The sequence below is a fragment of the Thamnophis elegans genome, chromosome 2, assembly GCF_009769535.1.
Source record: "Thamnophis elegans isolate rThaEle1 chromosome 2, rThaEle1.pri, whole genome shotgun sequence".
Lineage (NCBI taxonomy): Eukaryota > Metazoa > Chordata > Lepidosauria > Squamata > Colubridae > Thamnophis > Thamnophis elegans.
Window position 1 is genome coordinate 10,669,180 of NC_045542.1, and position 136,595 is coordinate 10,805,774.

At 43.8% G+C, this 136,595-nt stretch overlaps 3 protein-coding genes across 3 annotated transcripts; 1 reads left to right on the forward strand and 2 right to left on the reverse strand.

Annotated features, from left to right (window-relative positions):
• Window positions 1–24,208: 24,208 nt before the first annotated feature.
• PCSK1N (proprotein convertase subtilisin/kexin type 1 inhibitor) lies at window positions 24,209–30,751 on the forward strand. The gene is made up of 3 exons (XM_032211339.1): window positions 24,209–24,351; window positions 27,292–27,887; window positions 29,864–30,751. Exons 1-3 carry the CDS (start codon window positions 24,301–24,303, stop codon window positions 30,117–30,119), a joined length of 903 nt encoding a protein of 300 aa, XP_032067230.1. The 5' UTR covers window positions 24,209–24,300; the 3' UTR covers window positions 30,120–30,751.
• A 1,828-nt stretch (window positions 30,752–32,579) lies between these two features.
• On the reverse strand, window positions 32,580–41,445 carry LOC116502748 (LHFPL tetraspan subfamily member 5 protein-like). The gene is made up of 3 exons (XM_032208655.1): window positions 41,013–41,445; window positions 35,175–35,417; window positions 32,580–32,608 (listed from the first exon to the last, which is right to left on the reverse strand). Exons 1-3 carry the CDS (start codon window positions 41,443–41,445, stop codon window positions 32,580–32,582), a joined length of 705 nt encoding a protein of 234 aa, XP_032064546.1.
• Window positions 41,446–45,398: 3,953 nt separating this feature from the next.
• HDAC6 (histone deacetylase 6) lies at window positions 45,399–95,322 on the reverse strand. The gene is made up of 29 exons (XM_032210474.1): window positions 95,201–95,322; window positions 93,174–93,270; window positions 92,914–93,018; window positions 91,130–91,218; window positions 81,793–81,877; window positions 80,566–80,606; window positions 80,376–80,472; window positions 79,074–79,171; window positions 77,171–77,275; window positions 76,535–76,603; window positions 76,208–76,334; window positions 74,190–74,255; window positions 73,100–73,159; window positions 71,363–71,452; window positions 71,168–71,274; window positions 70,975–71,042; window positions 70,634–70,811; window positions 70,041–70,169; window positions 69,588–69,756; window positions 68,595–68,728; window positions 68,330–68,398; window positions 65,591–65,783; window positions 64,349–64,498; window positions 60,956–61,130; window positions 57,732–58,090; window positions 55,022–55,120; window positions 52,784–52,930; window positions 48,942–49,070; window positions 45,399–47,008 (listed from the first exon to the last, which is right to left on the reverse strand). The coding sequence occupies exons 2-29, from the start codon at window positions 93,246–93,248 to the stop codon at window positions 46,940–46,942; spliced, it is 3,282 nt and encodes a 1,093-aa protein (XP_032066365.1). The 5' UTR covers window positions 93,249–93,270; window positions 95,201–95,322; the 3' UTR covers window positions 45,399–46,939.
• Between the last annotated feature and the right edge of the window lie 41,273 nt (window positions 95,323–136,595).

Genomic DNA, 136,595 nt, shown 5'->3' on the forward strand with positions numbered 1-136,595 from the left:
ACTTGGGCACTCCGTGCGGATGCTGCTGCCATTGAGGTTCTCCTTCCGCGCCCTCTGAAATAACCCGCCCAACGTAAGCATGCCTTCCTCGTGGCTCCTCTTGACCAACAAACGATTTATTTTTCCACAGTCGCTCAACTGCAAGGCATGATTTGGTGCTCCCAGATCAGGTGGCGGGAGAATCACGTGCCTCCTTTGCATACGGAATTTTTCGCTTTTTAACCCTTGCTTAACTCTTAAAAGGCGAAAAATTCCTTATGCAAAGGAGGCCCATAGTTCTCTCGCCTCCCCCTACAGTTAACACTAAGCAGACTCAAAGTAACTGTGACTTGGAGTCTGGCAGCAACTACCTTGGCCTTTTTAATTATTTTAAAAATTCTTTCCTTTTCCTCATGAGACTGGTGAGGCCCTGCCTCCCCTGCCTCCAGTGACTGCACGTCCCTGTCTGAAGCCAGTCTTACGTATGGGCTGGGAATGGAAGTGAAGCAAATGTGATGAAAACAAGGCAGAGACTGAGGCAGATACACTTGCTTGAGCTTTGTTAAGGTGCAAATGAGGACAGGGCACAAGCTCTCAGGAGAAAGTATATGCATTTTCTCCAAAGCAATATCACAAGGGATTATGCCTCACACAACCTATAGAACCTTTCGGATATAACCTTGAAGAAGGACTGCAAGGGTGGCTACCTAAATATTAGCTTAGCTCTGGAAAAGAAGGATTGAGAACGAAATTCCAAAGGGCCCTGCCTTGATTCCTTTTGTATAACAGGAGAAAGAGAGAAGCTCTGTCAGGCTCTCAAGAGGCTGCTATTATACCTTGCGGCTATAAGGTAGAGTTCTACTAGTCCTTGTGGAGTATGTTTCCTGACCTGGTATATCTCAAGGGACTGACTATACTATCTCATGCACAACAAGGCTGAGATAGATCTCAAGCTGTGGCTAACCCTTAGTAGGACTAATGTGTTCTTCTAGCATAATTTAGCCAGAGAATGCAAACCTCTTGGTCTTTATTTCTACAGAAACTAAGGGACTCTGAAATAAATTTTAAAAAATGATGAGGGAACGAGTCCTGTTAATTGCAGCTAAGCCAGGGCAAAGCAACGTTGATGCTTAGTCATGCAATTAATAATATTTTTGAACGATAAGAAGAGAGGAGTGACTACTGCAGAGATGGGTTCCTACCAGTTCGCACCTATTCGGCAGAACCGGTTCGTCAAATCTACCGAACCGGTTAGAAGGGGTTCCATCAGTGGACCCGGAAAGCAGGCCACACCTACAGAAGAGGCTCCAAAATTTTTTGAAACACACCACTGGTCCTTGGATATGATTATTCTACACTATCATGCTCCTATTTATAAAACTCAGTGCCTCTGTGAAAGGTAAGGATGACTACTGCGTTTGTGGGGCAATCAGAACATTGCGTGTGTTGAAGTTGTTTTAATGCAAACCAAAGATGCCTTTTAAAAAACAAGTTTACATCATATTCTTATGCCTGCCAGTGCTGTGTGTGAGATAATTTAAGGTGGTTCTGACAAGTGTCGTCGGCATCTTCATATCCGGTCACATGGGCGGCAAGCCACTCCCATCCGGTCACATGGGCGGCAAGCCACTCCCACAAAGGAGGCCACACCAACAGAGTAGGTTCAAACAATTTTTGAAACCCACCACTGGACTACTGGAATGGCACTGTGACAGGACAAGTGTTTAAGCCAGTGTATCAATAAAGGAGAACATTTGGAGCTCAGGGTTGAAATGAGGGGTCCTTGGTGCTCTCTGAGCTTGGTTGCTTTCTTGCAGACGTTTCACTACCCAGACTAGGCAACATTATCAGTGCTAATAAGGAGTGAGGTTTATTCTCTGAGAGCACTGCTGATGTTACATTGTTTGGGTAATGAAACATCTTGCAAGAAAACACCCAAACTCAGAGAGCATTAAGGACTCCCCATTAAGTCAGTATTTCTTAACCTTGGAGACTTTAACATCTGTGGACTTCAACTTCCAGAATTTCTCAGCCAACTCCCCCCCCCCCCCAATCAAATCTGGATTTCTCCATTTTAGCAGAGACGCGCTACATGTCTCCAAGAACAGCAGCTTGTGGAAGAAGACTGATGGATTCTGAGAACAACATGAGGGCCCAGAGCCTCTAAATAATGGGGTGAAAAACTGACATTTGCTTGCCAGTTTTCAGCTCTTCCATACCACCCTGGGTTTTTTTTAAGGTGAATTTTATTTGCATTTCTTTCAGACGGGCTGTGATATTGGAAATAAACCAGAAGAAAAAGATGACACAATGTCCCCCCGGGCCTCCCATTTCTGATTTTGCAAATGCCCTTTGGAAGTCCTTGTTTGTCCAGTCCTTCATGTCCCTGCCCTGAGGCCCAGCACAGACCGTATCTTTATGCCACAGCGCTTCCTTTTCCAAGGGAGAGATATCAGGAATGAAGCCTGCCAGGAAGCCATGTCATCTGAAGCAAAGCCAACTGATGCCAGCCATGGGCAAATCTTTTGTGTGATTGACAGACCAGTCTGGCTTATGGGGGACAGTAGATCAAGATGCACAATTGGATGGCTTGCTTTGATATTCAATGAGAGGAGTGTATATGCGATTTTCACCTTCAGAGAAGGATGTTCACCACTCAGAGAGGGCCCGCAATCTGGGCGTCCTCCTGGATACACGGCTTAGTTTAGAAGAATATCTGATGGCCATGACCAGGGGCGCCTTTTACCAGGTTCGCCTGGTACGTCAGCTGCGCCCCTTCGTGGATCGGGATGCTCTGTGCACAGTCACTCATGCCCTCGTCCTTTCTTACCTGGACTATTGTAATGCTCTCTACATGGGGCTGCCCTTGAAGAGCACCTGGAAGCTTCAACTGGTCCAGAATGCAGCTGCGCGGGTTATCATGGGGGCACCTAGGTGCTCCCATGTTACACCCCTTTTAGGCAGCCTGCACTGGTTGCCGGTTGTCTTCCGGGTGCGATTCAAGGTACTAATTATGACCTTTAAAGCGCTCCATGGCTTAGGCCCAGGGTATCTGCGAGACCACCTACTGCCACCGGTAGCCTCCCATCATCCAGTGCGATCCCACAGAGTTGGCCTCCTCAGGGTGCCGTCGGCCAGACAGTGTCAGCTAGTGACCCCCAGGGGAAGAGCCTTCTCTGTGGGAGTGCCTTCCCTCTGGAATGAGCTGCCCCCGGAGCTTCGTATAATCCCCGACCTCCGGTCCTTCCGACGCACCCTAAAAAGTTGGCTTTCCCAGCAAGCCAGCCTGGCCTGAACAAAAGAAAATAAATTATTGATCACTGTTAATTTTAATTCGAATTTTTTAAAAAAATGTCATTGTCAATTTTAATTGGGTTTGGGATATTCCATTTAATTTTTTTTAACTCTTGTATTATGTGTATCTTTTAATGTTGTACGCCGCCCTGAGTCCTTGGGAGAAAGGCGACATATAAATCTAATAAACCTAAACCTAAACCTTTGATATCCCAGCCAATCCAACCATCGTATTTGAAAAGTACAACTCAGACTGACGTATTCCCATGCAAGGGGGTTGAATGACTCCTAGATCAGATTGACTTATATTCCCAAATCATTGTCCCTCTTTGGCAGTTGAGCTATTTTCTTTTCAACTACAATGCAGAAGACTTTCGAAGCTGCTTTTCATCTGGAAATGCTGGACCTTGTGGGGGCTGTGGGAGGCTCTGTTGGTACTGGATTCTGGAAGGAATGCTTGCCTCACTCCTCCTCCTGATTCCTGAGCTCCAACTGCCCTACCTGGGCATCAAAGGGGAATCCTGGCTCAACAGTGTTGCATCTTCTCAGTAGCCCTGAGTAAGGGAGCAGGTGTGAAATTGACAAGATTCTGTACTGTGTTCTGTCCCCTTTTAGCTGCTATAGACCAGTGATTTTAGCTCCCTGTTCTTTTGTGAGACAGGGAAGTATGAAGTATGTTCATGTGGGAGTTCCTTTATTTGTACTCTCTAGCTAGCAACTATCCTTGGGAGTATTTTTCTATACTAGTATACTATTCATTTAGGAAAACCTGCCATATCGAAGCATTGCCTAAACACCAAAATTGTCATTTGTGATGACAATTACATGTCATACATGTCATGATAAAAGCTGCATTAACAAACAGAATAAATTAAAAATTAAAAGTCAATTTAAGGGACATTTAGCAAATATTTTAATTCATCTTAATTAAGACTGCAGGGCTGTTTATAGAGAATAATGTCCTAGTAAAAATCCCATCAAGTGACAAATAATTACTTTAAATCTCCAAATCACTTATCATAAATTGGGTTCAATGGATTCTGTAATCTCTAAGAAATGTATAGTTAAAAATGGCTGTGTAACATGGGCATAATATTCTTCACAGCAGATTAACAACAGATCCCACCTCCCTCTAAATTGTGCTTTTGACCTCCCCATCTTTTAATTGGGCCATGGTATTTGGTTGTGTATAGTATTTTATTTATGTTTGTACAGTTTTTATTTTTTATGATTATAAACTGCCCAGAGTTATCCTGAGGAATTGATGGGCAGCCAATATATATATATATATGTGACGAGCCTAATGACAGAGAGTGGAAGTGTGACCTTCCTCCCATACTTGGGCATACCAGGGGTTGTGACTTTAAGTATGTGTATATATATATATATATATATATATATATATATATATATATGTATATGTATATGTATATGTATATGTATATGTATATGTATATGTATATGTATATGTATATGTATATGTATATGTATATGTATATGTATATGTATATGATGTATATATATATATATGTATGTTATATTTATGCTGATAAATAAATAAAGGGAGACTAGTATAGATCTATTTCAAGCTATTTAGCTCTCATCAGCTAGCCATACCCAAGTTTGGGAATCGAACCTGTGCTCTATTGCCTCCCAGGCAGGGAGTTAACCATTTGAGCTACAGAGCTTGTGACGAGCCTAATGACAGAGAGTGGAAGTGTGACCTTCCTCCCATACTTGGGCATACCAGGGGTTGTGACTTTAAGTATATATATATGTATATGTATATGTATATGTATATGTATATGTATATGTATATGTATATGTATATGATGTATATGTATATGTATATGTATATGTATATGTATATACACACACACTATATTGCCAAAAGTATTCGCTCACCTGCCTTTACTCGCATATGAACTTACTGTAAGTGACATCCCATTCCTAATCCATAGGATTCAATATGACGTCGGCCCACCCTTTGCAGCTATAACAGCTTCAACTCTTCTGGGGAGGCTGTCCACAAGGTTCAGGAGTGTGTTTATGGGAATTTTTGACCATTCTTCCAGAAGCGCATTTGTGAAGTCACACACTGATGTTGGGCGAGTTTACGTAGCCTACCACTTCGTGGCTGAGTTGCCGTCGTTCCCAAACATTTCCACGTTCTTATAATACAGCTGACTGTGGAATATTTAGGGGCGAGGAAATTTCACGACTGGATTTGTTGCACAGGTGGCATCCTATCACAGTTCCACGCTGGAATTCACTGAGCTCCTGAGAGCGACCCATTCTTTCACAAATGTTTGCAAAAACAGTCTGCATGCCTAGGTACTTGATTTTATACACCTGTGGCCATGGAAGTGATTGGAACACCTGATTCTGATTATTTGGATGGGTGAGCAAATACTTTTGGCAATATAGTGTGTATATTTACAATTAATTAATTAATTGCTAGCTAGGTAGCCTTAGTGGACCAATGTAGATGTCAGTCTGATTCCAACTCATGTGTTCTGTACAGCAATAAAACTGTTTCTTGAAAAACCAATTCATTTTAAAACGCCCATGTTCACTGGGGATTATAGCAGCTGTAAACCAATGCATCAGGACTACCTTTAATCCATGAGTATATCTCTCAGTATCTGCCAACTTAATGTACTGTGATCTTTTGATAACATAGTTACCTGTTAAAGATCAGTTAAAGCACAGAGCCACTAGATAGTAGCACCTGTCCAATCTTAGCCAATGTCAAATAAAGCTAAGCAGAGTCAGTTCAGGTTACTATTTGAATGGGACACCAACCCTAGAATTGTTAGTTAAGCTGAAAAAAATCCAGCCTGGAAGAGGCAGTGGCTGACCATTTCCATATTATGAATTCAACTGAAGATAATTATTATTTTTTGATAAGCATATATATATATATTAACAATATGAAAAACAACTGAGACAGTGACATATGAGGTAGAACTCTGGGATATTATTTATAAAGGCAATACATCTGACATAAAAATCCCAGTAACAGAAGAAGCAAGTAAAATTTTACGTTTTGAAAAACACTAACATGATTGCCAAAATGTCCAGAGAAATGCAGATGCCTTTACTTGGTGCCAAAAGGACTGTGGTACCAGGCAAACCTTTTGGGGAAGGGTGCTTTGCGTGATATGCCACCCCACTCCCCCCGCAATACAGAGCATCACAAATCTATCTGCCCAGCTATGCCATCTGAAAAGCTCCACCTACACTAAGTCCCTTCCCTTCCCCTCCCTTTTTTTTGTGCCTTCAAGTCAATCTTGACTCCTGGCAACTGTCTGGACAAGTCCCTGCATTTTGCTTGCCGAGATTTTAGAAGTGGGTTGCCATTGCCTGCTTTCCCGGGCCGAGAGGGAGTGTGTGGCCCAAAGTCACCCAGGTGGTTTTGTGCCTAAGGAAAGTGGGGCTACGGGCTCTTCCTTTTGGTATCCGGATGCCTTAACTCACACCACCAAACTGGCCCCAACATTTTAGCAATAATAGCAATAGCAATAGCAGTTAGACTTATATACTGCTTCATAGGGCTTTCAGCCCTCTCTAAGCAGTTTACAGAGTCAGCATATTGCCCCCAACAATCCGGGTCCTCATTTTACCCACCTCGGAAGGATGGAAGGCTGAGTCAACCTTGAGCCGGTGAGATTTGAACAGCCGAACTGCAGAACTGCAGTCAGCTGAAGTAGCCTGCAGTGCTGCATTTAACCACTGCGCCATCTCGGCTCATAACATTTTTCTATGAGGGAGTATTAAACATTTGCCTGTGGAGAAAATGACGAGAAATAGAAATATATTACTTGGGCGATCCAGACCGTTTTTGCGCGACCCAGAAGGCTGTTATTGCTTAGCGTTGCCAGACTCACTCACCTGAATCTGGAGCGACCTGAATGGCACCCACTGTGTCCTTTATGGGTTCTGTATGGCTTCTGTCAATCCTGTCCAATACAAGGGAGTTCATGGCTGACATCTGGGAAATAAAAATGTGGGGCAGAAGAGAAGAACGCATTGCATTACATTTAAGTTTGAACCATCCTGGGAAGGGATCACAAAATAAAATGTCTCCCTTTGCAAAACTAATCTGATTGTCTGCCAAGGGAAAGATCAGTTGTTCCTGAAAGAAGAGGGAGGCAGGGGAAACAAAGGGGGTCTTTTTTTTCTGGCCAGATTCCCAAATCTGACCTGAGATCAGAAAAGAAATCGGTGTATTTATACAACCCATTGAGTGGTAATTTAGACTGCAACCTACAAAGGAGCTCTCTGCTGGATTCAAATGCGTGGCCTACTTCGCCATTAAAATGGACTATAACATTTGACAGTTGTGTGCAACTGGGAACTGGGCCTGGTACAAATTAAAGGATGAAGCCAGGGTCCCCTGGGTTGCTGCTGCTGTTTCCTGAGTTTTCATCACACTCCTAACCAGCCCTGTCAGTTCAAAGCCCTTGGCGGGAGGGGGAAACAGGAAACAACAGGTCCATTAACCTCCCGCCCCCGCTGGGGCTAAAATAACAGGAGGAGGCAACACAGCAGGAACAAAAGCGTCAAGAAGGCTGGACCCCTGGGTTTGGGGCACAGAGAACCACCTAGTTTTAGCAGGCAGGAGCAGAGGATAGTAGGGAGAACGAAGCCATTTGTATCGCCATCACTTTTTCTTTCTCGTGGCAGGTCTGGGTCTTAAGAATTGATGTCTGATAGGCGGAAATTCAGGGCCAGCGTTTTCTACAATATTGTGGAGAGAGGAAAAGCATCTGTGCTAAATGTTTGCTTACTGCTTTCATTTTAAAGTCCAATTTTGAATTTAGAGGGAAACAGGCAATCAAGTCTATTCTCTATCTATTCTAGTTAAATCCCTCATGCTTACTTCTCCCACAAACTCTTGTTTCCTAAAAGTGTTTATTTTTTATGGTTTAGGCCTATTTCCAAATGATGCGGGGTTAACATTTCCACTGTTACTTTAAAAAGCTTCGCTGGTTATCACCTTTAAAACCCTACATGGCCTAGGACCCGGATATCTACGAGACCGTCTTCTGCCGCATACCTCCCTAAGACCGATAAGATGGCACAGGATGGGCCTTCTCCAGGTGCCATCAGCTGGACAATGCTGGCTGGCGACACCTCGGAGTAGGGCCTTCTCTGTTGCCGCTCCGGCCCTATGGAATGAGCTACCCCCAGAGATCCGGACCCTACCCACTCTCATGGCCTTCCGCAAAGCTATCAAAACCTGGCTTTTCCAGCAGGCCTGGCGCTGTTGACCTCTTGATTGAGGTCCAGCCCCGCTTAGACTGGGTGCATGTTGTGTTTCTTTTAATTTTGTTGTGTTTTATTGTTTTAATCCCTTTTTAATATTTCTTATTTCTGTAAGCCGCCTGGAGTCCTCCGGGATTGGGAGGCCTATAAATTCAATAAATGGAAATGGAAATGGAAATTTTTGAAGACCAACTTTAAAATAGCTTGTCTACAGGTAGTGAAAGACCCAGAGGTGGTATTCAGCGGGTTCTGTACAGTTCTGGGGAACCGGTAGTGGAAATTTTGAGTAGTTTGGGGAACCGGTAAATACCACCTCTGACTGGCCCCGTCCCCATCTATTCTCTGCCTCCAGAGTCCCAGCTGATTGGGAGGAAATGGGGGTTTTGCAGTCACCTTCCCCTGGAGTGGGGAGGGAATGTAGATTTTACAGTATCCTTCTCCTGCCGCACCCATCAAGCAATGCCCACAGAACCGGTAGTAAATTTTTTTTGAAAGAGCCACTCACTTTCTGAATTGTACTAAGAGGCAAAATTATTGCAGCATTACTAAGCTAGATAAAATGCAGTCTGTAATCTATAAGGATGTAAAACAGTTAATTACGACAAGAATAAAATTGTTAAACTGTCTAAGGCATTTCAAAAAATCAACATCAGTGTAATTCTAAGTAATATAATCATTAATTCTAGTCATTATATTCTAACGCATATAATAAAAATAAATGTATAGTCCTCTTTTATTTTTAGTCTGGCTTGTTCATATTACTCAGTTTTTATTCATTATGACACACATTCACTATACTAGTCACCATGGAATTAGGAGAGGTGACGGCTGAGATAATATTTACCAATTAGCCAATGCCCTTTAAATTTGCAACGTTGTGGATTCTCATTGGTTATATTCAGATAGTCAAGTTGGAGCCATTTAGAATAAAACACAAAGTAAATCTCTAAATTTAGGAAGAAAGATGCAAAAAGAAAAGCAAAAATGAGCAAAAAACTAAAAAAAAACCCACAGAAGTGCTCCACATTTATCTAAAGTTTCTAAAAGGTCTAAAGTTTCAGCCTTTCTTCTAGTCTAGAGCTGCATATCACACATACTGTATATTTTTTTCCCCTGTTCTACTGCGAATCTTTTAAAAGGGGAAATCATATGTTAGGATCCACTTCTCAGCTAACGTGAAATAGAAATGCATAATTGCATGCCACTACAACATGCAAACATTCCAACTTATATCAAAATGTAATAAAAGCCACAACATTTCTTTTTTAAATAGCTGCTGGATGAACTGTTGCATATCTGTTGTGTATATGCACATCCACACATATCCTCCCACCTCCCACAAACCTCTGTCCTAGTGAGATCCCAATGTACCTGTTAAGGCAAGCAATTCACAGCTGCAGGTTCTCTTCAGAATTCCAGGATGCTTTGACCAGGCTCCCTGATTTACAAGCTGTGAACCTTTGCCGTTTGGGAGAAACTCTGTTCAATCTGCTTCATCCATCAGGGTCTGGCTGATGCTCCAATTTCTCTGTCGTCATCACATCCTGATTGTAGCTCAGCATGGTGGTTGGGGAGGAAAAACAAATATCGGGTCATAAAAAGTAGCCACTCCCATCCCTCTGCCTTACTATTGGGCTGGGCAGAGGTCCAGGGGAATGGACAGGAAAGGTTCAGTTCATGCAAACCCTTTTTATCTCTGCAAAATTCCACCAGGCTGGAAAGTGTTCCACCTCCTCCTCACCAAGATGTATATTTTTTCATGTTATAGAATGGTTACATCTTGTTCCAAAATGAACATTTTACAGGCAGTCCTCAACTTACGACCACAATTGAGCCCAAAAGTTATGTTGCTAAGTGAGAGACTTAAGTGACTCACTTTTCCCCATTTTACGACCTTTCTTGCCGCAGTTGTTAAATTAGTAGCATGGTTATTCAGTGACTCTGATTTCCCCATTGACTTTGCTTGTTAAAAAATCCACAAAAGGTGATCACATGACCCTGGGACATGGCAACTGTCATAAATATGAGTCAGTTGCCAAGCATCTGAATTTTGATCCCATGACCCTCAGAATGCTGCTACGGTTGAAAGCAGAGGTGGGTTACTCCCGGATCAGCCAAATTGGTAGTAGCAGCAGGAGGAGGCTCTGCCCATCCACCTGGACGCTACTATGCATGCGCAGAAGCATCGTGCGTGCACACGAGCACGCGCACATGCACAAGCGAAACGGTACTAAAAAAAAATGGACAACCACTGGTTGTAAGTGTGAAAAAACAGTCATAAGTTACTTTTTTCAGTGATGTTGCAACTTTGAATGGTCACTTAAGTGAACTGTCGTAAGTCTAGAATTCCCTGTATACCTTTGTTGTCTTAAATTGATTGTTGTCCCAAGCCCAGTTCTTTTGCATGATTGTATAAAGTAGGGAAATTGTTCTCTCTTCGCATGATTTCTTGCCCCACATCACATTCAAGTGTTTTGGTTTCATTCTCCAGAATCATGTGTTAGAGAGGGGCAGGCATATATGTTGAATGAATGAGTTAAGCAAATGAATGAAATGAATGCATATCCAACTTTAATTCATTTTCTGTTTCTCAATTTGCTCTAAAGATCAAGACACTTCAGAAAGGAGAGCTGGACCTTGAAAATGCCAATCAGCTGTCAAAAGGCAGAGAGCCCAAATGATCAGGGAAATGAATAGTTATTGCCTTCTCCAGATTTTAAGTTTCCATTTATATTACAGTAGTTACTGATATATACATATACATACATATACATATACATATACATATACATATACATACACACACACACACACACACACATCTCTCTCTCTCTCTCTCTCTCTCTCTCTCTCACACACACACACACACACACACACACACACACACACACACACACATATATATATATATATATATATATATATATATATATATATATATATATATATATATATAATTACACATTACATCAGCCTGTATTTTAACTTCTTATTGTTTTATTAGACGATTCCCCCCCCCCCAGCTTTCATCCAAACCGAAATCCTACTGAAATCCTATGGCTTGTGCAAACTACTCTGCACAATGGAATATCTCACTCCACCTCTAATCTTTCCGTCATGTAACAAACCAGAGCCAATAAGATTGTCAGATGAACCTCACATGGGCACTGCCAATAAGATGCCACCCTTCACCGAGTAGAGGATATCATGACCTCATCTGAGGACAACTCTTCAAAGGATGAGAGTATACACCAGAGGTGGTTTCCTACCAGTTCGCACCAGTTTGGTAGAACCGGTTCGTCAAATCTACTGAACCGGTTAGAAGAGGTTCCACCAGAAAGCAGACCACACCTACAGAAGAGGTTCCAAAATTTTTTGACACCCACCACTCACACACACACACACACACACAGAAAGAGAAAGAAAGGAAGAAAGAAAGAAAGAAAAAAAGAAAAAAAGAAAGAAAAAGTGAAAGAGAAATGAAAGAAAAAAAGGAAAAAGGGACAGAGAGACAAAAGGAAGGAAAGAGAGAGAGAGAGAGAGAGAAAACACATGGCTGGCAAGCCACTCCCACCAGGTCACATGGCCGGAAAGCCACTCCCACAAAGGAGGCCACACCCACAGAGTAGGTTCGAAATTTTTTTGAAACCCACCATTGGTATACACTCTACACTAGTTGAGCCAGGTCTTAGCCCAAGACTTGGCTCAGAATTGTTCCCCACAAGGAGGGCAACAACACAACTGCTGGATTGACTGGTTTTTTTGGGGGGTGGGGATTTAATTCTGTTGAAGTGAACCCAGGTATTAAGTGATTCTGCTGTTAAATGAAACTTAAGGAGACAAGCTGAATAAGGATATGGCTGCACCTTCTAGTGTAAAACTCTCCAAGAGTTTTTCATTACTGGAAGTTATAGCTGTTATAGGTTATACTTGAAGCTTGATCTTCAAAAAGGGATGGATCTTTCGTTGCCTAATCTTTCCTCCCAGACTTACAGAGTTGAAGGCCAACTTAGAAGGAAATGCAATAAGGTCACTCATAAATGTTGTTATTTAAAGTACAATAGATACAATATAAATATTATTTCTTGTTTATTTATTTATATTAAGAACTTCGATATACAGCCTTAGTTCTAGGTTGGGGAAATGTCCTAGCAATGAGAACAATAGACCAGTGGAAACACTTGCCTTCAGAAATTGCAGGTGCTTTACAAATGGAGGCTTTTAAAAAGAGATTGAACAGCCATTTGCCTGAAATGGTGTAGGGTCTCCTGCTTGAAGGTCGGACTAGAAGACTTCCAAAGTCTCTTCAAAGCCTATTAATCTGTTCAGTTAATCACAAATCAAAAGAAAATAGAAGAAGAAGAAAAACCAAATTCAGAAAAGAAAAAACAAAGTTAATAAATATATAACCTCCTTCTTTTCAATAGTTACATTATTGTCTGTCCCCTCATCTTTCTTAATCTTCAAATCCATAAACCATTAAATCATATTTTTCTTCTCTCAATAAAAAGTCCATATAAGGTTTCCAGTCTTTCAAAAACAAGTTTTTGTGGTTGTTCTCTGACAAAACAGGTCAGTTTTGCCATTTCCCACATTCTGATATTTTCACCATCTAATCTTCCACCGTAGGTATTTCATTATTTTTCCATATAAAAAAACTGCTTAGAATCTGTTACCCTACCCTTTAACAAGAAGTGCTTTTCAGGTGACATCCAAAACTATGCAAAACCATTCACAAAAAAGTAACAACTGGATTCTTTCATATAAACAAACAAAACCTGCCCCTAGCAGATATTTAGATCCATTTATCTGTGTAGGTTATATGAAAAGAAAGGGCTTGCCGGTGTATTCTGACACATTTGCAATTTTTTGAAAAATAATTCTATGTGCCTATCCCATATTGGGACTGCAGGGGATAAAAGTGCAGTGGGTTTTTGTGAGTTATATCATCTTGGTCCACTGCTTATCCCGCACTCCCAATGTTTCTTATACTAATTTATATAAGTACAACCTTTGATGTTGACAAGCACTTATATCTTCAAGATTATATATATGCTGATAAAACAGTGTTTTGGCTCCAAATCTCACAATACGTTCTCTAACTGTCATTAAGAAACCCAGTTTCAACACCATCATGACAACATGGAGCTAACACTTCCTATTTCAATAAGATCTGTGTAAGAATAAATGAAAATGTTTGTGGGCTAACGAGGTATGTTTTCCTCTTCATTCCCCATACAAGTCTGTTTTTCTTGCACTGTATCAACCTTGAGACTAATCCTCTATAATCTGAACAAATTTGCATACTGCTCAGAATACTTCACAAACGGTGATGAGTCAAACATTCTGATTATTATTTATTATCTACAAGAGCCTCCTCTTTAGAATATGTTCTAACATTGCGCTGTCAGACTAGCCATTAGGTCTCTTAAATGATCTGATGGAGCATGCCTCAGCCAGGCAGCAAAAGATTAATGGAAGGTCCATAATTATGCAATGAAGTAAAGCAGAATAACAGAATAATAACAGAATAGCAAAGCTGGAAGGAACCTTGGAGGTCTTTTAGTCCAACCCCCTGCTCGGGCAGGAAATCCTGTATCATTTCAGACAAATGGTTATTCAATCTCTTTTTTAAAACTTCTGGTGTTAGAGCATTCACAAGTTCTGGAGGCAAATTGTTCCACTGATTAATTGTTCTGTCAGGAAATTTCTCCTCAGTTCTAGGTTGCTTCTCTCCTTGATTAGCTTCCATCCATTGCTTCTTGTCCTGCCCTCAGGTGCTTTGGAGAATAGCTTGACTCTCTCTCTGTGGTAACCCCTGAAATATTGGAACACTGCTATCACGTCACCCCTAGCCCTTCTTTTCATTAAACTAGACATACCCAATTCCAGCAACCATTCTTCATATAATTAAGCCTCCAGTCCCCTGATCATCTTTGTTGCTCTTCTCTGCACTCTTTCTAGAGTCTCAACATTTGTTTTCTATCGCAGCGGCCAAAACTGGATGCAATATTCAAGCATATGCATTTAATGCAAAACATTTAATTTCTAATATATTCCCAGGTAGGACTCAGTATCTGTTACATTTGTAATCCAGTTATATGCTCCAAGATCATATGATAGTAACATTAGTATAGTAAGCCAATGCTCCTCCCTAGCAGATTCCTAGACTTTCAATATTTTCCACTGCTGAATTGAAATTTTCTCCACCTTTTATGAAGTCCACACATCTTAAAGTTGCCAAGGTTGAGAGATTTCGGTTTCAAGGTGTTTCCAACTTCCACCCCAGACCTGGACTTCTGAATCATATTTTGCCCTTTGAGAATATGGTTCTCTGCACAGCCTTCAACATTATGCTGGCATTTGGTGTCCCCATTACTAGTCCCTATCCCGCCTCAGTTGCCCCCATCATTATAGTTCCCTGACTTCCCTCCAAGACAAGAGAAAGGCATGCAGATTTTATACACCTCAAGAGTATCCTGGTATGCTGTCAAAAATGAGTTAGAAATACTACTATAGTCCAGAATGCAGCCGCATGAGCAATACTGGGTGTGCCAAGGTACACCCACATCACACCTATCCTCCGCGAGCTGCACTGGCTACCCATTGGTCTCCGAACAAGATTCAAGGTGCTGGTTATCACCTTTAAAGCCCTACATGGCCTAGGACCTGGGTACCTACGAGACCATCTCCTGTCACATACCTCCCTTAGACCAATAAGATCACACAGGATGGGCCTTCTCCGGGTGCCTTCAGCAGGACAATGCCAGCTGGTGGCGCCTAGGAGCAGGGCCTTCTCTGTTGCCGCTCCGGCCATATGGAATGAGCTGCCCCCCGAGATCCGGGCCCTCCCACTCTCATGGCCTTTCGCAAAGCCATTAAAACCTGGCTTTTCCGGCAGGCCTTCTGATTGGGTGTTTGTTGCATTCTTTTTTAACTTTTTGCGTCCTATTGTTTTTAAGTTTTTAAATTCTTTTTATTCTGTAAGCCGCCCGGAGTCCTTCAGGATTGGGCGGCATAGAAACCTAATAAATTCAATTCAAATTCAAATTAACACTGGAACAGCTGAGGAGGACTTACTGAGAGGAAGGCAATGTCATCGGGAAGGACAAAACAAGGAAAATGATGTTTTCAGGGCACAGGGAAAAACTCTTACATACCCATCGAAGGAAAAGTGTGGTTTTTTAAAAAAAAGTTGGAAATTTTAGATCATACATAAAATAAGCTGCTACAGATCACCAGCTATGTGCCAGCATTGGGCCATGCTCTTTCAGTATATATTAAAAAGTTTAGTGGGTTCTCACGTCCCCACCCGCAATGATAAAACTGCTTTCTTTTTTCGAGGGATAGTCTAGGGCAGTGGTGGGTTCCGGATCCCGATATGGTGCAACGAGGCCAGGCGGTGGGCAGCCACCATATGAAGGCGCACAGCACACATGCACTTATGCGCATGCGTACTTACTGCCTGTGATGCTCCGTGCGCATGCACATAAGCCCCGAAGAGGTTCCACAAATCTGCAGTGCCATTTAGAACCGGTTCCAGCTACCTCCCCCCGCCCGTCCACACATCATCATGATGAAGAGTGAGAGGAGGAATTCTGGGAGTTGAAGTCCACAAGTCTTAAAGCTGTCAAGTTTGAACACCCCTGGGGTTTTTTTTTCTAAAGGGTTAGGGGTGCAAGGGTCTTGTAACTTGACAGCTTTAAGACTTGCGTGTTTCAATGCCAGAGTTTCTGAGCCAACATTTTGGTTGCTAAGCAAGAGCGTTAAGTGAGTTTCACCACATTTTACAAGTTGGCCACGCCCACCCAGTCACATGGCTGGCAAACCACTCCCACTTGGTTACATGGCCAGCAAGCCACTCCCACCCAGTCACATGGCTGGCAAGCCACTCCCACAAAGCAGGCCACACCTACAGAAGAGGTTCTAAAAAATTTGAAACCCACCACTGGTATCCTCATACTATTTGTTTGTCAGCTGTCAACTGTCGAGTATTGGGGAATGGACATGAGGTTCTGGGCGAGCCAGTGCTTGGAAAAGTGGGAAAGATGGGGTGCCCTGTTTGTAGGCTGCCCCTGAGGGTTTGAAACTGGGCTTGGAGAAGAAAAGCCCCTGGTAAGAGTTGCAGAGCATCAGGAGAAGCCTACTGCAATGCGTTCTACATGGGGCTGCCCTTGAAGAGTGTTCAGAGACTCCAGCCAGTCCAGAATGCAGCCGCGCGAGCGATTCTGGGTGCACCCCAGTACACCCACGTTACACCTATCCTCCGCGAGCTGCACTGGCTACCTATTGGTCTCCGGATACGCTTCAGGGTGCTAGTTATTACTTATAAAGCCCTACATGGTATTGGACCTGGGTACTCGAGAGACCGCCTTCTGCCGATTACCTCCCACAGACCCATTCAATCCCACATATTAGGCCTCCTCCGTATTCCATCTGCCAGCCAATGTCGGCTGGCGACTACTCGGAGGAGGGCCTTCTCTGTGGCTGCCCCGGCCCTTTGGAATGAGCTCCCTGTGGAGATTCGGACCCTCTCCACCCTTCAGGCCTTCCGGACGGCCGTGAAGACCTGGCTGTCCCAGCAAGCCTGGGGTTGAGTTCCCCCCGCACTCGAATTTGCTGTGTCTGTTGTGCTTTTAAACTGTTTGTATTGTTTGTTTGTCTTTGTCTCACTTTTTGTAATTTCCCCTCCCTTGGCTTTGTTCAGCCGCCCTGAGTCCCTTCGGGGAATAGGGCGGCCTACAAATTGAATAAAATCCAAATCCAAAATCCAAATCCAGAGTTACTTCTCTTAGGGGTCCCTGAAGCATTGCCAGGAGAGAATGTCAACTCCACTGCGAGCGAGTCTAGGACACTCCCATCATGCACCGTGCCTCTCCTGCCATTGTCCTCCCTGGATTGGTAAATGACTCATTTTGTCTCCATGGCGATGGATGCTGCAGAAAGCAAGATTGCAATAAGCGCATGGGGAAACGAGCGGGGGGGGGGGGGACAAAGAAAGCACCAGGCTCAAGGGCGTATGCTTGAGATGATGATGATGACAAAGCAAGATCCCGTCTCTGGGTTTTTTCACGACTCCATCTTCAGCCCCCCTCCACCCTCCCACTCCCCCCGGCACCATCTGTTGCCACCCTTCAGTACTATAGTGAAGCTTTTTTTCACTTTATAAAAGCAGCAATGAATGAGGTTGGAGACGGATATTTTTTAAAGCAGATTTTAAAATATATGTTTAGTAAATATATATATCTATGGGCCTTTTCACACTGGGTTTTAGTATGGAGTTGGCAAAATACGACCCTGGCATGGAACTTACTGTCCCCGGGCTGGCTGGCCATCCCTCTCCTGCCCCAGTCACCACAGTTTCCCTATTACCCTCCAAGGTCATAGGGGATCAAAGCTAACAGATGTGTCACATCTGGAGGCTGCCCTTGGATAGCAGCAGCAGCAGCAGCAGCCTGAGGGAGAAAATACAACTTTAACATTGATACCGCTGAGGATAACCGTAGGCCGTTCCAGCATGAGACTGACAAAGGCAACACTATGGGAACCTGGCAAGAAAAAGATGTTGCTAAAGGCATGTGGGTGGCCTGGTGAACTGCAAGTGGGCAATGTGGATTGCGTTTAAGTATTGATCCACCTTTCCAGCTTCTTCTTAATCAAAAGAGACATATTCATGTTACGAGATAGAGGTAGAACAGCAGGGTAGAGGTTAAGATGATGGACAGCAAAGGGGATTCGAATGTAGGACTTCATCCCCAGCCACAAATGCTCTTTGGGATAATTCTTCTTTGTCAGCCTAGCCTACTGTACTTCACAAGGTTGTTGCTGGGGGAAATAGGAGACAGGGTGGAACTGGAGCCCTTGAAAAGGGAGGATATAAATCTGATAAACCACTCAACAGATTGATTTGCAAGGTTCCAGTTCAAATATGATTACAGTCATGCTGGTTTAGAAATAATATTCTTTATAAACATGCACTTTTATCATGGATGATCAGCTGTATCTTCACTAGAAAATATATTTACTAGAAATTTAGTTAATGATCTTTATTATAGAGTATATACAGTATATATAAATGCACCCTGTCTCTCACTGTAATCTACTTTTAATCCTTTCCTATCTGCAAGCTTTCTGTGATTTGTTTTTCTTCAATCCAGCAATTTATCTGCATTAAGGTACAAATTGCTACGTGGAATGAGTTGTACCTCGACTTTTTCATCACAGCAAGCACACAAAGCTAAGCAATTTCTGGAGATTCAAATGATTATTTGCAGGAAGAAATAATCATTCTGTTTGTAGGAACAGTTCCCCACTCCCAGTCATCCATGTGCCCCCCCCTTTGCACACCTTTAGAATCTCTTTAAACATTGGGGTTTTCCCTAGAGCTGAAGCTAGAAGTTTTGGGGTCTCCTTCAAGAGACCTTGAAATATGTTGTTTCCCCTGATGCCAAATTGCTATTTTATATTGTGTTTTGTATTATTTTATGCAATAAATTGTTAATCTTATGAAGTCAGTCATTTTGAAGCTGGACTAATTAGAAATTTGCCTGATAAATAAATATAAAGGAACCAAAGTAAAACCTTAAAGGAACAAGACAATTGTATTTCTTTACAGAAACACTAAGCTATTTTTTATCTAGTCAAGGATTCAATCCAAATGAAAAGTTCTCCGGTTCTACATGCCAGTAAGAGCCAAATCCCAAGTCGCAATAGGGCTGCCCCAGGATATTTGCTAGCCTAATTAGGACCAAAATGCTGCAACTCTGAATTTCCCATTTCTGATCTGAATAGCCTGACACACAAGCTTCTCTCCAAGACAGCATCCTGCATATATATCTGTGGCCAGCAGATTAATTAATACAGAGAATGGGAGCAAAATATACTGTCAAGTATCTAGCGCACACTATTCTGCCCTTTCCATCTCATCTCATCTTCTGATTTATCAATATTTAATCCTCAATTTACAACCACGATTGAGCCCAAAATTTCTGTTGTTAAGAGACACAGTTGCTAAGTGAGCATTTGCCTCATTTTATGACCTGTCTTGCCACAGTTGTTAAGTAAATCACTGCCGTTGATACGTTAGTGACCCGGTTGTTAAATGAATCGGGCTTCCCCTTTGACTTTGCTTGTCAGAAAGTTGCAAGAGGTGGTCACGTGACCTTGGGGCACAGCAACGGTCATAAGTACGAACCAGTTGCCAAGCATCTGAATTTTGATCACATGACCCTGGGGATGCTGCTGTGATCGTAACTAGAGGTGGTATTCAGCCACCGAACCGGTAGTGGAAATCGGGGGTAGGCCTGCCCACCCACCACGGCTCTATGCTGTGCTATTTAGGCATGTTTTCAAGCCAAAGTGCATGCATGGAAGGCTGAGTGCATGTGAGCGAATAGCAATAGCAGTTAGACTTAAATACCGCTTCATAGGGCTTTCAGCCCTCTCTAAGCGGTTTACAGAGTCGGCATATTGCCCCCAACAATCCGGGTCCTCATTTTACCCACCTCGGAAGGATGGAAGGCTGAGTCAACCTTGAGCCGGTGAGATTTGAACAGCCGAACTGCAGAACTAGCAGTCAGCTGAAGTGGCCTGCAGTACTGCACTCTACCCACTGCGCCGCCTCGGCTCGAAGTTAGCACGCGCATTCGCACTCTCACATTTGCAAACCAGAAGGGAAGGGAATACCATCCCTGGTTGTAACTGTGAAAAATGGTCATCATCAGATACTTTTTTCAGTGCCATCATAACTCTGAATGAACTGTTGTAAGTGGAGGACTACCTGTATATCATTAATACATAAATATTACCAAAATAATTACACGCTCTATGCTACATTTTATAAATGAATCTGCTTCAAACTGAGACTTTTCTGCTTGGTGCTTAATTCCTGGGTTGGCCTGATATGAAAGCTTCTATATCCTGGTAAAGTAAGGAGCAATGCATTATATATTTTCTTCCAAAGCAGAAGATGATCCTGCTTTCATCATTTTGTATTGAAATTGGGTGATTCAGGCAGAATGAATAGGTTGTCAATTACTGTCTCCTATTTCTTGCTTTCTCTGTGACCCATATAGCAACATCCATTTAGAGCAGTCAGAAAACTAACCACAAATGGAAATGAAATCAACAGATACGGATTATTTTTTTATGGGCTATGCAGCAAACCGAGCAGTGGTTTAAACATGAATGCTCTTGATATTTCAATCCAATTTTCCCAAGCTGATGCCCTTCAGACATGCTAGAGTATAGGTTACATCATTTCCGGCCAACATTACCAGTATTACTGGGAGATTATGGTTATCGATGCTTATCACATCTGAAGGGCAGAGTACAATTGCATTGGCGACAATTCTTAGTGAAATAAAGGCAGAATTAGGATAATATATTTGGAAGCCACTGATCTATATTAAGACTAAGCACTTCTGATGTAAAGTGAACTTAATTCGGAAACCGAAAATCTACAAGCTGTTCACTTTTCAGCTATTAGTTCATTCATAAATATTGTTTATTTAGCAATATGTTGAGAAAGAGAGATTATCGTTCAGGCTTGCCTATGGAACAGTATAAGAAGTAACTGTAGTGTGAACTGAATCCTTTCGTTTCCCCCCGCCTCCAATATGGGGAAATGCAAGGGCCTCTGAACCAACATATAAAATGGGAAACCAATTAATACCAACATTAATGGAATAATTGCAACATTCTGTGTTTAGAAATACTGTAGGACACAGGATGGGAGAGTCAGTTTTCTTTCATGCTCTGTTTCTCTTTTTTTATGTAGGTGGAAAAATATTTTCCATTTAAAAAAAAACAAAAAAAACAAGCCCTGCCTATCATCAAGAGAGATGGAGAGAACTTGGATCCATCCTATGCGGGTAAAATAGAGTGTGCCTTAGCACAATGTGAAATAAAAGTCATTTCCTGGATCTCTGATGACATAGATAGGGCCTGCTTTAGGAAGGACCTCCTGTCTCCCATAGTATTTGCCCACCCAATTTGAACTGGGTTCCTTTGATTAAACAATGCTATCAAAGGAGACAACAGAAGCGTGCCTTTTTTGTTGTTGCAGTGCCTGCTTCTGGAATGAAGTTTGCCCCAAGATCAGGATGGACCATACCAATTTTGAGTAGTTCGGAAAACCGGTAAATACCACCTCTGACTGGCCCCGCCCCCAAGTCCCAGCTGATCAGCAGGGAATGGGGATTTTGCAGTAACCTTCCCCTGCCACGCCCATCAAGCCACGTCCACAGAACCAGTAGTTAAAAAAAAATTGAATCCCACCACTGGACCACATCCTTCTGGAGGGCTTTGAAGACCTTTGATGAAAAGTCCCTTTGAGTTGTGTGTGTTTTTTCATTCTGGTCAGTGCATCCATCCTCTATTCCATAGTTTATTATATCTATCTATCTATCTATCTATCTATCTATCTATCTATCTATCTATCTATCTATCTATCTATCTATCTATCTATCGATATAGATAGATAGATGATAGATAGATAGATAGATAGATAGATAGATAGATAGATAGATAGATAGATAGATAGATATGCTTAGTGGTTAGTACAACTGCCTAATATGTAATACAGCACAGGTTCAAATCCCAGTAAGGGTATGGCTAGCTGATGAGAGCTAAATAGCTTGAAATAGATCTATACTAGTCTCCTTTTATTTATTTATCAGCTCAAATACAACACAAATGTAACAAAGGCAACAGTAAAAATATTGGCTTTCTGTCTCCTTTTATTTATTTATCTGTCTCCTTTTATTTATTTATCAGCTCAAATACAACACAAATGTAACAAAGGCAACAGTAAAAATATTGGCTTTCTGTCCGGATGGTCTCTTGTGATGAGCCGATAGACAGAGAAAGGAAGCAGTATGCCTCCTCCCATATTTGGGCATACCAGGGGTTGTGACACTAAATACATACCTATTTCCCTGGCTCAGCTGATAAAGGAGGAGAACCTTGTGGCTTAGTGGTTAACACAACTGCCTAATATGTAATACAGCACAGGTTCAAATCCTAGTAAGGGTATGGCTAGCTGATGAGAGCTAAATAGCTTGAAATAGATCTATACTAGTCTCCCTTTATTTATTTATCAGCTCAAATATAACATATATATGTATATGTATATATTTCTAGTTTTCCATTCTTTTTACTTGCGAACTGTCAATTTTTGGTATCCAAGGGGTACAATGAATGAATGAATGAATGAATCTAGCTCAATAGAAGAAAGATACCATTGGCTGAACAATTTAAGGTAGAAAGTGGAAGCAGGACTTGTATGTATGTAAAAGACTTACATTTTAGTGCCATGGCTTAATTCCAAAAAGGGATTGGATGATCTTCAACCTATTGCTAAACAACAATTCAAATTCCTATTTCTTAAGGTAGCTGAGGCTGCCGGTTGATTCAGCCATATCTGGAGTTCATAAGTTCCCCATTTGAGATGCATTACAATCATTTAAATTAACTTATTGAGAAGGAAGAAGGCAAGGAAAAGTTAAATTCAACCTTATGATTACAACCACTGGCTTTTAATAGTGTCCTGGTTAGAGTGCAAGGATAGAGGAGAATTAGGAACACAGATTCAAGCCTCCTCTCATTTATAAAGTTCATTGGGTAGTGTTGGTCTGTCTTAATTTCTTAGCTTAAGATGAGCGTGGATAGGGAGATGTCTCATTTATTTTATTTTTTTGCAGAAAGTATTACAGTTGTTAGAAATGCAGCTTGTAATTTTTCTCTGGCCTCTTCATTTCTCTTTCCCAATTCCCTGACTTTTTTCGAAGGCAATGAGTGATGAGACAGACCAACAGATTTTTTTTTTTTTGGTGCTACCCTTACATGATGCCAGAAGAAAGAAGAAAATTGCTATTTTAACTCCAGCACAGCTAAGGACGACTTCAGCCTTTCTCATCCATGAACTGGGGGATGAGATGAAGTGGTGAATTGCCTCGGGACAAAACTCACATTATCAGCACTTGCCTGTAGTAGCAAGGGGGGGGGGGGGAAAGGCCTCAAGCAGCCACCCACGCCAGACTGTTCAGTGGGAAAGGCGTGCACTCTGCACGCGCCCAGGAACAGTGCTTTCTAGATGGCAAGCAGGGAAAAAGGCCTCAAGGCAGATTGCTCAGTGGGAAAGGCGTGCACTCTGCACGCGCCCAGGAACAGTGCTTTCTAGATGGCAAGCAGGGAAAAAGGCCTCAAGGCAGATTGCTCAGTGGGAAAGGCGTGCACTCTGCACGCGCCCAGGAACAGTGCTTTCTAGATCAGTGTTTCTCAACCTTGGCAACTTGAAGATGTCCGGACTTCAACTCCCAGAATTCCCCAGCCAGCATTCGCTGGCTGGGGAACTCTGGAAGTTGAAGTCCGGACATCTTCAAGTTGCCAAGGTTGAGAAACACTGTTCTAGATGGCAAGCAGGGAAAAAGGCCTCAAGGCAGATTGCTCAGTGGGAAACGCCTGCACTCTGCCCGTGCTCAGAAGCGCTCTTCGCGGGTTCCAAGAGAAAGATACAGACCACCACCCGGCTCCTTACCTTCCCGCCCCCATCTGCCTGCCCGCTGCTGGGGGAAAGTGAGTAATGGGTGTGGGCGGAGCCAAAGCCGGCGGGGCGGGGCGATTGGGTGGAGCCGCTGGCACTGTCTAGCGCGGTCCGCTGGGCTGGTTGCACACCGCGCTCGGCTCCGTCGTTCGCTTGCTGTCGCCGCCGCCGCCATCCGGGCAGCCTCTACCTCCCGAAGGGACTCGGGAGCGATGGGCCCGGCGCTGCTGCTCGCGCTGCTTTCGAGCCTCGGAGCCGCCAAGGTAGGTAGGAGATGCGAACTCAAAACGCGTTGGCTTGAGTCCGACGCGCAGGCTGGCCGTGTGAAACGCGATTGCGCTGAGCTATGCATTTATCTGCGCTCAAGGGAGCCAAAGATAGAAGGGGGAATTGTTTCCCCGTCAAGTAGCCCCTACTTTGGCGGTAGGCTAACGGGTGATTTCTCTTTTGTTTCCCTCCCTCATTTGCGGGGGCTTAGTAATCGTCCCTAGTTTGCGGCTTGGCTTCCTTACTTGAGTCGCCTGTCAGCCTCTTTGTGGCGCATCTGTATTCCTGCTTCTCTTAACACGCTTCTGTCCAGATTCCCAGGATTCGATCTGGGGGATTGAGCATAGCAAAATAAAGTGGAGCAATGCTGGAGGATCTGTTAAACCACATAGTCCCCAATTCAGAGCTGGGCTCATCAGAAAGTCTCAGCCAAGGGAGACTTCCACGTTGTGATGGGTGACTGAAGTCCTGATTTTTCGGAGGAAGCAGGAATTATGGAAGACCAGGTGCCACTCTACATACAAGATATGTCTAATACTTCTCTTCGAGCAATTTCAAACTGCGAAGGACATCTAGCTGCCCCTTCTGTGTATGAGTATGTGTGTGCGCGCCTGGACCTTTGTCGTAGGAAAGTATAAAGCACCGTGAATCATAAATGTCTGTTTTTCACCCACCTACCCGGTGAAGTCACTGGTTGTGCAAGGGATTCACACATGTGCCTGTGGGAAGCCGCTGGGTTATGTTTCACAGGGCTTCTGAGTGTGGGGTACTTGTGGGTGGGAGGACAAGCAAAGTTTACCAATTATCCGTGTGGCTGTGCCAGGATTGAACTGTGGGTGGGGAGGGAGGAGGGTGTTTGCAAAAGAATGGTGCAAAGCACTCTCATATGTGCAAAAAAAGGGTGAGCCTTTATTTATGAATGTATTTGACTTCTACAGTTGCCCATCTTAACAAGTGACTCTTAATTGGGCGTTAAAGGGGGCAAATTGTGAATACATCCGACTTTTATAGAAGGGGCGTGACAGGCGACTATGTAAGAAGCATTGTGTCTATAAGACCAATGGGTGCGTCTATCTCCCTGATAAGGGTAAGGTGTCCAGGCGTGTTAATAGAAAGGTGCCTGTTGTTTTTTAAAAAAAGGTGCAGCATGGAATACATATGTGTGATGGAGGAGCAAAGAGACATGTTCTGCGATGCCGTCATGGATGCTTTATGTAAGCACCGAGTCCCTTGCCACCATCCCTCCTCTTGGCGTCATGACTGATTCATCTTCGCCTTGGATTGGGGTGGGGTGGGGGGAGAAACCAGAGCGGCTGAAAGCAAAGGCAGATTGCTGAGTGGTAGCAAAACATCAGCTTGATGCGTGGAGGGCTGGCTATTACCCTGAAAGGTCAGGACCACGTTTTATTTAACCATGCAATTTTTTGACGCGTTGATTTAACCCAAGATTTCCTAATTTTCCCTCCTGCCGGCGGGTGGGTGACTAAACCCTGCAGGAGGACTGCAGAGTCTCTTTGGCGTCCTCACAGATTTCTACATGGTTCTCCGCAGAGATGCCTGACTGTCCTTTTGTGGGAAAAGGACTTCCTTCCCCGTTCCCCCAGATGCTCTCTGGCCTGCTTTTCTTTTCATCCCTGCTGGGCTGAGGCTCAGGTTAATTTTTCCGATTTAAAAAAAAATTGACAGCTCTTTAGATACAAATAGCTAAATGGATCAGGACATTTCTTTTATTTTCAAAGGTCTTGGAGGGTTTGTCGTGACTTTGGAAGAATCTAATCAGACTTAACTCTACAGAAAACTGGGCCACTGGATACAGAGAGGAAGATGATAAATGGGAAGGATAATAATCAGAGGCTGAGAGGAGAGTGTGTTTTTCATAGATCATGTTGATATAGTTTGAGTGGAATCAGGCTATGTGTTTCTACAGAGTTTACATGTGTTTGCGGCCATGTGTTGTGTGTGTGTGTGTGGAGAGAGAGAGAGAGAACAAATGGTTAATAAGATTAAGCTCCGTCTCTCTCTCTTTCTCTCTTATTGTATTTGTATTTTTTAAAGTCTTGATAACATCAATAGAACTTCAGTTATAGGGTTGTTTATAAATTGTATCATAAATAGACAATACACCTCAGTCAGTGGCAGCCAGTCTTCATCACGATGACCAATTAAAAATGATTACAAAAATTAGCGTTTGCCATAGAAATACTTACATTTCAGAGAGAAAATAAAGCACTGAAAAATAGCTTTTGTTTTGTATTTCTGTGACTATATGTTAATATGTGCAGTCATTTCTCTGATTGTAGGTCACTACAAATGTTAGAATAAGCCAACTATTATCTATTATGCAGCAGGGGGGAAATGAGATTGATTTTGAGGTGTCTGTATATTTAGTTATGTTTCTGTCCATCCATCCTTCTGTTCATTTATTTAAAATTAAATAAATGTGGTTCCTTTTTCCAGTGATTACTTGCAAGTCCTCCTGCTGGGTCCAACTGCTAGCTCTTGGTCTAACCTACTTCAAGAGAATAAAATAACAGTGGAATCTCATGCCATTTTAAGCTCCCTGGAGAAGGATAGAATTAAAATTCATGTGTATATATAACAAAGATTAAAAAAAATAGTGATTTATTTCAACAAGCAAATTAAATGCTCTTCTCTGGCAAAATCAATAAGATTTAAAATGCTTTCCTACGATCAGATTGAAGCTTGCCTTTATTTTTAATTACACTTCTTGTGTGCTGAGCTACTTATGCTCAGTATATGATGGGAATGTTTTCTGCTGTTTTATATTGATGTGTAGTGAATCCATTGCCAAAGACCCAGCTCCGAGTCCACAGCAGGAATGATCTAATTATCTCCCTCCCTGCCTGGCCCCAGCCTGATTGCTGCCTGTCCATATTTATTCACTTCCTGTCAATCATCTTCCCTGTTTCTTGCAGCCTCTGCCCACCACAGGTAGCTCCCATGGAGGGATGAATCACAACCTGCCAGGGGGGGTCCGGCGGGTGCGCCGTGAGCTTCAGGGGGCACCATATGAGGCCGTGGAGAACGCCTTGGCCAATGAAGTGTATTACCCGGAACTGGTTCAGCTGGCTGCCCTTGAAAGGGCCCTGTCGACTCCGGGTAGCCAGCTACAAGAAGATCACTTTGCCCAAGCTTTGGAACGAGCGTTGGCTTCTTCCGGGAACCAGCTGGCGGATGAGCGAATGGCCCAGGCCCTTGAAAGAGCGGTGTCCCCACCTAACAACCAGTTCCAGCCAGACAAGCACCTGGCCCGTGCTTTGCAGCGCCTCCTTCAGGATGGGCATCGCCGGGACCAGGAATCTGTCTACCTGGCGAATCTGCTGAGGCTGTGGGATGAGGCCAAGGGGGCAACCTTGTACCCCGAGTACGATGAGACTGGCTTGGCAGGTGGCTCCTCTCCACCCAGAGCACTGCCGAATCGTTATTGGGCCCCCGAAGGAGGATTCGAACCCCAAGAAGAGCTGGGCGCAGAGGAGGAAGCTGCTGGAGAGGTGGACCCTGAGATGCTGAGGTAGCCAAGAGATGAGGGGGGAAAAAATCACGGTTTGCTTTGAATAAGGATTTAACTCTCCACTGTTCAGAATACGGTCATTGAGCTGTAGAACATAAAGTCAGGCCACTCTCATACCTTAATTGAATCAAACTTTTTAAAAGAAAACAAAATGGTTGATAATCTCTCAGGGAGTAGTTCACAAAGGAAGCCTAATTTGCAGCTCTTCCTCCTGCACTGAGAACCATCCACTCTCTGGAATAAATGCTTAAGAGAGGGAGTGGCTGAAGAGGGAAGAAAGGATGACTACTGTAATTCTTCTCCCACCCTGCATTCTTAGAAAATTTTCCTGATAATAATAATTATGATAATCATTATTTCATCAATAGAAAGGTACTTTGAACCAATAGGATATATTTTATTTTATTTATTTATTAAACATTTATATCGCTGCCCAACTCATACACAGTGACTCCGGGCAGCGTACAACATTAAAAAAAACCCGTTCAATTATGATTGCATTCAGATTTATTATTTTTTGCTTAGACCCGTGACGATTTGCTTTTGACGGGTAACTCTCCAGTCTGGGTTAGTTTAGGAAGCCTAGTTTATCCCATGATTTTCTATGCAGCAAAAGATTTTGTGAGACCTTCTGGGGCAAAGGGATGGCAAGAGCTGCAGTTAAGGCTCAAGCCATGTTTTGTGAGAGCTGGCCCAATACAACTGGTCGTCTTGTGCTAAAAGAGCCGAGGTGGCGCAGTGGTTAAATGCAGCACTGCAGGCTACTTCAGCTGATTGCAGTTCTGCAGTTCGGCTGTTCAAATCTCACCGGCTCAGGGTTGACTCAGCCTTCCATCCTTCTGAGGTGGGTAAAATGAGGACCCGGATTGTTGGGGGCAATATGCTGACTCTGTAAACCGCTTAGAGAGGGCTGAAAGCCCTATGAAGCGGTATATAAGTCTAACTGCTATTGCTATTGCTATTGGTGCCCCGAAGTTGGAAAAGACTTCCTTCTTCATACGGCCATCAGGAATGTAACAATCTCTCCAGAGAAAAGGCAGTGGGCAGTGAGTTCATGGGTCAAACTGAATGTGGGAACTGCAGGGAGCAGCCCTTCTCAATTTCCGCTCACAATAAAGGTATCACTGACGAGCTGGCCGGGTTACCCCTTTGCACACATTCAGACATTTCCATCCATGCTGGTCCTCTCCATTTTGCAGCTCCAGCTACATTGCAGACAACCACACCATACTAATGGGGAGGTGTCTCTTCACTGATGTCACCAGTGTGATTTGGAGAAGGGAAGGCTTGGTGCCCAGCGAACCCATGTTCGGTTCTCTGTCTGAATGCATCAGCTTAACGGGGAAAGGACCTATGCCCCCAATCCTCAGTGCACATGTAGATTTTTCCTGGATTCTGTTCTTGGGAAGGAAAGAGTTGGGATCTGTGTCTTCTTTTACATGGGGAATTGTAACAGCTTGTGAAAGGGAGCCGAGGTGGCGCAGTGGTTAGAGTGCAGTACTGCAGCCACTTCAGCTGACTGCTAGCTGCAGTTCGGCGGTTCAAATCTCACCGGCTCAAGGTTGACTCAGCCTTCCATCCTTCCGAGGTGGGTAAAATGAGGACCCAGACTGTGGGGGGGCGATATGCTGACTCTGTAAACAGCTTAGAGAGGGCTGAAAGCCCTACGAAGCAGTATATAAGTCTAACTGCTATTGCTATTGCTAAGGGAGGTGGGAAACCTTCTAATGCGTTAAGCGTTTTGCTTGGCTCAGAATGAAGTGTGAACGTGGCTGTTGTAGTATGCAAGCCATGGTTTAAGAATATGCAGCAGCCCAGCCATCATAGCCCTTTTAATAAAAGCCATGTTTCATAAATCATAGCTTAGTATGAACTGAGTCTTCAAGTCAATACCTGCAAAAGATGCTTGCAGATTAAAATGGTGGCATGAGTGGAGTGGTAAGCCCCCCAATTCTACCTTTCTCTGTCCTTTTCAGGTATCTGATTGGCAGGATCCTGTCGGGAGCAAGCAACCTGCCTTCACAGCGCCTCCCACTGGCTCCCCGACGCCTGCGTCGTGCCATTTTTGATGGAGGAGACCTCCCCGATCCCCCCAATCTTCTGCGGGTCAAGCGTCTTGGTGGGGAGAGTGGGGACGAGCTGCAGCGAGTCAAGCGGACAGAAGGAGAAGGGGTGGGTGGGAGACGGAGTATGAGTGGGGGCACCCAGAGGCTTCGGTATCTCTCTGAGTAACGAGAATTGGTTTCTGTGAAAAGAAAGGCTGGGAAGCCACCTCTCTGACGAGCCCCCCCTTTGAATGTCAATGGACTGTGAGCGACACCTTGTGTTCTTTCCTGCCTCTGTCCTACCTGTGACCCCAAAATACTGGGAAAGAAGGGGGATAACCTTGGACTGGGATCCCCAAATCCCAATTATGTTCTATAAAGTGTGTGAAGGGGAGGGCCACTGTTCTCTTCACTGACCTTCTCAGTGCTCTGATGGAAAGGTCTTTTCAGCTAAGGAGATGGCTTTTCACCGATGGCTAGTAGTTCCTACTTCCCTCCAAAGCCAGAGCTAGGTATCACCGGCCTCATCCTTCTCACATCTTGGCGCTTTTTTTTTTTTAAAGTGGCTTAAACAAATTTCCAGCTCCCCCCACCCAACTTCCAACTGCCTTAATATTCCTCCTTCATTAATGCTGCCTCTCACCCCTTCCTCCCTTTTTCCACCTGCTTGTTTCTGTCTGGTTTGTAAGATCCCGTGTGTTCAAACCTCGTTGGCCTACATAAAAAAGTTGCCCTTGCTGATTTGTTGCCATGTTCGATCATGCTTGTGGCGAGAGTTTTCGTGTTGATTAATTACTGAATAAAAAGCCCCACCAGGTATTTTATTGTAGCAGTGGTCTTGTTTGTGTTGTCCTGTGGAAAATCTTTGGGGAACCTTGGATGTGGCCCTCCGAACTCCTCCAGAATTTGCCATGAAATTCTAACTTATAGAATGATGACGACATGCATGGGGAGGCATCATATTTCTTATATTTAGTTAATTAATCTTCATCTGTTTTGGTTTCAGCTGGCCCCCCACCTTTCTGCTCAAAAGGTCAAGAGTAACTAAGTTTGAAAGAAGTTGGGCATCCAGAACTGGGTGAAGATAGACTGTTACTTTTAACTCCATTCTGGGGCGCTAACTCCACCAGTGTTAAAAATAAGTTGATAGATCCAGACAGTAAATCTAATCAAATTGTCAACCTAAAAGTTACTTCCATGTTTTAAGTTTTACGGACACCCCTGTTTATTGGGCTCTTCAATGAAGAAAAGCCACAGAATAAAACAAAAATCCTTACACTACAATTTGATCAGTGGTGGGTTTCAAAAATTTTTTGAACCTACTCTGTGGGTGTGGCCTCCTTTGTGGGAGTGGCTTGCCGGCCATGTGACCTGGTAGGAGTGGCTTGCCGGCCATGTCTGTCTGTCTGTCTTTCTTTCTTTCTTTCTCTCTCTCTCTCTCTCTCTCTCTCTCTTTCTCTCTCTCTTTCCTTCCTTTTGTCTCTCTGTCCCTTTTTTCTTTTTTTCTTTTTCTATCACTTTTTCTTTCTTTTTTCTTTTTTTTTCTTTCTTCCTTTCTTTCTCTTTCTCTTTCTCTCTGTGTGTGTGTGTGTATGGTGGGTTTCAAAAATTTTTGGAACCTCTTCTGTAGGTGTGGTCTGCTTTCTGGTGGAACCTCTTCTAACCGGTTCGGTAGATTTGACGAACCGGTTCTACCGAACTGGTGCGAACTGGTAGGAACCCACCTCTGAATTTGATGCTAAATCTTGAAAGGCCTAACTGGCCTAGAGGGTACTATTAGAAGAAAGAGGTTGGTGCTGAATAAACAGTCTGGGCTTTCAAAAGTCAAGAATCTTCAAAAACAATGATTTCCATGTCAAACTATATTGGTATTCTATTAGTAGACTTGCCATAAACAAACAAGAAGTTCTGACAAGAGAGATGGTGATCAATCCACAGGGTACCACGAGTTTTATCTTTGTAAGCCTCTGGGAATCACTGAAGGTAAGTAGGGTGGCCATCTACATAAAGAGAACTTTGTTCTCTTCTAGATGTCATATTGAATGAGGAGTTCAATGCAACTTGAACATCAAGAGAGTCTTCTCCTGGAGGGACACACCTTCTCCCCAATTCTTTTCATGTCATCGAGGACTCTGACAACAAACAATTTCAGGAATTGGAAACTTTTGGGGAACTAGGTCTTTTTTTCATTTTCGACTGCATTTTTTCATCCACCAAAGGCCTCGGGGAATATGGCGGTCTTGACAGATCTGAAACCCTCTGACCTTTGTTTCATTTTGGGGAGCGGGGGAACTTGGGGATTATTTTAAATACTAAAATTTAAACCTGCTAATGGCTTTACCTGCTGTCATTTCCTGCTGAACATCACTTGGAAATCATCTTACTCTATATAACTTGCTGGCAAATTTGGACTCTCTGACAGTTTCGACATGCAAAAGTCTAGAATTAGGAGGCCATATATTGTCTGTGAGCCTTTTGCTGTCCGGCTCCGAATGAGAGAAAAGGGTTATGCAAACAATTTCAAAAAGCCATGAAAGATTCTAATAACTAATAAGACACCATCACATCAGCGTTTTCTAAAATTTATTGCAACGGGTACAGCAAAACCGTGACGTATCCAACTCTGAAGAATGTCTGCTGGTTGGGATCAGTCTGGAGTCAGCGCTGAAGTCACACCTAAGCACGTACCACAAGCAGAAAAGGAGGACACGATAAGATACGTTCTGAAATCTGCAATGCCCAAGGCATTTTGGGGTTTTGAAGCAAAGTCCAGCTTCTGTACCCACTCCCTCTAAAATAGCACTAAAACCAGGGATGGGTTCCTGCCAGTTCTAAGCTGTTCTATAGAAGAGGTTCCACAAATCTACAGTGCCATTTAGAACCAGTTCCAGCGCCCTCACCCCCCGCCTGTCCATCATCAAAATGAAGAGCGAGAGGAGGAATTCTGGGAGTTGAAGTCCACAAGTCTTAAAGCTGCCAAGTTTGAACACCCCTGGGGTTTTTTTTTCCTAAAGGGTTAGGGGTGGAAGGGTCTTGTAACTTGACAGCTTTAAGACCTGCGTGCTTCAAATGCCAGAGTTCCTGAGCCAACATTTTGGTTGCTGAGCAAGAGCGTTGTTAAGCGAGTTTCACCACATTTTACAAGTTGGCCACGCCCACCCAGTCACATGACTGGCAAGCCACTCCCACCCGGTCACATGGCCAGCTAGCCACTCTCACAAAGCAGGCCACACCTACAGAAGAGGTTCTAAACAATGTTGAAACCCACCACTGACTAAAACCCACTTAAAAATACTTATCAACCCTAAAAAGGATGCATTATGAGGAAGGAAGGAAGGAAGGAAGGAAGGAAGGAAGGAAGGAAGGAAGGAAGGAAGGAAGGAGGGAGGGAGGGAGGGAGGGAGGGAGGGAGGGATGGATGGATGGATGGATGGATGGATGGTTGGAAAGAAGGAGGACACTCACTCACTTGTGGGGTACAGAATGAGGGCTAATCACCCAGTCAGACAAAAGTGCTTCGTTCATTTCCTGAAGTGTGTTTTTTGCAGATAATTGTACTTTTTCTTTTAAAAAAAAATGTGTTAGGCCTGATGTTTTGTCCGCTCCCTTGGTAGTCATATGCGCACCTGCGTGCAAGTCCTTCACAATGCATGGACGTTGAAGAAGAAAGGGAATATTGAAAAGCTGGGAGTTTCAGCTTTGCCTTTTCTGACATGGTTTCTCAATTTACAGGCAAATGTTAAGCCAGCTGTCTCCAGCTGAGGGCCCTCCAGGTGCACTGACTTTAGCTGCCATCATGCTTGAGCGATAATTAACCTTGCAGTCCAAGGAATTTTTGCTGGCTCTTTGAAGCTTTACACGCCAATCAGTCATGTGAGCTTCCCACAGAGCACTCTGCAAACTTGAGGGATGCCAACATCATGTTCTCTATCCTTAATAAGTCTTTTTTTTTTGGCAGACATAGCAGCAACATTTTAAATTGGAGCAAAATCGTTGCCATTTTAATTTCCTATAATTGTCCTGACATGTCAGTCTGTACTAGTAAAATGGAAGATTAAAGGCCAGCAATTGGGTGTTTGACTCTTATGTGAATTTCTCAACTGTTTATCATCCAAATGAGCCCTAAATAGTATACAAATGTATGTATATATGTTTAAGTAAGCCTCACTAACCTGCTGGTATCAGCTTTTGAGATATACTTGGGATTATCGTATCTGGGCTGCAGAAGATCAAAGAGGGGGAGAAAACTCCAATTCTTCATTTCTATCAAATAATCATCTGGATTTTTTTTTCCAGCCCAGCTTTATTAGTCCTAACATATCCCACAAAAATCAAGGCTAATACAAGCCCACCCCGAACAAATTAGTCTGGGATTTCCGTCGTAGCTAAAAAGGGGAGGGAGGTGAGACAAATACCTTGGGATTTGCAAGAACAGAATGCTTCGGTATCTCTTCCGAAGACTAGCATAAATCGAAGAAGACACAGGTTTGCAGCTCCCAGTTTTTTAGGGAGCCTTTGCACAGAATTTGTATTCCTTGAGATTTATCCAAATTTATTTTTTAAAAAATTATTATTTTGCACATGGAAGACAAAGGGAGGGATATTTGTAAGAGGCCGTGGCACGACAAAACCGCGCTTGACTAAAGCGCGCCCGATTAAACCGCGTCACTGACGTCATCAACAGGGCGACAACAGCGAGCGCGGAGAAAGAAGGGCGCTTTAAATAGCGCTTTGAAAGCAAGCCGATTCAAGTTAAGGTAAGGGTTAGGTTTAGGGTTAGGTTTAGGGTTAGGTTTAGGGTTAGGTTAAGGGTTAGCGTTAGGTTAAGGGTTAGGTTTAGGGTTAGGTTTAGGGTTAGGTTTAGGATTAGGTTTAGGGGGGTTAGGTTTAGGGGTTAATTTTAGGTTTAGCGTTTACAGCGTGCTTTTTTCTCCGCGCTGTTGTCGCGCTGTGATGACGTCAGCTACGCAGTTTCGTCGAGCACCCTTTAGTCGAACACGGTTTTGTGGTGGAACCGTAAGAGGCAAGAAAGAATGCACTTTATTCACATCACGGTCAGAACGGCAGTGGCAGGACAGTTTCAATCCCAATTGCATTTGGGTGTCTCATTGCCTGTAACTAAGCAACGCCTCACGTGGCTGCCGGGGCCCTGCCCCTTACGCAGCTGGTTTTGTCGAAGAAGCATCCGTTGGCTCCATTTGTTACCCAAGACAGAAGAGGCACAAGATGTGCCCATGCTTACCTCTTCCCTCCCGGGGTGGTGTGTAGCCTGCAGGCAAAAGAGCATCCTGCCTGTTTCCCAGCACAAAAGCGAGGGTGGCCAGAACCAACGCATCGGCGATGCCCAGCAAGGCGAGAGTAAAGGCCCAGTGGATGGAGCAGGTACCCAGGGTGTAGCTCCTGGCCTGGGGCCCACACAGAGCCCTCACCTCTGGCGCTCCCCAGCCATCTGGGAAAACCAGGCAGCCCAGAGCCTGACACGTTGCTGCGAGACAGAGAGATGGGCAGACAAGGAGGAAAGAGAGACAGAATTAACAGAGTCCATACAGACACTTGTTGTGGAATACAACAAACCCACTGAATTTTTCCCAGGCTTCATATCCTCCTCCTTGTGGTTCAGTTCACACGAGATGCATAACTAGGTTCAAGAAAACAAGGAATGCTTTAGGCAGAGGTGAGAACGCAGTCTCCTCTAGAGCAGGAGAAGGTTGGTTTCCACTCAAGGGAGATCCCCAAGTTGGTTTGGGGTTGAACGGCCTCCTACTGTGGGAAGCTATCATCCAGCCCTCTCCCAGAAAAATGAAATACCCTAGGAAATATTGAAAAGGCAGAATATTTCTCTGGATGTGAGGAGAAAGAAACATGTTTTAAAAGACAGAATAGTTGCCTGTAGCTTCCTGCCCATCCCCACTGTTAATGGGCCAGGCTACTCCACTTTACATAATAAAGACTTCTCCACTGCAGCCCCAGGGGGGAGTGGAGTAAAGGCATGATAATGTTGGAACTTTACTCAACTGGCCTCATGGCATCTGAGAAGTCATCCATACCTGGATTCAAAACACAGCCTAGAGAGTAGCCCCTGCATGGCCCCATGGGAGTCTGACAACCAATCCGAATACATTTCTTACACAGGAACAGGAAACAGAGAGGTGGGACTAAACAGGGTATAAAAAGCCTAGCAAGCCCTTCCTTCAGCTCTTCTCTTCTTCTCCACCAACATTGAAGCATGTGATCACCTTTTCTGTTCAGGACTCAAGCCATGTGGCTCTGTCCAACAATAAACCATCTTTCCAAGCAGCCTCCATGTCTCCAGTGTCTTCTTCCCCACTTGGAGCTGAACCCAGAAGGACATTTCTTTCAACACTACAATCAGCCATGGAGATGGAAGATAACAAAATAAGCTTCCACTGGGATTACTAGCCTCTTCCTGCTGCTGCACTGAACCCAGAAGGGAGAGTTTTCTTCTGCAAAAATGAGTCTCAAACTCTCTCTTTTTTGGAAGCACATTTCCCACCGACAGGCATAAGGAGAGAGAAGGTGTCCAAATAAATCTCTCCCCCTCTCCCAGCTTGCATCCATGGTGGCTCTAACCTCATTAGCAGGCTGCAGATTTCTATTTTAATTTCTACATTGTCCGTCCCTCCCCCAGCCTGGCCTGCCAAAAACAGGTGAAATTTCACTATGCCTGCTGTCAAGGTAACTGGGGCATATTCATATTTGCTTGTTCTCTTCTGCTGTTTTAACAAATATATCAGCAGGCGGTGTGATTGCTGACTGGATTAGTGTAAATAACTCTAAGATATATACATGTAGTCCTCATTTAATAATAATTGGAACTGGCAACTCAGTCATTAAGTGAGGCTGTCACTGATTGCAACTGTGACCATCCTAAAGATCTTACTTCAACTGTCCTTTTCTTTACAGATCGGGGAAGATCACAAACGTGTGGATTGGCTGCAAAGTTTCTGTAGTAATAATAGCTACAAATGGTCGCTAAATGAGGCAGGACTGGATGCCTGCTCTTTTGCAGCAGAATCCCAGGTGGGAAAAAACAGTTTGGTTGAAAGCAGGTATCCTCCAACTTTGCAGTGCCGTGACTCCTAAAAGTGATAAATGGTTTAAGGTTTTTAAGGTTTTAATGGATTTGTACGTGACCCGTCAAAACCGCGCTCGACTAAACCGCGCCCGATTAAACCGCGTCGCTGATGTCATCAACAGGGTGACAACAGCCAGCGCAGAGAAAGAAGGGCGCTTTAAATAGCGCTTTGAAAGCAAGCTGATTCAACTTAAGGTAAGGGTTAGGTTTAGGGTTAGGTTTAGGGTTAGGTTTAAGGTTAGGTTAAGGGTTAGGGTTAGGTTAAGGGTTAGGGTTAGGTTTAGGGTTAGGTTAAGGGTTAGGATTAGGTTTACTGTTAGGTTATGGGTTAGGTTTAGGGTTAGGTTTAGGATTAGGTTTAGGGGGGTTAGGTTTAGGTTTAGGGGTTAATTTTAGGTTTAGGGTTTACAGCGTGCTTCTGTCTCCCCACTGTTGTCGCCCTGTTGATGACGTCAGCGACGCGGTTTAGTCGGTGAACCGATTTGTATGCCGCCCAATCCCGAAGGACTCCGGGCGGATCACATCAAAAACAATTTAAAAAAAAGTTTAAAAAGTTAAAAATACCAGACAAGCGAATTAAAAAGGACACAACATGCACCCAATCTTAGTGGGGCTGAAGCTCAATCAAAGATTAGCAGCCCCAGGCCTGCTGGAACAGCCAGGTCTTAATAGACTTTCGGAAGGCCGAGAGAGTGGGGAGGGTCCGAATCTCAGGGGGGTAGATCGTTCCATAGGGCCGGGGCACCTACAGAGAAGGCTCTCCCCCAAGGAGCCGCCAGGCGACATTGTGTAGTCGATGGCACCCGGAGAAGGCCCACCCTGTGAAATCTTATTGGGCACTGGGAGGTATCTGGCAGGAGGCGGTTACGGAGATATCCAGGTCCTAGGCCATCTAGGGCTTTAAAGGTGATAACCAGCACCTTGAAGCGTGTTCGGAGACCAATAGGGAGCCAGTGCAGCTCACGGAGGATAGGTGTAACATGGGTGTATCTAGGTACACCTAGTATCGCTCGCGCGGCTGCATTCTGGACCAATTGTAGTCTCCGAACACTTTTTAGGGGCAGCCCCATGTAGAGCAAATGAATGACAGTGCCACAAATAAAATAACCTATCGGTATTTCATTTGACCTGAGGTTGTACAAGAAAGAAACACACCATTTACTGCACTTTCATCACTAGATTTTAAACTCTATATGAAAATTGTTATAGAACCTTGCAACTTAATAATATAAAATATTTTCATTGCAAGTCAATAATACTTCCCTGTCACATTTACAACCATATTTTGAACAAAGTTTGGCCTAATTCCTGAAATCTGGATTTTATTTCTGAAAGAGAAATTCCTGCTGTACATTCCACATTTATCTTGGATTTATGTTTGAAATGAAACAGCAAATCCCAATTTTGCTTATACAGGCAGTGAGGGGATAATAGGTTTTAACACTGTTCCTTTATAGTGTGCACAAGCCCCTCAAACATGCTCTTGACCACATAGGGAGTTGAAAAACCCGGTTTACAGAGTTGCCAAGAGGGCTTCTTGCATGCCTTATGGGCTCTGAGGTACCTTTCCCAGTCTGAATCTGAATTAATGCGTGACCTTAGCCACGTAGAACTCATATCTTTTCTTCCAATGTTGTATTTGAAAGGAAACAAAAACGATCATTTACAAGGGCTCTTAGATCACCAGAATTTTTTATTTCACACAGAAAACTCAAGACAATTGGCTTCAACCTGTGGAAGTTCCTATCCCAGCATTTCCAAGTTAAAAGGGGACATTGAAGATGCTCTCTAAAGGTCCCACAATTCTGAAGCCAGCGGGGAGAGATAAGAACTGGTTGCTTTTCAATTCGATCGGCCCCGACATGTTTTGGCATTTCAGAATAACAGAGTTGGAATGGTCCTCCAGTCCAATAGCAAATAGCAATATAGCAATAGCAGTTAGACTTATATACCGCTTCTTAGGGCTTTCAGCCCTCTCTAAGCGGTTTACAGAGTCAGCATAGCCTCTGCTCAAACATGAAACTATCTACCATTTCAAACAAATGCTTGTTCAATCTCTCCTTAAAAACCTCCAGTGTTGGGGCACCCACAACTTCTGAAAGCTGGGGGTACTCCATCATTACCTCCCAAAGACCCATTAGATCACACAGGGTTGGCCTCCTCCGGGTTCCGTCTACTAGCCAATGCCACCTGGCTACTACCCGGGGGAGGGCCTTCTCTGTGGCAGCTCCGGCCCTCTGGAACGAACTCCCCGCAGGGATTCGGACCCTCACCTCTCTCCAGACCTTCTGAAAAGCTGTCAAAACCTGGCTTTGCCGGCAGGCCTGGGGTTGATGAGTTCCCCTCCCCTCTCGACTTGTGTGGTTGTGTGATTCTTGCTTATTTTAATTATTTGTATTCTGTTCTATGTTCCCCTTTTCCCCTTTTGAGTTGTTCGCCACCCTGAGTCCTTCCCGGAGAAGGGCGGCATACAAATAATAAAATTCAATTCAATTCACTGGAGGTTTTTACGAAAAGATTAGACAACCATTTGTCTGAAATGATATCAACATCTATGGCACTATCCTCCTGCTAATTAATAAATGATCCTGTCCATCAAGAACTTATCCTACCCTACCCTAATTGAAAGGAACGAGACTTGCAGAAGAGCACTTCATTCACTCAGGACTCCTGAGCTCATAATTCAACTGCCAAGTTAGCATTCATTTCTAAACCAAGCCAGCAGCCTTTATTGCCACAAAGAATGATTGAAAAAAGTGGGCAGAGGCCTCCAAAACAGCCCCTCCCCAGCCCTGCATGTTTTCTACAGCCTTCTATATACTATTATACAAACAAATCAGGGCACACCCCCACAAAAAAAGTGAACACAACAAACGCACAAATGTTCATTTGCAAAACTCAGACCAGTTTCAGAGTTTAGCTTGTTTAGAATGGCGTCTGGGTTTACCTGGATGCAGAACTAACTTTTGCTTCACATTGTGCCTTACTCATGGATTGTATTCCACTCTCTCTGACTTGGTAACTCCAAAGCCTGGTCATGGGAACCACCTTCATTCTCAAAGCCGCTATTGCCGATCAGACCAGGAGAAGAGTTTTGCCACTTAAGATCCCCTTAAGGTCGTAACTTATAAAGCCCTTCATGGTATTGGATCTGGGTACTTGAGAGACCGCCTGCTGCCAATTACCTCCCACAGACCCGTTAGATCTCACAGGGTTGGCCTCCTCCGGGTGCCATCTACCAGCCAATGCCACCTGGCTATTACCCGGGGGAGGGCCTTCTCTGTGGAAGCTCCGGCCCTCTGGAATGAACTCCCCGCAGGGATTCGGACCCTCACCTCTCTCCAGGCCTTCCGAAAAGCCGTCAAAACCTGGCTTTGCCGGCAGGCCTGGGGGTGATGAGTTCCCTCCCCTCTCGACATGTATGGCTGTGCGACTGTTGTCTACTTTTATTATTTGTATTTTGTCTTTTATGTTCCCCTTTTCCCCCCCTTGAATTGTTCGCTGTCCTGAGTCCTCCCGGAGAAGGGCGGCATACCCAATAATAAAATACAAATACAAATACAAGGTGAAAGGCCAGGTGTGCAGTGTAGCTTGATGGAGGTAGGATCCCTGATAGTGAGGGACCTACAGGCTCACTCGGATGTAGAAAACAATTTTATTGCAGCAAGGAAAGAACAATTGGCAAACTCGGGGACACTGATGGAAGGGAAACATAACCTTTGCGTCTGAACATTCCTATTTATTCTGAATGAAGCCTGCATGGTTTTGTCTGAATTCAACTGTTTCTCTTCCTCAACAAGAAGAGACCAAACTTTGTGTTTTAGCAAATGCAGTTGCTAAGTTTACAGCGTGGCTTGTGTAAGACTTGAGTTTCGGCAGCATCTCTTTTGGGAGGCTCCTTCCCTATCCCACTCCCATCCTTCCCTTCTTCCAAGTTTCTTCCTTGCCTTTTCAAAAACGACAACCCAACCCGGGTTCTCTTACCTGCTGAAAGCTGCTGCCAGGCGCACACCTTGTAGACGGTCCCTGCACTGCAGACCCAGAAAAGACCCAGGGAGGCCACACTGCCCATCACCAGCACCAGGGCCATCAGGACAAAGACAGCAGCTGCTTTGAAAGATGGGATGGGGGTTAGGGTGACCAGCGATCCCTCACACTGGAGGACGCCGTCCTGCTCCGTGCAGACTTGGTAGAGGCCGAAGGAGCCCACGGCGCTCACGCTGGGATCAGAGAGGCCCCCGGAGATTGGCAGCTGGTAGGTGAGGGGTGCTGTCTGCACCCATGCTGGCTGGATAAGCACCACCACCTCCAAGATGCCAAAGCAGAGGCTACAGCCAGCCCAGAGAGCGCCCACTGCCCTGGCGTTGCGCACAAAATCGGTCTGATAGAGGGCTGCCGCTTCTCGGGCTGCCAACATGGTCCAACGTCTCCTCTGAGGGACCTGCTGCAAGTGTCCTTTTATGCAAGAAGTATTTTTCTTTTCCTTTCTCCAGGGAGCCAAATCCTACGAGAGCATTCGTGCCTGAAGCCAGTCGATGCACTCCTTCTCTGGCCACTCTCCTCTCCTTGGCTCAGCTCCTCCTCCTTTGGGAAAAATAACTCTGCATACCTCTGCTCCAGCAGCTCCACTTCTCCACTGAGTTGCTCAGGTTCTCCACCCCTGGAATCTGGCAGCAAAGTCTTGTATCCCCCCACCCTCCCTGTTCCTTGTAGGGATCTCCTGGGGTGACGATTGCTAAGCTCTTTTCCTCTGCAGCCTCGGCACTCCTCCGCTGATGGTGATGGAGGAAGGGGGGGAGCAGTGCTACATTGCCTCCTCCAAGATTGGCTTCCTTCTTTTCCTGAGTGCTGTGGTGATGGGGGGAAGGGGAGGGAATTGGTTTCTGTCCCTTGCCAAGCTCATCACTCCCTCCACTGCTTTTTACTTCTCCTGCCCGGGCGACAGAAGCAGCCACTTGACCAAATGCCCACTGGCCTTTTCCCTTCCTCTCCTTCTGTCTTTCTGAGCAACAGCCATTAGGAAGGAGTCGGATTGGATTCAGAGCATCTGCTGCCCAATTCATCTTCCACACAAGAGGACGGATGCCGAGGTTCGCCAGCTCTCCACTGCTAAATTGTGCCCTGGCTTGATAGAACTGGAAAAGGAGACGAAGGAAAGACGAAGGAGACTCGGGTGGGGGTAGAAACAAGGCTCCCTTTCTCCTATTCGCCCCAGGCGTGAGTTACAGGGACGCAAATGCCAGGGAAGGCATTAGAGCTTCCAGCAGGAGGCAGCAAGCACCTTTAAATAACATGTGACTGGTGCCATCCAGAACTGCTCTATGTCAGTTTGTTGAAGCAGTGATTATCTTAGCCTGGGCTATACCACTTCACACTCACTGTTTGTGTGATGTGTCGCATAGAGGGGGAATAAGGGAGATGAGCTGCAGCTCAGAGCCATCTGCTGCTCTGCTCTGAAAGGACATTCAGCCTCCTGCCACCTGCACTGATATATACGGGCATATATGCCAATATAGACCTACCCACTGCAGCCAGAACTATATCTGAAAGACTGTCTATTAATCTACCCTGCAAGGTTCTTCTGCCAGAAATTCAGGGGGGGATGAGAATAAGCAGCATCTTTCTGCTTCTTTCACTGGCACCGTAGATGTGATAATTCTTAACTACGTTAGAGGATTTTTGAATGCATCACTGAGAAATGTTTGGAATGCTTAAAGCTCCCGATATAATGAATTTGAAACCTACTCCCTCTAGTGCAGTGTTTCTCAACCTTGTCAACTTGAAGATGTCTGGACTTCAACTCCCAGAATTCCCCAGCCAGCATTCGCATTCGCTGGCTGGGGAATTCTGAGAGTTGAAGTCCAGACATCTTCAAGTTGCCAAGGTTGAGAAACACTGCTCTAGTGAGTGTTAAGCGTCAACAGAACAGGAGCATGAACAAGGCGCTTGAGAAACATACACGACCAAGGAAAACTCAAGGTTTGCTGAATTAAAGAAAATGATCATGGTTGTGGGAATGGAGCTTTCCCTCCAAACAGACCAATAAGGACTAGGGCTGCTCGTTGGCACAATCTGCCGCCATCTTGCTCAGCCCACCAGCAAGAGAGATACCCTTACTGGACTGTCTTTTCTCAAGAAAACAGGAACCCTATGAGTTATGGCAACTGAGAAGAGTGAGGAGAAGAACACCGGGATCAGGAGGCAAACAAGATATTGAGAAGGATGAAAGGAAAGGAAATGCTTTTGTTAACATCAGTTGGATGGGATCAGACCAAAAAGGGGAGATTCAGGAATGGAAAATGCCTGCAGACACCTGGGAAGAGAATGGGTAGAGATTGGGGTGGGATGAGGAAATTAAAAACAAGCAACAGAAAAAGCTATCTGTGAAGAGACGTGATTGTACACTTGTCAGGTGCGACTTCATTTAATAACCAGGAGGGAAACTCCATTTGTTTGAAATTAAGTGTACTTTTACTAATTACAAACGAATAGTAGCGAAGCTAAGCTGAATCTGGTTAATTAGGCGCGGAAGCAAAGAATATCATGTATAATTCAATCCCCTCCCCTTGGCACCCCAGTCCATAGTCCAATTATAATTCACCCAACTGTCAGGTGGGAGATGTCTTCAAAAAACTTCACCAGAATGGAATGCTGGACAGTTAACCTGGGCGGGAAACTCCCTTCCTCCACATGCGCAATGAGATGGTCAGGCCAGCGTCTAGAATCTTCCTCCAGCACATAACGATTCCCTTCCCAAATACCATGCCCCCCCTCCCCGTTTCAATGGCAGCCGAAGCAGCAGCAAAGCAGAGGCTGACAACACTATATATATCAAAGTGAGCAGCCTGTGGCTTCAGACAAAAATGCCACTCCTAAATTACATGGAATCCACTTACTTTTTCCACTGGCCAGTTATCTTTAGCTCTGTCCCCACTCCAATTATCCTAGCAAACTATTGGTTGTCTGCCACCTTTAGCAGAAGGTAAACCCTCAGCAGACTATGTCAGTTAGCAAGAAAACTGATGACAGCTAATGCTCACCAGTTTTTTTTAAGAGATTTTTATTAACAAACATGTAAAATATATACACACACAAATTAGACGTACACCACATTCATACAATACAGTACAAACAGGAACTTCCTGTTTTTTATATTAGCAATCATCAATCGATACCGCTCACCTTATATTATTTCCCCTTCTATCGTATTTCATTTAGATTTCACCATTCTTAACCCTCTCATTTTACTCATAACTATTATTTTTGAGTGTTGTTATATTCTTTCATCCATTTTTGTTTCTTTCCTCCATCCACCTATACCATTTATCCCATATCTGGTAAAATTCTGGTTCTTCCTTTCCCTGTATTTCTTTAGTTAGTTTATCCATTTCGGCACAGTCCATAATCTTTCTTATTATTTCATCTTCATTTGGGGTTAATTTGTTTTTCCATTTCTAGGCAAAGGCAATCCTTGCCGCTGTAAGTATATATAGTATTAAATACTGGATTTCTTTTTTGTATTTCACCGACATAATTCCTAATAAAAAAAACTTCAGGTTTCCATTCTATTTTAACCCCCGTTATTGCCTCCAGCCTATTTTTGATCCTTTTCCAAAAAAATTTTGCCTCCTCATAGGTCCACTCACCAGTTCTTACTATCAGAAAATGCTGGGACAGGCAGCCAAACAAATCACATGGGATGGATGACTTATCAACGTAATTTTGCTTCTCGTATCATAAATGATTAAACAAATCCAATGAATAGCCCAGCATTATAGGTCACAAAGAAAGGGAACAAGGGAAAGGGATTGATGCTTCCCAAATATTGGATGGAGGGCATCATGTGGCTGCTGGTGGTGGTTTTTCTTAGCATTTGTCCCACAAAGTTGCAAGGCCTCCCAGTTTTTGCAGCCTGCTCTCCTAGTTCTTACAGCAAAGCTATCAATACCTGATGTGACAGGGGAGTTTTCTGTATCAGCCAACTTGCTGCAGTCTGATATGGATCAGAACTGAGAGGGAGTAACTGGCCCAAAATCAGCCAGGTGGCTTCTACGCCTAAACTGAGATTAGAACCTGGGCTTCCTCCCTCTTAATTCACTACTGTGGCCAATATACCAACTAGCTCCCTCCTTACTAGGCCTACAGTATCATACTGTACTTTTTGAAATGGGTACCTGTTATAGGAAATTGGGAGGAAGTAGGTACTGGCAGAAAGTGAACGGCAGTGTAAACTCAGCTGCAAGCTGAGCCTAATCGTGGGATGAGGACAGATCAGTTCCTCCCTCAAAAGTTTAACACAGTACCTTTTTCTCCTCCAAGATCCCTCTAAATACAAACCCATCCCTAAATATACGCACATATACAATTGCAGGCAGAAATGCACTTTATTTGAATTAGAAAGAGTACAAATCAAGTAGAAGAACATCCAAACATTTTTTTTTGCAGTGAAAGCTTACAATCCAACTTAATGTTTCCAAGTTTCAATATCAACCCCATAATACCCTGTTCCCTCCCCCAAACCACCAGGGCCGGCCCTGGAAAAATGATGCACTTTCATGTGGAAATGGGTGCTCTTCTTTCAAACACACAGTGACACCCCTTCCCACTCATCTTTTTTCTTGCCACCCTCCCGCGTTAACCTTTTTCAACAATTACCCTTTTTCTTCCATCAGTTTTCAGAACAGGAAGCAAATTGGTCCTCTTAAGATGCTTTGGACATAATAACATAATAATCCTTTATAATTATTCCTTAATAATCAATTATGGACAAAAGAAGCTATAAACCAAAACACCCGAACAGCACCACGCTGGCTGCTCTTTTTTTAAAGGCTAGGTGTGGTTACCAGTTCTCAAATAATTCCCCCCCCTCCTGATCACTATTTAACTTGACAGTAGAGAAGCTTGAAGGCTTTCCTCTTGTACAGCCCACCCTCACAGCCCTGCCACCTGGAAAGCGGCCAGGAAATCCAACCCAATCTTTCCCCAGTCATTTGCCAATGGCCCTTAAGGAAGGCCACCTTGCTTCTTGCTTAAGAAGCCAACTACACCAAGTTATTTCCGTTAAAGCTATCAAAGCCCAATTCTCACATTCTCTTTTGCCACAGGCCGTTCTTATTTTTATCTGCAGAAAACAACCTGCACATAAATGCAAGCGTTGCCATAGTGGTTCAAATAATGCGATTCTAGAAGTGTTATGACTCATCATAACCAGAGGTTTGGCTGTCGTGCCTCAGGATAACCAGCTTCCTCTGGAAAGTGACGTTTCCCTTTCTCTCTTTTACTCGTACGTGCATATACATCGTGTGAACCTGGCCTTAAAATTACAATGCAGGTCCTTAACAAAGGCATACCAACATCTGGGCTGGTCACTCATCACATCCTACTCTAGCCTCAGAGGAAAACTTTCTCTCATTCACTCCAATGCTTTGCAGATTATTTTAAAATCAACACAGGCCTTTTCCCAACTGAGCAAGAAATCACTGTAACACAGAGGAGAGAAATGATTTAGAGGAATATACAGTAATATGGAGAGGAAATGCAGTCTTGCACAATCAGACACTGGAACAGTGAGTCCCTTGCAACTTTAATAAAAAAGAATTGGCACGGTATCTCTTCAGCATTGAAGAAAGCAAAGTACTTCTGATTGGAAGCAAAGGTATCCTTAGTGCGCTAACATTTGATTATTCCTCTTCATGGCTTGGAACAGAAGAGGACTTTTTTTTTGTCCTAGTGGAAGCAGTGAGGGTGCTGGTGGTTGATTTATGGCTGCTGGTGGTATTGCAATTGATGGTCGCTGGCTATTTTTGGCACATAGAGCCCTTTTAAGGAGCCTGAGATTCACTTCAGTGAGATCAAACGATGGTTGATTGTGCTGCATTCAATCTTAGGCCTTCCCTCCAGACAAAGTCACCTTAGGAAGGCAGGTGCATGTCCTCGCCAAACTTCAGCTGGTGAGCCTGGCACTTGGCTTCAAGAAGGACCTGAAGAAAAAGAAACTCACACTGAACATCAGTATTTGGATTGGGCCACCCACCCTGTGCTTTTACTTGAGAGACCGCCTGCTGCCAATTACCTCCCAAAGACCCATTAGATCACAGAGATTAGGCCTCCTCTGGGTTTGGTCTACTAGCCAATGTCATCTGGCTACTACCCGGGGGAGGGCCTTCTCTGTGGCGGCTCCGGCCCTTTGGAACGAGCTCCCTGCAGAGATTCGGACCCTCACCTCTCTCCAGGCCTTCCGAAAAGCTGTTAAAACCTGGCTGTGTCAGCAGGCCTGGGGTCGATGAGTTCCCTTCCCCTCTCGAATCATGTGGCTGTTGGTTGTTTTTAAATGCCCTGTACTTTTTGTGTTTCCCTTCCCCTCCTTTGGGTTTGTGCGCCGCCCTGAGTCCCGCTGGGAATAGGGCGGCATATAAATAAAATGAACCTTGAACCTTTCCTCTTTAGTGAGACTAATGTAGCAGCCTTACAGTTGGTTAAAGCTGAGAGACAGACCTGTGCATTAGTGAGAGTTCTGAATTTAAACAAGGGCTATTATATTTCAATTCTTTTTTATTAATCCTTTTTCATATATATTTACTATGTGTGTGTATATATGTGTATGCATATATATGTGTGTGCGCGCACACGCACACAGAGTAAATGGATGCATAAGTTCTGACAGTGCTGCCTTATCTTTTTAATGAACACACCTTATTAAATGTTGTTCTACATCAGGGGTAGTCAACCTTTTTATACCTACCGCCCACTTTTGTATCTCTGTTAGTAGTAAAATTGTCTAACCGCCCACCAATTCCACAGTAATGGTGATTTTATGAAAACCTAATGAAAATGTTTTTAAATAATGCTATGAATTTTTTTTTTAAAGTCAATTAAATTAAACAAAACCAAAGTCCTTCAGTATCGGACAAAACTCCTACCGCCCACCATGAAAGCTGGAACACCCACTAGTGGGTGGTAGGGACCAGGTTGACTACCACTGTTCTACATTGTTTGAATTTAATGTATTGTTTTTATATAAACCAATTTGTTTATTCATTAAGTCTATCCAGACTTTCATTCTGTCTCTCTCCGTCTCTTTCTCTCTCACACACACACAAACACACATACACAAACACACACACAGAGGGTGAACTTCTGTGATTGAGAGTGAACTAGTTTCCCTACTTGTGGTCTATGTTATCAACCTAAAACGCAATCTAAAGGCTTCCCTAATCAAGTGTTTTGCTGATACATTGGCTGGGGATGATGGGGTTTATAGTCTAACATGTCCCGAAACCACAAAACTGGAAGGAAACTGATAAATCAATGCAATATGTGGTTGGGCTATTTGGCAAACTTAGATGAAGACTATCTGACAAGTTGGGGGCTGGAGGATCACCTGCCAAGCATCCATAATATACTGACTAAAACACTGTCTCTCAAACCACTAAGATGGCTTTCCTAGCGGCATTCCTCCCTCCTTCCCCAGCATGATGCTCCAGATCCATTGGATAACAACTAGTGCAGTGTTTCTCAACCTTGTCAACTTGAAGATGTCTGGACTTCAACTCCCAGAATTCCCCAGCTGGCTGGGGAATTCTGGGAGTTGAAGTCCAGACATCTTCAAGTTGAAAAGGTTGAGAAACACTGAACTAGTCGGATGTCCTGGTGTTGTAATCCAAACTCTTCTGGAGAACACCAGAGCTGAAAAGTTTCCCCTAAATCACACTCTGTAATTATTTCCTGTGCTTCCCACCTACGTGCAATAAAATGCAATAAACTCTTGTATAACTGACAGTCTTGATGGCCAACGGAAGAAGAAAATGTGGCATCTCTCTCATCTGATCCTCAGATGGGAAGTTCAATATTCAATTTGGGGAGAAGGAGAAAGAGGTGGTGGAGGTGGGAGGAGGAGGAGGAGTTACAACTCACTGGGTGATGGATATAGGCTTGGCAGTCATAGCACCAGGCAGAGAGATCTTGAAAGCTAAGCACCAGCGGATGCCCAGATTCCTTATTGTGATCCAGCATATGTTGATTAATGTAGCGTCCACAACAGACCTGAAACGAATAGAATATTTCAGGGGGGCAGGCATTTAACATTAAAGGCACAGAATGGATGTCATGATCTCTGTCCAGAAACGTTTTATTGAGGAGATGGGCAGCACATAAATTTAATCAATCAATCAACCAACCAACCAATCAAATGATCTTAGCTCATCAATTTCCTTAAAGATATACCCCCCACAAAGCAAATGGAGCATATTACAGAAAAGAAAGTAATGGTGGGGAACAAACTCTGTTTTTTTAATATATATAATAACATTTTTTATTTTCAGACAAACACAAACACACAACACATATAACATAAAAGCCTCTTCAATTACACACAGTATGTCGATTGGTTACAAAGTCTTTCTGTGTCCTTTCCGTAGTCATCACTTGAATTTTATCAAAATTCACATATTGACAATCAAGATATCTTTATATATACATTGTTATTATGCTTCCTCCTATTCTAAGTCATTCAATCATTTTAGCACTAATAACATTCTCTAATAGTTTCCAATTCCATGTTTTCCCCCCACTATTAGATCATCAATCTAATATACATGTATACAAATTGTTATAATTATTAAACATCCATTAAGCCCAGCTATTATTACATCCTTTCAACATAAGGCATATTAAATTTGAAGTAAATTTATATTATAACATTTTATTACATTATCCTAAAATCATCCAATGATATTACATCTTTATAATCTATTCTATATAGAATTGTTTATCTTTTATAAAAAGGCTTTTCAACATCATCTCCATGATCCTCACTTACAGTTTGTATAACAGTGTTTCTCAACCTTGGCAACTTGAAGATGTCCGGACTTCAACTCCCAGAATTCTGGGAGTTGAAGTCCAGACATCTTCAAGTTGTTAAGGTTGAGAAACACTGTTGTATAAGATTTCATATTATCAATCTAGTATATATAAATGCTTTGTTATCATTATTAATCATTTATTTGACTATAGCTGTTATTACGTTGTATATTGCACTCAAAATTTAACTACATTTAACTAAATTTATTGTGACATTATTCTATTATTTTAGCATTAACATTCTCTAATAATTTTCAATTCCATGTTTTCCCCCATTATTAGTATCATTAATCTAATATACTTATATACAAATTGTTATAATTATTAAACATCCATTAAGCCTAACTATTATTACATCCTTTCAACATAAAGCATTTAAATTTATTTAAATTTAAAGTAAATTTATATTATGACATTTTATTACATCATCCTGAAATCATCCAATGATATTACATCTTTATATTCTATTCTATATAAAATTGTTTAACTTTTATAAAGAGGCTTTTCAACATCATCTCCATATCCTCACAGTATTGTATAAAATTTCATATTATCAATCTAGTATATATAAATGCTTTCTTATCATTAATCATTTATTTGACTATAGCTATTATTATGTTGTAGATAGCAGTCAAAATGTAACTACATTTAACTAAAATTTATTGTGACATTTCATTTCATCATCCTGTATCCTTCCAGAGATAGTGTAGTCCAATATCTCTTGCCATTTGTAAAGTCTGTATTCTAAATGTTTTCTTGATAATTCTTGTGGACTTCATTGTTCATTGCATGACATAAGAATTTGAAACCCTTTATCTGCTCTTTTTATCAGCTTCACTTTTGTTATCATTAGTGCTTTTGCCGAGATTACTCTCATTATTTCTGCCAAATTTTCTCTCCTTTGTTCATCTATTTTCTGACATCCAAAATGAAGATCCGGTTCATCAATTTCTCCTTTCCGTATTTCACGCTTGTCATTTCCCTCCACTCTCAGTTTGCTGTCAGTGGCAACAATTTTCTTATCACTTTCATATGTCTGTTATTTTTTCAGCTCTGTCCTCAAACTTCATCGCTGTCCCCGTACTGTCTGTATTTTGATCTATAACATCCGAGACTCTTTTGGTTAAACAAATTCATTAGTTTTTCAAATCAAAGCTTTCTCTTTCCTTCAAAGGAACACCTGTATCAACAAAACGTTTTCCACTGAGTCTTTCAGTAAACAAAGCTTATAGCTTTATCAGCTATTGCCAAGCCTCGCCACTAGATGGCAGTGTTACCTCCTTTCCATCTGTTTCTGCCTCTCTGTCCCAGAGAGGAGAAGAAAAAAAAAAGTGTAAAAATTATGCTCTGTCCAAGCCTTACGAGAGAAGCTTTTAATCCACGAATACAAAAAATGGAGAAAGTATAGAGGAAGAAGGAAAAAAAGAGACCAGTCTACTTTAAAAGTAAAGAGTCCATCCATAGAAAACAAACAAAGTTAAGGTAAAAAAGATAACACGATCGTCTTAAACCAGAGTTAATTCGCCGCTTATTTTCTTCTGTCTTCAATTTTATTTTAAATTCCAATTCTTTTGGGTTTTCCCTTCTCCAATAATAAAAAAAATTCTCACCAATTCGACACACTCCTGTACTGCTTCTGTTTCAGAGGCTTGTCCCAACCTTTGGCAGCCACTTTGGTTGCTTCTCTTGTAGCTGGCAAAAAGAGCTTTCTCCTGGATCAATCAGGGGCTTTGCGATGCCCCTGAGATCAGCAGGACATGCTCTTCTCTATCACTGTTCCTTCAGAACAGTTTAGGTCCAAAAGGACCGTCGAGAAACAGAGATATCAATAGCAATCCTGGAGACCCAAGATTGCATGTCGTGTCGTTGCGACGTCAAGCCCTGCCCTCAACAAGCAAACTCTGTTGTTGAGTTATTTCATTCACGCCAGTCAAATTGGGAGATGATAGAAGCTGGTCAATGAAACGCCTAAAATAGCTCCTGGCCAAGACCACATGGAGGAACATCTCCTTGCCCGCCATAGAGACAATGAGCCCTTGAACCAGAACTCAAAACTAGCAACTCCAGAAGGAAGTAGTGTTGGAGTACAAAGAGCCACCTTATAACATGAGCAATCTCTGCAGGGTCAGCTCTTTCTTTTTCTTTTTTTAACTCCACAGAGCTCTCTAAGTTGGTGTGAGTTTCTGCCAATTTGGATGGGAAACTAAAGAAAACGGGTATCATGTGCCCTCAGAGCAATGGTGGGATTCAGCCGGTTCGCACCTATTCGGGAGAACCGGTTGGTAACTTTCCAGGCAGTTTGGAGAACCGGTTGTTGGAAGAAATCTCCTTTTGTTTTTCCCCACTTTACAGGGCTAATCCTGTAAGGAAGGCAGGAAGGAAACATTCTGGTGTTGTTTCTAGCCTCATCTTTGTTGACCTGTTTACAGAAACTATCTCTCCGGTTAACTCTGATTACATTGTAAGAACTAAGGCGAAGCACCCATCGACGGGAGTGACGTTGAGTTAGCCACACTCACCCAGTCACGTGACCACTGAGTCCCGTCTACCCAGCTGACCATTAGGGCAGAGAACCAGTTGTTAAATTATTTGAATCCCACCACTGCCTCAGAGACTTAACTATAGGGAAAACTAAACATTCCCAGCAAAATAGAGAATGAACTGAACATGCAGTTTTCTTTGATGACATTGTTGCATTACTGCTCCATCAGCAGCAATGTGTAGTAGAGACCCCAATTGATGGAGGATGACCTCCCTCCACCAAAAAATTAACCACCCTAAGCTATACACTTCTTTCAAGAATAGGAAGAGTTTATTATTGGCTCCAGGGTTATCAAAACCTAATTACTTCTAGCCTCTAACCCCCAAAGCTGTACGTTCAGGACTGGTATCCTTACCTTATAGCACACCAGACAAACCCAGTTCTCCATCTTGCTGCCGCATTCTGCACAAGGCTCCCAGACATTCAAGCCCACAGGAGGCACAGGCAGCACTGAGCTGAGGTGGGGGCACCAGGGTAAGGGAGTCACGGCGTAAAAGAGACCCTGGAAAGAGATAGCAGAAGAATCGCTCGATCCTGACATCCAGCCCAGAGCAATGATGGATAACCTTTTTCTAAAAGTGTGCCAAAACTGTGTGCGTGCGTGCTATGGCGTGTGCATGCCCTATAACGTATGTGCATGCCCACCCACATGTGCATGCGACCCCCCCATCCCCCCCCCATGTGTGAGCAACCCCCGCAGGGGGGAATTTTCACCCTCCCCAGGCTCGAGAAGCTTTCTTAGAGCCTAGGGAGGATGAAAACAGCCTCCCCTGGGCCTCCAGGGAGGCCATTTTCACCCTCCTTAGGATTTAGGAAACCCTCTGGAGCCTGAGGAGGGTGAAAAGCAGGCCCAACAGGCCAACTGGAAGTTCGTTCCCAAACTTCCGGTTGGGCCGTTGAGCCTGTTTTTCGCCCTCTCTAGGCTCAGGCGGCTTTCCTGAAGCCCGGGGAGGGCGAAAACGGCCTCCTCTGACCCTCCGGAAGGCCAAAAATCAGCTGGTCAGCGCGCCGAGCTGAGGGCTGCTAGGGGCTATCGTGCTGGCAAATATGGCTTCTTTGGTACCATAGATTCACCATCACGGGCCTAGAGGTTGTCCCTTATGAGTCTTCGTGGCACGACAAAACCGCGGTCCACTAAAGCGCGCCCGATTAAAGCGCGTCGCTGACGTCATCAGTGACGCGACAAAAAACACAGCGGAGAAAAAAGGGCGCTTTAAAAAGCGCTTTTAAAGCAAGCCGATTCACGTACAGGTAAGGGTTAGGTTTAGGGTTAGGGTTAGGTTAAGGGTTAGGGTTAGGTTTAGGGTTACGTTAAGCGTTAGGGTTAGGTTAAGGGTTAGCGTTAGGTTTAGCGTTAGGTTAAGGGTTAGGTTTAGGGTTAGGTTTGGGGGGGTCAGGTTTAGGTTTACGCGTTAATTTCACCTTTACCTCTCACAGCGTGCTTTTTTCGTCGCGCTGTGATGACGTCAGGTACGCGGTTTCGTCGAGCGCGCTTTAGACGACCGCGGTTTTGTGGTGGAACCATGAGTCTTGACTTTTTCTCTTCAAGTTAGACTCCTCCCCTCCCCTGTTCTGAAACTTTTGCTAAACTTAAAAATTCCCTGTTGTGCATCTTCAGCTCCCTGGGCTGTTAAATATTCCCCAGGCACTTCTACCACGCTCCCCTCTTATCTCAGTGGTTTTAATTCAGAAACTGATTGGGTTTGATAAGAGTTTGCAAGTGCTGTTCAAGGACCACTTCTTCTATTGCCTCTGTCCTGGTTCTGAAGTCAGGCTTTAACTTGATTTAATTCTAGAACTAGCAACACAGATTCTCGGTTCTCTAACTCCTTGAGCATCACAGGAACATTTCTGAAATCTTTGCTGGTATACATATGGAGTTATATCACATCCATGTAATCGTGGCACGACAAAACCACGGTCCACTAAAGCGCGCCCGATTAAAGCGCGTCGCTGACGTCATCAGCAGTGCGACAACAGCGACCGCAGAGAAAAAAGGGCGCTTTAAAAAGCGCTTTGAAAGCAAGCCGATTCACGTTAAGGTAAGGGTTAGGGTTAGGGTTAGGGTTAGGTTAAGGGTTAGGGTTAGGTTAAGGGTTAGGATTAGGTTTAGGGTTAGGTTAAGCGTTAGGGTTAGGTTAAGGGTTAGCGTTAGGTTTAGCGTTAGGTTTAGCGTTAGGTTAAGGGTTAGGTTTAGGGTTAGGTTAAGGGTTAGGTTTAGGGTTAGGGTTAGGTTTCGGGGGGTTAGGTTTAGGGGTTAATTTTAGCTTTAGCGCTCACAGCGTGCTTTTTTCGTCGCACTGTGATGACGTCAGGTACGCGGTTTCGTCGAGCGCGCTTTAGTCGACCGCGGTTTTGTGGTGGAACCCCATGTAATATCCCTTTCACTCTATATAGACTCCTCCGTCTCTTAGTTGAAAATCTCATGTAAATACTCAAGGCTTTTCCAGTGAGACTACAAGCCAATGGTGCCGTTCACTCTTCCTTAGGCCACCGACAGGCTATTGCAGCTCTATCGGACACAACTTTCTCTAGACTCAAGAAATCTAATCCCGATCTCTTCCCCATAATCTCTTCCCTTCCCAATACTCACATTGCCAGCCACATCATCCCCACACTTCTCATCAAAGGAAGAACAACCCCCTGCGGCTTCATCCAACAGGACAACCTCAACATTAATTGGGTGGTGATGCTGAAAGGAAGAGGGGGAAAAAGAGAGGGGTGATTGAGACGATATGAGGTGATATTTTTCAGAAGTCCTTGAAATGTAGTTATTTAATAGCCGAGTTGCAGCTTTCATATCTATTGTTCTCACGAACAGGGCCTGTTTTATGGGCAACGGGAAGGTCAACCCCAGAAGTTGGTATGGCTGAAGCCATCTTGGAGCTTCAGTGATGTCACACTGGAGCTGAGGGATAGGGAGGGGGGATTAGAGATAGCTGGGGTTGCGGAGTCAAAATAAAACACTTTCTCTTGGGAACCAAGGATGTTCTCATACCTGGCTGGAGGAAAAAGGAGCGATGTCACCAGACAGCGACTTGATTGGACCACGTGACTGATTACTTGGGGTTGAGGGAACTATTTTTACTTTTAATTAGGTGATAAACTGTGCAACCTTTCAGAGTCGGTTTTCACCAGATCTGTGCCAATATGATATTTCCAATAAAGCTATTCTTTATTCGAGGGACTCAGTTATCTCTTCCCCGATCGCTTCCCAACCTAAATAGCTGAAATATTTCAATTGGGTTGAGCAGTTTTTAACTATCTGAATTCTGAAATGAGTTGCCTTTGTTTAAAGATATCATCTACATCAGCTTGACTTCCTTTAAATGTGGACTGTGACTTCCATTCTCCCAAACAGCATCACCACAAAATGTTGGCTGTTAGGTGGTAATAAAGAGCCAAGGTGGCGCAGTGGTTAGAGTGCAGTACTGCAGGCCACTTCAGCTGACTGCTATTTGCAGTTCAGAGGTTCAAATCTCACCGGCTCAAGGTTGACTCAGCCTTCCATCCTTCTGAGGTGGGTGAAATGAGGACCCAGACTGTGGGGGTGATATGCTGACTCTGTAAAACCGCTTAGAGAGGGCTGAAAGCCCTATGAAGCGGTATATAAGTCTAACTGCTATTGCTATTGCTAATGGGAATTGTAGTCTAACACACAGTGATCCCCACCTTTTCTGGCTCCATGAACCGGCAGCAAAGCGGCCGGAGGGAGGAGAAGATGGTATTGCATGTGTAACCTAGCTCCTTTGTGTATGAAACTTTGCATGCTCGCCCACCACTTGCAGACCAGAGGTTGGGGATCCTGGCCTAAGGAGCTTGCTAACAGGCAGAGATTCTCAAGTGAATGCCACTTAAAATCAAGCTGTTATTTCTTTTAAAAATAAGAGAATCACTGACATGGAAGTTAGACAAATCGGAAAAAATGGAAACAAGAGCTTCCTATGCAGGGCATCGAGGCGGGGTGTGTGTGAGGAAGAAATCACAGATGCAGAGTAGTTTGGTGTATTCTTCTGAGTCCATTAGGTAAATTCTGAGCTCTTCGGACAAGGAGGAGGGCAAGTGCTAACTCTCTTTCTCTTCAATAGGAAGCAACACAAGAAGATTGGCTCATTCCAAAATTATTGGAAAATGATTCAATCATGGTTAGAACAAATGGTGGGAGACCAAATCTTGTTTAAACCGGAAATTTCTCTCCTAGGTATAATACCAGAGGGGTTTAAGAAAGGTATAATTTATTTAATTATTCATGTACTAACTGTGGCGCGCATAACGTATGCACAATATTGGGGGAAAAAAATACACCATCAGAGCTGAATATAATCAGAAAAGTGTTGGCCTGTGCGGAAGCAGATAGGCTCACTCTTGAACTTAAAAATAAAGAGGAACCAGAATATTTTGAAGTCTGGAACAGATTTTATGACTGGTACAAGACTGGAACAAACTGTGTATACTGTAATTGCACAGAAGGATTGATAATGTATTAAGTAGGCTAATTGTCAATAGTTGTGACTAGCTGTATATAATGTGAATGTATAGTCACTCCGACTTCACGGTACTGCATTGTTTTAAATGTAAAAATAATAAAAATATATTGAGGGGGAAAAAAGAAGATTGGCTCATTCCTAAACCAATTCTCAGCACACTCAGTGGAGAGGCCAAGAAGCCTGAGCTGGAACACACCTGGACTCAATGCAGTCTTTCACATAGCAATAGCAATAGCACTTAGTCTTATATACTACCTCATAGTGCTTTACAGCCCTCTCTAAGCAGCTTAGAGAGTCGGCATATTGCCCCCCAACAATCTGGGTCCTCATTTTATCGACCTGGGAAGGATGGAAGGCCGAGTCAACGATGAGCCGGTGGGGATTGAACTCCTGGCAGCTGGCAGAATTAGCCTGCAAGATTGCATTCTAATAGCAATAGCAATAGCAGTTAGACTTATATACCGCTTCATAGGGCTTTCAGCCCTCTCTAAGCGGTTCACAGAGTCAGCATATTGTCCCCAACAATCTGGGTCCTCATTTTACCCACCTCGGAAGGATGGAAGGCTGAGTCAACCTTTGAGCCGGTGAGATTTGAACAGCCGAACTGCAGAACTGCAGTCAGCTGAAGTAGCCTGCAGTGCTGCATTTAACCACTGCGCCACCTCGGCTCTGCGCCAGCGTGACACAAGCCCCCAATTGCTTTGCAACAGCCGTAGCTTCGCGTGAAATGCAAACTGATGTGAAAAGTATTCCCCACAAGAGAAAAAACAGCTTGGAAAAACCATGGTCAGTAAGGAGAGAAACTGGGATACTCACTTTTGTGCCAGGAGCCGTCGCTTCCTCAGAGAAGCCCTCTGCTGATACACCTTCCCTTGGTGCATCCTCTGCCGGATCCACTTTCTTAGGGGATCCACCGACTTTTGTCTGAGCTTCCTCACCCACTGGACTAGAATCAGGAGAGAGAGAACTCGAAGCCGTTTCGGCCTCTTCCATGAGATTGTCTTCTAGCTGGAGGGAGCCCAAGCCCACCACGGCATCATCTATCGCTTCGGCTACGGGCTGAGCGGGCTCAGGGCTTTGGAGCACCTTCTGAGGAGCTTGTTCAGGGACCACGTTTGGAACGGGAGTTCCCTTCCCAGACCGAGTCCTGGGCTTCTCCCACAGAGTGGCAGGCACTGGGGAGGAGGAAAAATAAGAGCCGCCTTTCAGATGCTTAGTTAAAAGGATGGGAATGGTGGGAACGGGAATCCATGGAGTTACTACACGGGCAGGCACTCAATACAACTCCGACCTCCCTTTATTTGCGCATTTATTCCCCTGCGTCTTCCCCGATTTCATCTTATTCCCCTTGTCTAAATTCTTCCATCGGGTCTCTCCTGTTCCCTCCCAGCCTTTCTTTGCCCTGTTTTGCTACAGGGCAGTGTCAGTGCTTTGTAGGAAAAAGCCTTTTGCGACATCAGCAGGAATTCAACCAATCTCTATCCCTCTTTTCCTACACTGTCTAGTTGCTAGGCAACCTCAAAACATCAAGTTGAAAGGCCTGTGAAGATCAAATGTCTTTTAATGCAGGGTCCCCAACTCTCAGCCGTGGACCGGTACTGGTTCGTTAGGAACCGGGCCCCCCGGCTGAGGGGAGCAGCAGGCAGGCAAGCAAACTTCATCTGTATTTGCAGCCATTTCTCAGCTTCCCTATGAAGATTAACTTTTGCAGCCTCTTGTCCTCGGAGGATTTGTTCTTTTTGCCTTCTCTCTGAACACCATTTATGTGATCTTCACCTTGATGAGCCTTCAAAGGAGGAAGGCTGGCTTCCAGTCCTTTTACCTTCCTCTCCAGCAAGGAGACAGGCCCGCAGATGTAAAAAGCAAGCTCTTCTGATAAGAAGACAGAAATGCCTTGCAAGTCGTACAACGCCACCTTCTTCTTTTTGGCAGAATCTGGGTTTGTTCTTTCCCCTGCTAAATAGCCTCCAAAACTTCCCTCTTCTGATTTGCTCTGTCCCCTCTCTAAAGAACATCGTTTTGAGAATAAGCTCTCAGCTAAGAAATTACTCCATCCACTAGCTGGTCACCTGATCAGGAAGTCTGCTGTAACTGTAAGCTTCCATACCTCTTATTTAGACTGTGTGGAAAACAAGGAAGCACACAATATCTCAGCCAGAAAATTACACAAACCCCACACAGTCGGCCTGCTCTGTAATTCACAGGCTCCCTTGCAAAACGCCATTGTTCTTGTAGCCTCCCTGTGGCTCATTTTGCACAAGACTATGGCACATTCCCATCTTACAAGTGTCTGTTCTGACCCGGGCTTCCTTAAAAAGCATGAAGCAGAGTCTTGGTCCCGGCAAAACCCCTTTTATTTACATGACTGTGGATTCCTTTCATCCACAGTCAGCAAGGCTTGGCAAAGAGTCTTTCAGAGGAATGTTTATCAACACGAACCTTATCTTGCTTGGAGAGCTGCCAGATAACTAGTTTCCAAATGCAGGGCAAGGCAACACTCGGCACAGAGTCTCTTATAGTCACAAACAGAACTTCCCACTCTCGAAACGACCAAATGAATGAATGGTTTCCTGCAAAAGGCCACTCCCCGTTCGCTCCACTTGTTTCCTATGGGAGGGGCCAATCACCCTCCAAGATGTGGCTTTACTCCCAAGTTGAGCCTGCTTTCTTAGTTGTTTTTGTCTTCTGACAGCTCTCCGCATGCGCACACTGGGAACAGGCTCCAGCTGTTCTTCTGCCTTGCTGCTGTCTAGCTCCTTCTCTGCCTCTGACGCAGAGCCCTTGTCTGAGCTTTCCTCAGCCCTCAGGACTGGCCCATGTTCCTCCCCAACCTCCTCACAGTCCAACTCTGCTGCCAGCTCTGCTGGCCGCTGATGGGCCACAACAGTGCCCCCAATGCATGATTCAATAGTATTAGCCTCTTATGGAATAGCGGTGGGGGCAAACTATGAGAAATACTGACACCGCAACTTCACATCAAGAGGTAAATTGCATATTTTGTTTTGGTGTACAGTCACGAGGGCTGTAGCTGTTAGGCATATAATTCTAACCGTTGGGTTGGCAATATATAAATCATGTGACAATGTTGTAACTGTTTCTTTAAACATGCGGTAAAATCTGATTGGTTGCTGTTTTCCTCAGCCATAAGAGGGAGCCAGAACGGCTGTTAGTTCTCTCTCTGTTTGTTAGATGCTGGGCTGATCTGATCTGAGTGTTTTGGAAGCTGGCTATTAGAAAGTGCCATGAGCTATTGTAAGTTTTGCAACTGTTAGCAAACAGTGTACTGGACTGTTTGTATGATTATGGACTATGTTATTTGGATTATCCCTTAACTGAAAGACGTTGATGACTGACTGTCTTATCTGTGTATGACTTGGACTGTTTGATATACTCTGATACCTCTATTTCCACAAAAGTAAAAGCCTATTTAAACGGTTCCACCACAAAATCGCGGAGGACAAAATCGCGGTCGACGAAAGCGCGCATTTGACGTCATCACAGCGCGACGAAAACATCGCGCTGTGATCGAAAAATGTAAAAATAAAGCTAAAACCTTACCCTAACCCCCCCAAACCTACCCCTAAACCTAACCCTAAACCTAACCCTTAACCTAACCCTAAATCTAACCCTAAACCTAACCGTTAACGTAACGCTAAACCTAACACTAACCCTTAACCTAACGCTAAACCTAACGCTAACGCTCTAAACCTAACCTAACCCTTAACCTAACCCTAACCCTAACCCTAACGCTTACCTTTATGTGAATCGGCTTGCTTTAATTTTAATTTTATTTCAATTTTTAATTTTTTTCGTCGCGCTGTGATGACGTCACATGCGCGCTTTTGTCCTCCGCGCTTTTGACGGGTCACGATTTAAACTGCAGTGTCTCTGTATGCTGTGTTCTCCAACACAACTCCCACAACGCTTCGCTGAACGTACTCGCTCCCCCAACGGGGAGCTTACCTAACGCTAGCCATTGTCATAAAGTGCATCGGCCCAGACAGAGCAGAGATACTTTAGATAAAAAGAGAATTATTCACCTTCCAGTCGGAGGCTTGCCCAATATTTGCGGTGCACAGCAGCGACACGGGCCAAGGACTGCAGGGCACTCAGATGGGGAGGCTTTAGGCGTCCAAGTGGGGGCGGAGGATCCCCCAGGAGGCTGCGCGTGCACATGGTCATGCACTCTGAGATAGATTCTAGGTTGTAGCCACCCTGAAGAGGAGAAAAATACAATTACTCTGACGTCAAAGTAATTGGTACCAGCCTGCATGCAGGAACAGAGACTTGCTACTGCAAAAATTCTTCATTGCAATCTCAAATAGAAACAAGCAAGCTTCTAGTCCTCAAGTCTATGCTTCCAGATAGCAAAAGTGACTCAGCCTCTCCATGGCACATAAGCTACCAATCACAGTTGGGGCCTTCAACTTAACACCAAGTCTTGCCTATTGGCGAAGGATGGAAGATTTTGGAAGAGAGGGAATGAGGAAAAGAAGGAAGAACGGCAATTAACATAGGGCGTGAGCACTCACAATTCACAGACAGGTAATCCTGACTCAACCTCCCCTTCTTCAGCAATTGTTCAAGTTACAATAGCAATAGCAGTTAGACTTATATACCGCTTCATAGGGCTTTCAGCCCTCTCTAAGCGGTTTACAGAGTCAGCATATTGCCCCCAACAACAATCCAGGTCCTCATTTTACCCACCTCGGAAGGATGGAAGGCTGAGTCAACCCTGAGCCGGTGAGATTTGAACAGCCGAACTGCAGTCAGCTGAAGTAGCCTGCAGTGCTGCATTTAACCACTGCGCCACCTTGGCTCCTTGAGAGCACTGAACGAAGGGGACTTACAACAGATCCTCATAACTGCATGAAGTTTACCTAACGATGGAAACTGGGACCACCAGAACTACCATCGTAAGCTGCTGCAATCACATGATGTCACCTCTTCTGGTTGCATCACTTAGCCATGGAGGATCCTTGTCACAATTACTGATGGTAAATGAGGCTCGCCTAGACTATACATATTACTGTCAGTTGGGTGACCTCTGTTGACACATTGACAACTCTTTTTTTTAATTATTTTATTTTATTTTAATATAAACACTCCATTTTCCATTAATGTGTCATCTTGGCACAAATATTTCTGCCAACAATTAAAATTTACAATCATATTCATTATTTAATCTATTCTTAGCTTAATTTCCAATACTTTAAATTCTTAATATTAGAACAATCCTCATCCTGATTTATTTAACTCTATTAACTATATGAACTATTAATACATTTTCCATATTTTACACAACTTCTTCTGCTATTGATTCTTATGTCTATTCTCTAACCTTCTGTAAAATGATTCCCAAAATGTATAATAATCACTTTGTTCTTTCTCATTGTTAGCCAGGGTCAATCTACTCATTTCTGCGCATTCTAGGATTTTCCTAATCACATTCTCCTCTGTAAAGATCTCTTCACTTTTCCAATTTTATGTGCAAATACAATCTTAGCTGCTGATTATCCATAACATGGATAATCAAATATATATTTTCTTTACTATAATTGTCTGGTAAAATCCCCAAGAAAAATATTTCAGGTTTTAAGTCAATATGTTGCTGTATCATCGTTTCCAGCCACGTATGAGAATATGTTGTGGGCCTTCTCATAAAAAGTGTTTCACCAGAGTTGCCAACTGTGCTTGACCATTATGGCTAGACTCTACGCTCCAATTTAACAGACCGCAAGCTTGCAGGGATGCTGCTTCGTGATAGCTCCTGCAGCTTTCCAGGATATTCTCTCCCTCTTTAGTTCATCTTTGTTATCTCAGCAGGTCCCCTCTTTCCAAATAAAGCACAGTATGACAGTCACTGTGCTTTTTCCTTGATCAGAAACCTTCTGGAGCCTACATGGAGCCCAAAGGCATTCTTGCAAGCAATGGTGACAGGAGAACCTGGTGCTTCATAGCTTGCTGGCTTCTGCTTCATTTAAAATGGTAGCAAATAAAAAAGTTAATATCGGGGCTGGGTGACAGCATTAGGGTTGGAGGGTTATCTGAGGGACCATCTCCTGCCAGTCACATCTACCTAATCCATCCGAGCAGGGAGGCAGGGAATACTGTGGGTGCCAACCCCGAGAGAGTTACACCTGTAGGACCCAGAAGAGCCTTCTCCATGGTGGCTCCCTCTCTCTGGAACATCATTCCCCCAGAGATTAGAACGGCCCCCACTCTAGTACTCTTCCGGAAGGCGCTGAAGACCTGATTCTGCCAGCGGGTCTGGGGAACCCAAAACGGAATGGAGCCCATTAAATAGCTTGTGTGATCTGCTGTTGCCTGGTGGTGGTGGTGGTTGATTTTATAATGATTTTATTATACTATATTAATTTATTTGATTCTTTTTATTCTTCTTATTGTTTTAAATGTGCTTTTATATTCTGTAAGCCACTTTGAGTCGCCGTGGGTGAACAGGCAGCAATATAAATTCAATAAATAAATAAATAAAAGTTCAACACATTTCAATAGCAATAGTTAAGACTTATATACCGCTTCATAGGGCTTTCAGCCCTCTCTAAGCGGTTTACAGAGTCAGCATATTGCCCCCAACAACAATCCGGGTCCTCATTTTACCCACCTCGGAAGGATGGAAGGCTGAGTCAACCTTGAGCCTGGTGGGATTTGAACAGCTGAACTGCTGAACTGCAGTCAGCTGAAATAGCCTGCAGTGCTGCATTTAACCACTGCGCCACCTTGGCTCTTTCTCCTCTTCCTTGCAACAAATTTTTTTTCAAATGCTGCATTTGAAATTTCCTCATAGAAATCGGGATGTCTGTCCCTCTGCAGCTCTATGGCAATTATAGGTTCTGTAGCCTTTTTCTTGCTTTGAAATGGAGAACAAAAACAACAAAAAAGGAGTGGAGGAGGATACAGGTAGTCCTCGGTTTACAGCGGTTCAACCATTCAAAGTTACAACGGCACTGGAAAAAGTGACTTACAACCATTGTTCACCCGATCATTGCAGCATCCCCATGGTCACATGATCAAAACTCAGACGCTTGGCAACTGGTTCATATTTATGACGGTTGCCGTGCCTTGGGGGAGTCATGTGATCAGCTTTTGCGACCTTCTGACACGCGAAGTCAATGGGGAATCCCGATTTGTTTAACAGCTGTGTTATTAACTTAACAACTGCAACGATTCACTTAACAAAGGTGGCAAGAAAGGTCATAAAATGAGAAAAAACTCACTTAACAAACGGTTCACTTAGCAACGTAAGTTTTGGGCTCAACTGTGGTTGTAACTCAAGGACTACCCGCACTTACTTTTCCCCCTGAAACTCCAGGCCCAACTTCCTCATGATTTCTCACTCTGTGTACTTAGCCATACTCAAAAGTAGCCTCCCAGAGCTCTGCCAGGTAATAAAGACAAGACTTCTGACCTACCTCTAGCACAACGGCTACTTTCCCTCCTGCCAGACCCAAGAGGAGGTGGGTCATGTGGGCGTAGCATTCTGGGGTCACGAGACACCCCCCCAATGGGTCCCCTCGAGCAGCATCAAAACCTGCCGACACCAGGACCAGCTCCGGGTTGAACTAGAAAAAAACACACAGGGTGACTGAACCTTCCGCTTTTCCTGCTAACTTATCCCCTTGTCCGGCCAGCCCTTTGTACCTCTGGAAGCCAGGGGCAAGCAGCTTGGTTCTCTTCGGATATTGTGACTAGACCAGTGGTAGTCAATCTGGTCCCTACCGCCCACTAGTGGGCGTTCCAGCTTTCATGGTGGGCGGTAGGGGTTTGCTGTAACTCTGCTTTATAAATTTTAGAAAGTAAAGTTACTTCCCTACTTCTCAATGACCACTTTAGTCAATAGCCAAGTTTCTGGGCCCAGTTGTGGTTGTAAGTGGAGGAATATCTGTAAAGGCAGGATTGTCAATGTCTTTTCTTCGTGTGTATACATGTGCTTGTTTATGGAGGATGGACATGATAGTCTAGCCCTGTGGTAGTCAACCTGGTCCCTACCGCCCACTAGTGGGCATTCCAGCTTTCATGGTGGGTGGTAGGGGTTTTGTCCGATACTGAAGGACTTTCCTTTTTTAAAATTTAATTGACTTTAAAAAAAAAATTCATAGCATTATTTAAAAACATTTTCATTAGGTTTTCATAAAATCACCATTACTGTGGAACCGGTGGGCGGTTAGAAAATTTTACTACTAACAGAGATACAAAAGTGGGCGGTAGGTATAAAAAGGTTGACTACCCCTGGACTAGACAATCCCAGAATCCTCAAACATAAGCCAGGATGGGTTCGGTTCTTGAGAAGTGTAACCCAACCTTCCTAGTGGCTACCCAGTTATCTTAGCCAAATGGAACAGGCCTACAACCTCTAGATCAGTAGCAAGGAATCTCAATGTCTGCATGTCCCTGCAAAAGACCGTTTGGGCTCTGTAGAAAGTTTTAATTGCTGCTTTTATTGCACACCAGCTAAAGTTACTTGTGTGAGATGGGTGAGCATATACATTTGATTAAATAAATAAATAAGCACTCCATAACTATCTCCACCCTCGTTGTTTTCTCTCTCTTTTAATAAATATTTAATAATAGTTAATAGATGGCATCTAATAATTGCAATCATGGCACAATTCGAGCCACTCCTAAATTTCCCACCATGAATATTCAGTGCCTACCTCATAGCTAACAGGCATGATAATCTGATGGAAGGCAGCCAGATACTCAGAGTCTCCCATTCGGGAACAGTTCCAAGGCACGTTAAGGGTGAAGCCTTCCCCGGGTCCCACACCCACTCGGTCATAATCTGCATCCTCAGAAGTGGGGAAGAAAGTGCCGTTGTTGTAGCGATGGAGGGAGATGTACAAAACACTAGAAGGGAAGGGAAAGGTGATCAGAAAAGAAGGTGCGGAGTGGAGGCAAAGGCCTTGCTCCTCCTGATCAAGATGTTGAGAACTGCAGGTCACAATTACATACTTCGGCTACTCAAGACTTGCTGGTTCTATTCTCCCTTCTTTCCCTTTCTCTCCCATTAAAACCTTGAGCAATTCATAGAACAATGGCTTCAAGGAGTTGGAGGACAATGTCTGCCTTGTCTTGTCTTACTTTATAATATTATCTTGTCTATTTCTCTATATCTATCTATCTATCTATCTATCTATCTATCTATCTATCTATCTATCTATCCATCATCTATCTATCTATCTATCTATCTATCTATCTATCTATCTATCTATCTATCTATCAACTATCTATCATCTATCTATCTATCTATCTATCTATCTATCTATCTATCTATCTATCTATCTATCTATCATCTATCTATCATCTATCTATCTATCTATCTATCTATCATCTATCTATCATCTATCTATCTATCTATCTATCTATCTATCTATCAATCATCTATCTATCTATCTATCTATCTATCTATCTATCTATCATCTATCTATCTATCTATCTATCTATCTATCTATCTATCTATCATCTATCTATCTATCTATCTATCTATCTATCTATCTATCATCTATCTATCTATCTATCTATCTATCTATCTATCATCTATCTATCTATCTATCTATCTATCAATCATCTATCTATCTATCTATCTATCTATCATCTATCTATCTATCTATCATCTATCTATCTATCTATCTATCTATCTATCTATCTATCTATCTATCTATCTATCTATCTATCTATCATCATCTATCTAATCTGTTGTGGCCCAGCAGGAGCCGTTGGAGCTGCCACCAGACTCCGACAGCGAGGGGCCCAATGAGTCGGCTCTGGAGGATGTGGAGGACCCTGGACAGGGTTCCGACTCCGAGCAGGGCGCAGAGAGGCTGGTTGGCCACCAGGAGGCACCTGAGCCTTGGACCAGTGGGGAGGAGACAAGGGAGAGTGAGCCGGACGCCAGTAGTGAGTTGTTCCTGGATGCACGGCACCCAAGAGCTAATAGGCGTCAGGAACAATTGCGCAGTTACAGGAGGTAATTGCACTCAGCTGGTGGTCATTAGGCTCCTCTCCAGACTATAAAAAGACTACTTGTGCATACGCCCTTCTTGCAGAAGTCAATGCAGGGACGAATGTCGGAGAACATTGTTATGAGCTTGGCAGGCTGGATTGCTGCCACGGCTTATCTGTGCTGGATTGCTGCCCAAGCTTGTCTGTGCCGGTTTGCTGCCAAGGACCTGTCTGTCTGTTAATTAAATGCCGTAACTTATCTTTGGCTCGGAGTGTGCTTGGGTGTGGAATGAGGGGGGTCGGAACACTATCTATCTATCTATCTATCTATCTAAATACTTCCCTACCTGCATCCATCCATCCACCCACCCACTCACACCACACACACACACCCCTTACCTACCTACCTATCTTAAGGAGAAGAACAACTTTTGAATATTTGCTATCTGTGATCACAACAAAGCTGCTGACATCTGATGTTATTTTAAATAACACAAATCTTTTTGTTCTAGCAGCTGGTTATTCCAGATCCTTAGTCAGAGAGCTGCCATTTTCGATGGCATCCTAGACACTGCAGTGGCAACCAGGGAGGGAAGGAAGAAGAAAGATAAGTCCTAGAAGGGCCCAGCTATTCTCTGCTACCAATGAAAGTAGAGGTTTAACTATTTTGGATTGTACAGATGGCAGGAAGAAACAATATGGGACAGTTTGGGAATTAAATTGAATCGTTCTAACACAGCACTGACTGATCTTCAGATGATACACTACTTCTCTTGCTAGGTAGGTCTTGTGAACCCAATCCCACTCCAGATTTTTATGTTCACAGAATTGAACCTACATCCTTTCCATACAGAAATCTAATACTACTTTCCCCCCTAAAGTTATCTTTATTTTAACTGCCAAAGTTAAAAACCAGAAGAGCAGACTATCCTTTTTATTTGATAACAGGCCACTAGAAACCCTTGTCAATTTTTTTGCAATTTAACCTTCTATTCCTGTTTGGAGACATACCATCATGGTATGGCTATATTTCTGGAATTTTATAAGGAAGAATGGAGGCCTTTTTCAGCAAAACAATTCTACATGTTTTTAAAACTCTTTTCAGTCTGAGCATGCATCAAAATTAATGTAAGCACCACAAGCGTGTTTAATTTTACCCTTTGTTTTAGTTTTGAGCACGGGGGAAAATTGGTTTCAGGGTCCAATTTCTCTTCCCTGTTTTAATATACTTGTATCATTTCATGTCACAGAAAAAGGAAACATTTTGACTATGAAACGGGTGAGCGGGAAGGAGTATTACTGCAGAATATTTTAAAATGTCCCCCTTTGGTAAAAACTGATCCTTAATAGTGACCTCTAGCTGGGCAAAGGGAAAAGAACCCTGATTCCCTATTCCATATAGGATATAACATCACTATTTCCTCAAATGGGGAGAAAATGATAGACAGCACCTGGGATCATCTTCAAATATGTGCTGTGTTCCATTGCCATGGTGAACATCCCAGTCTAGTATCATAACCCTGAGAAATAAAACCAAAATTAGATCAGTAAATCAAACTCCCTGGTTCGGTTCAGTTAAAATATATGTTAACTGTTATGGAGCTCCCAGAATTACAATCCCCACTCCCAGGAGAACTCTTGGGGAAGAAAATTAAAGGACTGAATCTGCTTTAATTAGTCAAAAAAACCCATCATGTTCTTATTGCGTATATTCACCTCAACCGCCTCTGGACCAAGCGCTGGGCATAGCGTGTTGCCAAAGCCACTGAATTGAAGAAGCAGAAGCCACAGGCAGCATCTGATTCCGCATGGTGTCCAGGCGGGCGGACAATGGCCACAGCATTATGAGTCTAGGGACCCAGAAAAAGAAACAACAGGGGATTGGTACTGTATTGAAAATTCAGGAGAGCAATGGGACCTGTGCAGAGAATCTCTGCCAAGCTAAAAAGGGATCTACAGAACATTCCCCTTGCTCAGTGGTGGGTTTCAATTTTTTTTAGAACCTCTTCTGTAGGTGTGGCTTTGTGGGAGTGGCTTGCCGGCCATGTGACAGGGTGGAAGTGGCTTGGCAGCCATGTGACCGGGGTGGGTGTGGCCAACTTGTAAAATGTGGTGAAACTCACTTAACAACGCTCTTGCTTAGCAACCAAAATGTTGGCTCAGAAACTCTGGCATTTGAAGCACACAAGTCTTAAAGCTGTCAAGTTACAAGACCCTTGCACCCCTAACCCTTTAGAAAAAAACCCCCGGGGTGTTCAAACTTGACAGCTTTAAGACTTGTGGACTTCAACTCCCAGAATTCCTCCTCCAGTCATGTTGGCTTAGGAACTCTGGCATTGAAGTGTGCAAGTCTTAAAGCTGTCAAGTTACAAGACCCTTGCAGCCCTAACCCTTTAGGGAAAAAAAACCCAGGGGTGTTCAACCTTGACAGCTTTAAGACTTGTGGACTTCAACTCCCAGAATTCCTCCTCTCGCTCTTCATCTTGATGATGTGCGGACGGGCGGAGGGGAGGGAGCTGGAACCGGTTCTAAACGGCACTGTAGATTTGTGGAACCTCTTCTATAGAAGAGGTTAGAACTGGCAGGAACCCACCCCTGCACTTGCTAGAGCTAGGCCTCTCCAAAGGTCCTAGGAAAGCAACTGGATAAAAGGATATTATCTGCAGCAGACTGGCTGAATTAATTGCTGCTCTCTCCCCTGGCATTTACCTTCCCAGACAGCACAGCCTCTACTGCACTGAATGCAGACCCAGCCGCCAGCCGGGCACACTCATAGGAGCTGGCACAGATGTAGACAGAATTGTACTGGTCACCCTGGCGATGCAGGTCACGGGGTTTCATGGTGGCTGTGGACTTCAATGTCTCCACATAAGCCGGGCTGCAGAGAGGAGGAGAAGAGGCAATGAAGCAGCAGGTTAAACAGGTTGGGCTTCAACCTCTAAAATTCTGTTAGCAGGTCAAGTTCTGGAGCTGAAACCCAATGCCTCTAGAGGGCACCTAGTTGGAGAACACTGCAATGTCCTTCTTTATATTTAAAAGAAGAAAAAAAGAAGAAGGTGAAGCTTCGGGCATCACGGATGGGCACCACTCCCAACCCTGCTTTGTGAGACCTCCCACTCCTCTCCTTGTTGAAAAGGCAGTTGGAATGGAACTCATCAGAACCTGTGGCACATTCGTAGCTCTTCTTCAGAGGCAAGACGGGCTGGGAGCCGGCAGCACCTTTCTGTCAGATGCAGCTCCCTGTGGCGCTGGAAGATCCTGGATACTCTCTGAGGCAACTCTGGATGTTGCCTACAAAAGAAAGGTAAGAAACTAAGAATGACAGAAAGTCCCGATTCCTAAGGAACATTTTTATATGGGGGAAATCCTATGCCCTTCCAACGACTTTAAGGACAGAGTCACACTAGGTTTCAAAGATGCTTGGGGGCAATGTGGCTGAATCATTTGATAATATCATTTGATATTTTGGGGTTTTGGTGAATATATAGAAAAGTGCAGCCCTTCAAGTCTCTGTTTCCAAAAATAATTAGATGTTCCCTTGAAAGAAACTCAAGTGAGAAGCAGAGTTATAACCGGGGAACTGGTGCTGTGTGTGCTTAAAAACATTTTCTTTACCAGCTGGTTGGTTCATGGGTTATATTTTATTCCACTACACCAGCTGAAGCCAAACCTCATGTATGAATTATACATAGAGAGAGAGAGAGAGGATGGAGAGATTCAATTCAACAAACCAAGACAATGCCTGAAATTCTTACCTGTCCCACATATTGTAATGCTCCATCATTTTCTCATCATAGACTAGCCCAGTGCAAGAAGGGGGCTGAGACTGTATCAGTTCAGCCACTGACCCAGAGAGGGGATCGGCTACAGAGAGAGGGCTGGCTGGTGGCCAAGCTACGCTGAGCTTGCCATCCTCCTGGGGCACATCAGCACCTGAATTGTGTGGAAGAGGCAGAGAAAGATTCCGTGAGTGTCCTCAGCAGTCCCGATTGTCTGACAGTCAATCAGAGTGGAAAGGAATTGAGAGGAAAGATGCCCCCCCACCCGACCAGTTGCTTTTGAGGAATGGGAAAAAAAGAGAGCTACATTCACTCACTGATCCTCCGTAGATGCTTCCAGTACTTGCTATGAATTGCAATGGTCTGAGACACTGAACTGAGAGCACTGATGGGAGGAAAGGAAGATGCTTTAATCAGACTTCTGCTCGGAGGAGAGGGTTGGATTTGCTCCAACATGCTGATTCTAAAAGCACCCGGCAGCAGGGAGCTGTGGTTCAATATCATTCTTACCTGCTACATGGGAGGAAAGGTGAGTCCATCCGCGGACAGGGATCTCCTAGAAGAGTCTTAAGGACCATGCAGGTTCCCTCGGCCAAAGACTGGAGATTATACCCACCCTGTGATAGTGAAAGGAGAGGAGCTAGGTGGCTTCCTTAAGAGACAGCCCAACCCTGTTCCCCAGCCCAAAAGTGGAAAGTCACCCACCTCCAGAGATAAAACCAGCTTGCCTCCAGCCAGTGACTTTAACAGGTGTGTCAAGTGAGCAAAGCACGCTGGAGTGGCAGCCATCTCCCCCTAGAACGGGCAAAGATTGATTTCACTCTTTGCACAAGGGAGCAAGGCATGAATCAGGGAGGGGATACATTAAATTAAATGGGGGGGGGGAACCCCACAAGGCATTATCAGACAAATTAGTTCTATTGCAGCAGACTCCCGGAAACATCTCTAAGGCTGCGACAAGAGAAATGGGAATGTAAAAGTCCTTGTTCCTCAAGGTTGGTGGAGCGGTTTCTGCATTGCCTAATTAAGCTCTAGGGCTTCTTTCTAGAAAAAGATCTTAGGTCTGTCCTTGCCACCGGCAGCCCCACACTTCAAAGTCCTCTTTCTAACTCAGGTAAGTCCAGCCCTCGTTCTCAGTAAACCGCCCTGTGGTTTCAGGGGTTCACAAACAAATGCGTGCCGACAAAACCACGCCTGCCATCAACAAACAACATAGTGGGACGCGAAAACAATGTTATAACCCTAACCCTAACCCTTTATAACGTTGTTTTTGCGTCCCACTATGTTGTTTGTTGATGGCGGGCGTGGTTTCTTCAGCGTGGTTTTGTCGGCGCGCATTTGACGGGTCACGGTTTCAGGGATGGTCTATGGTGGGCAGCCAGCTTAATCATCTACTTCAAATTATTCATCAAAGCTACCATCAGGTACCACACCATTCATAAAGTTTAAAGTTAAAGGCATGATTAGTCATACAACCTTGTTTTACTCCTCTTACACCAACCTGGAGGTCTTACAAGCAGGACAGGGGATTAAACATGGTCAAACCTCCCCCCCCTCCCCGTCCAAAAATATTAGCTATTAATCATTCTTTTTTGTTGCAGAATTGGTCAAGCAGGTTTATCAAGAAGACAGCTAAGTGAGTTTTGTCCTATTTTACGACCTTTCTTGCCACAGTTGTTAAGTGAATCACTGCAGATAGTAACATGGTTGTTAAGTGGACCAGCTTTCCCATTGACTTTGCTTGTCAGGAGGTCACAAAAAGGGAACGTGACCCTGGGGCACGGCAACGGTCGTAATATGAGTCAGTTGCCCAACATCTGCATTTTGATCACGTGACCATCGGGATGCCGCAACGGTCACAACAGCGTGAGAAACGGTCGTGTCACTTTTTTCAGTGTCATCGTAATTTCAAACGGTCACTAAGTCGAGGATTTCCTGTACTTGCCCCCTGACACCTGATGCAAATATGCAAGTGGTGGCAGGGGTGTGAAGTTGCCACGGAATTGCAATTTTAATCTGACAAAGGGGAATTTATTAAAAACACACAGAGAACAATCAAATTAATGTCTGAATTATTTTTTTTAATTGAATTTCAATTAACATTAGTATTTTTTTATTTCTTGCCTAGTCTATTTCTTTACCCTAAATCTCTACGGTACCCGGTTCCCCAAAGGTTGCCTATCACGGCTCCAGAACGTAATTGTGACTTTAATCTAGATCAGTGTTTCCCAAACTTGGCAACTTTAAGACTTGTGGACTTCAACTCCCAGAATTCTCCAGCCAGCAGAGCTGGCTGGAGAATTCTGAGAGTTGAAGTCCACAAGTCTTAAAGTTGCCAAGTTTGGGAAACACTGATCTAGAGTACCGGGAAGAAAATAGATTGTAATATCTAAAAATTGCTGAGAAATGCTCTGCAGGGAGAAAAAAAAGAAGTCATCTTACCTTAGGGTCACCAATTACAGCATCGAAACCCGCAGCAACCAGGACCATCTGGGGCTGGAACTGCAAACAAAACACAGTGGAGCCAGAATAAATTATCCAATTGGGAAGCCAAGGGAACAAATGCCAGGAAATTCCCAGAGTTTAAGAACAAGACTGAGGGAGTAGCTCTATGCCAAGGATTCTTTGTTTTGTGATACTTTTATATAGAACAATGTTCGCTGGGTTTTTGTATTATGACATGACAAGAGTATGAAGCTGCTTCAGGAGAACTGCAGTGGACAGGGGAGAAGGGAAGGGAGGAGGGGAAAATGATGACTTCCCCAAATTTCTGCTCCATGAAGCAAGGAGAAAACTTGGCAAAGGATTTGGGCAGACCATACAACTCAAATGGATGACAGTGCCATCCTCAAATGTACACAGGCCGTAAATGAGCTGTCAGCTAGAAGAACAGAATGGCACACAAACACAAAAAGAGATTTTAAACTGAAGTTGCATTGGCATCTGTCAAAGATTCTCTGATGGATACTGCACTGAGCAGAAGGCTGGACTAGATGACCTCTAGACCAGTGTTTCTCAACCTTGCCGACTTTAAGTCCTGTGGACTTCAAGTCGCCAAGGTTGAGAAACCCTACTCTAGATTCATTCCAACTCTATGATTCTACAAATTTCCCATAAACACTTCCCAATTCTGCACAATCTCACCTGTGTTTCAATTAAAGCAGAAGATTAAGCATTTTTTAAAATTAAGTTTCTACACCACCCATCTCATCTAAGTGACCCTGGATGGCTTTAATACAACCTACTGTTTTAGATAGTTTGTTTCTATAACAAGAGAAAGAGGAAGGCAGGAAGGTCAAGACCAGCTCTTGAATATCGTACTAACAATGTTAAAAAGCACGTCATCCAACACAAAGGATTAAGACATGCTTCCATCAGCATTTCCTATTGTACGAACCTGGATTACAACAAGCTGTTTATGATCCTTGGATTACTTTTTTGGACAATTATAACTATACAAATAAAAATAAATAAACCAAGGAATAGACTGGATTGCCCATACTTTCAAAATGCTGTATGCCCCATTGCTTACCTCTAAGGCCACCGGTAGTAGGACATGTAAAAAGGCAGAGAGGTAGTCAGCATCCCTCATTCCTGTCTAAAACGATAGAAGCAAACATCAAAGGAGTTTGAAGCAAATCCCCAAGGAATATCTTTATATGCACACATACAGCACGGTCATTCTAGCTAAGATAGCAGCTACTGTTGATGTCACATAGGAATAGTAAGGAAGGTCATAAACTTTGATGGATCTGATATTACGTACGCGAAAAGAAATCAGACCTGAAACGTCTGCTTGTTTGTTTTGATGTGTGAATCCATCTTAAGAAAGAAAACAAGCTGTAATCTGTAGTCATGGTTTGTAATAGGTTTCTGAATCTGAGCTCATTTCTAGATTCTAAAACACGGTGGATGGATTCATGAAATATACTGGGGTGGGGGTGGGGGTGTCAAATCCGTGTCATCACGTTGTCGTATCGTGATTCCCCCCCTTCACTAAAACCAGGTGGGCGTGGCCAGTGCATGACGCATCCAGCTCATGCGCCACGGGTTTGACACCCCTGAACTACACTAAACCATCACCCAGCATGCCAAACCACAATGTTTTAATGTTGGTTTACTACACTGAAAAAAGGACACTGTATTTGAGAATGAAAACTTGATGGTTTACTATTCAGTGTGAACCAGTGGTGAAATTCAAATTTTTTTATTACTGGTTATTTGGGCATGGCTTGGTGGTGAGGTCCTGTGACTGAGTAGGCATGGCCAACTCAATGTCACTCATGGCCACACCCACTCAGTCACATGGCCACCACCACCAAGCCACGCCCACAGAACCCAGTAGGAAAAAATGTTTGTATGAGTCCATTCACAACGGAGCTGCTGCTCCCTTTATGGTCTCTGCTGGCCCCCTCCCTCCCGTGGCTCAAAGTACCAGGGACAGGCTGCAGCAGCTCTGCTGTGAACGGAGGGAGAAATGTTCAGATTGTCTCTGCCGCAGAATTCAACGTTAAATGCAGCAGAGACAATCCGAACGTTTCTCCCTCCGTTCACAGCAGAGCTGCTTCTCCCTTTATGCCCCCCCCAGCCCCCTCCTCCCGGGGACTATCTTAAAGGGACAGCCTGCAGCAGCTCTGCTGTGAATGGAGGGAGAAACGTTCAGATTGTCTCTGCTGCATTTAATGTTGAATTCTGTGGCAGAGACAATCCAAACATTTTTCCTTCCATTCACAGTGGAGCTGCTGCTCCCTTTATGGTCTCCCCCGGGCCCCTCCCTCCCTGGGTCTACCTTAAAGGGACAGGCTGCAGCAGCTCTGCTGTGAAAGAAGGGAGAAACGTTCGGATTGGATGAGCGGGTCGAGCGGCTGGAAGAGGTGAGTGGTGACAGGGTGACCAGGCAAGTGTGGGCGGGGCCACCAGGGATTTTTGCCACTGGTTCAGAGAACTGATGCCAATCATCCCTGCCGGTTCAGCCGAACTGGGAGGTTTTCACCCCTGGTGTGAACCCAACCAAGATTTATTCAGGAGCTTCAAGAACAAAGTTTGGAGTGATATGTGAACTTGGTTTATCAGCTGTAAGAAGCAGAGTAGTACTGGAAGCCTATAGTAACAGGTCCTCATACCAGTGGCTACTGCAAAAGGAAAAGGCCATTTCCAAGCAACTGCAGAGGATGGGGAGATTTTTCTAATCTGAAGCCTACCTTACCCCCTAAAAAAGCTACATCAGAATTTGAACTTATCCACGTACAACTTGGATTCCCTCTTGTAACTAGGCTACTATATCTACTAGCAAAGTAAGGGATCTGCCTATTTGTAAAAGATATTCAGCTCCTCCCACTTTTTGCCCCAGCAGCCAGGAGAGTCATTGGGAATACTGAAACCATATTAGGTAGCTAGCCAAATGGCTCTATTTGCAACTGCTCTCAAGAAAAAAACAAGGCAACATGCAAGCAACTTTAGCCAGAATGGAGAACTGCCAAATTATCAATCCCGACAATCTCAGCCTACCATGTCCCTACCACCTGGGAAGAGTTCCCTACTCTTCCCTACCTGGTTCCAGGGCACGTTGATGTTGTATCCCTCTCCCCGACCTCTGCCCACTGCGTGACTGTCAGATTCTGGAAGGTGGGGCCAGAAATTCCCTCCTTCGTAGCGATGGATGGAGAAATAAAGGACGCTAGGAAAAGCAGTCACGGCAGATTCAGGCAGTGAAGAGAAACAAAGCCACTAGACCAGCCCCAGCCCCCTGAACCCAATCTGGGCGCAGCCTGTATTTAACCCCAAACTGATTTGCTCTGCTTTTGCCAGCTCTCCACATCCACTATAGAAATGTCCCAAGTTCTCCAGTTAAATAAAGCTCATCCCTCGATTAGTCACCTGGGATTGTCCTCAAAGAGGTATTGAAGGCCTTGCCCATGGTGCACATCCCAGTCAACGATAAGCACCCTGGAAGAGAAAGAAATGCAAACGTAATGAACGAAAAAGGAAGTAGATGAAATGCAGCATCTGGAAAAGTAAGCTAGCATCAATCCCGTTGCTAGCATCTCTTCAAGGAGTCATGGGAACTGTAGTCCTACGGTGGGCTGGGAGACATCTCCGCTCTCTCACTAAACTACTATTCCCAGGATTCCTTATAAAAGCAGTGATATTGTCATGACCACTGATACAGGCATGGATTTCATGATTTAAAGTTCTAGGGGCAGTAACAGAATAGAAATGATTGTTTAGTAGATGTTCAATGGAAGACCAAAATGGATTGTAACTGGGTAATGAGACACATCCTCCAAAAATTTAGCGGTGTGGAATGACTAGGACTAGTTGCTCAAATATCTAACACTTTGTATTTATTCAGCGCCTTGGCTTATCATCCATCCATCCATCCATCCATCCATCCATCCATCCATCCATCCATCCACATAATGTAGAGGAATGGAAGAACATTGGCTCATGCTTGTGGGCAAGCTGTCCAACAACCAGCCTTAACTGTTATCTTTCCTCTTCATAGCTACTCACCGCTCCACCCCCAATTTCTGTCGGGCATATTGTGCTGCAATGCCTACATTGTTGAACATGCAGTAGCCATTCATCTTGCTGTGGTGAGCATGGTGTCCAGGAGGCCTGAAACCCAAAAGATACAGTGGCTTGATGTAGAATCAGAAAATCATAGCCCAGCCATTCAGGAAAAAAAGAAAAGAAGGCCTAAATGTTAATGTGACTACAGTGCGAGTTATCGATTGCTTTTTGCACCTTCTGCTCTGAATGCGAAAGAAACCATGCTTGGGCCACCATTCCCATACATCTTCAAGGACACAAAGTTTAAAAATTGTGAGGAGTCACTCTGGATACTTTCATATAAGGTTCTTACAATACGGTGTAAGTGAATCTATTCTCATATGAAAAAAAAATAGAGAGATTAAGGTATCACTTCTTTTTGATTCAATCATTATTTTTCTCACATCCTCTCACCTTTTCATTAAGAGAGGAAGACAGCAATACAATGCTTTGGGTTGTTAATTTTAAGATAGGTGAATTCCATCACGTATTTTCCTTCTGGATCGGCTAGAGGGGTAGTCAACCTTTTTATACCTACCCCCCACTTTTGTATCTCTGTATCTCTGTTAGTAGTAAAATTTTCTAACCGCCCACTGGTTCCACAGTAATGGTGATTTTATGAAAACCTAATGAAAATGTTTTTAAATAATGCTATGAAATTTTTTTAAAAAGCCAATTAAATTTTAAAAAAGGAAAGTCCTTCAGTATCGGACAAAACCCCTATCGCTCACCATGAAAGCTGGAACGCCCACTAGTGGGCGGTAGGGACCAGGTTGACTACCACTGGACTAGACTATCATGTCCATCCTCCATAAACAAGCACATGTATACACACGAAGAAAAGACATTGACAATCCTGCCTTTACAGATATTCCTCCACTTACAACCACAACTGAGCCCAGAAACTTTGCTGTTGACTAAAGTGGTCATTGAGATGCCACATAACCGCTTTGCTTAACGACCACAATTCCAGCTCTCCCTGCTGCAGTCATTAAGCATCCCCTGCAAATGGGAAAATGCTAACAACCGCCAGTGCTGTGAGCTTTTCAGAATGCTAGCATTCACCAGCATTTTCACCAGATTTGAAGTCCATTCCTCAAGGCACATGGGAGGATTTCACCTCTCCTGGATGAAATCCTCCCATATGAAATCCTCAAATCCAATACCCGTTCCACTTACAACCTGCCAGCTTTCCCGCTGACTTCCTGGACAAGTAAGCAGAGAACATTGCAAATGATAATTACATGATCGCAAAGCACTTAACAATCACTCATAAACATGGATACGTTACCAAGTATCTGAAATGAGGTTATGTGACCAGAGGGGCAGAAACACAATATTTTACAATGGCTAGAAGTGCTTTACATTCTGATGCTGTGGTGACGGTAAATGGTTATTAAATGATCGGTTGTAAGTCAAAGACTCCCTAAGATGAGTTATCCACCCTAATTTTTCTTTTCCATCTGCTTTACTGTAGTTTTACCCTGTTGTTATTTAAAGCAACCTTCACCACGTGAGGCCCTCTGGATGTGAACTGGCTCCCAGAATCCCTAGCCAGTATGGTCAACCAGATTCTGAGAGTTAAATCCAACACATCTGGAAGGCAGCGGATTAGAAAGCCTGTTTTGTAGATAAGAGAAATCTCTTCTCTACTGGCTAGTGGGCAAGAAATAAAAAGATAACAAATACAAGTTATGTTTCTGGGCTGGTTGTGTACACAAATCACTGTGAGAATGTGCCCCTTCCCTTACTGCCAAGGGGGCTGTCAAATGGTATATATACCGTCTGACAGGCATGGCAAGGGGCACTGCATTGCCGTTTTGAGTCAAGCAAAAGTGAAAGTAATAATCTATTTGCACCTTACCTGACCACAGCGAGACCGTTACGGAGTTCTCCGGACCACACTTTCTCCACGAGTTGCAAGACAGAACCAGCAGCAAGGCAGGCACAGCGGTAGAAATTCTTTGGCAGGAATTGAAAATCAGGTTTAGCAAATCTTACTGTAGTATCAGGGTTTCTCCTGATGCAGAAGAACAGATGGAAATTCAGAATCCCATTAAATTGCTTGTCTTTAGCTCCACCCCCATCCCCGCCCCTTCAGAAAAAAACAAAACAGGACATGGATAGATCTGTTTATCTGGAGGTGCAAAGAAAAAAACAAACAAACCAAGAAGCCCCGAATCCAATAGCAAGCTATACTTAATAATGTATAATTAGCAGTGGACTGAGTTTTCGAACTGAGCATGCAGAGGCAAAAGGAGGCGTGGTCAACTAAAAACATCACTCAGTCCAAGGGCAGATAGGCTGTGTTAACCCAGCATTGGACTCTCCGAGCAGTGCACTGGAGAATTATAGGATCTGAATAATTTCTTGTTCTAGCTACTATACTAATTTTTTTAAATTCCAGAAATGGGTTTAAAACACCCCCACTCCCCTCTTTAAGTAACGTTAGAGGAAAAATTACCTAGAATGGAGAACTTTATTTACAAGGATCAGAAAATATATAGCAATGGAGGAAAAAAAAAGATATGGAAAAATCTTATAATATCATTTATATTTTTCCCTGTCCCCAGATCTCCCTTTCCCAAAACTGTGATGCCTTATTTCCGGAGAATTTCACCCCACGTGCCCATTTCTACAAGAATCCTCCATAAGATGCCAGAACAGAGACTTCAACACATTGTTCCATCAGATGTACCGCTATGCAAAGTATTTACACAGTATAAATTATACCCATTGTCTTGGTTTTCCCCCAAGGTGGCGCAGTGGTTAAATGCAGTACTGTAGGCTACTTCAGCTGACTGCAGTTCTGCAGTTCTGCAGTTCAGCTGTTCAAATCTCACCGGCTCAGGGTTGACTCAGCCTTCCATCCTTCCGAGGTGGGTAAAATGAGGACCCGGATTGTTGGGGGCAATATGCTGACTCTGTAAACCGCTTAGAGAGGGCTGAAAACCCTATGAAGCGGTATATAAGTCTAACTGCTATTGCTATTAGGCAAGGATATGTGTAACACAGCCTTAGAATGAGTGACATTCCCCAATTCAGTGCTGCTTGTAGTTCAGAAAAAAAAATCACTAGAAGTTTCAAAGAGTATAGCCTGCCAAAAGTATTTTAGTTACTAAAGCTAGACGTTTCTGCCTTTAAACATAACTCTGAAGATACTCACTGGATGCAGGTAAACAGAATCAAAGGTATCTGCCAGAGACCTTAACTCAGTCTCGCTCATTGTTTCAGTCAATTTCATGCTGGTCAAGTATTCTTGACTGTTAAGAAAGAGATAATCACATGTTCAGCTGCAGCTCAGTCACTGCCTCTCCACCCCTCAGCTCTGCAACAACTCCAAGATTTGCTTTCACCTGTGAGCCAAGAGAATCTCCTCCTCAGAAATTTCTCGGCCCTGCAAGGAGAGATAATAATACAAATATTTCATTCTCTACTGATTGCTTCTCACATGTTCATTCCCCGACTTCTTCAAGGACCTTAGGACATGTTGTAGATGTCTAACATTTTTCTCCCCAAACATTGATTCTCTAAGCTGGGGTGGGAATTTTTTGGTGGCTGGGGGCAGCCCGCTTTGTTAGATGCTAAATTTAATTTATTTATTTAAAATGACTTATCTGTTAGGGGAACCTGGCTATTTTTTATGCCTCCCACCTCACAATATCAAATACTTTGGCCACCTAATGAGAAGGAAGGACTCACTGGAGAAGAGCCTAATGCTGGGAAAGATTCCAGCAAAGGGGCATAAGAAGGCAAAAGAAGAATGGGACGGATAGAGAATGAAGTGGCTGGATGGAATCACCGAAGCAGTAGGTGTGAGCTTAAATGGACTCCAGAAGATGGTAGAGGACAGGAAGGCCTGGAGGACCCAGGATGGGTCGGACGTAACTTTGCAACTAACAACAACCTCCCAATAAAGAGAGAAATGGAGCTCAGAGGACTAAAAAAAACCCACGTTGGATAGAGCTGCAGGTTGCCCACTTCTACTCTAATTCAGGGACGTGCAGTCACTGGAGGCAGGGCCTCATCAGTCTCATGAGGAAAAGGAAAGAATTTTTAAAATAACTAAAAAGGCCAAGGTAGTTACTGCCAGAATCCAAGTCACAGTGACTTTGAGTCTGCTTAGTGTTAACTGTAGGGGGAGGTAAGAGAACTATGGGCCTCCTTTGCATAAGGAATTTTTCGCCTTTTAAGAGTTAAGCAAGGGTTAAAAGGCCAAAAATTCCGTATGCAAAGGAGGCATGTGATTCTCCCACCTCCTGATCTGGGATACAACTTCTCTGTGTGCATGTGTCTGTTTGAGAGAGGGGGGAGGGAGGGAGAGAGGGAGGAAGGGGGGGGAGGGAGAAGAAAAAGAATGGGAAAACTTATTTTGCAAGGGGGAAAAAGGCTGTCGCTTTAAATCGGAACTGAGCATGCCTGGCTGTGGAATTCTGGAAGTTGAAGTCCACAAGTCCAAAAAAATTGCTGCCTCACCAGCCATAAAGCTCACCGCACATCACTGCTCTAATTACTGCATCACTGGAATCTATCCTGAACCTATCCACAAATTCTTGCTTGTTCTCATCTGCTCCCTCTCTTACCATCACTGGGACACAACGTTCCAACAGTTCATACTGAAGCAATTTGTCCCGAATGGTCACCAGTCGTTCTGGGCACTCTGGGAAACTAAAAAAAAGAAAGACAACAAAGGGCACATGTAGAGACAGATCAACAACTCATTAACTCAGAGGCAAGTAATGGAGTTGAGATGGTTTGGAGAAGAAAGAAACAAGGGTGGGCAGGCTGTCTTTCTCCAGAACCCATTCTTTATCTGGATAATTCAGGAATGCAGTAAAGCAAGGGAGAAGGGAGAAGTGTGAACTGTGGTTGCAGTGGGAGAATGGCAGAGGGCACTTAAACCATTGTAATGGGTATCATCATAACAGGTGGAGCAGAATTAAAGGGAGGAGGAACAGGAGGAAATAAAGTGGAAGGGAGACAGTAGGGCTACAAATGTTAGAGCTAGGGAGCAGAAGCCGCATTCGGGAAATAATGCGGGAATGCTTGCGAGAGCAAAGCCCTTTGAATCTGCATAACCGAGATTGTGCAAGAGATCATAATTTACAGAGGATCTGGAAGTTCACACACATATATTAACAGGGATGAGTTTTCCACACTGAAAGAGTTTCCAGAGCTTATGGTGAAGATGCACTGTTTTGGGAATGCCCTGAAGCCATGTATATAGCTATTTCTCTATGACTTCTATTGTGGCCCAGAAGGAGCTGTTGGAGCTGCCACCAGACTCCGACAGCGAGGGGCTCTATAAGTCGGCACTGGAGGATGTGAAGGACACTGGACAGGGTTCCGATTTAGCAGGGCGCAGAGAGACTAGATGGCCACCAGGTGGCGCCTGAGCCTTGGACCAGTGGGGAGGAGACAAGGGAGAGTGATCCAGAAAACAACAGTGAGTTGTTCCTTGATGCACGCCATTGAAGAGCTACGTCAAGAACAATTACGCAATTACAGGAGATAATTGCGCTCAGCTAGTGGTTATGAGGCTCCTCTCCAGACTATAAAAAAGACTGCTTGTCACACGCCCCTTTTGCAGAAGTCAACGCTTTGACTAAAAAGAACGTTAACTAACTTGGCAGGCTGGATTGCTGCCAAGGTTTGTCGGACTTGCTGCCAAGTTCCTTATCTGTTTGTTTGCTTGGCTTTCAGCCACCGAGATTCTGGTCTTGCTATTAAAGGACAGTCTAATTAAGCTTGTCTCGGCTTTCGTTACTGGACGGAGGAGGGGGGTCAGAACAGACTTCTATGGATAAAGACCTTCTACACAATTGGCTGAGAAGCTAGCTCTGCTCTTTTCACCCTTCTCTTCCTCAAAACAAGTAAAAAATCACGGTAGAATCACGTTCATCTGCTGCTTATGCAGCACTTACACCAACACAGTTTCCTTCAGAGGCAGAAGAGCAAGACAGCTCAGAGTTTTCAGACCATTTTACTGGAGGCAATGTTGAACCATGCTAGCAGAATAATCCTAACAATTCTAAAGGACGACATATTGGGAGAAACTGCTCTATAGAATTTCTGTGCTCTTGTCAAGCACAACCACAGACATTTGATTGGTTGAAAGGTCTGGAAAAATCCCCTCCTAAAACTGACCTAGCGAGGCATATTTTCAAAGCGTGGTCCAAGCAACAGGCAAAATCTGCTGTGGCCTGTCAATTGACAGAAGATGTGTGTGCCTATTATAGTTGCTGTGAAACGGGGACATTATTTATTTATTTAGAAAATTTATATTGCCGCCTACTCGCACATGGCGACTCAAGATGGCTTACAAGGACATAAAAAGACAACATGAAAATAATAATAAAAAAAGAAAAACAATAAAATAATAAGCATTAGCTGAGCAATCCCAAGCAATAGTGACAGAGTCTTCATATATTGATAGCGCTGTCCTTTTTTAGATTTTCCATGGAAATGAAAATTTGGAAGTAGGCCTGAAATCAAAAGATTTATACTGCTAAAAAAAATAATCACGAAACGAAACTGAAATTACTATGCCAAAACTGAAAGTTAGCCTCACTGAATGCGATAGGAATAATTCCTGCTACGTTTGCTAGGAGTGGAAGCCACCTCATGTTTAGCCAGCAATTCTGTATGCGCTATGTGGCAGCTTTAGCGTGCATCCTTTCAATGCTCGAGTGGACAGAAAAGTATGTCAGCATAATTTGGCTTGTGCCAATTGCCAAGCAATAATCTGCATCAGTAATAAAACTGGTGAATAGTCCTGCCCTCAAGAGCCGAGGTGGCGCAGTGGTTAGGCTGCAGTACTGCAGGTCACTTCAGCTGACTGTTATCTGCAGTTCAGCGGTTCTAATCTCACCGGCTCAAGGTTGACTCAGCCTTCTATCCTTCCAAGGTGGGTGAAATGAGGACCCAGACTGTGGGGGCGATATGCTGACTCTGTAAACCGCTTAGAGATGGCTGAAAGCCCTATGAAGCGGTATATAAGTCTAACTGCTATTGCTATTGCTATTTATTGGAGGAGAATTTAAGGACAATGATTGATGGATTTCCTGGCTAAGTTTCCTCCCGCACACCCGGCTGGTAGGAAAAAACACCACCAGTCTTCTTAATGGGAACTGAGCCTGGGTGACTGTGAACAATGGCTTGGGACAGAGGTTTTAATCACCTTTCATAATGTCCGACTCCCTGATGCATGCCACAGATGTGCCCACCTCAGTAACCCATCACTCAAGTAGTTTCTTAATATGGCCTGCTGGTCTTAACATATGCCCAAAGGTAGCCTCGTGGCATGAAAGAAGGATGTGAAGTGGAAGAAGGGAGGGAAATTAGAAGACACCTTAAGACAGTTCTCTACATCTTCCTCCTTCTCCCAAGCCTGTTAATCAGCTTGATTTTTTAAAATATATTTTTATCAGTCTTCTAGAAAGCTAGTAGATCTAAGTTTTGACATAGATTGGGCGAGAAGTATCTTAAAAAATCACACAATGTCACTAGAGTAGGTAACTGGTACCTCCTACCCAAAGTAATAAAAGCAATAATAAGAAGTATGGCCACACACAAAAGTTTTTGTCAGCAGAAGCATTGAGAAACCTGTAATGTACTCGTGAGGTTCAGAATAAGACATACAGCTGGTAGCCAAGCTCACTTCTCTGATTAAAATCAACCTTGCATGCAGAACACATTAGCTCTGTTTTTTTAAAACAGGTTTGCTAGTCTTTCAAAAGAGCAGTAAAATATATATATTGTTTTTTTAAAGAAAAATCTGTCACTCTTCCAGAAGAACACTAGCCTTACGTTGATGCGTCATGAAGCACTGGTCAAACATGGAAGCATGCTAAATGTGGCAGCAAAAAAGAGCTAGATAGTTCTCAGCCTCTGATCATGTCACCTCAAACATGGAAAATGTGTTAATGCAGAATATTTGCATGGTAACATTTGTGTCAAGAGAGAAAGAAAAACACGACTTTAAAATCAGAACAGCTAAATATGAATGCTAGCTATCTCCACAGGTGACCAAGAGAAGCATCTTTGTGCTAAATTTCGGAACTTAAGGATGGGTCCTCTCTTGTATGTCCCAAAGCAGACTTTTTAGAAATATTTCTAGACTTGTCAAAGTCAGTTTTTCCTAAGCTGATGCTCTACAAATATTTGTAGATAGCATGTGGTGATAGCTGACTGGGAAATGATCGAAGTTGTCCGATAAAACAGTTTGAAAAGGGCTGTTATAGGGCTTGTAAATGTAGATCACGAATTCACTGATATTATGAGGAGAGAGGAAGAATGATTTAGAGCTGTACAGGGTGGAAACAAAGAGTCAACTGTTATTGCAAATACAGAAGTGCTGATACAGTGTTCTCACAAATTTAGAACACCTATATATAGAAAGGAACGTTTAAAAGGTTATTAACTCCTTTCCTATTCCAGTGAAGATAGCATTTTCTAGAAGCAAGGAAATTCTTTTCATTTATACTTTGGGTCTATTCATGCTTGCAAAGGACAAAATAAAACCTGAAGTATATTATTTTAAAAATCATTAATATAATCCCTTTGCTTTGTTGATTTTGCAAAAGGACTCAGAATGGAATAGACATCACTTTCGCAGGCTAACCCCTATGCTTCTCTAATGATTTCATAAACTCTTCCTCTAGGCAGAATCTACCCATTTTATACAATGTGGCTAGGAAAAGATGCTATAGGTGCCCACTCCTAGTGAGATCCACCAGGTGGAGACCTAGGAAGGGCATTTTCAGTGGTAGCTCCTGATTTTTGCTTACCCCTTGAGCTCCAACTAGTTCTCACACTATCATCATTTAGGAAACAAACTGAAGCCATCCTCTTCTGTGGGCATTTGGGAACTGATGTGTAAAGGAAGATAGCAGCAAATATTTTAACATTTAAACATCAGCCCTTTGAGATAGTCCAGATAGGAAGCCGATGCCATGAGTACTAACATTACCTTTATTACAAAAAGTAAGTATGAAAGCACATTTCTCTCCCCTCATCTTTACAGTCAAAGAAACTAGAGGAAATTTCTTCAGAGTCACTTGTCCTTCCACATTTCTTCTGTGGGCTTATCTGACCTTTCCCTGGCTTCGGTTCTTCCTTCTCCCATCTTTCAAGGACATTCCCACAGACCATTACATCAATCAATATTAAATTTATGGATGTTTTTAATGTGACTGGTTGTAAGCCACAAATAATCATTCAAATACACAGCGTATTATGATTGATCAATCTCTCTTGTTGCCCATTTAGAGTGAGTCTCTTCTGCTTCACGTTCTCCATAATACTATTAAATTAGAAAGGGCAAAATGGATAGGATCTGTATAGTAAAGTTAGATTCTGAGTCTACTTAAGTGTATCGAATCCTGTTCTAGGTGAAAGTGGATAAGATCCAATGCGAACTTAAGGTGAAGTGAATTTGTTTGTGTTCATTGGGGCTCCCTTTCACGTAACAGGTGAACATTAGGACTCCAGCATTACCCAATGGCGTTTCTTTTTCCAAATTTAAGGATGATTGCATTTAACAAAGAAGAATGAAGGATTTTAAGATGGAAACTTCACAATGAACAAGGATCAAGGGTAGAGGGCTGCTATTTAGGGCTGGAGATGAAGAATCCAATGAGGAATCAGGGAAGAAATAAAAGGATTATGGTCATCATATCCAGGGAATTACACTGAGATTACACGGAAAAGTGAGCCAAGTGGGTGGAATAAACACACACACCACAGAGTTACAGGCAGCACAAAGGGAAATAAGAACAGAATTATATATTTACCCACATCCAAACCAAGGTTACTCTTCCTCCCTCTGCCAGGAAAAAAATTACAGTGGTTTGGAATGATGAATCATATTCACTTCAGACTTTAATCCTGCTTTCAATTGATTACAAAAGGGAAAAGCAGTCCAGCAGGGACACAGACTATTACATATTGCATATTCATAACTACTGGATTGCAAGTTACTTCCTGTGCCTGCCACGTGATTTTACACAAGAACCTTTCTTCCATCCTATTTTCTTACAAAATCCAGAGTATTCATCATCATCATAAGGCAGGTCAATACTACAATATGAGTGAACCGAGACACCATCAAAACTAAGGATATGCTTTCTGGAAGTGCATTCACACACTGGCAATCCTCGGGTTATGATGACAATTGAGACCAGGATTGCCATCACTAAGGAATGCAGTCTTAAAGCCTAAAATGTGCTCACCCAAAATATGCAGGTCATTAATTGGGAAGAGACAGAAGTCCCAGGTAAGCAGCAAGAGCATTTGGCAAAGGGGCTGGAGGAAACTGAGGGATGGCCTGGGACAGCTGGCAAGAGGCTGGGCATTTACTGGGCAGGACTGGAGGAGATTGGTGCAGGAGGGAGAAAAGGTGAGAGTAACTTACCTGAGTAACCTCTCACTTTCCCTGCTGGCTTTCTCACTTACTTTGTGAAAAGCCAGCAGGGAAGGTTGCAAATGGTGATATGACTGCAGTTCCCTAACTGCAAATGAGACACCTGAACGCCCAAGATTGCAATCACATAACGGTGGGGGTGCTGCAATATCAGGAGCTTCAAAGATTGGCTGTACATCCATTTTTTTCAATGCCATCATAACTTTGAACAGTTGCTCAATGAACCGAAATAAGCCAAGGATTACCTGGACAGTATTTTAGTCCAGGTACACAATGGTGTATCCAAGACAGAATATTGAGGAGGAGGAGGAGGAAAATCTACAATCATTTGCAGCATTTCAAAGGCTTTATTAACCATTCTAATCCAATTCTCTGATCTTAAGAAATCTATCTCCTATCCATATCTTTTGATTATCTATTGAGAAGAGAGTTCCACTGCCTTCATGGGTATTTCAAGTAGGCACCATATGGCAGAAATCACCAACACTGGAAGTTTGTAGGCACCTTTCAGTATCTAAACAGGTACCCAAAGCAATCACAACATGAGTTCAGCAACATAAGAATAAATGAGATATTGGTTTTGGCAAGGGAGGTCCCACCCCTCATTCCAATGACTAGAGAAAAATATCTCCATGATCTAAATGGAGGGAATCCTCCCTTTACAAAAAGATCCTTGAGGGAGGAATTCTGCAACCACTTTTCACCACTGTTATTGGTTTTTATTTTTCAAAGCAAATAAAAAAATCCTCCATTCAGTATAAGAGTCATAGGAAAGCACGATAGTTACAAACACCATGTTGGTGTCAGCCTTTTGAGATAAGCCAGGTGTGGGAAAAATCAGTTTTTAGTTGAATGGAATGGGCTAAATCAAACTAATAGAGTTACAAGGATTTGGGCTTTGAACCATAGCCTGTTATCTTATTCAAACAATTCACATTGATTTAAAGTACTAATGGGAGATGTTTTCCTTTTGGTATCTGGCATTCCCAAAATTGCCTCATCTTGATTTATGGGAGATGCTTTCCTCTCGTTTTATTGCTTTATGCCTACTCTTTGTTTTATTAAACAGGCACAGGAGGTAACTTGCAATCCAGTAGTTATGAATATGCATCATGATTTTATCTGTTGCTTATGCATTACATTTTCTCTCCTTTCTGAGAGGTATAAATAAAAGTGGGTCCCCTTTAGCATCTTTCTCAATATTCTTTAGAGGGAGTGCCACTAAAACATGCTGCTTAATAAACCCTGCAGTGATTCTTGTATTTGCTTTGGATTTTGTGTTGAAATCCACACAGGTCAGGAGTTAGCTGCCATAAAATTACCGAAACTTTACTTGGTTGTTACAGGATATTATAATAGAATCCTGACACCCTGACAGTTTCCCTCTCTTTTTCCTCTTATACTAAAGACAGTCAAGGTGGGAAAATCTGGCATTTTTTCCTCAACCCCTCCTGTTTTTCCAGGCTATGATGTCTTCATAATGGCTGTCACATACCTCTTCAAAGCCATCTTAATATTCCTCTACTTCATATTCCTCTTGCTATATTAGGATAGCTAAGGCAGTGGTTCCCAACCATTTCCTTCATGTTTAGCAATATATCATAACTGATTTTTTATCATGTAAATCAAGCATCAGAAAGACACCACTAAAGTGCATGAGCAAAGGTCCCACTTCTTAAATAAAATTAAAATTACTTCATTACTTAATTACTTAAAATTTATGTTTTGAAATAGCTAAATTTCTTTGATTTTCCCACTGAATATCGTACAAGAATTTTGGTGAAAATCTCATTTTTTGCCCCCAAGGCTTTGAGTGAGATTTCAGAATCTCACAAGATATTGGCCACTATAATAAACATTTTTATTTTGACATGTACAGCATAGGTTACCCGCAGTAACTTGGAAGTTCAAGGGTAAGTACTATGACTTGAAAGGCAATGGCAGAAGTGAGGCTGACTCTGCAAAGTGAGTTTTTAAGCATGTCTACATGTACTACAAATTATATTAGATTTTTTGAAAAAAACAGAATAGAACAGAAAAACCAGGACTAAATGTATGGTTCAGAGAAACTACGAGGGCTGGAGGCAGTGATTAAAGCTAGATGTCAAGGTTCCGACAGATGCCCTAATTAATTCATGAGTCTCGAGGCAAGTTTCAAAAGGAATCCAATGATTTATTAGGAGCAACATGTCGGGCATCTACTCCAGTGAGATCTACTCTAGTGCATGTAAGTTACAGCCCAGCTTTGACCTGTCCCCCCCACCCCTTTCAGTCTGTATCATAAATCACATTCTCCAACGAGGTACGCCTCACAACCCGGCTTTGGTAACCTGTGATTCAAAATTTAAAGAAGGTATGCGTGGAAAGTGTTTCCCCTTGCTTCTAATGGCAACTCGAGAGCAGACTAGAAATGCTTTTGTGAGCTGACACTACAACAATATTTGGTTCCTGAACAATCATTTGGTAAGGATATCTTGTCATACAACAGGTTTGGATAAACCTACACCAATGGGGACAACTTGATATTCTGATTTTGGACTACAGTTCCATTGGTTATGCTGGTTGAGGCAGACGGGACAGGAACTCTGAAACTTATAGAAGGCATCAGGTGCCTGGCCCTACCTTGCTTGCAGGAAGCAGGAAGATTACTTGGCTCTCCCTCACTGAATGAGACATTTTATTCACACAACCAATGCATTTTTTAAAATTTAAATACATCCTGAGCAATTACCCAGTACAATTGATCAGAAACAAAACAAAAGCTCCAAATCCATGATTACCTACTGAAATGAGGTTCTACGTTAGAGAAAGTATGTATTTGCACCTTAGAAGAATTTATGAAAATCACCAGCAAATCATGTTCACTTCCATCCTAACTGTATTGATTAAGAGAGCTCTGTTAAAGTGAGTGCTGATGAAACAGACAAATGTCAGTGCTTGTTCCCAGCACTCGCTCGCTACCTGCCTGGAGGAAATTCTGAAGCAAGATAGAAAGGTAAAATCCTTTTCATTTCATTTAACTTTTCAGAATGTGGGATTCTAAAGCCCATTGTTTCTGAATATGGCCATCCTGGAACCAGGTGGTTCCTTGTTGAGCTACCAATCCTTTATTAATTTGTCTACTAATAGTTGTTTAAAAGCAGCCGGCTGTACTCCAAAAGGATTCTTATTAAATATTATTTCATCAAGCAATTCATTTTATTTGTAATCTCTGGGTCAGATACTGTTGAGATTTTCAAATACTCACTATTCTTAAAAAAAAACTTTAAAGATTATATAATGAATTATTTATTACTATAGAGTAGAAATTATTTATTACTATAGAGTAGAAATGAAAGGCAAATAAAGTATTTTAGGATTAAGCACATGCAAAACAGAGATTAAGAGACTGTAACCTTGAAAAAAAAATCCTGAAAGTTAAAAGACCTAAAAATTAAAATAATACATCTCAGCGATTACACTTAAGGCTCAAAACCCCATCCTTTCCCCCTAGATACCTTTCATCCCACGGGCAGCAAAATTCCGTCATTCGATTATCACAAATCAGTCCAGTTCCTAAGGGAGCAGCACATTCTGAAGTAAGATCCTATTTAAGAAAGAACAACACAAAAAAGTGGTGCATGCAGGAAAAACATTCTAATCCTAACTGCCCCAATAAGGCCATACCTTGATACTCTCTCTCTCTTTCTTGCTCACAGGAGCACAATTAGATACGATATAATATCCTCTATTAGCTCTTCCTAACCTGACACTCTCCAAATATGTTGGACTAAATGCTACGGAGTAAAGGGGTACAATAGTTTGACAGTTTACACTTTCTGGTAGAGAGAGGTTTCCTGAGGATGGGCTCCAGTCTGAGTCCAAAAACTCGGAAGAGTAAACTCTGGTCCCAGTGACCGAGCTAGACTGGATCTTGCAATAGTATCCTGGGACACGTATATTTGCCTTCATTCGCAATAGTTTAAATTCAATACGTTCAGGAAAAAGAGAACGTGCCAAATGACAATATAGGAGTAGAAGATGGTAAATTATTATTATGGATGGTATTATTATGGATGGTTGCACAGTCAGCATATTTAAGTTTAGACTGGATTTGGCATTTTTATCCACCTACTGTACGGGTGTCAAACTAGACCGTGTCACGTAACACATTGTGATTTTTTTTGCCTTTGTAGAGCCAAGGTGGGCGTGGCCTGTGTGTGATGCATCTGGCCTGTGGGCAACCAGTTTGACAAGACCAGTGATGGGCAACCTTTTTGGCATGGTGTGTCAAAAATCGGCAAAAAATCGAGCATAACTCGCGTTGTGTGTCACTTCGACAAAAACATAATTTTGCGCAATTTATAGTTTAAACTACTTCCCTGCTGTGGTGCGGTCGTAACCGACAGTCCCAGGAGTAGACTCTCTGTGCCGGCCTGACTGGAGAGAGGCGCGCACTGTTCCCGCGCTCCTCTCCTGCGGGTCCTCCCTCACCGCGCTGATGACGTGTGTGCGCACGGCACGCACGCCTTACCAGCAGCCCCTGCGCTCAGAAAGGGGCGGCGGCGATACAGTAAGTGAGTGTCCCCCCCCCCCCCCCGTTCCTCCAGCACAGATTCTTTCATCCTCGGCGGCCGTGCAGGAGCCGAGGATGAATCGCATGAAATCCTGTGCATGTCACCCCAAATGGCTACGCGTGTCAGCACTGACACGCGTGTCATAGGTTCGCCATCACTGGACAAGACTGACCTACTGAGTCTGTCCCAAAGACATGAGATAGGCAGATGTTATTGCTTCATGGTGTTAAAGGTATCATTGCAGTGATGGTAGAAATGAAGTTATCACGAGTGGCATTTTTAAATAGTTGAGGATCTTTTGTAACTGAGTTGCTGAGAGAGAGGAAAGTACCCCTTAAGTTTTTTTAAGATGAATGGCTAAGTCTTAAAAGAAGCTAGGACTAGGCTAGAGCCGAGGTGGCACAGTGGTTAAATACAGCACTGCAGGCTACTTCAGCTGACTGCAGTTCTGCAGTTCGGCTGTTCAAATCTCACCGGCTCAGGGTTGACTCAGCCTTCCATCCTTCCGAGGTGGGTAAAATGAGGACCCGGATTGTTGTTGGGGGGGCAATATGCTGACTCTGTAAACCGCTTAGAGAGGGCTGAAAGCCCTAGGAAGCGGTATATAAGTCTAACTGCTATTGCTATTGCTATTCCTGCATCTTCCAGTTCTCTCCTAAGAGCGAATGAAGGACTCATAGCTGCTTTTTCAGTCCAGAACTTGGGAATTGAAGGGATCTACCTACCAGTTTCTGCAGGACCAAAGGCAAATCCTCGGCATCTTTGTTCATCTTTTTTGCACGTCCTTTCCGCTTGGCCTCTGGAAGCCCTCCCTTCTTGTTAGCCTTTTTCTAGGGAAACCAAGAGAACATTACTTTGATACACCGACCTGCCACAGAAGTAGCAAAGCTCTCCTCTCTTCCATGGGACAGAAAGGGAAGCTAACCATACTCCCAGTGAACTATTGATTCCCACAGTCTCCATCACAACAACTGGTTTACTTTACCAATGGAGCCTGAATGTCCAAAGCAGGCACAGTTATGGGATCCAAAACTGAGGCATTTCCCAAATCAGAAGCCATTGAGCTACTGCCTCCTTCAATCCTATGGAAGAAAATCAAACACATGTTACAGAAAGTTCCATAACAGATGCTAGAGCATGGCTGTAAAACTTGTGGCCCGTGGGCTGGATGAGTCATACGCTGGCAACGCGCACACCATTTAGTGAAAGGGGGGGGGAGTCCTGATACATCACATGATGCCACCATGATGACACAAGTTTGACACTCCTGTGCTAAAGCATTCAATTCTAAAATCACCCTATGCCTAAATATCTTGTTCTCTGAAATAATCACCAAGAAAGTAGTTGCTTATGCAGGGGAAAGCTGTCACTGAGTAATTTCTCTTGCCCTATGAAGCCCTTGTCAGTTGGTATCTAGTTATATTCAGGGTTACCTACTCTAGTTGGAAATGAATAACAAATAATGTCATCAAGGAAGTAGTTTCTTGCTTCCAGTAATAAAGAGCTACTGGGGCTAAACATGCGGTTTTTCAGTAGCAATGCTGGTTCTCAGGAACAGCCTTGCAGTGGGAATTAGACTAGTCCTCTCCTTAATTTCATTTTTTTAAAATGAAAACAAACACAAAACTGACTCTTTTGCAAAGTATTCACAACTTAGACCTAACTGTTTATATGTGGCTTAACGCCAGTGTGTACTTTGCCTATCATATCTATTTTGATGTTGTTGTTTTTTAATTTTAGATATTTATAGTTTAGATTCACTGGTGATATTTCAGTTACCTGCATGTGTCATACAAACTTTCAACAGTTTTGTTTGATTTAGTGGGATATAAATATATTATTAATAATGGAGGATTTACTTCGTGTTAAGCCATAGCACAATTCATTCATTTTAAGCGTAGCATGTGATATGAATCCAGCCACTGTGGTTTATAAACCATTGTCTATGGCTTATTATCTGTGCAAAACAGTTGTGGTTTATTTAATACACTGTAATTAACAAAATTATGATTGGTGAATCCAGCAATACCCTAACTCCTAAGTGTAGGCTTAACAGTTAAAATGCAAACTGTGCCCCTATTTCTATCCAAACATCTGGCTGGAATCAGAACCAAACAATGGTCTTTCTCCCATTGGCATCATCCTCATTCTCTCATTTTCCTCACTAATAACGTTGTTATTTTGCCTTGGAGCCATCAGCTTCATTTTGACAGAACCTTTCTCCAGCCATCAGTATAGGGCAGGGGTCCCCAAACTTGGGAAACTTTAAGACTTGTGGACTTCAACTCCCAGAATTCTTCAGCCAGCTGGCTGGAGAATTCTGGGAGTTGAAGTCCACAAGTCTTAAAGTTCTCAAGTTTGAAGACCTCTGGTATAGGGAGACTGCAGTTCCTCAGGCTTGCCTACCTGACTGTCAAACTGGTTGACCCCAGTGGGATTTACTTCGGGGTAAACCTGCGAGCACCGTCAGAAGCAGATCTGAGGTGGGGGATGGAAACCCAGCCTCTTTACAGGCACACCCCCTGTGCTGCTCCCAACCCCTTCTCCGACCCTTCTGATCCCCCCAGATCTTGTTTGCAGAAGGCATGGCAAAGAACCAACGCCACCCCTGTAGAAACACGTGCGGTGGACGCCGCCTTTGGAGAACCCCCCCCCCCAATCTGTCCGCCTGTTACCAAGGTGACAAGGACCATCCCCACCCACCCACCCACCCTCCAAACCTGCAACTGAAAGGACCACTTCCCCACCCTTGGAAGGGTCCAGTCCACGGCGGCTCGGGAGGGAGGACGCGGTTACCCGCCGCCCCTTCGACTGCGGGCTGGGGCGACCTACTCAAGCTGGAGCCGAAGGCAATCAGGACCTTGCGGGAAGGCAGCAATGTCGGATCGTCCGCAAAAAAAAAAGGGTGGGGGGGTTTGAAGGAAGGCAGGGCTCGACTTGGGCGGGGCGATCACCACGCTCTTCAGCATCACCTTGCATCCCCCCCCCCAAAAAAAAATGTCTCCAACTTACCTGGCGCTAAAGCTGACCGGCCACGCCCTCCCCACGTCCTGAGCCCGGTCTGTCTACCTCTCTCCCTCTCTCTCTCTCTCCTAAGGCGCCGCCTGATGCTGTCACTTCGGCGCCACTCCCCCTCCGCGAGGGAAACCGTTCGCCGCCCTCGGCAGAAAGTGGGCGAGACCATTCCGTTCGGGCCGGGTGGGTGGGTGAACCAACTGGCGCGAACCATTGGGCGGGGCCGCTGGAGAGCGGTCTTTCGGCCAGGATCACAGGAGGGGGGGGGGGTAGGCGAATCCACTTGTCTTTGGGGCGGGGGGTAGAGAACGGGTTAAAGGAGGTGGAGGCGCATAGGCTCCTGCATTAGCGTCCCTTTTTCTTTGTTTTCCTCAATGTGTGTCGCTCTTCCTCCACTCAGGCACGATTATGATTCAGGGTTTAATTGAGAAGCGATGAAATACTTCCAAAAACTGCCTTCCAGGTGGGGCAGCCTGGCTGCTTAATTTTTGGCCGTGGGCACACACACACACTTGGACTGCTCTGAACATGTGCTCAAATTGTGACATTAGGAACTGCGCTGAGAAGCTGTTAGATGGGAAAGTTTGGGCTGGAGGTGGAACGCAACCATTGAGCATCCCTTTGCTGCAGGGCAAGCTGTTATACATAAACAGGTGACAAACACCACACTCAAGTCGCCCTCAAGTCTTTCCCTAGTTGGGTAATGAAAAATCTGCAACTAAATAAGCTCAGCGAGTAGCAAGGACTCCGCAGTTCAACCCTGAGCTACAGATATTCTCTTATATATTTCAGGTATATATGGTAACTACCCACACTTTACACACAGATAGACTGTGGCTTCGTTTAGTTTAGTTTCACTTTATTTGTATGCCGCCCTTTTCCCTGGGGGGACTCAGGGCGGCGCACAGTTCAAAAGGGGGGGGGGGAGGACAAACAATTTACAACATAAAAGCACTACATCATTTAAGAACTCAACAGTCATACAATTCGAGTAGGGGTTAGAGTCTTTAACCCCAGGCCAGCCGGGCTAGCCAGATTTTAAGTGCGGCGCGGAAGGTCTGGAGGGTGGTGAGGGTCCGGATCTCCACGGGGAGTTCGTTCCAGAGGGTTGGAGCAGCCACCGAGAAGGCTCTCCTCCGAGTAGTTGCCAGTCTACACTGGCTGGCTGATGGAATTCGGAGGAGGCCTAATCTATGCGATCTTATCGGTCTAGTGGAGGTGATTGGCAGTAGGCGGTCTCTCAAGTATCCAGATCCAATACCATGAAGGGCTTTGTAGGTGACAAGTAGCACCTTGAAGCGCACCCGGAGATCAACAGGCAGCCAGTGCAGCTCGCGGAGGATAGGTGTTACGTGGGTGAATCGAGGTGCACCCACGATCGCTCGCGCGGCTGCATTCTGGACCAGCTGAAGTCGCCGAATACTCTTCAAGGGCAGCCCCATGTAGAGCAATGATTAAGACCCCCCCATCCGCCTCCCTTGATTATTTGCCCAATAAAACATAAAATAGTAAAATAATTTAGCCCAGTTTCTGCTTACATTAATTTTATTATAGCGTAAGTGTTAATGGACAAAACTTGGGGGGAAATCTGCTTCTGCCTCCCAGCAATTTGTCGCCTTGCAGCAAACAGCAAACAGTACAGACAACATACACTGTAGAGTTACATTTCAGACTATACTTGTACAGATGCTGTTAAAATTGATGTGGCTTCCTGGAAGTATACATTATTCTCTGCTGTTTAAAAGAAGATACAATAGCACTGGGCCTCTTCAGATCAAGCATTTATTTTAAAAATCATCTTCATCTCGTTAAGCTGTCTAGAACAATAATAAAGCAGTCTTTAAAAAATAAGCCTAATAATTTGAACATTCTATAGGCATTTATAGTTATTGACTTACCTTCTTGCAGGAAATAGCAAACAGCCTGATTAGCACAAGAAAGAAAAATCTGCTTCTGCCTCCCAGCACTCCTGGAGCAAACAGCAAGTTGCACTTTCGGTGCTTTCCCAGCAATTTGCCTTGTGGAGCAAACAGCAAGTTTCACTTTCAGTTTAAGATGTCCTCTCGATCATCAGCTATTTCAGGCTGCAGGGATTGCTATAGCTCAGTGATGGCAAACCTTTTTTGGCTCGTGGATCACACCCATAATGGTATCTGTGTTACCCTAGTGCGCATGCACGCACGAACAGAACTCCCCCCTATTTTTAGTGTGCTTTTTTTGCCCTTTGCAGGCTTCAGAGGCTTTATAGGAGCCTGGAGAGGGCGAAAATAGCGCTCCCCCAGGCCCTCTGGAGGCTTCAGGAGCTTCCTTGAACCCTCTGGAGCGTGAAAAACTGGCCCTAAGAGCAAACCAGACTTCTAGGGCCGGTTTTAGTCCTCCAGAGCCTTCAGGGGCCTTTAGGAGGCTTCCCTGAAGGCTCCAGAGGGCTAAAACCAGCCCTACGAGAAAACTGGAAATCACTTCCAGTTTGCGTGTAGCATCGTTTTTTTCCCTCTGGAGCCTTCAGGGAAGCCTCCTGAAGGCCCTTAAACACTCCGGAAGACTAAATCCGGCCCTATGAGCAAACCGGAAATAACATTGTTTTTTGCCCTCCAGAGTCTTCAGGGAAGCCATTGCTGAACTTCTGGTTTGCCTGAATGTGACCTACAAAGGCATGAATCTCCCATATTATGGGAATCCCATAAACCCTGCAGATGTTCATAATGAAATTATATTTAACTATTTGGGACAGAAAGACAACACAGACTATTTTTTTTAAAAATTCACCAATATCACACCATAAGATTCTTTATCTTTTCTTTGCAACAATTCCTAATGGCACAAGAAATCTCCATCAATATCTATCCCCAAGAAGAAAACTCTTCTTTAACAGCAAAATAATGTAGAAAAATTACAAACAATAACTCTTTTCAGCTTTATGCACCACCCCAGTAAACACAAATGTTTGATCAGAAAAAATATGTCCAAGATAGGAGCAATAAGCTATACACCATGATTTAGGAGTTTGATTTTTTTCAAAAATAAATGCTAAAATACTAAACTGTATATATGCACATTTAGGTAAATAGTGTTCTGTATACCCTCTCGGAGGCGGCGATGGATCCCAATCACGAACGGACGCCGCCAGCAGATAACTTCCACGCGATTCAGGGGCTTTTGCCAGGCGGCGGGACCCCCGAAAGCGAGAGGAAATTGTCTGCGGGCAGCTGGCAGCGCCCCAACCTCTCCTCCTGCCGCGCGGATCCATTTTGATTCACGAACGGATTCCGCGGCAGTTCAGGGGCTTATGCCGGGCGGCGGGACCCCCGGAAGTGAGAGAGGAAGTTCCGGAAGCGAGAGGCTGCCCCGGCGATCGATCCCAATCACGAACGGACGCCGCCCGCAGATAACTTTCCATAACTTTCCGGGCGGCAGGACCCCCGCACGACGTTCTGTGCGGGCGGCAGCCGCTGCGCCCATGCTCTCGGAGGCGGCGATCCCATTCATGAATAGGCAGCTCCTCGTGGGCGCAGCGCCTGCCGCCCGCACAGAGTGAATTTAATTGGGATCGCCTGCGGCCGCAAGGACCCCTGCACAAATGGATTCCTCGCGGCCGCAGGCGATCCCAATTCACTCAGCCGGGGCGGGCAATTTCTGCACGAACGGACTACTCCTCGCGGCCGCAGGAGGAGAGGGAGGAGGAGGGGGCAGCCGAGCCGCCCGCACAGAGTGAATTCAATTGGGATCGCCTGCGGCCGCGAGGACTCCTACACGAATGGAGTATTCCTCGCGGCCGCAGGCGATCCCAATTCACTCAGCCAGGGCGGGCAATTTCTGCACGAATTGCCCGCCCCGGCTGAGTGAATTGGGATCGCCTGCGGCCATGAGGAATAGTCCGTTCGTGCAGAAATTGCCCGCCCCGGCTGAGTGAATTCAATTGGGATCGCCTGCGGCCGCGAGGACTCCTCACAGCCGCAGGCGATCCCAATTCACTCAGCCGGGGCGGGCAATTTCTGCACGAACGGACTACTCCTCGCGGCCGCAGGAGGACAGGGAGGAGGAGGGGGCAGCCGCCCGCACACGGTTCAGGGGCTTCTGCCGGGCGGCGGGAGCCCCTGAACCGGCCGCGGGCGGCTGCAGCTGCCCCCACCCTCTCCTCCTGCTGCGGCGAGCGGAAAATTCGATTAGAATTAGATTACTCACCAGTCAGCGCAGCTGCAACCTCTTTCGTCTTTTGTAGAAAGGAAATGGAAACGCGCGCAAGCGTGCTGAAAATTTCCCATCCCAGCCAGCTCACTGATTGGCTGGAGTCCAGGCCAATCCAATCAGTGAGCGGCAGGCTGGGCTGGCTTAAATTTGTAGGTAGTAGGTAAAAGGCTAAAAGCATGCTTTTTTTGGCGCTCGCAGCTCCCGCCCATCAGCTGCTAGCTTGCTGGGCTGGCTCATCTGGTAGGATAGAGAACAGAACGATGAGCCAGCCCAGCAAGCTAGCAGCTGATGGGCGGGAGCTGCGAGCGCCAAAAAAAGCGTGCCTTTTAAAAAGGCGGGCGGGACGCGGGAAAATGCATTGGAAAGCGGGTGTGTCCCGCCAAAAGCGGGACGTCTGGTCACCTTATTCATGACCCTCGTCCAAGTCTGGTAGGTTTCATCTGCTGAGTCTGCCAGAATCTGTCTTCAGGAGAGACAAGTCCCTATTTCACCGAAGGTCAATGACCCAGTGGCTACTCTCAACCTGGTTTAGCCAGCCTGTCGAAGCTGTTGCCCGGGGTGTGGCCGCTGCGCATGCTACAGCTACTAGGAGCCACAGGTGAGAGCTGAGTGACAGGTGGGGACCAAAGGTGGAAGAGCTGCCCTAAAAGGACACGACATGCCCCTACACCAGAGGTGCTACCCCTCCCTGAACACCCCATACACCCCTTAATTATCAGCCAACAGCCACGCCTAGCCTTAAAGTGGGCCGTAGAACTGTTTTCTGGTTCTAAGAACCATGCCATGGCCAAAATTACACCAGGCAAGTAAACTATAAAATCTACTAACAGTCAACAGCCACGCCTAACCTTAAAATGGGCCATTGATCTGTTTTCTGGTTCTAAAAACCATGCCATGGCCAAAATTACGCCAGGCAAGAAATCTCTAAAATCTACTAACAGTCAACAGCCACGCCTAGCCTTAAAATGGGCCATTGAGCTGTTTTCTGGTTCTAAGAACCATGCCATGGCCAAAATTACGCCAGGCAAGAAATCTCTAAAATCTACTAACAGTCAACAGCCACGCCTAGCCTTAAAATGGGCCATTGAGCTGTTTTCTGGTTCTAAGAACCATGCCATGGCCAAAATTACACCAGGCTAGTAAACTCTAAAATCTACTCACAGCCAACAGTCACGCCTAGCCTTAAAATGGGCGGTTGAGCTGTTTTCTGGTTCTAAGAACCATGCCATGGCCAAAATTACGCCAGGCAAGAAATCTCTAAAATCTACTCACAGTCAACAGCCACGTCTAGCCTTAAAATGGGCCGTTGATCTGTTTTCTGGTTCTAAGAACCATGCCATGGCCAAAATTACACCAGGCAAGTAAACTATAAAATCTACTAACAGTCAACAGCCACGCCTAACCTTAAAATGGGCCATTGATCTGTTTTCTGGTTCTAAAAACCATGCCATGGCCAAAATTACGCCAGGCAAGAAATCTCTAAAATCTACTAACAGTCAACAGCCACGCCTAGCCTTAAAATGGGCCATTGAGCTGTTTTCTGGTTCTAAGAACCATGCCATGGCCAAAATTACGCCAGGCAAGAAATCTCTAAAATCTACTAACAGTCAACAGCCACGCCTAGCCTTAAAATGGGCCATTGAGCTGTTTTCTGGTTCTAAGAACCATGCCATGGCCAAAATTACACCAGGCTAGTAAACTCTAAAATCTACTCACAGCCAACAGTCACGCCTAGCCTTAAAATGGGCGGTTGAGCTGTTTTCTGGTTCTAAGAACCATGCCATGGCCAAAATTAAGCCAGGCAAGTAAACTATAAAATCTACTCACAGCCAACAGCCATGCCTAGCCTTAAAATTGGCCATTGAGCTGTTTTCTGGTTCTAAGAACCATGGATAACATTAAACCTAGGATGGAATGTAGAAAGATATATGCCATAAAAGCAACTAACAATCCAAATAACTCATGAAATCTCCCTAGTTTCACCAGATATTGACAGACTTAACCCTAGTTTCAGTCTGGAGACTCACAGCATGCCAAGAGATTAGGAAAATTCTAAAAGTCCAGCAACTCTTTCCAATTAGCCATCACGCAACACTGTCTATAATCCTTCCACAAGAGACAATCAACAAGTCCAAAAGGAAACAAATTGATCCAAGATTCACAGATCAATGCAGTAAATAAATAGCTCAACCAAAGAACCTCCAAGACTCCTTCCACCAACACTGAAACAACAAGCCACTAAAATGCAAGTGGAGAGCAAACTCTTTCCCTCCTAGCACTTCACTTGTCCTTCAATGAAACATCTGCAAGGAGACCAAGCTGAGAGAGCACCAGAGACAACTCATTTCAAACCTCAGCCACAAATCCTGTCCTGCATTGCATACGGCATCGCATTAAAATGCATCACCAGGTTTACTTTCAGCGCTAAGAAGTCTGGCTGGTACTGGCGTTCTTCCTAAGGGAGTGAAGGGGGTCCGAAAGGATTCCCTTCCAGTCGGAGTACTGGGGGGTCCTCAGGGACTGGAGGAGTCAATGCAGCTGAGCGCTCTTGACTCCTCCAGGCTGATTCGCCCTCACTGCTCACTCAGGGACTGGGAAGGGTCACCCAGTGGGACCCCCGGAAGGCCATTCAGTGTGAGTCTCCAGTGTGTGTGTGCAGGGGGGGTTGAATGAGCAGGCAGAGGCCCACTACCAGGCTCATTCAGTCTGGACGCCGGACGCTGGAAACTCAGGGACCGAATGGCCTCCAGGGGGTCAGGGCAGGGGGTCAGATAGAAATCTAAGTTTTAGAGACATTTATCGCATTATTCATAGGTGGTTTTTGCCATAACAAATCTCATGTTGCCAATAGTACCTGCCAGGCTTCTTGGCTAAATGCAGCACTGGATAATTCATGAAACCAATGTCCTACCTTTGATGTCTTCAGTTTTGACTGATTTTACTCAGTGAGTGTCTCTGAAATAAATAAAAACTCAACATCACCAAATATCCTCCTGGTGCTCAAAGACTAGAAAAGTAATTCAACAATTTCACAAAGGAGCTTTTATCCCATCAGTGAAAAAAGCAAGATACAAAGAATAGGAATGTTGGGCCCTTGAGAATAAACTTCAGAGCAGATTTTTCTCCTGTTCCCAAAGACATGGCAATTTTAGTTAACTTTTGCCTTTAGTTCATTGAAGATGCTAGTCCCCCACATTTTTTGCTTTTTTTTTTACTCCTAAGCATAGTTTTATTCCCAAAAAAAAACATTTAAGAATTAAAACTACCAACGGTGCTATCCTTACTACCCTAGAATAAGTGTATTCATTAGCACCCCACTTCACAGAACTTCTAAGTCTCCACTAGAATTACCTTAGGATGCGAGAGGCCGCCCGTCCCGTCAAGGAATGAAGTCTTCAGCTGCGGAAGCGCAGATGGGAGAGGGGCTCCCCCCCCTCTCCTGCGCACTTGCAGCGGCGTCTCTTTCGAAGGCACAAGAGACGCAGCATCTCTGGAGAGTCTCGGTCACCCAGGTCAGGGTTGTGTCCCATGCCATGGCCAAAGTTACGCCAGGCTAGTAAACTCTAAAAGCTACTCACAGCCAACAGCCGTGCCTAGCCTTAAAATGGGCCGTTGAGCTGTTTTCTGGTTCTAAGAACCATGCCATGGCCAAAATTAAGCCAGGCAAGTAAACTATAAAATCTACTCACAGCCAACAGCCATGCCTAGCTTTAAAATGGGCCATTGAGCTGTTTTCTGGTTCTAAGAACCATGCCATGGCCAAAATTAAGCCAGGCAAGTAAACTATAAAATCTACTCACAGCCAACAGCCATGCCTAGCCTTAAAATGGGCCGTTGAGCTGTTTTCTCGTTCTAAGAACCATGCCATGGCCAAAATTAAGCCAGGCAAGTAAACTATAAAATCTACTCACAGCCAACAGCCATGCCTAGCCTTAAAATGGGCCGTTGAGCTGTTTTCTGGTTCTAAGAACCATGCCATGGCCAAAATTAAGCCAGGCAAGTAAACTATAAAATCTACTCACAGCCAACAGCCACGCCTAGCCTTAAAATGGGCCGTTGAGCTGTTTTCTGGTTCCAAGAACCATGCCATGGCCAAAATTATGCCAGGCAAGTAAATTCTAAAATCTACTCACAGTCAACAGCCACAGCTAGCTTTAAAATGGGCCGTTGAGCTGTTTTCTGGTTCTGAGAACCATGCCATGGCCAAAATTATGCCAGAAAATAAATCTCTAAAATCTATTCACAGCCAACAGCCGTGCCTAGCCTTGAAATGGGCCATTGAGCTGTTTTCTGGTTTTAAGAACCATGCCATGGCCAAAGTTATGCCAGGCTAGTAAAGTCTAAAATCTACTCACAGCCAACAGCCACGCCTAACCTTAAAATGGGCCGTTGAGCTGTTTTCTGGTTCTAAGAACAATGCCATGGCCAAAGTTATGCCAGGCAAGTAAACTATAAAATCTACTCACAGCCAACAGCCACGCCTAGCCTTAAAATGGGCCGTTGAGCTGTTTTCTGGTTCTAAGAACAATGCCATGGCTAAAGTTATGCCAGGCAAGTAAACTATAAAATCTACTCACAGCCAACAGCCACGCCTAGCCTTAAAATGGGCGGTTGAGCTGTTTTCTGGTTCTAAGAACAATGCCATGGCCAAAGTTATGCCAGGCAAGTAAACTATAAAATCTACTCACAGCCAACAGCCACGCCTAGCCTTAAAATGGGCCGTTGAGCTGTTTTCTGGTTCTAAGAACAATGCCATGGCCAAAGTTATGCCAGGCAAGAAATCTCCAAAATCTATTAACAGCCAACAGCCTTGCCTAGCCTTAAAATGGGCCATTGAGCTGTTTTCTGGTTCTAAGAACAATGCCATGGCCAAAGTTACACCAGGCAAGAAATCTCCAAAATCTATTAACAGCCAACAGCCTTGCCTAGCCTTAAAATGGGCCATTGAGCTGTTTTCTGGTTCTAAGAACCATGTCATGGCCAAATTTACACCAGGCAAGAAATCTCCAAAATCTATTAACAGTCAACAGCCTTCCCTAGCCTTAAAATGGGCGGTTGAGCTGTTTTCTGGTTCTAAGAACCATGGATAACATTAAACCTAGGATGAAATGTAGAAAGATATATGCGATAAGAGCAACTAGCCATCCAAATAACTCATGAAATCTCCCTAGTTTCACCAGATATTGACAGAATTAACCAGAGTTTCAGTCTGGAGACTCCCAGCATGCCAAGACATTAGGAAAATTCTAAAAGTCCAGCAACTCTTTCAAATTAGCCATCACGCAACACTGTCTATAGTCTTTCCACAAGAGACAATCAACAAGTACAAAAGCAAAGAAATTGATCCAAGATTCACAGATCAACATGCAGTAAATAAATAGCTCAACCAAAGAACCTCCAAGACTACTTCCACCAACACTGAAACAACAAGCCACTAAAATGCAAGTGGAGAGCAAACTCTTTCCCTCCTAGCACTTCACTTGTCCTTCAATGAAACATCTGCAAGGCGACCAAGCTGAGAGAGCACCAGAGACAACTCATTTCAAACCTCAGCCACAAATCCTGTCCTGCATTGCATACGGCATCGCATTAAAATGCATCACCAGGTTTACTTTCAGCGCTAAGAAGTCTGGCTGGTACTGGCGTTCTTCCTAAGGGAGTGAAGGGGGTCCGAAAGGATTCCCTTCCAGTCGGAGTACTGGGGGGTCCTCAGGGACTGGAGGAGGCAATGCAGCTGAGCGCTCTTGACTCCTCCAGGCTGATTCGCCCTCACTGCTCACTCAGGGACTGGGAAGGGTCACCCAGTGGGACCCCCGGAAGGCCATTCAGTGTGAGTCTCCAGTGTGTGTGTGCAGGGGGGGTTGAATGAGACAGGCAGAGGCCCACTACCAGGCTCATTCAGTCTGGACGCCGGACGCTGGAAACTCAGGGACTGAATGGCCTCCAGGGGGTCAGGGCAGGGGGTCAGTTGGAAATGTAAGTTTTAGAGACATTTATCGGATTATTCATATATGGTTTTTGCCATAATAAACCTCATGTTGCCAATAGTACCTGCCAGGCTTCTTGGCTAAATGCAGCACTGGATAATTAATTAAACCAATGTCCTACCTTTGATGTCTTCAGTTTTGACTGATTTTACTCAGTGAGTGTCTCTGAAATAAATAAAAACTCAACATCACCAAATGTCCTCCTGGTGCTCAAAGACTAGAAAAGTAATTCAACAATTTCACAAAGGAGCTTTTATCCCATCAGTGAAAAAAGCAAGATACAAAGAATAGGAATGTTGGGCCCTTGAGAATAAACTTCAGAGCAGATTTTTCTCCTGTTCCCAAAGACATGGCAATTTTAGTTAACTTTTGCCTTTAGTTCATTGAAGATGCTAGTCCCCCACATTTTTTGCTTTTTTTTTTACTCCTAAGCATAGTTTTACTCCCCAAAAAAAACATTTAAGAATTAAAACTACCAACGGTGCTATCCTTACTACCCTAGAATAAGTGTATTCATTAGCACCCCACTTCACAGAACTTCTAAGTCTCCACTAGAATTACCTTAGAATGCGAGAGGCCGCCCGTCCCGTCAAGGAATGAAGTCTTCAGCTGCGGAAGCGCAGATGGGAGAGGGGCTCCCCCCCCTCTCCTGCGCACTTGCAGCGGCGTCTCTTTCGAAGGCACAAGAGACGCAGCATCTCTGGAGAGTCTCGGTCACCCAGGTCAGGGTTGTGTCCCATGCCATGGCCAAAGTTACGCCAGGCTAGTAAACTCTAAAAGCTACTCACAGCCAACAGCCGTGCCTAGCCTTAAAATGGGCCATTGACCTGTTTTCTGGTTCTAAGAACCATGCCATGACCAAAGTTACGCCAGGCAAATAAACTATAAAATCTACTCACAGCCAACAGCCACGCCTAGCCTTAAAATGGGCCGTTGAGCTGTTTTCTGGTTCCAAGAACCATGCCATGGCCAAAATTACGCCAGGCTAGTAAACTATAAAATCTACTCACAGCCAACAGCCACGCCTAGCCTTAAAATGGGCCATTGAGCTGTTTTCTGGTTCTAAGAACCATGCCATGACCAAAGTTACGCCAGGCAAATAAACTATAAAATCTACTTACAGCCAACAGCCACGCCTAGCCTTAAAATGGGCCGTTGAGCTGTTTTCTGGTTCCAAGAACCATGCCATGACCAAAGTTACGCCAGGCAAATAAACTATAAAATCTACTCACAGCCAACAGCCACGCCTAGCCTTAAAATGAGCCATTGAGCTGTTTTCTGGTTCTAAGAACCATGCCATGGCCAAAATTACGCCAGGCTAGTAAACTATAAAATCTACTCACAGCCAACAGCCACGCCTAGCCTTAAAATGGGCCATTGAGCTGTTTTCTGGTTCTAAGAACCATGCCATGGCCAAAGTTACGCCAGGCAAGTAAACTATAAAATCTACTCACAGCCAACAGCCACGCCTAGCCTTAAAATGGGCCATTGAGCTGTTTTCTGGTTCTAAGAACCATGCCATGGCCAAAATTACGCCAGGCTAGTAAACTATAAAATCTACTCACAGCCAACAGCCACGACTAGCCTTAAAATGGGCCATTGAGCTGTTTTCTGGTTCTAAGAACCATGCCATGGCCAAAGTTACGCCAGGCTAGTAAACTATAAAATCTACTCACAGCCAACAGCCACGCCTAGCCTTAGAATGGGCCATTGAGCTGTTTCCTGGTTCTAAGAAACATGCCATGGCCAAAGTTACGCCAGGCTAGTAAATCCTAAAATCTACTCACAGCCAACAGCCACGCCTAGCCTTAAAATGGGCCGTTGAGCTGTTTTCTGGTTCTAAGAACCATGCCATGGCCAAAGTTACGCCAGGCTAGTAAATCCTAAAATCTACGAACAGCCAACAGCTGTGCCTAGCCTTAAAATGGGCCATTGAGCTGTTTTCTGGTTCTAAGAACCATGCCATGGCCAAAATTACGCCAGGCTAGTAAATCCTAAAATCTACTCACAGCCAACAGCTGTGCCTAGCCTTAAAATGGGCCGTTGAGCTGTTTTCTGGTTCTAAGAACCATGCCATGGCCAAAGTTACACCAGGCTAGTAAACTATAAAATCTATTCACAGCCAACAGCCGTGCCTAGCCTTAAAATGGGCCGTTGAGCTGTTTTCTGGTTCTAAGAACCATGCCATGGCCAAAATTACTCCAGGCTAGTAAACTATAAAATCTACTCACAGCCAACAGCCATGCCTAGCCTTAAAATGGGCCGTTGAGCTGTTTTCTCGTTCTAAGAACCATGCCATGGCCAAAATTAAGCCAGGCAAGTAAACTATAAAATCTACTCACAGCCAACAGCCATGCCTAGCCTTAAAATGGGCCATTGAGCTGTTTTCTGGTTCTAAGAACCATGCCATGGCCAAAGTTACGCCAGGCAAGTAAACTATAAAATCTACTCACAGCCAACAGCCACGCCTAGCCTTAAAATGGGCCATTGAGCTGTTTTCTGGTTCTAAGAACCATGCCATGGCCAAAATTACTCCAGGCTAGTAAACTATAAAATCTACTCACAGCCAACAGCCACGCCTAGCCTTAAAATGGGCCATTGAGCTGTTTTCTGGTTCTAAGAACCATGCCATGGCCAAAATTACTCCAGTCTAGTAAACTATAAAATCTACTCACAGCCAACAGCCACGCCTAGCCTTAAAATGGGCCATTGAGCTGTTTTCTGGTTCTAAGAACCATGCCATGGCCAAAGTTACGCCAGGCAAGTAAACTATAAAATCTACTCACAGCCAACAGCCACGCCTAGCCTTAAAATGGGCCATTGAGCTGTTTTCTGGTTCTAAGAACCATGCCATGGCCAAAGTTACGCCAGGCTAGTAAACTATAAAATCTACTCAAAGCCAACAGCCACGCCTAGCCTTAGAATGGGCCATTGAGCTGTTTCCTGGTTCTAAGAACCATGCCATGGCCAAAGTTACGCCAGGCTAGTAAATCCTAAAATCTACTCACAGCCAACAGCTGTGCCTAGCCTTAAAATGGGCCATTCAGCTGTTTTTTGGTTCTAAGAACCATGCCATGGCCAAAATTACGCCAGGCTAGTAAACTATAAAATCTACTCACAGCCAACAGCCACGCCTAGCCTTAAAATGGGCCATTGAGCTGTTTTCTGGTTCTAAGAACCATGCCATGGCCAAAATTAAGCCAGGCAAGTAAACTATAAAATCTACTCACAGCCAACAGCCATTCCTAGCCTTAAAATGGGCCATTGAGCTGTTTCCTGGTTCTAAGAACCATGCCATGGCCAAAGTTACGCTAGGCTAGTAAATCCTAAAATCTACTCACAGCCAACAGCCACGCCTAGCCTTAAAATGGGCCGTTGAGCTGTTTTCTGGTTCTAAGAACCATGCCATGGCCAAAGTTACACCAGGCTAGTAAACTATAAAATCTACTCACAGCCAACAGCCGTGCCTAGCCTTAAAATGGGCCGTTGAGCTGTTTTCTGGTTCTAAGAACCATGCCATGGCCAAAATTACTCCAGGCTAGTAAACTATAAAATCTACTCACAGCCAACAGCCATGCCTAGCCTTAAAATGGGCCGTTGAGCTGTTTTCTCGTTCTAAGAACCATGCCATGGCCAAAATTAAGCCAGGCAAGTAAACTATAAAATCTACTCACAGCCAACAGCCATGCCTAGCCTTAAAATGGGCCATTGAGCTGTTTTCTGGTTCTAAGAACCATGCCATGGCCAAAGTTACGCCAGGCAAGTAAACTATAAAATCTACTCACAGCCAACAGCCACGCCTAGCCTTAAAATGGGCCATTGAGCTGTTTTCTGGTTCTAAGAACCATGCCATGGCCAAAGTTACGCCAGGCTAGTAAACTATAAAATCTACTCACAGCCAACAGCCACGCCTAGCCTTAAAATGGGCCATTGAGCTGTTTTCTGGTTCTAAGAACCATGCCATGGCCAAAATTACTCCAGGCTAGTAAACTATAAAATCTACTCACAGCCAACAGCCACGCCTAGCCTTAAAATGGGCCATTGAGCTGTTTTCTGGTTCTAAGAACCATGCCATGGCCAAAGTTACGCCAGGCAAATAAACTATAAAATCTACTCACAGCCAACAGCCACGCCTAGCCTTAAAATGGGCCATTGAGCTGTTTTCTGGTTCTAAGAACCATGCCATGGCCAAAGTTACGCCAGGCTAGTAAACTATAAAATCTACTCAAAGCCAACAGCCACGCCTAGCCTTAGAATGGGCCATTGAGCTGTTTCCTGGTTCTAAGAACCATGCCATGGCCAAAGTTACGCCAGGCTAGTAAATCCTAAAATCTACTCACAGCCAACAGCTGTGCCTAGCCTTAAAATGGGCCATTCAGCTGTTTTCTGGTTCTAAGAACCATGCCATGGCCAAAATTACGCCAGGCTAGTAAACTATAAAATCTACTCACAGCCAACAGCCACGCCTAGCCTTAAAATGGGCCATTGAGCTGTTTTCTGGTTCTAAGAACCATGCCATGGCCAAAATTAAGCCAGGCAAGTAAACTATAAAATCTACTCACAGCCAACAGCCATGCCTAGCCTTAAAATGGGCCATTGAGCTGTTTCCTGGTTCTAAGAACCATGCCATGGCCAAAGTTACGCTAGGCTAGTAAATCCTAAAATCTACTCACAGCCAACAGCCACGCCTAGCCTTAAAATGGGCCGTTGAGCTGTTTTCTGGTTCTAAGAACCATGCCATGGCCAAAATTACGCCAGGCTAGTAAATCCTAAAATCTACTCACAGCCAACAGCTGTGCCTAGCCTTAAAATGGGCCATTCAGCTGTTTTCTGGTTCTAAGAACCATGCCATGGCCAAAATTACGCCAGGCTAGTAAATCCTAAAATCTACTCACAGCCAACAGCTGTGCCTAGCCTTAAAATGGGCCGTTGAGCTGTTTTCTGGTTCTAAGAACCATGCCATGGCCAAAGTTACACCAGGCTAGTAAACTATAAAATCTACTCACAGCCAACAGCCGTGCCTAGCCTTAAAATGGGCCGTTGAGCTGTTTTCTGCTTCTAAGAACCATGCCATGGCCAAAATTAAGCCAGGCAAGTAAACTATAAAATCTACTCACAGCCAACAGCCACGCCTAGCCTTAAAATGGGCCGTTGAGCTGTTTTCTGGTTCCAAGAACCATGCCATGGCCAAAATTACGCCAGGCAAGTAAACTACAAAATCTACTCACAGCCAACAGCCATGCCTAGCCTTAAAATGGGCCATTGAGCTGTTTTCTGGTTCTAAGAACCATGCCATGGCCAAAATTACGCCAGGCTAGTAAATCCTAAAATCTACTCACAGCCAACAGCTGTGCCTAGCCTTAAAATGGGCCGTTGAGCTGTTTTCTGGTTCTAAGAACCATGCCATGGCCAAAGTTACACCAGGCTAGTAAACTATAAAATCTACTCACAGCCAACAGCCACGCCTAGCCTTAAAATGGGCCGTTGAGCTGTTTTCTGGTTCTAAGAACCATGCCATGGCCAAAATTACGCCAGGCTAGTAAATCCTAAAATCTACTCACAGCCAACAGCTGTGCCTAGCCTTAAAATGGGCCGTTGAGCTGTTTTCTGGTTCTAAGAACCATGCCATGGCCGAAATTAAGCCAGGCAAGTAAACTATAAAATCTACTCACAGCCAACAGCCATGCCTAGCCTTAAAATGGGCCGTTGAGCTGTTTTCTGGTTCTAAGAACCATGCCATGGCCAAAATTAAGCCAGGCAAGTAAACTATAAAATCTACTCACAGCCAACAGCCATGCCTAGCCTTAAAATGGGCCGTTGAGCTGTTTTCTGGTTCCAAGAACCATGCCTTGGCCAAAATTACGCCAGGCTAGTAAATCCTAAAATCTACTCACAGCCAACAGCCACGCCTAGTCTTAAAATGGGCCATTGAGCTGTTTTCTGGTTCTAAGAACCATGCCATGGCCAAAATTACGCCAGGCTAGTAAATCCTAAAATCTACTCACAGCCAACAGCTGTGCCTAGCCTTAAAATGGGCCATTCAGCTGTTTTCTGGTTCTAAGAACCATGCCATGGCCAAAATTACGCCAGGCTAGTAAATCCTAAAATCTACTCACAGCCAACAGCTGTACCTAGCCTTAAAATGGGCCATTCAGCTGTTTTCTGGTTCTAAGAACCATGCCATGGCCAAAATTACACCAGGCTAGTAAATCCTAAAATCTACTCACAGCCAACAGCCGTGCCTAGCCTTAAAATGGGCCGTTGAGCTGTTTTCTGGTTCTAAGAACCATGCCATGGCCAAAATTAAGCCAGGCAAGTAAACTATAAAATCTACTCACAGCCAACAGCCACGCCTAGCCTTAAAATGGGCCGTTGAGCTGTTTTCTGGTTCCAAGAACCATGCCATGGCCAAAATTACGCCAGGCAAGTAAACTACAAAATCTACTCACAGCCAACAGCCATGCCTAGCCTTAAAATGGGCCATTGAGCTGTTTTCTGGTTCTAAGAACCATGCCATGGCCAAAATTACGCCAGGCTAGTAAATCCTAAAATCTACTCACAGCCAACAGCTGTGCCTAGCCTTAAAATGGGCCGTTGAGCTGTTTTCTGGTTCTAAGAACCATGCCATGGCCAAAGTTACACCAGGCTAGTAAACTATAAAATCTTCTCACAGCCAACAGCCACGCCTAGCCTTAAAATGGGCCGTTGAGCTGTTTTCTGGTTCTAAGAACCATGCCATGGCCAAAATTAAGCCAGGCAAGTAAACTATAAAATCTACTCACAGCCAACAGCCATGCCTAGCCTTAAAATGGGCCGTTGAGCTGTTTTCTGGTTCTAAGAACCATACCATGGCCAAAATTAAGCCAGGCAAGTAAACTATAAAATCTACTCACAGCCAACAGCCATGCCTAGCCTTAGAATGGGCCATTGAGCTGTTTCCTGGTTCTAAGAACCATGCCATGGCCAAAGTTATGCCAGGCTAGTAAATCCTAAAATCTACTCACAGCCAACAGCCACGCCTAGCCTTAAAATGGGCCGTTGAGCTGTTTTCTGGTTCTAAGAACCATGCCATGGCCAAAATTACGCCAGGCTAGTAAATCCTATAATCTACTCACAGCCAACAGCTGTGCCTAGCCTTAAAATGGGCCATTCAGCTGTTTTCTGGTTCTAAGAACCATGCCATGGCCAAAATTACGCCAGGCTAGTAAATCCTAAAATCTACTCACAGCCAACAGCTGTGCCTAGCCTTAAAATGGGCCGTTGAGCTGTTTTCTGGTTCTAAGAACCATGCCATGGCCAAAGTTACACCAGGCTAGTAAACTATAAAATCTACTCACGGCCAACAGCCGTGCCTAGCCTTAAAATGGGCCATTGAGCTGTTTTCTGGTTCTAAGAACCATGCCGTGGCCAAAATTAAGCCAGGCAAGTAAACTATAAAATCTACTCACAGCCAACAGCGATGCCTAGCCTTAAAATGGGCCGTTGAGCTGTTTTCTGGTTCTAAGAACCATGCCATGGCCAAAATTAAGCCAGGCAAGTAAACTATAAAATCTACTCACAGCCAACAGCCACGCCTAGCCTTAAAATGGGCCGTTGAGCTGTTTTCTGGTTCCAAGAACCATGCCATGGCCAAAATTATGCCAGGCAAGTAAACTATAAAATCTACTCACAGCCAACAGCCACGCCTAGCCTTAAAATGGGCCATTGAGCTGTTTTCTGGTTCTAAGAACCATGCCATGGCCAAAATTAAGCCAGGCAAGTAAACTATAAAATCTACTCACAGCCAACAGCCACGCCTAGCCTTAAAATGGGCCGTTGAGCTGTTTTCTGGTTCTGAGAACCATGCCATGGCCAAAATTAAGCCAGGCAAGTAAACTATAAAATCTACTCACAGCCAACAGCCACGCCTAGCCTTAAAATGGGCCGTTGAGCTGTTTTCTGGTTCTGAGAACCATGCCATGGCCAAAGTTACGCCAGGCAAGTAAACTATAAAATCTACTAACAGTCAACAGCCACGCCTAGCCTTAAAATGGGCGGTTGAGCTCTTTTTTGGTTCTAAGAACCATGCCATGGCCAAAATTAAGCCAGGCAAGTAAATTCTAAAATCTACTCACAGTCAACAGCCACGGATAGCCTTAAAATGGGCCGTTGAGCTTTTTCTGGTTCCAAGAACCATGCCATGGCCAAAATTATGCCAGGCTAGTAAACTCTAAAAGCTACTAACAGCCAACAGCCATGCCTAGCCTTAAAATGGGCCATTGAGCTGTTTTCTGGTTCCAAGAACCATGCCATGGCCAAAATTATGCCAGGCTAGTAAATTCTAAAATCTACTCACAGTCAACAGCCACAGCTAGCTTTAAAATGGGCCATTGAGCTGTTTTCTGGTTCCAAGAACCATGCCATGGCCAAAATTATGCCAGGCTAGTAAATTCTAAAATCTACTCACAGCCAACAGCCACGCCTAGCCTTAAAATGGGCCATTGAGCTGTTTTCTGGTTCTAAGAACCATGCCATGACCAAAGTTACACCAGGCAAGTAAACTATAAAATCTACTCACAGCCAACAGCCACACCTAGCCTTAAAATGGGCCATTGAGCTGTTTTCTGGTTCTAAGAACCATGCCATGGTCAAAATTATGCCAGGCTAGTAAATCCTAAAATCTACTCACAGCCAACAGCCACAGCTAGCTTTAAAATGGGCCGTTGAGCTGTTTTCTGGTTCTGAGAACCATGCCATGGCCAAAATTATGCCAGAAAATAAATCTCTAAAATCTATTCACAGCCAACAGCCGTGCCTAGCCTTAAAATGGGCCGTTGAGCTGTTTTCTGGTTTTAAGAACCATGCCATGGCCAAAGTTATGCCAGGCTAGTAAAGTCTAAAATCTACTCACAGCCAACAGCCACGCCTAACCTTAAAATGGGCCGTTGAGCTGTTTTCTGGTTCTAAGAACAATGCCATGGCCAAAGTTATGCCAGGCAAGTAAACTATAAAATCTACTCACAGCCAACAGCCACGCCTAGCCTTAAAATGGGCCGTTGAGCTGTTTTCTGGTTCTAAGAACAATGCCATGGCCAAAATTATGCCAGGCAAGTAAACTATAAAATCTACTCACAGCCAACAGCCACGCCTAGCCTTAAAATGGGCCGTTGAGCTGTTTTCTGGTTCTAAGAACAATGCCATGGCCAAAGTTATGCCAGGCAAGTAAACTATAAAATCTACTCACAGCCAACAGCCACGCCTAGCCTTAAAATGGGTGGTTGAGCTGTTTTCTGGTTCTAAGAACAATGCCATGGCCAAAGTTACGCCAGGCTAGTAAACTATAAAATCTACTCACAGCCAATAGCCACGCCTAGCCTTAAAATGGGCCGTTGAGCTGTTTTCTGGTTCTAAGAACAATGCCATGGCCAAAGTTATGCCAGGCAAGTAAACTATAAAATCTACTCAAAGCCAACAGCCACGCCTAGCCTTAAAATGGGCCGTTGAGCTGTTTTCTGGTTCTAAGAACAATGCCATGGCCAAAGTTATGCCAGGCAAGTAAACTATAAAATCTACTCACAGCCAATAGCCACGCCTAGCCTTAAAATGGGCCGTTGAGCTGTTTTCTGGTTCTAAGAACAATGCCATGGCCAAAGTTATGCCAGGCAAGTAAACTATAAAATCTACTCACAGCCAACAGCCACGCCTAGCCTTAAAATGGGCGGTTGAGCTGTTTTCTGGTTCTAAGAACCATCCCATGGCCAAAGTTACGCCAGGCTAGTAAACTATAAAATCTACTCACAGCCAACAGCCACGCCTAGCCTTAAAATGGGCCGTTGAGCTGTTTTCTGGTTCTAAGAACAATGCCATGGCCAAAGTTATGCCAGGCAAGTAAACTATAAAATCTACTCACAGCCAACAGCCACGCCTAGCCTTAAAATGGGCGGTTGAGCTGTTTTCTGGTTCTAAAAACAATGCCATGGCCAAAGTTATGCCAGGCAAGTAAACTATAAAATCTACTCACAGCCAACAGCCACGCCTAGCCTTAAAATGGGCCGTTGAGCTGTTTTCTGGTTCTAAGAACAATGCCATGGCCAAAGTTATGCCAGGCAAGTAAACTATAAAATCTACTCACAGCCAACAGCCACGCCTAGCCTTAAAATGGGCGGTTGAGCTGTTTTCTGGTTCTAAGAACAATGCCATGGCCAAAGTTATGCCAGGCAAGTAAACTATAAAATCTACTCACAGCCAACAGCCACGCCTAGCCTTAAAATGGGCCGTTGAGCTGTTTTCTGGTTCTAAGAACAATGCCATGGCCAAAGTTACACCAGGCAAGAAATCTCCAAAATCTATTAACAGTCAACAGCCTTCCCTAGCCTTAAAATGGGCGGTTGAGCTGTTTTCTGGTTCTAAGAACCATGGATAACATTAAACCTAGGATGGAATGTAGAAAGATATATGCCATAAAAGCAACTAACAATCCAAATAACTCATGAAATCTCCCTAGTTTCACCAGATATTGACAGACTTAACCCTAGTTTCAGTCTGGAGACTCACAGCATGCCAAGACATTAGGAAAATTCTAAAAGTCCAGCAACTCTTTCCAATTAGCCATCACGCAACACTGTCTATAATCCTTCCACAAGAGACAATCAACAAGTCCAAAATTAAACAAATTGATCGAAGATTCACATCACATCAACGTGCCGTAAATAAATAGCTCAACCAAAGAACCTCCAAGACTACTTCCACCAACACTGAAACAACAAGCCACTAAAATGCAAGTGGAGAGCAAACTCTTTCCCTCCTAGCACTTCACTTGTCCTTCAATGAAACATCTGCAAGAAGACCAAGCTGAGAGAGCACCAGAGACAACTCATTTCAAACCTCAGCCACAAATCCTGTCCTGCATTGCATACGGCATCGCATTAAAATGCACCACCAGGTTTACTTTCAGGGCTAAGAAGTCTGGCTGGTACTGGCGTTCTTCCTAAGGGAGTGAAGGGGGTCCGAAAGGATTCCCTTCCAGTCGGAGTACTGGGGGGTCCTCAGGGACTGGAGGAGGCAATGCAGCTGAGCGCTCTTGGCTCCTCCAGGCTGATTCGCCCTCACTGCTCACTCAGGGACTGGGAAGGGTCACCCAGTGGGACCCCCGGAAGGCCATTCAGTGTGAGTCTCCAGTGTGTGTGTGCAGGGGGGGGGGGTTGAATGAGACAGGCAGAGGCCCACTACCAGGCTCATTCAGTCTGGACGCCGGACGCTGGAAACTCATGGACCGAATGGCCTCCAGGGGGTCAGGGCAGGGGGTCAGATAGAAATCTAAGTTTTAGAGACATTTATCGCATTATTCATAGGTGGTTTTTGCCATAACAAACCTCATGTTGCCAATAGTACCTGCCAGGCTTCTTGGCTAAATGCAGCACTGGATAATTAAGGAAACCAATGTCCTACCTTTGATGTCTTCAGTTTTGACTGATTTTACTCAGTGAGTCCCTCTGAAATAAATGAAAACTCAACATCAGCAAATGTCCACCTGGTGCTCAAAGACTAGAAAAGTAATTCAACAATTTCACAAAGGAGCTTTTATCCTATCAGTGAAGAAACCAAGATACAAAGAATAGGAATGTTGGGCCCTTGAGAATAAACCTCAGAGCAGATATTTCTCCTGTTCCCAAAGACATGGCCTCCAGCCCTGGAGATCCTCTTCTTCTCCAAGAAGAGGAAGACATCCCCAAAATTGCCCCAGGCCCTGGGAATTTACCTTCCTGCAAGAAAGGTGGGTCAGTTCCTGGACCTGAAGCAATTTTAGTTAACTTTTGCCTTTAGTTCATTGAAGATGCTAGTCTCCCAAATATTCTGCTTTTTTAAGGACTTGAGTCTTGGCTTAGAATTGCCTCAGTTCCCAAGAATTGACTTTATTCCACAAACCAAGATCAACTCCTGGAGCTGAAGTAATTGTAGTTAATTGCAGTTCTTTAGAATAGAATACTTTATTTGGCCCAGGAGTTTAAGAACTTGAGCCTTGACTAAAATTATACCTCAAGTCCCAAGAATTCATTAATTCCAGAGAGGAAGGTCACCTCCTGGGGGATTTTTACCCTTAAAAGTTATTTTTAATTCTTGCTAGTGGTAGTTTGGTCCTTTTAAGAGAACATGGCTTGTGATTACCCCAGTTCCATCAATATTTTACTCTAAAAACTTCAGCTTTGGCTAAAATTACCCTCCTTTAACTTTATTTCCAGAAAGTAAGGTCAACTCATAGACATAAAGTAATTTTACCTTTAGTTACTTGAAGTATAGCTGGTCCTCTGCATGCTTTGCTTCTTTTTCACCTCACAATCAAGAGGTTGTGAGTTCAACCCTAGGTAGAGGCAGATGTAGGGTCTCCTGCTTGAACAGGGGGTTGGACTAGATGACCTGCAAGGTCCCTTCCAACTCTGCTAATCTGTTAGAAGAAACTTGAACCTTGGCTAAAGTTACCTCAAGGACCAACAACTTCACTTTACCCAAGAGAGTGAGCTGTTATTCCAGAGACTGAAGCAATTTTGCCTTTTTAAGCTGATTTTAACACTGAATTCACCTGCTGTGGTTTAGCCCTTTTTAACTGCCTAGAAAAACTGCCTCAGCTTTGTGCCTCCTGAACTAATTATTTTACACTTCCCCACCTGTGGATGATTTGGTCCTAATTTTTAACAAGGCACAGCTGAAATTACCTCAGGCTCCACCAAATATTTTATTCGACTCCTTAAAAACTTGGCTAAAAAAAAGAATTCAGCACCCAGAAGTTTGCCTCATTTCCCTGAGGGAAAAGCACTTTTCCTGGGACCGAGTGAGGTAACTGTGGTACTTTGGAGTCCTTTAAATAAGATGCAGAGATATTACCTCAGCCATTCCTGGCATTTTACTCCTAAGAGTATTTTTACTCCTATGAATGGACTTTTAAGAATTAAAATTACCATAGGTGCTATCCTTACTACTCGAGAATAGGCTATTCCTTAGCGCCCCATCCCACACCACCTCTAAGCCTCCGCTAGAATTACCTCAGGGCGCAAGAGGCTATGGCACCATCCGCTATGGCATTGAGCAAGGGGTTGGACTAGAAGACCTCTGGGGGTCCCTTTCATCTCTGTTCTGATTGATCTTGCTCTTAACCCATTTCAGATGGGTGACCTGGGCAATTCAAATGTGAAGCACTCTCTAGGCCAGTGTTTCTCAACCTTGGCAACTTGAAGATGTCTGGACTTCAAGTCCCAGGGGAATTCTGGGACTTGAAGCCCAGACATCTTCAAGTTGCCAAGGTTGAGAAACACTGCTCTAGGCCACCTTTCAACAAGTTGTAAGGAGGCAGGTGCATGCATTCTCCTAGGAGTAAATGCATGTTTTATTACCATGTGTCTGCTGTGAGCACATTGCACATAAGAGCCAGACCCACGGTCCAACTTTTCAGGCCTATTTATATAGTTCTTCTACATATCAATCATAACATGATGCAGTTGCATAGAAACTAGAAATTTGAGTGTCTGCTGACGCTGTGACTGCCACTGTAAAGCAATGGTGGTGGACCACTCATAATGTTTCCCATGGAGACCTGCTGGAAAAGACACCTCCTTAGTGATGTGAAGCTGCCTCATCCCAGTTCAAATGATTATCTGGCCAGATAGCAAATAATTCCCTAGTTAACTATCCAGGTTTCCAGGGAGATGTTGGTCATATCGCCTGCTTTTGCCTCTTTCCAAGCGGTGGTGAAAAGGCCTTCCAGACAGAAACCCCAAACTCCAGCTCAGTTAAGCAGCAATTATTTCTGTGTGCAAGTTTTGATACTAATATTTAAAAAATTAATCCCACCTTTATTACTTATGTCAAGGTGGCAATCATACATGTTTAGCACAAAACAACCCTGTGAGGGGGGCTGATCCAAAGTCACCTACACCTGCTTTCTTGCCTTAAGGTGGCACTAGAACTCACTGTCTCCTGGGGATTGGCCCAAAGTCACCCAGTTTCATCATATCTAATGCTGGACTCCATTGGCGAGGTCGGTTTTACTCTCCGAATTCAAGGGGGCCTAACCCTAAGTTGGTTCCCCCCCCCTATGGGATTTCCTTGTGTATTTCACCAGGAAGCGTAGAGTGGGGGTGGGGGGGAGCTGGAATAGTAATCCCCCTCCTAACCATACCAATGGGCTAGGAATCAGTTGGTGAGGTTGATTTTACTCTCTGAATTCAAGGGGGCCTAACCCTAACCCTAAGTGGAGTTTTCCCCCTATGGGATTCCCCCATGTATTTCACCTGGAAGCCATGACTGTGTTTACATTCGGACTTCACTTTTTCTTCGCTTTGTTTCCTGTGAAGCTTGTAAGGATTGGTGGCAAAGTTATTATTTCCTTATTGTTGTTCTCTATGTGCAAACAGTCACTTATTGGGGATTGTAGCCAAAGAGGAAAGATTTTGGTCCAGGGGTGGGAAATGAATATCATTGAAAAAAGGCCTTTTTTATGTCTACACATTTTGATCTTTTTGAGCCCATCTATAGCCACCTTGTTCAGATTTGGGTCGGGAAGTGTTCCTAGCAAGAATAAACAGGTTTCTCCTGCAATTGATCCTAATTGAGAATTTATCCCTTCGGCTTTGTCCTCTTACAGATCCTGGTGAATGGAACGGTGCTCAGCACTTTTTTTATTTCCAAGCCTAAGTAATACTTGGGAGGCAGAGAATAGATGGGGCGGGGCCAGTCAGAGGTGATATTTACGGGTTCTCTGATCTACTCAAAATTTCCGCTACCGGTTCTCTAGAACCGGTCAGAACCTGCTGAAAAACACCTCTGCAAGGGCAATTTTCCAACAGAGAGCTAGAAATGGGTTCCTGGATGGCCTTCTAGAGTAAGGTGACCAGATTTTCAGATTGGAAAAGAGGGACGCCCTTGACCGGGGGGGGGGGGGGGGGGGGGGGCTTGATTAAAAAAATTTTTTTTTGTCAAAAGGTCACCCCAGGACACTGAAACCAGCATAAATACGAATCTGTTGCCAAACAAAATTTTGATCACGTGACCATGAGGATGCTGCAACGGTCGCTAAGTGTGAAAAATGGTCGCAACGGTCGCTAAGTGTGAAAAATGGTCATCAGTCACTTTTTTCAATGCCATTGTATCTTCCTGATTATTAAAAGTGCAAATTCACTCAGTGTCAATCATGACTCCTGAGTCCATTTCAAAGTATTGTGCATAGAAATTTTTAAAATGGCTTGTTTCAATTTATTTTGGATAGAATCTTTTTTTAAATAGTTTAAGACAATTTAAAAAAAGAATCAACACAGAATAACACTATTTTTAAAAATCATATGCACAATAAATAAAATATTATTTTAAAATACATTAAAAAAATAAAAGAAAAAACCCAGCTCACTTACCAGCAGGCAGGCAGAGTCAGCAGATCTTCGTAGGGATGGATGGAAGCACACAGGGAGCCTATATATACGCAACTGCAGTAACAATGACAATGATGAAGGATTGGATTGAGTTAAAGAATAAAAGAATTCTGATCTTAGAAGGCCATGACCTGCAGGCAGGCTGGCATAATTTCTTATGGAATGAATGACAAACATAAAACGCACAAATACTTTCAAAATCATTTAATTAGAACTTTACTGCAACAATGGCTCAAAATTAAAAAAATCCACTATGTGAAAACCCCAAATTGGCTATCACCAACAGAAAGAACGACACACCCAAATTTTACAGATTGGAACAAAATTCTAAGATACAGAGATCTAATTGACAGACAGGGAAATTTAAAAACAATTGAAGAATTGGCAGATCAGAATATGAAAGGTGACTGGCTAACCTACCTCCAAATTAAAACTAAATACAATAAAGACACTAAAATATATGGTATTGAAACAGAACCACACAAATTGAATAAAATTATTCAAAGTCTGGACAGAAAGATGATAGGGAAAATATACAAATTCCTCTTGAAGTATCAAATGGAAGAGGAAATTGGAAACTGTAAAAGAACCAATGATAAAATGGGCACAGAACTTTGGCTATAACATTGAACTAGACAAATGGGAAAAATTTTGGGGAATAAATTTAAGAATGACACTATCAATCCCATACAAGGAAAACCTTGTTCTTTCAATCCTTCCAATATTTTTTTCCTTCATTCCCTTGTCTGTTTCAATATTAAGTACATTTCTTCCTTTCTTCCTATAATTTTTTCCATTTTCTTCCTTATATTATCTTTTCTGTTTCAACAGTCTTTGTTTCTTCCTTCCTTCCCTCCTTCCTTCCTTCCCTTCCTTCCTATACTTCTTCTTTCATTCATTATATTTTTTTTTCCATTTCAATATTAAGTGTAATTCTTTGTTCCTCCTTCCTTCTTTCAATCCTTCCAATACTTTTTCCTTCATTCTCTTTTCCTTCAATATTAAGTGCAATTCCTTCCTTCCTTCCTTCCTTCCTTCCTTCCTTCCTTCCTAAGTTATTTCCATTTTCTTCCTTATATAATATTTTCTGTTTCAACATAAAGTGCCTTCCTTCCTTCCCTCCCTCCCATCCCTTTCTTTATGTTTTCTTTATGTTTTCTTCATGCTTTCTTTTCTTTTTCCTCTGCTCTTTTTAAATCCCCCCCTTCTTCTCCTCCTCTACATTTAGGTTGGATTAGTTTGTACAACAGTCATCAAACTTCTGAAGTAAAAATAAATAAATAAATAATATTTAAGAAGAAGAAGAAAAAGGAAGACGTTTTTAGTTAAGTCAAACGTTTTAATAAAAGTTTCATCTTTTAAGATTCGTCCAACACATCCAATTGTAACCTTAACAGTAAAGAATATCACCCCAGCTGCTAAAGGTTCAACCAGTCTGAGAACCATTGAAAAGACAACAGTGCAGCAAAATCCAAAAGACACAACTTCCTCACGACCTCACCGCCATTGCTTTGGTACCAAATCTTTAAGGAAGGGGCGCCAGAAAGGAGGAGGAGGAGGAGGAGGAGGAGGAGAAGGGAACCAAAGAGACGCTCTCGGAGGCGGAGATCCCATGCACGAAGAGGCAGGAGGAGAGGTGGGTGCGCTGCACGAACGGACTCCTCGCGGCCGCTCCCACGCTCTCGGAGGCAGCGATCCCATACACGAAGAGGCAGGAGGAGAGGTTGGGGCGCTGCACGAACGGACTCCTCGCGGCCGCTCCCACGCTCTCGGAGGCAGCGATCCCATGCACGAAGAGGCAGGAGGAGAGGTGGGTGCGCTGGCAGCTGCCCCGCAGACAACTTCCACACGCTTCAGGAGCTTCTGCCGAGCGACAGGAGCCCCGGAAGCACGTGGAAGTGGTCTGCGGGCAGCTGCCGCTGCGTCCACGCTCTCGGAGGCCCAGAAGCGAGGGGACGTTCTCTGCTGGTGGCGCCGCTCCCCCGACCTCTCTTCCTTCCGCGGCGAATCCCATGGATTCACGAACGGACTCCACGGAAGGAAGAGAGATTGGGACAGCAGCGGGGAGGCCCAGAAGCGAGGGGGACGTTCTCTGCTGGCGTCCGCCGCTCCCCCGATATCTCTTCCTTCCGCGGCGAATCCCATGGATTCACGAACGGACTCCACGGAAGGAAGAGAGATTGGGACAGCAGCGGGGAGGCCCAGAAGCGAGGGGACGTTCTCTGCTGGCGGCGCCGCTCCCCCGACCTCTCTTCCTTCCGCGGCGAATCCCATGGATTCACGAACGGACTCCACGGAAGGAAGAGACATCGGGACAGCAGCGGGGAGGCCCAGAAGCGAGGGGACGTTCTCTGCTGGCGGCGCCGCTCCCCCGACCTCTCTTCCTTCCGCGGCGAATCCCATGGATTCACGAACGGACTCCACGGAAGGAAGAGACATCGGGACAACAGCGGGGAGGCCCAGAAGCGAGGGGACGTTCTCTGCTGGTGGCGCCGCTCCCCCGACCTCTCTTCCTTCCGCGGCGAATCCCATGGATTCACGAACGGACTCCACGGAAGGAAGAGACATCGGGACAGCAGCGGGGAGGCCCAGAAGCGAGGGGACGTTCTCTGCTGGCGTCCGCCGCTCCCCCGATATCTCTTCCTTCCGCGGCGAATCCCATGGATTCACGAACGGACTCCACGGAAGGAAGAGAGATCGGGACAGCAGCGGGGAGGCCCAGAAGCGAGGGGACGTTCTCTGCTGGCGTCCGCCGCTCCCCCGATATCTCTTCCTTCCGCAGCGAATCCCATGGATTCACAAACGGACTCCACGGAAGGAAGAGAGGTCTGGTCTGGGCAGCACGCACAGAGCGGGAAAGGCAGCACCAAAGCCTGGCCGTGAGCGAGGGAGCGCACGGCGAGCAGCGACGCTGGGCTGCTTCCTCCTCCTCCGCCGCCGGCGGCTGCTCCCTCCGGGGCAGGAGAGCTGGGAGCAGCCGCCCGAGAACTTCCACGTGGTTCCAAAGGTTTTGCCACCCGTTCCAGCGCAGCACAGGGGCTGGCTGCGAACTCTGCAAGGGGGCTGTCTCCTTCCCCCAGCCCAGCGCCTCCCGATTCCCACGGTACCAAATTTAATACAAAACATGATTTACTCACCACCAGTGAGTAAGCGCAGCTGCCCAAAACAAAGACGAAATAAAATGGAGACTCGCGCATGCGTCCTCAGCTAAGGAGTCCAGCCAATCAGTGAGCTGGTTGGCCAGCTCACTGATTGGCTGAAGTCCAGCCAATCAAATCAGTGAGCGGCAGGCTGGGCTGGCTTAAATTTGTAGGTGGTAGCATAGAACAGAACGATGAGCCAGCCCAGCAGCTGATGGGCGGGAGCTGCAAGCGCCAAAAAAAGCGTGCCTTTTTAAAAAGCGGGCGGGACGCGGGAAAATGAATCAAAAAGCGTGGGTGTCCCGCCAAAAGCGGGACGTCTGGTCACCTTACTGTAGGGGTGGTTTTTCACTCTGGAGGCTTCAGGAGCTTTCCTGAAGCCTCTGGAGGGCAAAAAAACGGCCCTATGGGCAAACCGGAAGTCCAGGAATGGACTTCTGGTTTGCATGTAGGGCTGGTTTTCATCTTCTGGAGCCTTCAGAGAAGCCTGAAGGCCCTGAAGGCTCCAAAGGTCAAAAATCGGCCCTATGGGGAACCTGGAAGTTACTTCCGGTTTGTCTGTAGGGCTGTTTTTCCCCCTCTTGAAGGCCCCTGAAGGCTCCAGAGGTTGAAAATCAGCCCTACGGGGAACCTGGACATTTGGGAAAGGTAACTTCCGGTTTGTCCGTAGGTCCATTTTTTGCCCTCCGGAGCCTTCAGGGAGACCTCCTAACGGCTCCAGAGGTAAAAAATCAGCCCTACGGACAAACCGGAAGTCACCATTCCCGAACGTCCAGGTTACCTGTAGGTCCATTTTTCACCCTCTGGAAGCTTCAGGAAAGCTCCTGAAGCATCCAGGAGGGGTGGGGAGTCTGTTTTCGCCCTCTCCAGGCTCCTAGAAAGCCTCTGGAGCCTGAGGAAGGCAAAAAAACCGCAACAAAAGTGGGGGAGGTTTTCTGATTCATGCATAGCATTATGGATGCGGCACGCTGACACATGACTCCCCCTGTGCTCCACCCACTTTTGGCAAGGCAAAGGAGGCAGATGCCAAAGGTTGGGGGACAGTGGGTGAGTGGGGCTACATTCAGTGTATAAGATGCACCCAACTCTTCACCCTCTTTTGGGGGGGGAAGGTGCGTCTTATACTCCGAAAAGTACGGTACCTGTTTTTGGGCATCCAGCTAATTGCAGTTCCCAATAATTCCTACAGGGCAGGCTCTGTTCCCTTGGAGGAGCAAAGGGATTTGATTTTCCTATAAAGGTAAGCACTTCATATCTGCGACTCTGTAGCCTATAGAGCTGCGCTGCACTTTATGCTGTCAAAATAAACTCAGCCCTTGCTTCAAATAACTTGCCCTGTGTGTTCTTTGGAGGAACCGGTTTAGATTCCAACACAGAATTTTGCTTCTAACATTAGAAAGTTGTATCTTTTTTCAAGGAAAGGAGAGCCCGTGTCATTCCTTTTCCTCACTTTTTCAAAGTATCTGCAAATGGTATGGAAGTGAAATACGTTACTCCTTGGGAGTAATATGCTGGCCTTTAGAAAAGTGTTGGTGTGAATGAATACAGACAAGCTGATACAGACTGCTATATCCTGTTCTGGAAGGAAGGGAGGTGATAAGAATGGACCTAGGTGTGTGATAGCTGATTGTGAGCAGGTCTCACATGTTTTAAAAATAAGGCAGACCTGTGAATTGGGCGGTAGGCTGAGAGAATAGGTGAGAAGGCCAAATTGCAGTGAAGACCGTCAAAGGCAATCAGCTTCTCATCTTCCATCAGCTCAGAACTGAGATGATAGATAGATAGATAGATAGATAATAGAATAATAAAATTGGAAAATAGGGTTGTCTTTGAAGGGACTCTGTTGTAGCATAAGTGTAGGCATGCACAGCTATGCTGGAACACGTATACAACAGCAGTAATCATTTACCATAAGACCAGAGGTCACAAACTCTTAACTCTAAGCACTAAGTAGGTCAGAGGTCACAACTGGTTAACTCTCAGCACTAACTAGGGGTCAAAAGTTTGCATGCTGACTCTGCAGTATTAACTAGGGGTCAGAAGTTTGCATGCTAATAAAAGATTTATTTGCTGACTATGGGCATTCTCTAGGTTCAGAGGTCTACATGGAAATAAATGAGTTACCATATACCATAGACTTGTACAACCATGATTGGTCCACATAGACCATGTGACTCCACCCTTTCCTTGTGTATGCTCAATAAAAGAGTCATCCAGACTATGCTCTGGGTCGTCTCATCCCAAGAGAAGACTCGTGTCCGTGTCTTCCTTCATCATTGGCCTCATGGGCGACCCGCGGAGAAATTGCAGGACTCCAAGATGATGAGCATTGTCTAAACACCATGGTATTGAAATAAAACACTGTGCGATGTAAATTTTACAGCAATATTATAATGGAAAAAGTCAAGATGGCAGTTGCAATCAAAGCCCTGCCCCTATTTACTGTACACAGGTTGTGCCCTTTCCTACATAGGTCATGCATGCCCTATTTCTTTAAAAGAGGCGAAGGCTTTGATATTTCATGTATTCCACCTTTTTTTTAACCATACCACCACATTTCCATGATGCTGCTGGAGTTGGAAGGAACATTAGTATGTTGCCCTCAGTTACCTTATTTTTAAGAGTATAAGATGCTCCGAAGTATAAGACGCACTTAGTTTTTGGGGAGGAAAACAAGGGGATGAAATCTGCTTCTGCCTCTCAACAATTTGTCTCCTTGCAACAAAGAGCAAACAATACAGACAATATACACTGTTTGTAGTGTTACATTTCAGACTATACTTGTACAGATGCTGTTAAAATTGATGTGCTTCCTGGAAGTATAGTTATTTTCTGTTATTTAAAAGAAGATACAGTAGCACTGAGCCTCTTCAGATCAAGTATTTTTTTTTAAAGCTTTTTCAGGTTGTTAGGCTGTCTAGAACCATAAAAAAGCAGTCTTTAAATAATAAGTCTAATAATTTCAAGAAAAAAAAATCTGCTTCTGCCTCCCAGCAATTTGCCTCGTGGAGCAAACAGCAAGTTTCACTTTCAGTTTAAGCATGCCTCCCGATCATCAGCTGTTTCAGGCTGCAGAGATTGCTATAGCCTATTGCAGCCCCTGCAAGCCCCATTTTCCCTGTTTGCTGCAAGGAGGTAAATTGCTGGAGGCCGAGGCCAAAGGATGGAGGACGGTGGGTGAGTGGTGATACATTCAGTATATAAGACGCACCCAAATTTTCACCCTCTTTTACGGGGGGAAAGGTGCGTCTTATACTCCGAAAAATACGGTGTATAAAATAAAACCATGAAAAAACCTAAGAATAAATATCTTCCCTTCTGTTGAATATATGCCCCCAAAACCACTCCTCAAAAGACTTATTCTCATCCCCAGATCATCTCTAGACTGCTGACCTTTACACCTGTTTTTCAGTCTCTTTCATTCCTTCTCAGAACTTGACAGGCTATTTAAGCTGGGTCCAACTACTGGATGCAACAGAAACAGTACTTCCCCTAATGTGTATGTTTTTATTGATGCAGCCTAAATTTTGCAAGCCATATCAAACCAGTGACTCTTACTCCGTTGTAATTAGATATAGAATCCAGAATCCAGGATATGGCAGTTCTTTCCTAAAGGAAGACCTTTCATTTACATTTTAATTATTATTTTCAGCTAGCCTATTAGGATCGTTATTTTTTCTACCTTCTAAGACAGTGAATGGTGTTGGAAAAAATACTCCTGAGAATACTGTGGATAGCCAAGAAAATGGGTCATTGAAAAAACTCGAGATACAAATGACCAGGCTCAAATTATCAAATAATTATGGACAAATTATTTGGATACATTATACAAAGACCTTGAAGCCCTTTGGAGACGGCTTTGATGATGGGTAAGGTAGAAAGATTGATGACCAGCAGAAAGGTGGATGAACTCAATTACAACAGCAATGGCTGCATCAGTGGAAAACATGAAGGAAAAAATCTTGTAGTCACTAAGAGTCGACGCTGACTTGATAGCACATAATCAGAACAGCAAATCTGAAACTTTGCAGAACTATAATCTCTCTAAATGATATCTGCAAATTTGTCCAACTCTCCTGTATAAATAACTTTTTAAAATTTGTTTACTAGAGTTTACAGGTAGTCTTCCTGTAGCAGCCACATTTGGGACCAGCAATTCTGTCATCAAATGACATCATATGACATTCATCCATTTATAACATGTAAAATATAGAAAGGAAAATCTCAGCAATTTTTTTTTCTTCACAATGAAGATTTCTACTACTTTCATCTCCAAACAAACTTCTTCTTTAGCTTCTCCTTAGGAATTAGAAGGCAAGTGGATTGAATACACTTATCTCAATGCTGGGGGTGACTGTGGTTATTAAATTTCAATAAAAGAGTAGAGTAGAGTAGAGTAGAGTAGAGTAGAGTAGAGTAGAGTAGAGCAGAGCAGAGCAGAGCAGAGCAGAGTAGAGTAGAGTAGAATTGAATTGAATTGAATTCTTTTTTTAAAGTTTTAAATGAACAAAAACCCAAAAAAAGAATCATCCTTCATTACATCTTGTAGAAAGCGTGTCGATTGGTTACAGATAACTTTCGTGCATTTCTTCCACAGACATTACTTATAGTTCATATTAGATTATACACTTTAAATCAAAAATCTTTGTATATCTTACTATCAATGTACCACAATTCTCATTTGACTACAATTATTTGAATGTGCTTTTACTTCAAATCATTCATACTTAAAGACACAACCACATAATGGCATTCATTAGCTATTTCAAAAAAATCCTCCAATAACATTACACCTTTATGACATCTTCTAAGTAAAAGTCAATTAATAAAGTTTCTAAACCTTTTCCCCCCCAACCCCCCCAACTCACTGTTTAGATTCGTATCCAAGTTACTTTTGCCAATACCATAGCATGTATATATTCCATTGACATTTCCTTGTTGTTATTATAATTGGCTAAAAATCATTTACTATTTATGCCCCATCTCCTCTTGTCAGACACCCCCCCCCAAAAAAACCTTACACCTTTATGACAAGATCTAAATTAAAATTTGTTAATAAAATTTATAGGTCTTTTTCCCAGATCGCAATTTGCAATTTATTTCCAAATTTCTTTTACTAGTTTGCCAGTACATGTATATGTCATTAAACTGTATCCATTATCATTTCATTGTTGTTATTATAGTTAATTATTTGTTAACGAATAAACATTTAATAACAATCTAAAACAATCTAAGAATTACTAAATTCCTGCTTATTGATCACCAAAAATCAACTAATTTTTTATTATCAACTTTCATTGTCAACCTGTATCTTTCCAGTAACAAAACAGTCTTATCTCTCTTGCCAATTGTGGTGTCAGTCTTCTTTTTATCTCCTTTATAAGGTTTTTATAGACTTCTCTCCACACTTTGTTGCTTGAAGGATCTCTCAGGTAATCTTGTTGCCCTCCAGCTGTCACTAAAATAAGCTTGTCTTTGCTTGTCAATCGTGCTTCTGAAAAAATTTCTCTTCTTAAATCCATCATCATTACCATTTTTTTGTCTTCTGTATCTTGGAATCTGGGGTAGGGCTCCAATTCATCGAATTCTGTTTTCCATATTCCCTTCTTTCCACTTTTACCCACATTTGCTCCATTAATAAATTCATCTATTGTCTTGTCTTTATCTTCTATGTCTTCATTCTCCCCTTTAATTTTTGGGGCTCCAACCCCTTTATCTTTTGCTGTGAGGAAGACTAGTCTTTCCAACGTCTTCTCAATACTCCCATATCCTTCCAATAGATTTTGAATTCCAGCCAAGATATTTTGGAATTTTAAGGTTTCCTCATCTGAATATTGATCCATGTTTCCAAAAAAGAAGGAAGGAAAGAAAGAAAGAAAAACTAATAGCCACTGCCACTCTAGCCTTCCAGGCCTCTTTTATTTTTTTATTATAGGTTGACTTGAACACAAGTTCTTTTATGCTCTTCAAAGGAGAAGGGTTCTGTTCACCCCCCTTTCTTTCCCCTGCCAAAATAGTTCTCAAAGGCACCTGTGAAAACAATTCATGCCCTTGCCTCTTTATCAGTTTCTGTAAACAAGTTGCAAACCCTTCAGCTACAAAGTCAGTGAGATCAAAGAAGGAAAGAGAAGAGATACATTGTTTCAAAAACTCCAGCCTCTGACCTCCGAGTGGCAGTGTTGCTACTTTTCACTTTCTAATATTTATCTCTGGCTTATAGGAAACAAAGTTCTTTAAATTTCTTTTAATGAAATTTAATAACAAATAATAGGAAGAATTGTTAAAATAAAAAGGAAGGTTTTAATCCAGAAGTCATAAAATAAAGCAACAAAAAGCAGGAGAAAAAAAATCAATCCGTTCACTTTAAGAGGAGAAACGAGAAACGTTGTGAGCGCTTCAATCCACAAAGTATAGTTACAAAGAAAAAAAAAGCTTTCCAAAGCAATCCAATATAAGTTCATTTCGCCGCTAAATTCTTTTGCTTAGGGATCTAATTTGGCTTTAAAGAAAAAAATCTTTGGGCATTCTTTCCCAAAATAGAAAAAATACCTCACCATATGGACTCACTATCTCTTTTCACTTCCTTCATTCCAGAGCCGTCCCAACTTCATCAGCCTGGGGGCTGCCTGTTTACCGCCGGCTTCCCTTGGGTCAATCAGGGACTTTGTGATGTCCCTGAGACCAGCAAGGCTTCGTCTTCCTGATCACTGTCTCTGCAGGACAGTGTATTACTATTATTCTTCTCTTCCTTCCTAGTATCTATCTCTTCCCACTTATGACTATAACCATGTTGTTTGTATCTTTCAATTTATATTGTTTTTATTTGTTTCCTAGTATGATTTGATAGCTTATTAGTAACCTTGGCTATAACCAAGTGTTGTATCTTTTATTGGACCGTCCAGCAGCAAAAGTATCAATGGCGGTCTCGGAGTATCGAGACCGCATGTTGTAACATCATGACGTTGGCTCCTCCTTTATTGAATTGAATTTTTTATTGGCCAAGTGTGATTGGACACACAAGGAATTTGTCTTTGATGCATATGCTATCATTGTACATAAGGAGAATTAAATACATTCATCAAGAATAAAAGATACAACACTTGGTTATAGCCAAGGTTACTAATAAGCTATCAAATCATACTAGGAAACAAACAAAAACAATATAAATTGAAAGATACAAACAACATGGTTATAGTCATAAGTGGGAAGAGATAGATACTAGGAAGGAAGAGAAGAATAATAGTAATACAGTAAATTATTTGACAGTGTTGTGGGGATTAGTTAAGCAGAGTGATGGCATTCGGGAGAAAACCGTCCTTGTGTCTAGTTGTTGTGCAGTGCCCCATAGTGTCATTTTGAGTGTAGAAATTGAAACAATTTATGTCCGGGATGTGAGGAGTCTGTAGATATTTTCACAGTCCTCTTTTTGACTTGTGCAGTATACAGGTCTTCAATGGAAGGCAGATTGGTAGCAATTGTTTTTTTCTGCAGTTCTAATTATCCGTTGAAGTCTGTGGCTGTCTTATTTGGTTGCAGAACCAAACCAGACAGTTATGGAGGTGCAGATGATAGAATCAATAATTCCTCTGTAGAACTGAATCAGCAGCTCTTTGGGCAGTCGAAGCTTTCTGAGTTGGCACAGGAGGATCATTTTTAATGTGATTTTTTGAAGACGTTTTTGATGTTAGGTGTCCATTTTACGTCTTGAGACATGATAGAACGTAGAAACCTGAAGGTCTCTACTGTTGATACTGTGTTGTCTAGTATTGTAAGAGGTGATAGTATAGGAGGTTTTCTTCTAAAACCCACAACCATTTCTGCAGTTTTGAGTGTATTTAGTTAGCTGAAACTAACAGAATTTGAAGCAGAATTTGAAACTAACAGAATTAGTTGGCTGAAATTAACAGTTAAATTTGGCTGAAACTAACGGAATTTGAAACTAACAGAATTAGTTGGCTGAAATTAACACTTAAATTTGGCTGAAACTAACGGGATTTTACTTGTTCGTTTTTTAGGGCTTACTAATATTTGCAGATTTCTTCATAAAGGAAAAATGTATGCTTATAAAGAAATGGAAAAGCAAGAATGGTAGTTTTTTTGATTATTCATAATAAGAGTTTACTCCCAGGATTTTTGTCTCTGCATTCATAATCATATTCACTGGCATTATGAAACATCCATTCCCACAGAGAGATGCAATTTTTAAAGAAACTGTGGAGAATGATGGCCTATCCTTCTCAACCAGCAAAGAGGCTATTAAATGTGCTTCCCTAGAAGCTGCACATATACCCCACATTTCCACATTTAGAAGAACATTTAAGATGCATCATTTTTGCCGGGCATATAATTTTTAATTAAATATCCATGCATGCTATTTTATATTGTTGTTATTTTGCTAACAGTGTTAATCTGGAATATTTATCTGAGCAAGAAAGCAAGATAATCAATCAATCAATCAATCAATCAATTAACTTGCTTTCTTGCTCAAGTAAGTACTTCAGGTTAACACTGTTAGCAAAAAAAGCACAAAAAATTAATTAATTAATTAAGTGATCATTTCTCCAAAGCAAGACTCAAATAGATGTGGTGATTTATCAGGAGTAGATTTTAAAAAATCAGGCATTGATTCTGGTCTCTTGGAATACATAGAACAGTGTTTCTCAACCTTGGAGACTTGAAGTCCTGTGGACTTCAACTCCCAGAATCCCCCAGCCAGCTGTGTTGGCTGGGGGATTCTGGGAGTTGAAGTCTACAGGATGTCAAGTCTCCAAGGTTGAGAAACACTGACTTCGAATCTCTTTTACTGTTTTTCATGGTCTTGGACGTTAGCATTGTTTTAACTGCTGATAGCACTACCTGAAACATGATTCTGCTACTCGGATGATGAGAACTGAAGTCAATATATCAATCGTGCATGTCTTTGCATGCTGTCCTGTGTGCATTTTGCTGCTGTTTGTTAACTAGCTAGTGCTTGAGTTGACAGAGGATTTATGGTAATGACGTATGAGGAAAGTGGACAAAAATCTAAGTGTTCAGAGCTGCCTGTGGGCACAGGCCTGGCAGGGTTTCATGTTCTCCTTCTCCTTCTCCTTCTCCTTCTCCTTCTCCTTCTCCTTCTCCTTCTCCTTCTTCTTCTTCTTCTTCATCATCATCATCATCATTTTCTAATCATTACTATTTTTCCTATTATTTATTAATACACTTCCTTCTGGAGGAACCCAGAGTGGTTGCATAAAACAAAAAACTAAAAACAATGTTTAGTATTCTTAAAAGACTTTCAAAACCCAACATTAAAACAAGGTTCATTCAAGAACCACAAGTATACAGTTCTGATATAGGTGCCAAGTACTTATAGCATCTATGTCAAAATTGGACCCAACTCTGATTAGCAGGTAAGATCATGAATTTGTCCTTTCAAATCTTTTGGTTTCTCTAGCTAATTAACTTCCTTTGGTTAGAAGGATGCGCCTTAGTAAGGCAATACAACACAGCCGTGAACTTTGGCTGGCTGGATGAATGATGCTTATGTATGGGTGGGAGGCAGGAGAGAGGGAGGGATGTCCGCCAATCTGCATCCTTCCCTGTCTTTTGCAACCCTGGGAACTTTGTTCCCAGTTGCTCTGCCAGCCCTTTATCCAAAAAGGAGAGGATTGCGTGGGGGGGACAAACAATGATCTCATAGTGACTTGATGGGCAAGATAAAATCCCACGGCCTCCTTTGATGGCTCTATTGAAGCATATGAGAAAAAGAGAAGCAGAGATGTTGGGTGATAAGACTCTTCACCACCCGTGCTTCATCTAGGGCTGTCTTTGGAGGGATTCTCCTAAATTTTAGTTACAACTTAAGGAAGTCATCTCATGATCAAAGCAAGATGGGAATCAACAATCAAGTAAAGTTGCTGTACTTCCACCTCCGCAGTTAACTAAATGGTGCATTCTTGAAGAATCAAAGCAGAAGGAGACGGCACAACCCATCTTGCAAGCCAAATCTGCCCCATTTGACAGCTCCCTAACTATTGCAAAGCTAGCCAGGGTACATGATTGTTACTTGGATAAAATAATTGCAGGGATATAAACTAGACTAGGAAATTGGGGGGGGGGGGGAGGATATCCCTGAAGAAGTCTCTCAGACATCTCAAGCAGCAAGCAAAATCAGAAAGATTCAAGGAGCAGGTCTGTCTGAGCACAGATTAATAAGTAACATAGGAAAGGAATAACAACAAGGTTATTTTTAAGATATTAACTCAGGCGTCCTGGCAAGTACTTTTTTATTTGAGAAAACTTTATACAGCAGAAACAAATCAAAGTAATTGCATTCTTATTCTCTCCCCCCCCCTTTTTAAAGACCTATGGAAAGAGGCCTCCCATATGTACTTTCCTAAGCAAGTACAAATTTTGCAAATTCACATGAAGTCGAATTCTTTTTATTAGCTGTACCTGCAACATAGTATAAAAAGTAAAGTCTCCTTCAAATCAAGCTTGACCCTGACAACTTCATGGACAAATCCATGTGCCCTTCTTAACCGAAAGATCGAGATGCTGTCATTGTTTTCTTCCACAATGTTTCTTTAGCCTCCTGGTCCTCCTGCTGTGCTTACATTTTTAAGCCCATTTACTAAATCTAAACAAGCAAATCCACCATTATTATTATTTTTTTAAAAACTTGGCACATGTGATTGTGATCAGTGGTGGGATTCCAATTTTTTTACTACCGGTTCTGTGGGCTTGGCTTGGTGGGTGCGGCGTGGCTTGGTGGGCGTGGCAGGGGAAGGATACTGCAAAATCCCCATGCCCTCCCGATCAGCTGGGACTCGGGAGGTAGAGAATAGATGGGGGTGGGGTCAGCCAGAGGTGGTATTTACCGGTTCTCCAGACTACTCAAAATTTCTGCTACCGGTTCTCTAGAACTGGTCAGAACCTGCTGAATGCCACTTCTGATTGTGATTAATCAGTGATTCAGATGAAGACTTTTCATACATGCTCAGAAAACTCTTTCTTATGAAGATACATCTCAGTGCATTGAGAACTCATTGCAAAGCTGAACCCAATAACATACACGTAGTCCTTGACTTACAACAGTTCATTTAGTGACTATCCAAAGTTACAACGGCACTGAAAAAAGTGACTTGTGACCATTTCTCACATTTACGACCATTGCAGCATCCCCGTGATCAAAATTCAGATGCTTGGCAAATGATTCATATTTATGATGGTTGCAGTGTCCCGGGTTATGTGATCCCCTTTTGTGACCTTCTGACAAGCAAAGCCGATGGGGAAGCCAGATTCACTTCACAGCCGTGATATTAACTTAACAATTGCAGTGATTCATTTAACAACTGTGGCAAGAAAGGATGTTGTCAACTCCCAACGTTGTCATAGTGAGAGAAGGAGGGGGAGTGCATTCCACGCATACTGTTGGCTGAAGTCGGATCTCAGATTACCGCAGCAGGCTTGGGAGGGGTGCATCTCCTTGGAGGAATGTGATTTATGACACAGACTGAGGGGAGGGAAGGAACAGGGTAAAACTTCATCTATAACTCAAACAAAGCTTAGACCTGGCTGCGAAAAGATCTTGCCTATGATGATGCTCCTAATAAATGACGAGTTTTGTATTGAAACTTGACTTAATATTCATGAATCAATTAGGGCATTTTTAGGAAACCTTACAGACAGTCAGGTCTAAGCTTTGCTTGAGTTATAGCTGAACTTTAACCCTGTTCCTTCCCTCCCCTCAGTCTGTGTCATAAATCACATTCCCCCAATGAGATGCACCCCTCCCAAACCTGCTGCAGTAATCTGAGATCCGACTTCAGCCAACAGTATGCGTGGAATGCACTGCCCCTCCTTCTCTCACTATGACATTGGGAGTTGACAGATGTACAATGGGGCAAAACTCACTTAACAACTGCCTTGCTTAGTACAGAAGTGTTGGGCTCAATTCTGGTCATAAGTCAAGAGTGGGGAAGGAAGATGCAGTGCATTTCAGTAAGTTCAATGTGGATCACACTTCCAATGATGATTGTACTCAACAAAACTGAACTTTGAACTCTGCTCCCCTCTGAATTAAAGGAAAACCTGAGTTCTGGATTTGAACCTTGCTCCAATAAGCTGTATTTGCTGGATTCATTGTTGGGTTTCTTATCCTTTATTTTCAAGCTACTGTATGCCAATTGATATCCATCAAGCACAGCGTGGATAGTATTTCTCTGCATTTGCTCTCTGTGCTCAGGAAAGATCCTTCACCTGAAGAGCTATAGGCTGAGTGACCCCACAATAACTAGCACAGTGTTTCTCAACCTTGGCAACTTGAAGATGTCCGGACTTCAACTCCCAGAATTCCCCAGCCAGCGAATGCTGGCTGGAGAATTCTGGGAGTTGAAGTCTGGACATCTTCAAGTTGCCAAGGTTGAGAAACACTGAACTAGCATGTTTTCCCATGTACCCAAACCAATTTAGCTTGCCAATAACATGATCACTAGCCACAAATCAAGGTGTGCCAACTAACATTTTCAACCATCTCCCGTTAAATTTGCCCAAGGAGGCTGTCATTTACGGTAGTCAATTTTCTGCTGTTAGAATATCAAGGGATAGCATTCTTTTTGCATCCCAGAGAAGATAGAGAAAGAAAAAAGTACTTCCCATTTCCCCGTGAGATTTTATTTAAAACATACATTTAATGGTA

What these genes read in the sequence shown, in the direction of transcription:
- PCSK1N (XM_032211339.1), top strand. Translation starts at nt 24,301, where the DNA reads ATGGGCCCGGCGCTGCTGCTCGCGCTGCTTTCGAGCCTCGGAGCCGCC. An exon ending in CGAGCCTCGGAGCCGCCAAG is followed by an intron (nt 24,352 to 27,291) that starts GTAGGTAGGAGA and finishes TGTTTCTTGCAG; the next exon opens with CCTCTGCCCACCACAGGTAG. An exon ending in GTGGACCCTGAGATGCTGAG is followed by an intron (nt 27,888 to 29,863) that starts GTAGCCAAGAGA and finishes TGTCCTTTTCAG; the next exon opens with GTATCTGATTGGCAGGATCC.
- HDAC6 (XM_032210474.1), bottom strand. Translation starts at nt 93,248, where the DNA reads ATGGCTTCTGATTTGGGAAATGCCTCAGTTTTGGATCCCATAACTGTG. An exon ending in TGCTGCCCGTGGGATGAAAG is followed by an intron (nt 81,878 to 91,129) that starts GTATCTAGGGGG and finishes TCTTTTTTTTAG; the next exon opens with TTTCCCAGAGTGCCCAGAAC. An exon ending in GGGATGATGTGGCTGGCAAT is followed by an intron (nt 52,931 to 55,021) that starts GTGAGTATTGGG and finishes ATCTCTTTCCAG; the next exon opens with GGTCTCTTTTACGCCGTGAC.
- LOC116502748 (XM_032208655.1), bottom strand. Translation starts at nt 41,445, where the DNA reads ATGTTGGCAGCCCGAGAAGCGGCAGCCCTCTATCAGACCGATTTTGTG. An exon ending in CTGGCAGCAGCTTTCAGCAG is followed by an intron (nt 35,418 to 41,012) that starts GTAAGAGAACCC and finishes TCTGTCTCGCAG; the next exon opens with CAACGTGTCAGGCTCTGGGC. An exon ending in ACCACCCCGGGAGGGAAGAG is followed by an intron (nt 32,609 to 35,174) that starts GTAAGCATGGGC and finishes GTACGTGCTTAG; the next exon opens with GTGTGACTTCAGCGCTGACT.